This window comes from Dendrobates tinctorius, unplaced genomic scaffold (genome assembly GCF_039654945.1).
Source record: "Dendrobates tinctorius isolate UK_male_01 unplaced genomic scaffold, ASM3965494v1 ptg000079l, whole genome shotgun sequence".
Classification (NCBI taxonomy): Eukaryota; Metazoa; Chordata; class Amphibia; order Anura; family Dendrobatidae; genus Dendrobates; species Dendrobates tinctorius.
The window spans coordinates 3284301-3428479 of NW_027361747.1; the positions used below are offsets into that span (position 1 = coordinate 3284301).

Here is a 144179-nt window from a genome sequence, read left to right on the forward strand (position 1 = left end):
TCAATCAGTCAATTATCACCTATCCTATGGATAGGTGATATATGGGTTGCCCAGTTACAATAAGTTAAGTCTCTGCAGACTTGTATATCTCCTGGGCTCTGTACTAATTTCCATGCCTGGTACTTTGGTAATTACGCACATGGAAAACACATATACATCATTGGCATGCACGATTCAGTGCTATATTTCAATTAAAATCTTTGTTAATCAATTATTAATATAACATATTTTTGATTCATAATTCAACCTTGTAAGAAAGTGTAGACTGACAGACTAGACATCAGTAATGAGGCTTAGTGACCTGTTCTTTTCTTTAAGAATTATTTCAAAATAAGCTTTAGAATTAATTAGTGTGAGAACTTCAGATACTTAGACCACAAAACCTAAAGTATTCCTTTTTCACCCCCATTAAAGTCTCTAACAACATTAGATTGACAGATAATATGGTTCAGCATTACTTTACTGCATACCATGGAGGGGGGATGTTATACTGTATACACAGAGATCAGATGGGGTGCAAGGGTGTCAGTGTCTGGATCCAATGATATACGCATATTTTAAAATACAGTTAGCAATGCAAAAAGTCCATAAAGCAAGGCACAAGGATATGCCACAAGGAGCTGCTGTCCTTCCATTGCCAATGTAGTAATGAATATTTTTGAAGCTGAAAAACTGCACCATCCAATTACAGCAGCCGCTAAGAATGATCCAGTGATTCCCCTAAAAACAAAAAAAAAATAAATGAATAAATACAAGAATTAAAACATTGTTGTTGTTATCATACTATGTGAATAACATGATTTATTGATATTTAGCAGAGGAGCTTCCTCTGCACCCACTATTGCTACAACTCTGCTTAGAGCATATGGACTTATGAGCTGGCTCTCAGATACTTGACCCCACACTTACAACTCAATCAGAGTTAATTTCAAGGAGAGGTGGTTATTAATAAGGCCACCTCGGCAGAGTATGCTCATCAAAATTTACGGTAGGTATATGATATTTTCGTGACCTGCTCCATTATTACAGAAATTTGGAAATGGCTTGCTATCTGGTTGTTCGTGGTTCTTCATTATCTCCATTATGGAGAATTAAGGCTGCACCGCAGTGAGTCTGAGACACGCCTCCTGTCTCATCATTGGTCCAGTCTGATGTTCCCAGCCTCCCGATTGCAGCTCTGCTTCTTCTGATTGGCTGATATGTAAAAACACAATCTAATTATGACTCAATGTGACATATGCAAACAACGTTATTTTAAGGCCAATCCACTCTGAAATCCGCCTAAAAAAAGGGCTAACAAACAGTCAAAAGAATGATCGTATGCATCTGTATGTAAAAACGACTTGTTGTGCTTAAGTTCAGTCTACTGAGTGAGTTTTAAGCACTTCCGGTTTGCAAAGACACCGAACAGTTGTAGGTAGGTGTGCCGACTGGGGGGGTGGTCCCTTTAGCCACGGCGAACAGACTGAGACAGAGACTGAAGTGCATCCAACAGGTCCTCTTTATTGGCCGTCCTCTCGACGACCGCAGCACCACACAGCTGCTGCACAACGAGCTCCGCACACAGGCCCGGGTACCTTTCCCTATTCTTCTGTCTTCCTGAATGACGTCCCTCGCAGCTCTTTCACTGTGGCTGCCCTAGGCCTACCACCACAGCCCTTAACCCGTCTGAGTCCATCTGTCTCTGGTACCTCCCGGGCTCTCTCTGTCCTGCAACTCTCCTGTCAGGGCCACCCCCCCTGACTGTCTCCCTCACTAGTCCTGCCTGGAGCTTCTTCTTGTCCTGCCTCTCCCTCCAGTCTTCTTCACTCCTGAGCTCTTCTCCCTGGACTGACTTTCTGGAACTCTCTCCAACTTTATATATCCCCTCCCTGGGAATTCCCCGTAGAGCTCCTGTAACCCTGCCCCATGACTTTGCGGTTTCGTAGCCATAAGCTGATGTTAAGCCCTGCTCTCACTGCTCCCTGCTCCCATCTTGTGGCCAAACTGCAGTACTACACCTTCCTTCATTTCTTCTGTCCTTGGTCTCCCCCTAGTGGCAAAAACCCTGTACTTCAACATCCTTCTCCTCTGTCTAGCTGTCTCCCACCTTCATATACAGCAGTCCATGTCCAGCACACTGTACATTAACCCTTCCTGCTGCAAACAGGTCCGTATGTCAGTCCACTTCCCTTACACAGTTAAAAGAATTAAGCTGACTGTTCTCCAGGCATTTTTTCTCTGAAAACACTCTGTACTTGTAATGCACAAGTCAATGGGAAGGTTCAAAAGGCAACCAGAAGACGACAAGGCATCTTTTTGAGAGTCTCGCTAGCTACTTTGCTTCAAAACCGCCAGTGGTTTCATAATTTTTAAATAGATTAAAAAAATGTCCAGAAGTGCCTTTAACCACCCAACCGGGCCAATTTTTACAATTCTGACCACTGTCCCGTTAGGAGATAATAACTCTGGAACGCTTCCCAGTCATTCTGACATTTTTTTCTCATGACTAGAGTTGAGCGATAGCGTCCGATACTTCAAAGTATCGGATCGGAATGGATCGGCCGATCTTAAAAAAAAGTATCGGTATCGCCGATTCCGATACCGGAAGTCCCATTCAAGTCTATGGGACTTCCGGTATCGGAATAAGAAAAATCCTGTTTTTCCCTTGTACAGCCTCTCTGGGGTCTGTACGGGCCTTTCGGGGGGCTGTGCCGGCCTGCCAGGGGGTCTGTGCAGGCTCCGGTGGTCTGTGCCGGCCTGCCGGGGGGCTGTGCCGGCCTGCCAGGGGGGCTGTGCAGGCTCCGGTGGGCTGTGCCGGCCTGCCGGGGGGCTGTGCCGGCCTGCCGGTGGTCTGTGCACCCTGTGGGGGGCTGTGCCGGCCTGCCGGGGGGCTGTGCCGGCCTGCCGGGGGGCTGTGCTGATGTCCGGGGGTCTGTGCAAGCATCGTCCGATGGGACTACAAGTCCCATCTGGCGATGCCTGCTACCATGACAGTGATTGACACATTAGCCAATGATGGGACAGTAGTAGTCCCATCATCCGGCTAATGTGTTAAATGTTAAAAAAAAAAAAAAAAAAAAAAAAAAAAAAAATACTACATACATACATACTACATGCATGCTACATACATACTACATGCTACATACATACTACATACATACTACATACATACTACATACATACTACATATATGCTACATACATACTACATATATACTACATGCATGCTACATACATACTGCATGCTACATATATACTACATACATACTACATATATACTACATGCATGCTACATACATACTACATGCTACATACATACTACATATATGCTACATACATACTACATATATACTACATGCATGCTACATACATACTGCATGCTACATACATACTACATGCTACATACATACCACATATATACTACATACATACTACATGCATGCTACATGCTACATACATACCACATACATACTGCATACATACTACATACATACTACATGCTACATACATACTACATATATACTACATGCATGCTACATACATACTACATGCTACATACATACTACATATATACTACATGCATGCTACATACATACTACATGCTACATACATACTACATATATACTACATGCATGCTACATACATACTACATACATACCACATGCTACATACAGTACATACCACATATATACTACATACATACTACATACAATACATTCATACAATACATACATAGACATACAGTACATATAACATAGAGTAACATACTTACCAATACTTGTCACATTGTTCCCCGAAGCCATTGTCTTTTCCGGAATAAATATTAACATAACAAACCACAAAAATACTCACCCACGATCCGAAGCAGTCCACGAGTGTGTCCCACGACGATCTTGGGTAGAGAACTGCAGCATCAGATGATGCTGCCGTTCTCTACGGGCTGCAGGAATCCAATGACGGAAGGTAGGTATCCTTCCGCACTGTATTCCTCCGCCACTTAAAAAAAAAAAAGTCCCTAGTCTCACTTTATGCCATTGTTGTGTGGGAAATTCCCACGCAGCAATGGCATAAAGTGAGACTAGGGACTTTTTTTTTTTAAGTGGCGGAGGAATACAGTGTGGAAGGATACCTAACTTCCGTCATTGGATTCCTGCAGCCCGTAGAGAACGGCAGCAACAGCTGATGCTGCAGTTCTCTACCCAAGATCGTCGTGGGACACACTCGTGGACTGCTTCGGATCGTGGGTGAGTATTTTTGTGGTTTGTTATGTTAATATTTATTCCGTAAAAGACAATGGCTTCGGGGAACAATGTGACAAGTATTGGTAAGTATGTTACTCTATGTTATATGTACTGTATGTCTATGTATGTATTGTATGAATGTATTGTATGTAGTATGTATGTAGTATATATGTGGTATGTATGTAGCATGTAGTATGTATGTAGTATGTATGTAGCATGCATGTAGCATGCAGTATGTATGTAGCATGCATGTAGTATATATGTAGTATGTATGTAGCATGTAGTATGTATGTAGTATGTATGTAGTATGTATGTGGTATGTATGTAGCATGTAGCATGCATGTAGTATGTATGTAGTATATATGTGGTATGTATGTAGCATGTAGTATGTATGTAGCATGCAGTATGTATGTAGCATGCATGTAGTATATATGTAGTATGTATGTAGCATATATGTAGTATGTATGTAGCATGTAGTATGTATGTAGCATGCATGTAGTATATATGTAGTATGTATGTAGTATATATGTAGTATGTATGTAGCATGTAGTATGTATGTAGCATGCATGTAGTATGTATGTAGTATGTATGTAGTATATATGTAGTATGTATGTAGCATGTAGTATGTATGTAGCATGCATGTAGTATATATGTAGTATGTATGTAGCATGTAGTATGTATGTAGTATGTATGTAGCATGTATGTAGCATGTAGTATGTATGTAGCATGCATGTAGTATGTATGTAGCATGCATGTAGTATGTATGTAGCATGCATGTAGTATGTATGTAGTATGTATGTAGTATGTATGTAGTATGTATGTGTTATGTATGTGGTATGTATGTAGTATGTATGTAGTATGTATGTAGCATGCATGTAGTATGTATGTAGCATGCATGTAGTATGTATGTAGTATGTATGTAGTATGTATGTAGTATGTATGTGGTATGTATGTAGTATGTATGTAGCATGTACACTCACTGGCCACTTTATTAGGTACACCATGCTAGTAAGGGGTTGGACCCCCTTTTGCCTTCAGAACTGCCTCAATTCTTCGTGGCAGAGATTCAACAAGGTGCTGGAAGCATTCCTCAGAGATTTTGGACCATATTGACATGATGGCATCACACAGTTGGCGCAGATTTGTCGGCTGCACATCCCTGATGCGAATCTCCCGTTCCACCACATCCCAAAGATGCTCTATTGGATTGAGATCTGGTGACTGAGGAGGCCATTTGAGTACAGTGAACTCATTGTCATGTTCAAGAAACCAATCTGAGATGATTCGAGCTTTATGACATGGCGCATTATCCTGCTGAAAGTAGCCATCAGATGTTGGGTACATTGTGGTCATAAAGGGATGGACATGGTCAGCAACAATACTCAGGTAGGCTGTGGCGTTGCAACGATGCTCAATTGGTACCAAGGGGCCCAAAGAGTGCCCAGAAAAAATTCCCCACACCATGACACCACCACCACCAGCCTGAACCGTTGATACAAGGCAGGATGGATCCATGCTTTCATGTTGTTTACGCCAAATTCTGACCCTACCATCTGAATGTCGCAGCAGAAATCGAGACTCATCAGACCAGGCAACGTTTTTCCAATCTTCTACTGTCCAATTTCGATGAGCTTGTGCAAATTGTAGCCTCAGTTTCCTGTTCTTAGCTGAGAGGAGTGGTACCCAGTGTGGTCTTCTGCTGCTGTAGCCCATCTGCCTCAAAGTTCGACGCACTGTGCGTTCAGAGATGCTCTTCTGCCTACCTTGGTTGTAACGGGTGGCAATTTGAGTCACTGTTGCCTTTCTATCAGCTCGAACCAGTCTGCCCATTCTCCTCTGACCTCTGGCATCAACATGGCATTTCCGGCCACAGAACTGCCGCTCACTGGATTTTTTTTCTTTTTCGGACCATTCTCTGTAAACCCTAGAGATGGTTGTGCGTGAAAATCCCAGTAGATCAGCAGTTTCTGAAATTCTCAGACCAGCCCTTCTGGCACCAACAATCATGCCACGTTCAAAGGCACTCAAATCACCTTTCTTCCCCATACTGATGCTCGGTTTGAACTGCAGGAGATTGTCTTGACCATGTCTACATGCCTAAATGCACTGAGTTGCCGCCATGTGATTGGCTGATTAGAAATTAAGTCTTAACACACAGTTGGACAGGTGTACCTAATAAAGTGGCCAGTGAGTGTATGTAGTATGTATGTAGTATGTATGTAGTATGTATGTGTTATGTATGTGTTATGTATGTGGTATGTATGTAGTATGTATGTAGTATGTATGTAGCACGTATGTAGCATGCATGTAGTATGTATGTAGTATTTTTTTTTTTTTTTTTTAACATTTAACACATTAGCCGGATGATGGGACTACTACTGTCCCATCATTGGCTAATGTGTCAATCACTGTCATGGTAGCAGGCATCGCCAGATGGGACTTGTAGTCCCATCGGACGATGCTTGCACAGACCCCCAGACATCAGCACAGCCCCCCGGCAGGCCGGCACAGCCCCCCGGCAGGCCGGCACAGCCCCCCACAGGGTGCACAGACCACCGGCAGGCCGGCACAGCCCCCGGCAGGCCGGTACAGACCCCCACAGGGTGCACAGACCACCGGCAGGCCGGCACAGCCCCCCGGCAGGCCGGTACAGACCCCACAGGGTGCACAGACCACCGGCAGGCCGGCACAGCCCCCCGGCAGGCCGGTACAGACCCCGGGCAGTCCACACAGCCCCCCGGCAGGCCGGCACAGCCCCCCGGAAGGCCGGCAGATACCCCCGGAAGGCCCGAAATGACGGCGCATCATGATGCGCACACACCGCGCATCATGATGACGTCAGGCTGTCAATCAACTTTGAACTTCCGATTCCGATGCCGACTTCCGATATTGAAAAAATATCGGAAGTCGGTATCGGAATTCCGATACAGCAAGTATCGGCCGATACCCGATACTTGCGGTATCGGAATGCTCAACACTACTCATGACATATTTTACTTCATGATAGTTGTAAAAATTGATTGATATAACTTGCGTTTATTTGTGAAAAAAACGGAAATCTGGCGAAGATTTTGAAAATTTCGCAATTTTTCAACTTTGAATTTTCATGCCCTTAAATCACAGAGGTATTGCACACAAATTACTTAATAAGTCACATTTCCCACATGTCTACTTTACATCAGCACAATTTTGGAACCAAGGTTTTTTTTGTTAGGAAGTTATAAGGGTTAAAAGTTGACCAGTGATTTCTCATTTATACACCACCATGTTTTTTACGGACCACATCACATATGAAGTCTATATGATGCAAAATACAAAAAAATGACACCATTCTAAACACTGCACCCCTCAAGGTGCTCAAAACCACATTCAAGAAGTTTATTAACCCTTCAGGTGCTTCACAGGAATTTTTGGAAGGTTAAAAAAAAATGAACATTTAACTTTTTTCACAAAAAAATTATTTCAAATCCAATTTGTTTTATTTTACCAAGGGTAACAGGAGAAAATGGGCCACAAAAGTGTTATACAATTTGTTCCGAGTAAGCTGATACCCCATATATGCAGGTAAACCACTGTTTGGGTGCATGCCTGAGCTTGGAAGGGAAGGAGCGCCATTTGACTTTTCAATGCAAAATTGGCTGGAATTGAGATTGAAAGCCATGTCGCATTTGGAGAGCCTCTGATGTGCTTAAACAGTGGAAACCCCCCACTAGTGACATCATTTTGGAAACTAGACCCCCTAAAGAACTTATCTAGATGTGTAGTGAGCATTTTGAACCCACAAGTGCTTCACAAAAGTTTATAACGTACAGCGTAAAAATAAAAAATAATTTTTTTTACAAAAATGATCGTTTCGCCCCCAATATTTTATGAAAAGTTGTTGGCCACTTTGTCCTGAGTACGCCGATACCCTATATGTGGGAGTAAACCACTGTTTGGCGCACAGCAGAGCATGGAAGGGAAGGAACACCATTTGACTTTGTCAACGCAGAATTGGCTCGAATTGAGATCAGATGCCATGTCGCGTTTGGAGAGCCCCTGATGTGCCTAAACAGTGGAAACCCCTCAATTCTACCTCCAACCCTAACCCCATCAAACCCCTTACCTTAATCCTAACCCTAGTCATAACCCTAACCACAAACCTAACCCTAACACACCCCTAACCTTAATCCCAACCCTAACCCTAATCCAAGCCCTAACCCTAACTTTAGCCCCAACCCTAACCCTTATGGGAAAATGGAAATAAATACATTTTTTTATTTTATTATTTTTCCTTAACTAAGGGTGTGATAAAGGGGGTTTGATTTACTATTTATATCGGGTTTTTATGTGTGGCAGCTGTCACATGCTAAAAGAGGCTTTTTGCAAAAAATAGTTTTTGCATCACCACATTTTGAGAGCTATAATTTTTTTCATAATTTGGCCCAAAAAGTCATGTGAGGTCTTGTTTTTTGCAGCATGAGTTGACGTTTTTATTGGTACAATGTTCGTGCACATGACATTTTTTGATCGCTTTTTATTACGATTTTTGGGAGGCATAATGAACAAAAACCAGCAATTCATTAATTTATTTTGGGGGAGTGCGTTTACACCATTCCGCGTGTGGTAAAATTGATAAAGCAGTTTTATTCTTTGGGTCAGTACCATTATAGCGATACCTCATTTATATCACTTTTTCATGTTTTGACGCTTTTATACAATATAAACTATTTTATATAAAAAATAATTATTTTTGCATCGCTTTATTCTGAGAGCTATAACTTTTTTTTTTTTTCGCTGATGATGCTGTATGGCAGCTCGTTTTTTTGGGACAAGATGATGTTTTCAGCGATACCATGTTTATTTATATCCGTCTTTTTGATCGCGTGTTATTCCACTTTTTGTTTGGCGGTATGATGATAAAGCATTTTTTTTGCCTTGTTTTTTATGGGGTTCACTAGTGAGACAGTTTTATAGGCCGGGTCATTACGGATGTGGCGATACTAAATATCTGTACTTTTATAATTTACATAAAGAAATGTATTTATTGGGAATTTTTTTTATTATTTAGGAATTTTTTTTTTTTAAATTTTTACACTGTATTTTTTTTTAAACTTTTTTACATTGTCCCAGTATGGGACATTACTATAAAAAGTCAGATCGCTGATCTGACACTTTGCACTGTACTGTGTCAGATCAGCAATCTGACAGGCAGTGAAGGAGGCTTGCCGTTGACAAACCACCTCACTGCAGGACCCGGAAGGACCCCACGGCCATCTTGGAGCTGGGGGTCTCCATGGAGACACTCAGAACAACGCGATCACATTGTGTTGTTCTGAGGGAAGCATGCAGGGAGCCCCCTCCCTGCCAATGCTTCTCCTGATGCCATATTTGATCACAGTGTGCCAGGGGTTAAAGTGATGGGTGTCAGCTGTGAGAATCAACTGACACCCAATAGCGATCAGCCACGCTCCCCCCGTGAGTGTGGCTGATCGCATATGATGTACTATTCCGTCCATGGGAATAAAGTCCCAGGTCACATGGACGAAATACAAACACATGGGCCATGCACACAGTGACAAGTCTGTAGGACAGTGTTCACACCACCAGAAGACTGAAACACAGAAAAACACAGTAAAACAAATGTATAGAAGTACTCTGCTGTAAAAAAGTAACAGTAAATAGCAAGTGCTAGTAAAAAGATAACAAAACAGGGTATTTGGTTCATACGTTTTTTGCAAAAAATGTATACTAAGCCGCTCTACCAAACGTCAAGGAAACCCCATCAGAGCACTCCCTAACCGATGTATTTAAAAACCTGATCATGTGTATAGTACCTACAGTATATGAGCAGGATTCAGACAAGTAATGTTCGATGTGGACACGCTATAGAAGATGGTTTTTATGTGCATGGCCCACAAGGGAGGGGTGGAAACCTCCCTAATTTTGCAAAAACAAGAAACCAATTGAATACAAACACATGGGCCATGCACACAGTGAAGAAGTCTGTAGGACAGTGTTCACACCACCAGAAGACGGAAACACAGAAAAGCACAGTAAAACAAATGTATAAAAATACTCTGCTGTAAAAAAGTAACAGAAAAAAGCAAGTGCTAGTAAAAAGAGGATAACCTAACAGGGACGAAATAGTACATCCAATGGCAGAGAGGAGTTAAAAAAGCCACCCAAAAATTGCTGGGAAAACACTAAAGGAAAAAAACAACTGGTGGCCACAATTGCAGCAAAAGCTCCCAGGAAACAGACAAGTCGCTAAAAATCGAAAGAGAAATGCAATAAGAAGCATCTTCCTCTTGACTAGATGTGGTCATAACCATGGATTCCTAAGGCCGGTTTCACATTTGCGCCTTATAGCGCTGCGACGGCCTTCGCACGGCCGCCGCTAAGCCCCGCCCCCTCCCGGCTCCCTGCCCGTCCCATCCGGTCATCGCCACCTACTAGCGCACATGGGCGCTTGCGATCTGCGCACCCTATCTTTAGCATAGGGTGCGCAGATCCTGCGCTGGCCGTGCACTAGCAGGATTTTGCCGCACGCTGCGCACCTTTGAAGGTGCGCCGTGCGCGCCGAAATGCAACATGCTGCGTTCAGCGCACGGCCGTGCGCAGGCCATCGCAGCGCTCTAAAGCGCAAATGTGAAACCAGCCTAAGCTACTGCAATAATTGCATATGGAGTTTGTGATGTAGAGAATCAGGAGAACTACACTGCGTGCAGAATTATTAGGCAAGTTGTATTTGAGAGGATTATTTTTATTATTGAACAACAACTATGTTCTCAATCAACCCGAAAGACTCATAAATATCAAAGCTTAATATTTTTGGAAATTGGAGTGGTTTTTTTTTTAGATTTGGCTATCTTAGGAGGATATCTGTTTGTGCAGGTAACTATTACTGTGCAGATTTATTAGGCAACTTAATAAAAAACAAATATATATCTATCTCACTTGTTTATTTTCACCAGGTAAACCAATATAACAACACGAAATTTAGAAATAAACATTTCTGACATTCAAAAACAAACAAAAAAAATCAGTGACCAATATAGCCACCTTTCTTTATGATGACACTCAAAAGCCTTCCATCCATAGATTCTGTCAGTTGCTTGATCTGTTTACATTGTGTGCAGCAGCCACCACAGCCTCCAGCCACTGTTCGGAGAGGTGTACTGTTTTCCCTCCCTGTAGATCTCACATATTATGAGGGACTACAGGTTCTCTATGGGGTTCAGATCAGGTGAACAAGGGGGCCATGTCATTATTTTTTCTTCTTTTAGACCGTTACTGGGCAGCCACGCTGTGGAGTATTTGGATGCATGTGATGGAGCATTGTCCTGCATGAAAATCATGTTTTTCTTGAACGACACCGACTTCTTCCTGTACCACTGCTTGAAGAAGATGTCTTCGAGAAACTGGCACTAGATCTGGGAGTTGAGCTTCACTCCATCCTCAACCCGAAAAGGTCCCACAAGTTCATCTTTGATGATACCAGCCCATACCAGTACCCCACCTCCACCTTGCTGGCGTCTGAGTCAGAGTGGAGCTCTCTGGCCTTTACTGATCCAACCTCGGGCCCATCCATCAGGCCCATCAAGAGTCACTCTCATTTCATCGGTCCATAAAACCTTACAAAAATTTGTCTTAACATATTTCTTGGCCCAGTCTTGACGTTTTATCTTATGTTTCTTGTTGAAAGGTGGTCGTTTTTCAGCCTTCCTTACCTTGACCATGTCCCTGAGTATGGCACACCTTGTGCTTTTTGATACTCCAGTAACGTTGCAGCTCTGAAATATGGCAAAACTGGGGGCAAATGGCATCTTGACAGCTTCACGCTTGATTTTCCTCAATTCATGGGCAGTTATTTTACGCATTTTTTTATCAACACGCTTTTTGCAACCCTGTTGGATATTTGCCATGAAACGCTTGATTATTCGGTGATCACGCTTCAAAAGTTTGGCAATTTCAAGACTGCTGCATCCCTCTTCAAGACATCTCACAATTTTTGACTTTTCAGAGTCCGTCAAATCTCTCTTCTGACCCATTTTGTCAAAGGAAAGGAAGTTGCCTAATAATTAAGCACACCTTATATAGGGTGTTGATGTCATTAGACCACACCCCTCCTCATTACAGAGATGCAAATCACCTGATTTACATAATTGGCAGTTGGATCAAGCCTATACAGATTGCAATAGGACAACATGTATAAAAAGGATGATGTGATCAAAATACTCATTCTGCACGCAGTGTATACTAGATTTCTAATTGCAGGTATTTGATATCATTATTACGGTACATTTTGTACATATTGGGATATGATCTTGGAGATGGGAATACCCCTTTTAATTGCTCTCGCTTAGGCCTCTTTCACACATCAGGTTTTCGCCGTCAGGCGCGATCCGGCGCTTTTGACAGAAACCGGATCCAGCGAAATGCAATGCCGGATCCGGTTTCCCCCCCATTGACTTGCATTTGCGCCGGATCGCGCCGGATGGCCATGCGTTTCATCCGGTTTTCTCCGGATCCGGCAATGTGTCGCAATGTGTCGCGATCCGGCGTCTGGAAAAAACGTCTACTGTAACGTTTTTTGTCTCCGGCGAAAAAGCCGGAAACGCTTTTTCACACAATGAAAGCCTATGAGCGCCGCAATGCGCCGGATCCGGTTTTTTGGTCTGAGCATGCTCAGTAGCTCTGCCCACAAGACATATATAAAAGCAAGACAGTGGGACCCACAGCCACACCCAACATGCCACCCAAGACAGCAACCAGGCGCAGGAGAAGGCAGGAGACATCTGCAGCAGCACCATCAGCACCACCCCAATTGGAGCAGCATGCTGAACAACGGGAGGGGAGTCCAGCAGCAGATGAGAGACGGTAATTATCAAATCACCCATTCCTCCAAACTAGGGCTATTGAATATCAAGATATTCATTGGCCCTTTGTTTCTCTTTATTCAACAGCCGCCCAATAGATGCAGCAGCAGCAGCAGCAATGGCAGCAGCTGGAACACCACCCACAGGCATGGAGTGTGGCCACCAGGAAGACAGCACATCATCTTCTGGGAGCCCTCCCTCGCATCGTCAGCGTTTGACGGTAAGTTTTTATTTCCAAAATCCATCTTCTCTGTAATATATGTCTATTCATGGCCTTTTATTTCAAAACAGGAATCACAAGATGAAGAGGAGCTCCCAGAAGAAGAAGGAAGGGTGGACAGACACCTGGAGTGGGCTCACAATTGGTAAGTTTTTTGCATCAAACGCAGAAACACAACATCACACTACACACAACACATAGAAAACAATGTTCTGCAGACCACACACAGCAAACAAATGCCTACATCCAAAGACATAACATTTTTTGTTTTCTTCTCTAGTCTTCCCAATCTGGTGCTTGGCCAAGAGGTCCTCGCAGTGCCTCCCAGGGTCGTCGGCGACAGCAACGCGGCAGTCACCAGCGTGTAAGTATAAATATTTTTGCTTTGTTTTTTTGCACTTTTTATTTCATTTCTTTTGTGGAGGCTAATTATGTTATTTTTGTCTTTTTCTTTAACAGCCTTCACAGCGTGCTCCCGACTCTGACGGTGAGGATGGAGGGATTGATGTGGACCGCCTCATCGATCTCGTCAGAGAAAGGGAGCCGCTCTGGAATATGGCTGACCGCCGCCACGCTGACCTGATCGTTACCCGACGACTCTGGGAGGAAATCTGTTCGCTCCTTGTGGGCCGCTGGGAGGACCTCGAAGCTCGGGCCCAGATTAAAGAGCGTAAGTATATACAGTACCGGTTGCTTGATGTAAACCAGTGTTTCCCGAACTCCAGTCCTCGTGGTCCCCACGGATCATGTGTTCAGGATTTCTATTTACTATGGAAATCCTGAAAACATGACCCCTGGGGACCATGAGGACTGGAGTTTGGGAAACACTGATGTTGTATACTAACCACTCCTTTCTCGTTTCAGGGAACAGAATTGTGAATCGGTGGCGGTCTGTGAGAGATCGTTTCAAGAAGGAGTTCAATAAAGAGATGCGGGCCCCGAGTGGATCTGGAGGACGCAGGAGCAAGTACAAGTACGCAGAAGCCCTGTCGTTCCTCTGGGAAACAATGGTCACCAGAAGGTAAATATTACACACCACATGTGAAAAAAAATGTTAGATGTTAATTTTTTTTTCAGCCAGGGCCATACCATGTCAGTATTTTAATTGTTTTTTTTTCTCTTTATTCCACAGCACGGTGAGCAGCACTCGGGAGCCGGCACGATTGGACCCTTCTGAGGCGATCCCTGAGGAGACCGGCACCGAGGGACACTTCGACCGCCCCGGTACATCTGCACCTTCCCAGCCTTCCAACACATTCGACCCATCTGTCCCATCCACCAGCACAGGAGCATCGTGGCCGCCTACATTACATGAAGCTGCTGGTGAGGAGATCGCTTTCCCTTTACCCCACCCTTCTGCCCCTGCCACCTCTAGTACACCTGCGGGTACTGGGCGGCAGCGGCAGAGGGGTCAGGAAAAGACTTATGCGCCAGAGTTCTTGCATCTGAATGCATCTTTCCAGAACTGTCTAAAAGTCTTGTCAGAGCAAATCTCCGCAGGCTATCAGCAGATCCACTCCAGCATTCTGGAGGTGAAGACACTTCTGCAAACCATGCATTCAGAAGCAAGATCTTCACCAAACCACACCTTTTTCAGGTCTGTTGTGGAGCGCATGGAAACGCTCTCTCCTGCCCAGCAGATGCATGTAATGCATTCATGCCACGCTGCTCTCCAGCAAGTTACCTCCCAACCTCCTCCTCCTCCCACCACAGTAGTTCCTCCACCTGCACCCCCTCCAGCCACTTTCCATCCTCCCCCTCCTATTACATCTACACCCCCTCCAGCCACTTTCCATCCTCCCCCTCCTATTACATCTACACCCCCTCCAGCCACTTTCCATCCTCCCCCTCCTATTACATACCATCCACCTCCAGCCACTTTCCATCCTCCCCCTCCTATTACATACCATCCACCTCCCCAGCACCATCCACCTCCCCAGCACCATCCACCTCCCCAGCACCAGCAACCTCCCCAGCACCAGCAACCTCACCAGTACCAGCAACCTCCACAGTACCTGCAAACTCCCCAGTACCAGCAACCTCCCCAGTACCAGACATCTCCCCACTTCCAGCAACCTGCCCCGTACCAGACATCTCCCCACTTCCAGCAACCTGCCCCGTACCAGACATCTCCCCACTTCCAGCAACCTGCCCCGTACCAGACATCTCCCCACTTCCAGCAACCTGCCCCGTACCAAACTCCTTCCCCATACAACTTGCCATCAACATCATCTGCTCCTACAGTCCCTGCCCAACCCTCCACTCCACCACCCACCACCTCTTCTGCTTCCCACATGTCCACCCATTCTGTAGTTTTTTCCACACCTTCACCTCTAACTGTTCCTTCCCAACCACGATCCCAGTCCTCTCTCCACACTCCCAGTGTCGAAGTGTCCCGCAGCCCCTACAGCAGTATTTCCACCACACACTACACAGAATTATAATGTGTGTATTTAAATAAAAATGACCAGTTTTATGGTTTCAGTTTTATAGTTTCAAAGTTTTATTAAACAAGTTTATTAAAATTTTAAAAAAGTTTACTAAAAAAAACATTTTTCAATAAAAGTTAAATTATTTTACACTGGTTGTCTGTCATTTCTTTCTGCGGCGAAAAAGGTTAAATACAGGGTATTTAAAAGGTGAAATGGTATTCAAAACTAGGTATATAACTGTGGGTAAATTTTAGCTTTTTGCCACAGTTGTGTTCCTGGTTGTGTTTGAAGCAAAGTATTTCACCTAAAAAGTTGTGTTTATTGTTGGTGATTTCCTAACAATGTACACAACTTTTGTTAAAAGGTGAAATACTTTGCATAAAACACAACCAGGTACACACCTGTGGCCTAAAGCTAAAAATAGAGACCATGACAAGATAGCCAACTTTGGTTGGCAAAGGTATATACTGTTGGTACAGAAGGTACACAAGTTTGGTTAGGGCACAAATCTTTCACACTCTGTCATCCTGCCAGTGTACTCTGCCTTGAGGTGACATAAAGTATAGTGCAAAATTGTCCCTCATTACTGAAACCGTCACAGAACTTCTAGTGGTAATGTCATGGTAATCTTGCAAGGTGGTTTCTTCAGAGGTGTCCTCAATGGAAATGGGTTCCTTGCAGATAACAAAATTGTGGAGTACCACGCACGCTTTGATCACCTCGTCCACAGTTTCTGTCTTGAGGTTGATCGCAGTCAATAGGACCCGCCATTTGGCTGTCAGAATACCAAAGGTACATTCAACCATTCTTCTTGCTCTTGTGAGGCGGTAATTAAAAATGCGTTTTGGTCTTGTCAATCCTCTGCTAGAGTACGGTTTCAAAAGGTGTTCTGACAGCTGGAAGGCTTCATCCCCTACACAGACAAATGGCATAGGTGGACCAGATGTTTGCGGCAGCGGTCTAGGTGGTGGGAACTGGAAGGTGTTTCCATACAGTTTACGCCCCATGGCAGACAGTTTGAAAACTTGAGAGTCATTGGAGCGGCCATAGGCCCCAATATCAACCGCAATAAATTTGTATTCCGCGTCAGCGATGGCCATGAGGACAATTGAAAAATATTTCTTGTAATTGAAATATTCCGATCCCGATCCAGCTGGCTTTACAATGCGGATATGTTTCCCGTCCACAGCGCCCAAGCAGTTTGGAAACTGACATATCTGTTGAAACTTGTCAGCAATTTCAATCCACCTCTCTGTTGTGGGCTCTGGTAAAAACTCTTCAGCTAAGGAGTCCCACAGTGCACGGCATGTGTACTTCACAATTCCAGATATGGTGGAAATCCCGAGTCTGTACTGGAAATGCAGTGACGAAAGGGATTCTCCAGTTGCAAGAAATCTGTGGGGAATTAAAAAACAATAAATTAGTTTTAAATCACAGCATTACATACCAAAACTGAGCTATAACACTTGGAGATACAAACTACCACCAACAAGATTGCAGTGAAAGTGTGCTCTGATGCGATCATATCCAATAAATGTGGCTTACCTTAAAGTCACCATCAGACGCTCTGCGGGTGAAACAGAGAAGCGGCAATAGGTGTCCGCTTTTCTTATGAGGTGTGCAATGCGCTCCACCAAGTAATCAAAATTCTCCATTTTCATCCTAACATATCCAAAAAATTTATCCGGGTTTCGTCGAAGGTCCATGCATAGTGTAGAATAGACCCCACGCGTCATTCTCTTGGCTGTGATGGGGTGGATCCACAAACGTCGTCTACGATGCCTGATGCGCTGCTGTCTCGCTCTCTCCTTCTCCAGAACAATCACCCTCAAACGATTCGCCTCCGCTGTAAAATCCGCCAAATTCTTCAAAATATTTCCAATGACAACATCCATCTTCGCCAGTAACTTGCTCTTCTCTCCAACCTGCACTTTCTCCTCTACAACCTGTCAAAGAAGGGCTGTAGGAACATGCTATATCTAGTTTTCCAGTAGCCAATCCCGTTCGGAAGGCCACAAGGGTCAATTTTAAAAACCGGATCCGGCGTAATCCGTCGAAAAACGGATAGAAAAACGGATGAACCGGATGAGACGGATCCGGTTTTGTCTGTCAAGAAAAAGACGGATCCGGCAGAAAACCGGATCCGTCACATCCGGTTTTACTAAACATTTGCCGGATCCGGCGTTCCGGCACGACGCCGGATCGCGCCTGACGCCGAAAACCTGATGTGTGAAAGTAGCCTTACCATTTGAATCGCTATCAGACAGTATCTGCTCACAGGCAATGGGTTAATAAAGGGGGCCCACTGTTCAGCTCAGCTACAAAGAGTGTGACCTATTTTGTCCTGGATAATACAGAAAACCCATTTAACTACATGTGTAATACTTAGTTCCTCCTATGATGGCGCTGCAGAAAAACTTAAGAGTAATTGTCAGGTTTTCCCACATACAATTTCAGATTGTAGAGAATGCCAGCTGGAGTACCCATTGTGATCTGTTTTGGCACCATTCACACCGGAGACTGTCATCTGACGACACTGTTTCTTTCACGATTCAGATTGCTAGTGTGAATCTAGGCTTTTGACAAGTAACTCCTTAAAGGGTCATTCTCTCCAAAAATATTTATCACCTTTTCGAAGGATAATATATAACTGGCTGATCACGGGGGGACTGACTGCTGGGACCAGATAGATCCCGAGATCGGGACTTTAGAACTTTTGGTGTCTCATTCTTAATGGGGTGGAGGCCCGCATGCCCGACCTCAGCTCCATTCATTGTTTTTGGGACTGATGGAGAAAGCCAAGCACTATACTCAGTTTTCTCTAGTAGTCCCAAAGACAATGAGGTAAAGTCGAGCATGCGCATCTCTGCTACAAAGCACTATTCTCGGAGTTCCACAGCTTCGATCGTGGGTTTAGCTAAGGTTCGCAGGGGATCGACTCCATAAGCTATTCCCAGCTGATACGGGATAACTTGTTTATTTTTCTCTGATTAACCCTTAAAGCACCACTCCAACATGTTTTTCCAGCTCTAGAGTGACGCTTGAAATGTAAGCCCTCTGCCCCAGTTCTTACAAAGATTTATTGAAAAGTGACCTCTCTGGAGCTGCCAGCAGGTCACTTTTCGCCTGGGGGGGCGACCTTGGAAAAGGATGAAGGTGGTGGCAGGTAAGTATGAGACAGGGGGCAGGCAAATTACATTTAAAGCACCACTCCATCAGTACAATAAAAAAGAAAATGCTGGAGTGGTGCTTTAAAGAAGCACTCCTCCCATCAAAGTCTTTATCCTCTTATTATATTGCAATCATCATACTATACAGCACTGTGTACTAACAATTGCTCATTTTGCCTTTGTACCCATCTAATTCTTCAACACAGTGCTACATATGTCCTATGTGAAACGATTAGAGGATTTGGGAATGTTTAGCTTGCAAAAAAAGAAGACTGAGAGGAGACTTAATAGCTGTCTACAAATATCTCAAGGGCTGTCACATTGTAGAAGGATCATCTTTATTCTCATTTGCATAAGGAAAGACTAGAAGCAATGGGATGAAACTGAATGGGAGGAGACACAGATTAGATATTAGAAAAAGCTTTTGAACAGTGAGGGTGATCAGTGAGTGGAACAGGCTGCCACGAGAGGTGGTGAGTTCTCCTTCAATGGAAGTCTTCAAACATAGGCTGGACAGACATCTGTCTGAGATGATTTAGTGAGTCCTGCATTGAGCAGGGGGTTGGACACGATGATCCTGGAGGTCCCTTCCAACTCTAACAGTCTTGGATTTTATTATCTATGATGACTGCAATATATAAAAAAGGAATCTGTCAGCAGGTTGTTGCTACCTCATCTGAGAGCAGCCTAATGTAAGCAAAAGACCCTGAAGCCAATGATGCATCACTTAGATTACTGGACGCAGCGGTTCTGACACAATCAGAGTTTTTAGATTTAGCATGAAGCAGAACTGAGAAAGCTAACCTCACCCACACCAGGATCTGTATGTATATTGTCCATAGACAGTAAGCTGTTTATCACAGAAGGAGGCGGAGCAGGAGCGGGAGGCACGCCCTGCAGTTTCCCAGTAATGATAAGCTCCTGGTGCTAAAATAATCATTGCAAGTTAGAGCTTGATAAGTGAGGCATTGCTGAAATCTGTGTTTTAACCCTTACCTCATACTGACTTCAAATTACATAGCAAAACCTGCTGACAGATTCCCTTTAAGAGGATACAACTTTTGATGGGAGTTCTTCTTTAGAAAACGTTGGAATTGTCATAGAACCTCTTCCAGTTTTATGTCAAGTGTCACCTAAATACAATAGTTTACTACGCAATCCATGTGTCTTCCTGATATTTCTTTTATTTGGCTTATTTTTTTTACGATCTTCAAGATCTGCTATGAGAAATGTTCATCAGTTAAAAATCAAGATAAATGATGTCTTAAACCAATATTATTTCTGGTGTCTAACATTTATTGTTATGGAGACATCTATGCTAATGCCATATGGAAGGCGTTTATGGTTTAAGGACTAAACGTTACATCTCTAAGCTAAAGTTACCAAAGTGGGATTGTAGATTTTATGCGCCTCATCATTCTTCTTTCCACATGACCATAATCCTGTGAATATAGTGAAGCACATAAATCAGCAGCTTGATACAGTGTGGCAGCGCCAGTTACTACAAAACTGTCAGGACCATATTTCTTTCTGGTTTTGCTTAATGCCCTTAGCAGGGATCAAAATGTGCTACTTATATAGAAAATCATATTTCATATTCTATGTATTCGCTATAATTATAACAGAAAAGAGAGGCAGATATGCAAATTCTGGAGGAATGAAACATACGTATGGGCACAAGATAGCAAAAAAATATAAAATACATAAAGCCTTAGTCAGACTTTCATTTTTCTGTTTCTATTGTGTTTGATCTGTGTTTTTTTAATAGATAGGCTATAATGAATATGTGTTCTAAGCAGATATTCATACCATGTATGCTTTTGCAGATCGTGTGGAGACAAAAAAACCTCCCAAAAAACAGAGACATGTCCATTTTTTTCTATCTGAGCCCTGGTTTGAAATTACCTGTACAAACGCATGGGTTCCTGATAATCATGGATACCATCCATATGCAATCAGGGTTGCCAACATGACTTTTAATTTTTTCTGGACAACTTACCAAAAAATGACAATATTTTTTACGGACACATTGGATGATAATAATAAATCAATAATAAATTAGTGTAATAAAATCAGTAATAGATCAGTATGATCCTCGTGCGAGCCTCTCGCATGAAAATCTGGCACTGCCGCCGGCACTTGGACCGGAGTGTGCGGCTAAATGTTTTTCTGTGCAGCCGCACGCTCCGATCCCAGTGAGTAAGAGCCCTAAATCAGAGAGTCATATCGCACAAAATAATGAATAACATTTCCCACATGCCTACTTTACATCAGCACAATTTTTAAAAGATATTTTTTTTTGTTAGGAAGCTATAAGGGTTAAAAGTTGACCAGCGATTTCTCATTTTTAAAACGAAATTTGCAAAACCATTTTTTTAGGGACCACCTCACATTTGAAGCCACTTTGAGGGGTCTATATGAAAGAAAATACCCAAAAGTGACACCATTCTAAAAACTGCACTCCTCAAGGTGCTCAAAACCACATTCAAGAAGTTTTTAACCTTTCAGGTGCTTTACAGGAATTTTTGGAATGTGGAAGGAAAAAATAAACATTTACATATATTCATTCTTTAGAGCTTTTCTATGGCGCTTTTTCATACGGGTGTCAGAGACATTGTGTGCACATACCCTAAGAATGTGCCTAGGATACCATAATGCAAATTTTCTCTTCAGAGAGGAAGAGCACTAGAACTCTTGTGCCATTGTAAGGGGGACAACCAGACCGCGGATACCTGTGTGCCGAGTCCGGAACTAAAAATTCTGCATCCACTGATCCCGGGGGAAGCTTTAGTAAGGCAGACCTTCCCCTGCTGCCTGGGGGAAGCGATAGTGAGGCAGACCTTCCTGCTGTCCCAAGGAGGTGGGGAGACACAGAGGAAAAGCGAGCACAGCAGCGGGGGGAGAAGAGATAAAAGAACGCGCAGCAGGGGGCTTTTGGTGCGAACCTGGGGCAGCGCGCAGAGAGAGGAGTGCTGCGCCCCATCCCTCCAAAGAGTGCCGGCGCTGCAACAGGCCCCACCACCTGCAGAGGGGCCGCAGCAGAGAGAAGTGCCAAGCGTGCTGCAGCAGACCAGAAGGACAGGGACCGCAGCTGCCAGAGAAAGGAGTGCTCCGTCAGGGGAGCACCAGCATTGTGCAGGCCAGTGTGCGCCATCTCCCGCCGCCAGTAGCAAGGACCAGAGAGGGAGACGACCGTGCAGTGTGTGCCCGATGACTACAGAGAAAGGTGCAGTGTGCCGGTGACTACCAGAAAGCATGGTGCAGAATGTTCCGTGTCTGTGAGTACAACACACGTGCCCCATAAGAGTGACCGGGGACAGGACAGACACTTGCACCCTGACTGTGCCAATAAATATTTGCTGAGCCACGTTGGGCTTGTACAGGACTGTGACCCGTACCCTTGTCAGACACTACAGCAGGGACCAGTTAGTGCTTCGGTTCCAGAGCATTTGTACAGCATAGGCCCACGCCCAAGCAATGCCACCACTGACAGAGACTGTGAGGAGAGTCGTAAAGGGGTCACGTTGGGCCCAGACAGTGCTGTGGCCCACGCTCCTCCCTGCATGGAGTATTCCCCTGTTAAATAAAACTGTTAACCCTTGACCGGCCTTCTGCCTCCTGTCCGTCACTGCATCCTTCTGTCACGTGGACCCGTCCTGTGTGACGTCACCAGCAGGCCGGTAACTAGAACAACAGGACGCGGCACGTGATACTGTCCTGTGTGACACGGCTCGCAGGCCGGTAACTAAAACAACAAGACAAAGGGAAGGGAAACAGTTACAACGGTGGGCTCTGCGATAGGGAAAGGGGACGTGGAGACCTCCTGCATTCCCCTGAGTCAGTGTCCCTAACGCTCCTAACGTTCCCTATGCCGGTTCCGCACCGGGCGCCGATCAGGAACCTGTCGCCCTAGCACACCCTACACCTATCCCTTGCTAGGGAGCTGGGTGGCGCAGGCACTGGCCCCACTGCTGTACTAATACACACTAAGGAAAAACACAAACAGGGAAACACCACTTAGATTACTCTGTTGCACTTGCTCCTGGCAACAGAGTCCACCACCAGCAAGCAGCTCTCCTCCTGAATCGCTGCCACCAAGCTCTGTCAGAGCTACAAGGAAATCCCCTATGACTCCTTTCACACAAGGGCTAAGACAGTGCAGCAAGGAACGCTCTCCAGCTCCAACCTCCACCAAGGATGGTTGAAATGAACGCTATCACCAACACTGATTGCAACACCTGTGACTCTTTTATAGCAGAGCCAGCAATCACAACTGCATTATAATCATGTGCACTTAACTAAAGAAACTAGAGTGCAATGACTCTCACCACCATCAGGGGCAAACTTAGAACAAACGACACCACAGTGCAATAATCCTAATGGCCACCGGGGGCAAAAACCAACCTTAAGCACAGCTTAGGGAAAAAAAAGGTTACCTGTGCATGTCCTGATCCAGCATGCATCATGACAGTACCCTCCCCTTAATGAGGGGCCTCTGGACCCTTAAGACCGCTCCCCATCAGGGAACCACCTACAGCGGGGACGCCCAGACCCAGAGTTCACCCCAGCAACTACCTGCATGTCAGGTTGATGAGAAACGAGCCCGCTGGTATTGGCAACGTATGTTCTGGAGGCAACACACATCTCCAAAGCTCTGACCTGGGGAACGGGTTGTGAATGTGTATGTTTGGTATGAGCTGGTAACACTCCACAACACACTTACACTGGATGTTTTTTGGTGGCCAACCATACACGCTCGTTCACACACAGGTCCGGACCTGAACATTTATTTCCACTCATTCGTTTGTCACCACTTGGAGAACTCTTTCTGGGATTGACAACAGAGGCGTCCCCCTGTGTCACCACACTCACACCCCCGCACCTCACCAAGGGGTACACCACCCTCCAACCCTTTCCACCACGAGGTCTGTGCCTCCCAGGGTTGGCCAATGGCGAGGGTTGAGACTTGCCCCTACTCTCCTGCAGCACATCTGCTGCCCTCACCGGAGGGGAAGGGGATCGTTGAAGAGAGACAGCAGAGACAGTAGGCAGCAGCCCTGACACGAGTGCCCCCAGCTGACCACTTCCCTCGCCCGCCAATCTATTACCAGGTTGTGTCTCTTCAGCCAAGGGAGGCCTAAAACAATAGGTACTGGCATTCCCTCCAAGATGTAGCATGACAAGGACTCCTCATGATGTCCTATACGCAGCTGGATATTCTCTACGACCTTGGTCAAGCTCCCCTGGCTCAGTGGAACAGAGTTTATTGCCCAGATGCTTATAGGCTGAACTAGCATCCTACACCTCAGACCATGAGTCTGAACAAAGCGAGCATCCACTAGACTGACTCCTGCTCCGCTGTCCACAAACACTGGTATCACCTCCGGTACCCAGCCAGCCAAGACCTCTGCTGACATGGTACTTGGGGAGGGCAAAATGGAGGAAATGTATATTCCCTGGTCACCTCCCTCCAAGCGAACAGGGAAATATGGCTTCTCAGATGGCACAGATAATTTGGCGTGCAATGGGCAAGCCTTCAGGACATGACCAGTCTGCCCACAGTACAAACATGCCGACACCACTCCCCGAACCGTAGGCAGCTCCGAAAACAAACTAGCTCCTCCTACTTGCATAGGTTTGTCTGGAGATTCGGCATGAACTGGGCAGGCTCTCATGAAATGGCCCGGCTTCCCACAGGAAAAGCATACCCCCCCACCATGACGAGCCACAGACACCCCTTTTTTTGTATCAACAACACCGGGCTGTCTGGGTTCCTCCGTCCGCACTGGTGGGTCCTCCTCCCTAGCAAGGACATCAGGGGGCACTTTTTGTATATGTCTCGCCCTAAGGCGTCTATCCATCCGGATGGCAAGGGACATGGCGGCCTCCAGCAACCTGGGGCGGCGTACTGCACCAGAGTATCCTGCAACTTTGGAGACAAACCCTGCACCAATTGACTCCTAAGTGCAGGGTCATTCCACTGAGTATTAGTGGCCCATCTCCTAAACTCTGAGCAGTACTCCTCAGCGACTCGGGCTCCCTGTTTACACCTACGGATTCGAGATTCCGCCAGGGCGACGCCATCAGGATCCCCATACACACGCGCCAAAGCCGCAAAGAACTCGTCCACGGACTCTAAAGATGGAGAATCATCCGGTAGGGAGAAGGTCCAGGATTGGGGATCCCCTTTAAGAAGGGACATAATGATTCCCACCCATTGCTCTTCACTCCCTGATGAACGAGGGCGCAGCCTGAAATACAATTTACAGGCTTATTGAAACACCAAGAATTGATCTCTCCCTCCAGAAAATCTGTCATGGAGGGATATCTTGGGTTCTGGCTGAGCCTGTTCGTGGACCAAGCCCCCGAAACCACCAACAGCCGCAGCTGCCGCACCAACCCTCTGCGCAGCCCCCTAATCTCATTAGTAAGGGTCTGCAGCAATTGGGCAAAGGGCTGAACTGGGTCCATGGCTCAGCAGAAAAAAAAGTTGCGGTTGGTGATAATGTCACATGGACCCGTCCTATGTGACGCGACCAGCAGGCCGGTAACTAGAATAACAGGACGCGGCACGTGATACTGTCCTGTGTGACACGGCCCGCAGGCCGGTAACTAAAACAACAAGACAAAGGGAAGGGAAACAGTTATAATTGTTGGCCCTCCGATAGGGAAAGGAACGTGGAGACCTCCTGCACTCCCCTGAGTCAGTGTCCCTAACGCTCCTAACGTTCCCTATGCCGGTTCCGCACCGGGTGCCGATAAGGAACCTGTCGCCCTAGGCCACCGGGGGCAAAAACCAACCTTAAGCACAGCTTAGGGAAAAAAAGGTTACCTGTGCTTTTTATAGATCCTGATCCAGCATGGATCATGACACCCGCTTCCTGCTCACAACATCTATAGGAAGTAGCAATCCTAGAAGCCAATACTGACCCTTTAGTGAGCCTTGTCACATGACTTCATGATTTATGATAAAAGCCAAACCATAATCTTAATTTGCAAACACTGTGTTTCGGTTACTGCTCTTCATCAGTGCAAAGTGCAAGATCTGGTTTTGCTGGATGAGAGGTGTCTGACCGGGATCCAAGGGGTATCCGCAAGTAGAAATGTTACCCCTCGGATCCTAGGATAGGAAAATCACTGCAAAATAAGGTAGAGTAACACATTTCCAAGAGTACACAATTTGCGATCAACTTCATTGCTCCAAAATTTGTGCTTTACTTTTACGTGTTAGTCTTATAAGTGCACTAATGAGCATATCAGTAAATAGTCCTGGTATTCTCTTCACTTTTCAATATTAGCTCTGCCCCGCTTCTTGATTAATAATGGAGACAGAGGCTCTGCTGCATGACATTACCCCACTGTCAATCAAAATGTTTGGTCAGAAAGAAGTGAGGACAGCAAATGCACTCATATACCCAACTCCGGAGCTTTGGTCAAGGTGATGAAAAGAGGTTTTTCAAACCAGCAAAAGTGAATTAAAAGCGACAATTCTTTATTGTAACTTCATTAAAATAGTAGCATGGGCACCTTCTCCATTGTCTCTGTGTGGATGACATCAGAGTGTAGTCCAATGTTTCACACGCACCTGTGGCGCCCCCAGGAATATGGCCGCCACAGTGGCTTTGCCTCCTCCAGGAAGGGTAATGCCAGGCTTGGAGGCAATGAAGGGTCTCTCTCGCAGTTAACCTATACAAGCAAGACTCGGAGGCACAACAGCACGGAGTGAGCCAAGAGAGGAATAGCGGCTACAGCTGTCTGCCATACGAGGAGTGCTAGTAGAGAAGAATTGAGAGGAACTTCAGTGTAACTCAGTACTAGGAGTACTTCACTCAAATAAGCGCTAGGAAGGAGTCTGCACAGCCCATCTGCTAAGAGAGAATCCCTGAGTTGCTTCCAGGCTAGCCTGCTCTGGTACCATCTGTAATCAGGACCCTGGACTGCATTTATCAAGTAAAGGTACAGAAATTGCACCCTGCTGTGTCGTTGTCTGCTTCCTACCCTTCCGGCAGAGCTACATCCCTGTGCCAACCACATCTACACTGCCATGGGACTACAGCTCCACCTGTGGGGAGCTTCACCATCTTGGCTGCAACACACCACCAGTCCCAGAGGATCTGCATGCAGCTTCGGCTTAACATCTCACTTGCCGAACACCACAGGTGGCGTCACGAACTATTCATTTAATCAATTACATGCCACCATTCCCATTCCCCCATTACTTGGGCGCCCAGGGCCACGGACCGGGTCACCGCTGCTGTGACACATCCCGCTGACACCGGCCCGGTACCGAGTACCCCACAGCCCTGGGAGGGCGACCCACACCCATAGTGTTTTATACGCAGGATTCTCAAAAAAACAGATTAAACAACCTACATATATTGGAGGCATGAGCTGTATCTTCAAACTTTCTTATATTACTACCCAACACTGGACTTCCAAGACTAAATTGCATATGAATAAATCACAAAAAAGTGCTGGAAACTGATGGAATAGGTATTTTTGGAAATGTGTTCCCCTGCCCCATCCAGCAGTATGTCAGGTTTCCTAGGCAGATTACTATTAACAGATTTACTTTAAGCAATGCTGCAACAGTTGTCTCTAAAAATATGATTGTGATGTACAGATGGTGAAGGGCCACGTTTGCCGGCGCCGCAGGGCTGAGTTAAGCACTGAGTCTCACAAACCATTACAAGTGCACTTGAATGGAGCAGTTTCAGGGTTTCCTGCGCAGTAGGTGGCTGGGAGCGCCGCCGTGGAGGGCAAAATGGGGAAGGGACCTTTATTTTCAGCATTGCCGGAGGTCAAACTCATAATTATCATAATGTTATGCCTTTTTAATTACCTGATATTCTAGGCAGCATAATTGCATGGTTAGCGTTTCCATGTACTGTATTTCTTAGCTATTCATATCCTGGATATTTCTCCTTATTGAAAAAAAACTGAAGTTAAATCAGTGTCAATTACAAGGAGCAAACACGTGGAAAGCGAATATCCAGAATCACACCGTTTAATACCCCCGTAATCTGTTTTAGCCTGGTATAAATGTCATTTCTTTCCACTAAGATGCAGGTTAATCCCTCTATCAGAAAGCATGGATCTATAGCTGCAATCCTCTGACTTAAAATCTCATTAAACAATCTCTTTTGGTCCATTTCCTTTATTTAAAAATCTATCAGGCATCATGTGAACTCCATCTGCGATGTGAGAGTAGATCTTTATCCTCTAATTGAAATGTCTGCACGTGGGCTCAGTGGGGAAGTGTTACAGAAGACTAAAGCGCTTTTCGGGCGGCTTCTTTGTCTACTTCATCACTTTCAATGGTTTTTTTTTGTACCAATTCTGAAGAGCAAAATAAAGTCACATCATAAATGCAAGGAAAGTGTGAATGTGGGCATAACCAGGAACCAAGGGCCCAGAGTAATATGTGGAATGAATACTCTCAGCGGAAACTTGGTGGTTCACATGCTACCAGCTCATGGCGTCCATACTCCTCACATCACAGCTGCACGGACACATAATTATAATCTTTATTTATATAGCGCCAACATGTTCCGGAGCGCTTTACAGTTTAAGGCCGGGGTCACACTAACCAACGCAAAACACGGTCCGTAGTTTACAGGCGTAATACGGATGAATGGCCCCTAAATAGTGCTCCGTATGTCATCCGTAATCAAGGTGTGGTCGCGTATTTTGCACATGAAAGCATCCGTATGTAATCCGTATGCCATCCGTATGCTGAGATTTTCTCGCCGGCTTGCAAAATGGACATATAATGGAGTCCTATGACAGGTTTTATAACACAAAAGAAAGAATACATAGACACATAGAATACATATATATATATATATACATATATATATATATATATATACACATGTCATTGAGACACATATATATACAGTCATATGTAAAAGTTTGGGCACCCCTATTAATGTTAACCTTTTTTCTTTATAACAATTTTGGTTTTTGCAACAGCTATTTCAGTTTCATATATCTAATAACTGATGGACTCAGTTATATTTCTGGATTCAAATGAGGTTTATTGTACTAACAGAAAATGTGCAATCTGCATTTAAACAAAATTTGATGCACAGTGACACCATCTGCAGCAAGATGATGCTGCCGGTCTTTGGAGGTGGTCTGTGGATTGTCCTTGACTGTTCTCACCATTCTTCTTCTCTGCCCTTCTGATATTTTTCTTGGCCTGCCACTTCTGGGCTTAACAAGAACTGTACCTGTGTTCTTCCATTTCCTTACTATGTTCCTCACAGTGGAAACTGACAGGTTAAATCTCTGAGACAACTTTTTGTATCCTTCCCCTGAAAAGCTATGTTGAATAATCTTTGTTTTCAGATCATTTGAGAGTTGTTTTGAGGAGCCCATGATGCCACTCTTCATAGGAGAATCAAATAGGAGAACTACTTGCAAGTGGCCACTTTAAATACCTTTTCTCATGATTTGATACACCTGGCTATGAAGTTCAAAGCTCAATGTGGTTACAAAACCAATTTAGTGCTTCAGGAAGTCAGTAAAAAGTAGTTAGGAGTGTTCAAATCAAGAAAATGATAAGGGTGCCCATACTTTTGCACCGGTCAAATTTTGTTTAAATGCAGATTGCACATTTTCTGTTAGTACAATAAACCTCATTTGAATCCAGAAATATAACTGAGTCCATCAGTTATTAGATATATGAAACTGAAATACCTGTTGCAAAAACCAAAATTGTTATAAAGAAAAAAGGTTAACATTAATAGGGGTGCCCAAACTTTTACATATGACTGTATATATATTTATATGTATATATATTTATATTTCACAGAGTTCTTCATAGCAGAATAGCCGCTAATTCAATTGCCGGCTTTTGTGAAATCATTCCCCAACCCGACATGAAATGACACATGGTTTACATACAGTAAAGCATTTCATTTCATGTTTTGTTTTGTATGTCTTTCATTAGTAAATAGATGAGGGTTGATGTGTAAAATTTGGGAGGTGTAGGTGTTAATTTAAGGGGTTAATTCGTTGTAAAAAATATGTGGGCTCCCGCGGTAATTTGTCAATGCGGGAGCCCACACATTTTTTTTACAACGAAATGCTTTACTGTATGTAAACCATGTATCATTTCATGTCGGTTTGGGGAATGATTTCACAAAAGCCGACAATTGAATTAGCGGCTATTCTGCTATGAAGAACTCTGTGAAATATAAATATATATATATATATTGTGATAAAACACTCCGGGATCGCCTTTGCTGGGGTCAAAGGTCACGTGCGTTCAGCATGAAACTCAGGCGCAGAGCTGGGATTCGGGTATAACTGACACTGGGTCAGGTTTATTAAAGGTGAAAGCAATGCATAAAAGAAATAAAACATAAAGCAAATCCTTGCCTGTCCGGCACTAACTAAACAAAGTACAACCTAACTACCAACTGGCGGGCTTCTCCCGTCCAGCCAAACCACAGTTGCAGTGGGCACTGCTTCCACTCACGTGTGTCTCTCACACAGACAGGCTCTCTGTGTTCCCAGGCTGAGACACTCACACAACCACCTGGCATCCTTTTATATCCACCTCCCATTATTCATTAGCAAGCAGGTGCGATACTGACCAGACTAGGCCACATAGGAAAGGAATCTGGGCGAGATATACCTTCCCTCATCCACTATTCCCACATGATTCTCACATATCCCCCCTTCTGCTCAGACCACTCCGGTCAAGCAATGACACCCGCCAAACAGTGCACTCGGGACAGGGCATCTGCATTTCCCATCTGTACCCCTGGGCGGTGCTCCACCGTAAAAGTGTAGGCCTGCAGGGCAAGGAACCATCCGGGTCACCCGGCTATTCCGTTCCTTGTTCAAGTGCATCCACTTGAGAGGGGCATGGTCAGTGATCAGCCTGAACTTTCGGCCCACCAGGTAATATTTGAGGGCCTCTAAAGCCCACTTAATGGCGAGGCACTCTTTTTCTACGACTGCATACCTTTGCTCGTGTTTATTCAGCTTCCTGCTGAGATAGAGGACTGGGTGTTCCACTCCGTCCCTCACTTGTGAGAGTACGGCCCCGATACCGGTATCAGAGGCATCCGTTTGTACCACAAACTCGCTGCGGAAGTCCGGAGTCACCAGTACGGGCTGAGAGCAAAGTGCCCGTTTTAGGCTATGGAAGGCTTCTTCAGCCGCTAAACTCCATTTAATCATGACGGAGTCTTTCCCTTTTGTAAGATCCGTCAGGGGGGTAGCGATGGCTGCAAAATTGGGTATGAACCTGCGATAATAGCCGGCGATCCCCAGGAAGGCTTGCACCTGCTTCTTGTTGACAGGTTGTGGCCAGTCCTGAACCGCCTGAATCTTATCAACCTGGGGTTTAACAACACCCCTCCCAATTACATACCCCAAATACCGGGCTTCTTCTAGCCTGATGTGACATTTCTTGGGGTTCGCGGTTAGACCTGCCTCCCACAGGTCGTCAATCACAGCTTGTACTTTCTGGAGATGAGTCTCCCAGTCCAAGCTGTAAATGACAATGTCATCCAAATAGGCCGAAGCGTACCGCCTATGTGGCCTCAGGACTCGATCCATCAGTCTCTGGAAGGTCGCCGGTGCCCCATGCAGTCCAAACGGCATATACACATACTGAAATAAACCTTCCGGCGTAGCAAATGCCGTCTTTTCTCTGGCAGCCTCAGCCAGAGGGATCTGCCAATACCCCTTTGTTAGATCTAGGGTCGTAATATACCGGGCTTTTCCTAACCGATCTATTAACTCATCGACCCGGGGCATTGGATAGGCATCAAATTTTGAGACCGCATTCAGTTTCCTGAAGTCATTGCAGAACCGGATGGTGCCGTCCGGTTTAGGAATTAGCACAATCGGGCTGGACCACGCACTGTGCGATTCCTCAATGACTCCTAACTCCAACATTGCCTTCACTTCTCGGGAAACAGCTACACGGCGCGCTTCAGGGATTCGATAGGGCTTTACGTGAACTGTGACACCAGGTTCCGTTATGATGTCATGTTTCATAAGCATAGTCTGCCCGGGTTTTTCTGAGAAAAACTTTTGGTTGTGAAGTAGAAACTGCCTGACCTCAGTCTTTTGCCACTCCGAGAGAGTCTCTGCAACCCGTACCTCCGGTATGGTATGCGAGCAGACGGGACGGGCCAGCTCCGCTGACAAGGCAGACCGATCTTTCCAGGGTTTTATCAGATTTACATGATAAATCTGTTCAGGTTTCCGTTTACCTGCCTGGTATACTTTGTAGTTTACTTCACCAACTCTTTCCTTAATCTCAAAGGGGCCCTGCCACTTTGCCAGGAACTTACTGTCCACCGTGGGGACCAGGATCAACACCCTATCTCCGGGTGCAAACGTACGGATCTTGGCGCCCCTATCATAGATTCTTTTTTGGGCTCCTTGAGCCTGTATCATGTGTTCTTTGACGATAGGCATAACAGCCGCAATACAGTCCTGCATTTGTGTGACGTGATCTATCACTGTTTTAAACGGAGTGACCTGACCCTCCCAGGTTTCTTTTGCAACGTCTAACAGTCCGCGAGGACGTCGGGCGTACAATAACTCGAAAGGCGAGAATCCCGTGGAAGACTGGGGTACTTCCCTGATGGCAAAAAGCAAATACGGAAGTAAGTAGTCCCAGTTCTTCCCATCCTTGTCTATCACCTTTCTCAGCATCTGCTTCAGAGTTTTATTGAACCGTTCGACCAACCCGTCTGTTTGAGGGTGATACACCGATGTGCGCAACGGTTCGATTTGTAACAATCGGCAGAGCTCCTTCATTACCCTGGACATAAAGGGGGTCCCCTGGTCGGTGAGTATCTGTTTTGGTATACCGACCCGACTAAACACATGCACCAGTTCCTTGGCAATCGTCTTGGTGGCCGTGTTACGCAAAGGGATGGGCTCAGGGTAACGAGTGGCATAATCCAAGATGACCAGGATATGTTGGTGTCCACGTGCAGACCGTGGAAGGGGCCCAACTAAATCCATCCCAATCCTCTCAAACGGGACTTCAATAATAGGTAGGGGTACCAAAGGGCTACAGAAAGGGGGCTTAGGTGCAGAGGCTTGGCAGTCAGGACAAGACTCACAATATACTCGAATATCGTGATGCATGCCTGGCCAAACAAAACAGTGTAATATCCTTTCGGTGGTTTTCTGGACTCCCAGGTGACCTCCCATCACATGTCGGTGGGCCAGGTCCAGCACCTGCCGCTGGTAGGGTTTTGGCACGACTAATAGTTGCACCGTATCTTCCCCCTTTTTCTCTATCTGATAGAGTAAATCTTTCTCCAGAACCATGTAAGGATATGCCAGCCTAGAGCCAGGTTCTACGGGTACCCCATTTATCACTTTTACATTTGTCCTAGCCTGAGAAAGGGTAGGATCCTTTATTTGCTCGCTTTGGAAGTCATCTTTCTGAACTTCCAAATCCGGTAAACGGGGAGGTGGACGGCTGTCGGCCTCCTCCTCTTCCCCGGTCTCCTCCGTATCACCCGCCATGACTGAAAACGGGAACTGCAGGTCATTTCCCGCAGACTCTTCCCCCGAGTCTTCCGGGGAGACCTCTTCCAGGGGTTCGGGACCCACACGCGCCCTGGGAGAAGAATCATGTACACTATTACCCGAGGGCATCAACTGATTCTCCCACAATTGCCAGAAGTGGGGAAAATCCCGGCCCAGGATGACATCATGCAATAACGCCGGGACGAGTCCCACTTTATGTCGCACAGACCCATAGGAAGTAGTAATGCATATGACCGTGGTGAGGTACGAACAGGTGTCTCCATGCACACACGTTACAGAAAATTTGTTTGATGGTCCAGTCGGGGCTGACACCAGACTGGCCTTCACCAGAGTCACCACACTTCCCGAGTCTAACAATGCCACCACATTTTTGCCATCAACAGTTAAATCACACAAGTGTTTTTCCACATCCTTTTGACCGGCATTCACACTCACTACCCATGCAACCATAGACATGCGGTTTTTAGAGTCTGTGACGTCGCACTGCATGGGTTCAGTAGTGACCGGACAGTTCGCAGCAATATGTCCCATCTCTTGGCAGCGGAAACACCTAACGGGCCCCTTGCTTAGACCATAGTTCGTTACTCTCGGCCTCGCAGTGCAGGCAGTCCCGTTTTACTCCCCCACTGTCTTAGGGATTTTTCCATCTCCCCTACTCCCTGGAACAGTCTTACCGGTTCCACGTGGAGATGATGAAGAACGAGGTGGGGTAGCGTCGTCTCGGAGTCCTTCCGCCACGGAGTAACGTTCAACCAGATCCACCAGTTGATCTGCCGTCGTAGGATTTCCATGGCTTACCCACTTCCTCAGGGCTGGCGGTAGAGCTCTCAGGTACTTTTCCATGACGACTCTCTGGATTATCTCTGGCGCTGTCAGCACCTCGGGTTGTAGCCACTTCTTCGTCACGTGGATCAGGTCGAACATCTGTGACCGCGGTGGTTTATCCGGCTGATAAGTCCATTGATGCACTCTCTGTGCACGGACAGCGGTCGTCACTCCCAGCCGGGCCAAGATCTCAGCTTTCAATTTGTCAAAGTCCTGCGCAGCTTCAGGTTCCAAGTCATAATACGCCTTTTGGGCCTCACCGGAAAGAAACGGGGCAATCAGGCCGGCCCATCGTGCCTTCGGCCATTTTTCTCGCACCGCCGTCCGTTCAAACGTGGTCAGGTATGCCTCGACGTCATCTTCGGTCGTCATTTTCTGCCAGTACCGACTCACGTGAATCACTCTCGACTCGGCTTCCAGGTTAAGCTCAGGTAAGCTTGCCAAGCGCTGCGCCACCTGCTGGAGAAGCGAACGATCGGTAACTGTCATGTCCACCAACTCCTTCAGCTGGGCCATCATCACCCGATTAGCTTCTTGCTGGATGGCGGTGGACTGTACCAGCGCTTTCACCACGTCCTCCATGCTCATGCTTGCAACGTGATGCCTGCGTTCTCCACCACAATGTGATAAAACACTCCGGGATCGCCTTTGCTGGGGTCAAAGGTCACGTGCGTTCAGCATGAAACTCAGGCGCAGAGCTGGGAGTCGGGTGTAACTGACACTGGGTCAGGTTTATTAAAGGTGAAAGCAATGCATAAAAGAAATAAAACATAAAACAAATCCTTGCCTGTCCGGCACTAACTAAACAAAGTACAACCTAACTACCAACTGGCGGGCTTCTCCCGTCCAGCCAAACCACAGTTGCAGTGGGCACTGCTTCCACTCACGTGTGTCTCTCACACAGACAGGCTCTCTGTGTTCCCAGGCTGAGACACTCACACAACCACCTGGCATCCTTTTATATCCACCTCCCATTATTCATTAGCAAGCAGGTGCGATACTGACCAGACTAGGCCACATAGGAAAGGAATCTGGGCGAGATATACCTGCCCTCATCCACTATTCCCACATGATTCTCACAATATATATATGTATGTCTCAATGACATGTGTATATATATATGTATGTATTCTATGTGTCTATATCTATTCTTTCGTTTGTATTATAAAACCTGTCAGTGTGATTTTACTGTATAGCGCACTGAATTGCCGGCTTTTCTAAAGGACACTGGGTGCGTATTTCTCGCAAGTCACACATCTGGTCCGTGTGTAATGAGTATTTTTAGTGCACCCATAGACTTGCATTGGTGTACTACGGGCGTAGTACGCTGACAATCGCAGCTTGTGTAATGCGTGCTTTTAACGCCTCTCACTCGTCCGTATTCCTCTCTAGTGTGACCCCGGCCTAACAGTTTCAAACACAACAGTCATAAGTAACATCGTTAATAATACAATAACTAAAGCAAAATAAGACGAAAATATGACAACCCTGCTCGTGAGAACTCACAATCTCCAAAGAGGTGGGAGGGATACAAAGTACAGGTGTGTATTTACAATGCTGGTCCAGCCATCTTGAGGGAGTGGGGGATAGACAGAGATAGTGAATGGGCTACACACACATAAAATCACTTTGATTAGGGAACATGATAGGCCGCTCGGAACAAATCTGTTTTGAGGGAGCTCCTAAAACCGTACAAGTTGTGGATGGTCCTAATTTCTTGGGTATAGTATTCCAGAGGATTGGCGCAGTGCGGGAGAAGTCTTGGAGTCGGGAGTGGGAGGTACGGCTTAGTGCAGAGGTTAGTCGAAGGTCGTTTGCAAAGCGCAGTGATCGGCTAGGCAGATAGACAGAAATGAGGGAGGAGATGTAGGGGGGTGCCGCACTTTGGAGAGGGAAATGTCAGATTTGTGGAGGTTTTTAGACGTTGGGAGCAGAAGTTCCATTTTGGGGAGGATGAGTTTCAGACAGAGAGCAGACATGATGTTAGAGACTGCAGACAGACAGTCACTGTCGTTCTGTAGTACAGCGGAGGTAATGTCAGGGGATGACATGTATAGTTGTGTGTCATCAGCATAAAGATGGTACTCAAAGCCAAATCTACTGATGGTCTGTCCAATTGGGGTTGTGCAGAGAAAGAAGAGAAGAGGGCCAAGGACTGAGCCCTGAGGTACCCCAACAGTGAGAGGAAGAGGAGATGAAGTGGAGCCAGTGAAACAAAACACTTAAGGGGCAGTCAAAAAGATAGGAAGAGAACCAGGAGAGGGCAGTGTTCTTAATGCCTAGTGACTGGTGCCTAGAATGTAGAAGATGGTGGTCAACAGTGTTGAAAGCTGCAGAAAGGTCGAGAAGAATTAGCAGAGTGTGGTCACTATTACATTTTGCTGTCAGAAGGTCATTGGTCACTTTGATGAGTGCAGTTTCTGTTGAATGTAGGGGGCTGAAGCCGGACTGTGAAGGGTCTAGGAGGGAATGAGTGGAGAGGTAACGGGTAAGGCGGGAGTAGACAAGGTGCTCCAAGAGATTGGAGACTGGTCTGTAGTTGTTTGTGCAGGATGGGTCGAGGGCGGGTTTCTTTAATAATGGAGTAATGATAGAGTGTTTGAAGGAGGATGGGAAAATTCCAGAGGAGAGGGAGAGATTAAAGATTGTAGTTAGGTGAGTTGTGACGACTGGAGAAGGAGACTGGGGGAGATGTGAGGGAATGGGGTCAGTAGTGAACGTAGTCGGACGAGAAGAGAGGAGCCTGGAGACTTCTTCTTCTGTGATGGGATCAAATGTGGAGAGTGACAAAGGGGAAATGCAGGGAGGGATGGGAGTCACTGCACTTGGTGGCTGGGAGAGGATTTCCTGATGGAGACTATTTTATCTATAAAGTGAGAGGCCAGGTCATCAGCACAAATGTCTGTGATAGGGGATTGTGCTTACGACCTGAGTAGGGAGTGAAAGGTGTTGAAAAGTTTCTTGGGGTTGTTGGATAGTGAGGAGATCAGGGTGGTGTCATAGGTCTGTTTGGTGAGGTGGAGCACAGAGTTAGAGGTTCTTAACATAAATTTGAAGTGGGTGAAGTCTTCTGGTGTGCGAGTTTTCCTCATTAGTGTTCAGCACTTCTAGAGCATCGCTGGAGAAATAGAGTTTGTGATATGAGCCAGGGCTGTATTACTGTGCTTGGAGGTTCTGAGGGTGAGAGGCGCTACTTGGTCAAGGGTGCTTCTGAGAGTGTCATTGTAGTGGTGTACAGCCAGATCAGGGCAGCAAAAAAAGGAGATTGGGGACAATGATGAGTGTAGGGAGTCTGCAAGTGTATGAGGGTTAATCGCTTGTAGATTTCTGAATGTGTGGTAGGTAGGAGTGTGCTGGGGTGGGCGAGGAATTGTGAGCATGAAGGAGAGAATGTTGTGGTCAGAGAGGGGAAGCGGTGAGCTATCTACACTCACTGGCCACTTTATTAGGTACACCTGTCCAACTGTGTGTTAAGACTTAATTTCTAATCAGCCAATCACATGGCGGCAACTCAGTGCATTTAGGCATGTAGACATGGTCAAGACAATCTCCTGCAGCTCAAACCGAGCATCAGTATGGGGAAGAAAGGTGATTTGAGTGCCTTTGAACGTGGCATGATTGTTGGTGCCAGAAGGGCTGGTCTGAGAATTTCAGAAACTGCTGATCTACTGGGATTTTCACGCACAACCATCTCTAGGGTTTACAGAGAATGGTCCGAAAAAGAAAAAAAATCCAGTGAGCGGCAGTTCTGTGGCCGGAAATGCCATGTTGATGCCAGAGGTCAGAGGAGAATGGGCAGACTGGTTCGAGCTGATAGAAAGGCAACAGTGACTCAAATTGCCACCCGTTACAACCAAGGTAGGCAGAAGAGCATCTCTGAACGCACAGTGCGTCGAACTTTGAGGCAGATGGGCTACAGCAGCAGAAGACCACACTGGGTACCACTCCTCTCAGCTAAGAACAGGAAACTGAGGCTACAATTTGCACAAGCTCATCGAAATTGGACAGTAGAAGATTGGAAAAACGTTGCCTGGTCTGATGAGTCTCGATTTCTGCTGCGACATTCGGATGGTAGGGTCAGAATTTGGCGTAAACAACATGAAAGCATGGATCCATCCTGCCTTGTATCAACGGTTCAGGCTGGTGGTGGTGGTGTCATGGTGTGGGGAATTTTTTCTGGGCACTCTTTGGGCCCCTTGGTACCAATTGAGCATCGTTGCAACGCCACAGCCTACCTGAGTATTGTTGCTGACCATGTCCATCCCTTTATGACCACAATGTACCCAACATCTGATGGCTACTTTCAGCAGGATAATGCGCCATGTCATAAAGCTCGAATCATCTCAGATTGGTTTCTTGAACATGACAATGAGTTTACTGTACTCAAATGGCCTCCTCAGTCACCAGATCTCAATCCAATAGAGCATCTTTGGGATGTGGTGGAACGGGAGATTCGCATCAGGGATGTGCAGCCGACAAATCTGCGCCAACTGTGTGATGCCATCATGTCAATATGGTCCAAAATCTCTGAGGAATGCTTCCAGCACCTTGTTGAATCTCTGCCACGAAGAATTGAGGCAGTTCTGAAGGCAAAAGGGGGTCCAACCCCTTACTAGCATGGTGTACCTAATAAAGTGGCCAGTGAGTGTAGGTAGGAGATCTTGATGGTGTGGACCTCAAAAGAAGGGAATGAGAGTGATTGAACTGGGGGATGACCTGGAAGGTTCACTGTGGGGACAGGAGTATGCCGACTCCACCACCAGGTCTGTTTGTGGGTCACGGGGAATGGGAGAATTGTAAGCCACCATGGGAAATGGCAGCAGGGGAGACAGTGTCAGAATCCTGAATCCAGGTTTCAGTGAGGGCCAACAGATTAAGAGAGTTGTTTATAAAGTAGTTGTGCAGGAAAGGAAGTTTGTTACATACAGACCATGGATTACAGAGGGCACAATTAAAAGAAGGAGATGAAGGGGTGCAACAAAAGTTAATAGGGTTAGTAAGGTTTTGATATGAGGTAGGGTAGGGGTTGACGTTGGGGGATGGTGGAACGGGGTTGAGGGAGATGTCTCCTGAAATCAGTAGGAGTAGGAAGATGAAGAGCAAGTATTTTTTGCAATTGTGAGAAGTTTTTTGTGGGATGTGTTTGAGCAAGAAGAACTGAGGTTTTTCAGGAAGCTGAGAAGTGCATGGGAGCTGTACATAGTTGAGGCAAGTTTAAAGGAGTTGATGTGTATGAGTCGTGATGGAGTGGGGATGGGGTGGTGAATGTGGCTGGCAAGGGAACACAGGAGGATAGAAATAAAGCACATGGCTAAAAGGGAGAGCAAAGTGTGGGTTACCTGACTTCGGCCCTGACTAACTGCCATGGAAAAACTGTTTTTTCTTGATGCTTAGCTTCTGGGATGCTTTGCTTCAGGGAGGCGTGCAACCCCATATTGCATGCACCCCTTAGGATGCTTCTAAATTTATAGACCACACTACAGGGTCGGGAGAGAGGGATTGTGGGAGCTGGTTTGTGATAAATTAACACCAGCTGCCCTACACACCCAAGTGTTTTTATCGCACCCCTATACTTCATAAATGAACCCTTCTTGTTCCACTGAAAAGAAAACCTCTTTTATATATGATTAAATGCAATTCATCACATGTGGTGCATGCGATAACGTGGATTATCTGTAGAATACAGTACGTGGGTTGCAGCACATATTGTCAATGAGTGCGAATGAGAAAACATTTTATTAGACGGCAACGATATAAATGCCAGTAATCCATCTGAGCATTTTCATTTCAGTACAATTGAAAGGGTTAATTTATCAAGCACAGTGGGGGATAGAAAGCTCTTGCTACTAATTCATGAAACATTCAGAATTTTTTTTCCATGAAAAAAAAAATATAAGGTACATAATAATATAATAGAGCAATACTTTTAAGGAGCTATTATAAAAGATATTTATATAAAAATATCTTTTACATTTTTTTATTAAGGCGCTATTCTAAAAGATATTTTTATATAAATATCTTTTATAATAGCTCCTTAATAAAAGTATTGTTTTTTTTTATATTATTACTAGCTGAAGAGCCCGGCATTCCCTGGGCATAGTAACCAACTGTGGTTAGTTATAACAAATTATAATGATTATATTGCACATAAAAACCATGCATCTAATCCTATCCTGTGTGACACTGACTGCTGAACCATGTATCTAATATTATTCTGTGTGATACTGTGTGCTGAGCTGCATATCTAATCCTATCCTGTGTGATACTGCCTGCTGAGCTGTGTATCTAATCCTATCCTGTGTGATACTGACTGCTGAGCTGTGTATCTAATCCTATCCTGTGTGATACTGACTGCTGAGCTGTGTATCTAATCCTAGCCTGTGTGATACTGACTGCTGAGCTGTGTATCTAATCCTATCCTGTGTGATACTGTCTGCTGAGCCGTGTATCTATTCCTATCCTGTGTGATACTGACTGCTGAGCCATGTATCTAATCCTATCCTGTATGATACTGACTGCTGAGCTGTGTATCTAATCCTATCCTGTGTGATACTGACTGCTGAGCTGTGTATCTAATCCTATCCTGTGTGATACTGATTGCTGAGCTGTGTATCTAATCCTATCCTGTGTGATACTGGGCTCCCCCTGCAGTCTGTGTCAGAGGGTGGTCTGTGTTGGCACGGTAATAAATTGTGTTATTTCCAGCTTTACAGAAGAACGATAACACCATAGAAATGATAAGAATAATAGGCCTCAGTTACCACAACTGTCTACAAAGAAAACTGTTGCTGATAGCAACCAATCACAGCTCATTTTTCATCTTTTAAACAGCTCTGGGACAGCGTGGCGAGTTTTGAGTGGCGACTTTTGTGTTTCGACTTTTATGTGGCGAGGTTGGTGTATGTGTGGTGAAATGTGTGCTGAGGGTGGTCCTGTATATGGATGTGTTGAAGCACGTGGTAGTGTGTGGCGCATTTTGTGTGTGTTTTCATATCCCCGTGTGTGGTGAGTATCTCATCTCAGGGCCCCACCTTAGCAAATGTACGGTATATACTCTGTGGCGCCATCGCTCTCATTCTTTAAGTCCCCCTTGTTCACATCAGGCAGCTGTCAATTTGCCTCCAACACTTTTCCTTTCACTTTTTCCCCATTATGTAGACAGGGGCAAAAGTGTTTGGTGAATTGGAACGCGTGGTGTTAAAATTTCGCCTCACAACATAGCCTATGACGCTCTCGGGGTCCAGACGTGTGACTGTGCCAAATTTTGTGGCTGTAGTTGTGACGGTGCAGATGCCAATCCCGGACATACATGCATACACACACACCCACATTGAGCTTTATATATTAGATGTACCGTATATTAAAAATAAACAAAAGCAGTTTTGACACTGACCAATAGGACTAATATTAGTCCCACACTTACTTTTTCTATGCACGAGACTTTTCAGTAGACTCATTATTAGAGTAGGTCACGGTGCAGACAATCGCTTTCTCTCCATCCAAGAAAAAATTACAAGATTATTCTGATCAGAGCAGCATCCGTTTTTGCCTGAAGGTAGAGAAAACAAAATAGTTTCTCCACTCCCTCCATTACTGTATGTCAGTCGCACTTACCGATGGTTTTCACATACTGTATCCACACACTCGCACTGCCACAGAATATTATGGGTAGAACTGCTATCTGTGGAAACCATGTATAGCACTTGTCCTATATAATCAGTTGTGTGAACGAGCACTTACAGACAGGATTACAACAGGTAAAACCTCTATGCATAGTAGATAACATTGCACACAGGCTTCCCAATTACAGCCCCCTTCTCCCTTCACAGTGATCTTTTCTCAGATTAGCGCGTTCTTAGATAAAACACTTAGAGTCTGAATCAGTCAATTGCTGTTAAAGTCCATGTGACAAATAGGAAATTAATGTTAGAACTTATGGCAGAGGGGAAAATTACAAAGTATACACTACCGTTCAAAAGTTTTGGGGTCACCCAGACAATTTTGTGTTTTCCATGAAAACTCATACTTTTATTAATCAAATGAGTTGCCATTTAAAATCTAGTCCAGACATTGACAAGATGTGAAATGATATGAAGAATATTTAAAAAAAAATCCACATTTAAAAAAATTAATAGATAAAACTGATTTAAACAATAGGTCTAACTGTTAGGTGGATTCATAACTGGCTTAGTGATTGGACAAACAGAGTGGTCGTAAATTGCTGCACATCCAGTTGGAAGAATGTCTCAAGTGGGGTACCACAGGCAGCGTCGGACTGGAAGACCTTGGGCCCACCAGAGAAAATCATTCTTGGGGCCCACTATGTAGCTGCATAGAGTTAAATAACAGACCACCAATTATGCGGTAAAACACGCTAATATCCGGGTATAATATAAGGTTGTACATGTCTTAATTATGTAGCAGGAGTTGGGGTAGCCCCCTCATAGAATATAAAGCAGCCCCCTCACATAGTATAATGCAGCCATCTCATAGAATATAATGCAGCCATCTCATAGAATATAATACTGCCCCCCTCATAGGGTATAATACTGCCCCCCTCATAGGGAATAATGCACCCCCTCATAGGGTATAATGCACCCCCTCATAGGGTATAATACTGCCCCCCTCATAGGGTATAATACTGCCCCCCTCATAGGGAATAATGCACCCCCTCATAGGGTGTAATGCACCCCCTCATAGGGAATAATGCTGCCCCCTCATAGGGTATAATACTGCCCCCCTCATAGGGTATAATACTGCCCCCCTCATAGGGTATAATACTGCCCCCCTCATAGGGTATAATACTGCCCCCCTCATAGGGAATAATGCACCCCCTTATAGGGTATAATGCTGCCTCCTCATAGGGTATAATACTGCCCCCCTCATAGGGTATAATACTGCCCCCCTCATAGGGAATAATGCACCCCCTCATAGAATATAATACTGCCCCCCTCATAGGGTATAATACTGCCCCCCTCATAGGGAATAATGCACCCCCTCATAGAATATAATACTGCCCTCCTCATAGGGTATAATACTGCCCCCCTCATAGGGAATAATGCACCCCCTCATAGGGAATAATGCACCCCCTCATAGGGTATAATGCTGCCCCCTCATAGGGTATAATACTGCCCCCCTCATAGGGTATAATACTGCCCCCCTCATAGGGTATAATACTGCCCCCCTCATAGGGTATAATGCTGCCTCCTCATAGGGTATAATACTGCCCCCCTCATAGGGAATAATGCATCCCCTCATAGGGAATAATGCTGCCCCCTCATAGGGTATAATACTGCCCCCCTCATAGGGTATAATACTGCCCCCCTCATAGGGTATAATGCACCCCCTCATAGGGTATAATGCACCCCCTCATAGGGAATAATGCTGCCCTCCTCATAGGGTATAATGCTGCCTCCTCATAGGGTATAATGCTGCCCCCTCATAGGGTATAATACTGCCCCCCTCATAGGGTATAATACTGCCTCCTCATAGGGTATAATACTGCCCCCCTCATAGGGAATAATGCTGCCCCCCTCATAGGGTATAATACTGCCCCCTCATAGGGAATAATGCTGCCCCCCTCATAGGGTATAATACTGCCCCCCTCATAGGGTATAATACTGCCCCCTCATAGGGAATAATGCATCCCCTCATAGGGAATAATGCTGCCTCCTCATAGGATATAATGCTGCCTCCTCATAGGGTATAATGCTGCCTCCTCATAGGATATAATGCACCCCCTCATAGGGTATAATGCACCCCCTCATAGGATATAATGCTGCCTCCTCATAGGGTATAATGCTGCCCCCTCATAGGGAATAATGCACCCCCTCATAGGGTATAATGCACCCCCTCATAGGGTATAATACTGCCCCCCTCATAGGGTATAATACTGCCCCCCTCATAGGGTATAATTCTATATAGATATATAGATATAGAGTTAGATAGAAATAGATAGAAAGATAGATGTAGAAATAGATAGATATAGAGATAGATAGTAGATAATGGATAGAAAGTAGATAATGGATAGATATAGATAGAAAGATTCATAGAGATAGATAGAGATAGAGATAGATAGAGATAGATATAAAGATAGATATAGAAAGAAAGATAGATAGATAGATAGGTAGATAGATATAGAGATAGATAGAAAATAGATAATGGATAGATAGATAGATATAGAGATAGATAGCTATAGATAGAAAGATATAGAGATAGATATATATATAGATAGAGATAGATAATAGATAGAGATATACAGATATAATAATAATAATAATAATAATAATAATAATAATATAGACATATATAGATAGATATAGAGATAAATATATATAGATAGATGGCTATAAATAAAAATAGATATAGAGATATATAGAGATAGATAGATATAGAGATAGATAGATAGATAGATATAGAGATAGATATAGAGACAGATAGATATAGAAAGATAGATATAGAGATAGATATAGAGATAATAGCTAGATATAGAGATATGTATAGAGATAGATAGATATAGAGTTAGAAAGATAGATATAGAGAGATATAGAGATAGATAGAGATAGCTAGATAGATGGATAGATATAGATAATAGAGATAATAGATATAATAGATAGATATAGAGATAGATATAGAGATAGATGGATAGATCAATAGATAGATAAAGAGAGAGAGAGAGAGAGATTGATAGATAATGAGATATAGAGATAGATATAGAGATATAGTGTTAGATAGAAATATAGATATAGAGATAGATAGATATAGAGATAGATATGGATATAGAGATAGATATGGATATAGATATAACAGATATAGAGATAGATAGATAGATATAGAGATAGATAGATATAGAGATAATATATAGATAGATATAGAGATAATATATAGATAGCTATAGAGAGATATAGAGATAGATATAGAGAGAAACAGATATATATATATATATATAGAGAGAGAGAGAGAGAGAGATATAGAGATAGATAGGTAGATAGATATAGAGATAATAGATATAGAGATAGATAGATATAGATATAAAGATAGATAGAGATAGAGAGAGATAGATATAGAGAGAGATAGATACAGAGATCGATAGATAGAGAGATAGATATAGATAATAGATAGAGATAGATAGATAAAGATAGATAATAAATATAGAGATAACAGATAGATATAGAGATAGAGTAAGATAGAAAGATATAGAGATAGGTAGATATAGATAATAGAGATAGCTAGATAGACATAATAGATAGATATAGATATAGATAGATATAGATAGAAAGATAGATATAGAGATAGATGTAGAGATAGAAAGATAGATATAGAGATAGAGCGATAGATAGAGATAGATATAGATAATAGATAGAGATAGATAGATAGATAGAGAAAGATAGATAGATATAGAGATAGATATAGAGATAGAAATATAGATAGATATACAGAGAGATAGATATAGAGATAGAGATAAATAGATAGATAGATAGATATAGAGAGAGATATAGAGAGAAATAGATATAGATATAGAGATAATAGATATATATAGAGATAGATAGATATAGATATAGAGAGATAGATACAGAGAAAAGATATAGAGATAAATAGATAAAGATAGATAGATATATAGAGATAGAAAGATAGATATAGAGATATAGAGATAGATAGAGATATATAGATAGATAGCTATAGAGATAGATATAGAGAGAAATAGAGATAGATATAGAGATAGATATATAGATATAGATATAAAGATATAGATATAGATATAGAGATAGAGCGATAGATAGCGAGAGATATAGATATAGAGATAGATAGATACAGAGAAAAGATATAGAGATAGATAACGGATAGATAAATAGATAGGTATAGAGATAGATAGATATAGATATTAGATAGAGATATATATAGATAAAGATAGATAGATATAGATGGTAGCTAGATAGATAATAAATATAGAGATAATAGATATAGAGATAGATAAAGATAGATAGATATAGAGATAGATAGATAGACATAATAGATAGATATAGAGATATATATAGATAGATATAGAGATAGATGTAGAGATAGAAAGATAGATATAAAGATAGATAGATAGAGATAGATATAGATAATAGATAGAGATAGATATAGAGATAGATAGATATAGATAATAGATAGAGATAGAAAGATAGATAGATATAAGAGAGATAGAGAGATATATAGAGATATATTGAGAAATAGAGATAGATAGATAGATAGATAGAGACAGATAGAGAGAGCGAGAGAGATATAAAAAAAAAAAAAAAAACACAATACTCACCTCTCCTCCTCGCTCCCACGCTGATCCCGGCTTCAGTGTCAGGAGCTGCCCCCTCTGCCAGACACACAGCGGGTGCGCGATGTAGTGACGTCATCGCGCACTGGCTGTGAGTCAGGAGCAGAGAGGACTGAGGGCGGCGCCGGCCCTGATGCAGAGCAGCTTACTGGGCTGGGGGTGGGGCCTCTGGGGGTGTGGAGACCTGAAATGATATTCACTGCTTCGCAGTGAATATTCATTTCTCTTTAGCAGCGGGGACAGGGGCTCCTGCCTCCTGACACCCGCTGCTACTCCGCTGGCAGGGGCCCCCATAGCAGCTGCATGGTGTGCGACACACCACTGGCTGGGGGCCCCTGGAGCAGCGGGGGCCCTAGGCAACTGCTGGCCCTGTATGCCTGCAGGTGCCAGGGCCCACCAGATGCCAGGGCCCACCGGAGAATCCACCGGTTCCCCGGTGGGCCAGTCCGACGCTGACCACAGGGCTCTGTGCTGGGCCCTGTATTGTTCAACATCTTTATCAACGATTTAGATGAAGGAATTGAGGGTAAACTGATTAAATTTGCTGATGACACAAAGCTAGGAGACATAGCTAATACTAAAGAGAGAGAGAGGATTCAAAAAGATATAAACAAACTGGAGAAGTGGGCAGCAACTAACAGAATGGTTTTTAACAGGGAAAAATGCAAAGTACTACATCTGGGCAATAAAAATGAAAAAAGCATATACAGAATGGGAGGAATAGGGCTAAGCAACAGCACATGTGAAAACGACTTGGGTATACTATTAGATCATAAACTCAAAATGAGGAACGGTTACAGAATTTGGAAATGTTTAGCTTGCAAAATAGAAGTCTGAGAGGAGACTTAATAGCTGTCTACAAGGGCTGTCACATTGTAGAAGGATCATCTTTATTTTCATTTGCACAAGGAAAGACTAGAGGCAATGGGATGAAACTAAAAGGGAGGAGACAGATTAGATATTAGAAAAACTTTTTGACAGTGAGGGTGATCAATGAGTGGAACATGCTGACACGAGAGGTGGTTGTTACGATCGCGGATGCAGCGTGGCTTACCAGCGAACACTCCCACGTCGCTGAACCATAACGACGACGGGGTATGCGTCCCATGTGATCGTGGAATGTGGACCCACTGGGGTAGCGACCGAGGTCCGTGGCAGCTGAACTAGTGAACAAGATGGCCATAAGCAGAACTAAAAGGCACTGCACAACTTCAGGTATGAAGAAACATAAAGTTTACTTAAATGAAGAAAAAAGACATCCAGACACCAGGTTCTCGATTACGCACATCAAGAAGGATAAGTACCTCAGGTTGACAGATCAAGCAGGAGGTCATCACTGGTTGACGCAGTCCAGGGACTTCTGGCATGGGCATCCTAGGAGGACCTCTCTTGGCCCACAGGAGAGCCACAGGCACAGCAGGAGAACATCAGACACTGACCTCGGGCAGACTTCAGACGATGGCTAGGGTCATCACGGGTTGATGCAGTCCAGGGTTGACTGGCACAGGCATACCAGGATGGCCTCTCTCTCAGGCCTCAGGTGTAGCACAGGCACAGCAGGAGAATATCAGACACCAACCTCAGACAGTCTTCTGACAATGGAAGGAGCCATCATGGGTAAGACCCCAGGGAACCAGCAGGATGTCAGAACATAAGCAAGACATGGATAGCACAGGTCCAGGAACGTTGGGACTACAGCAGCGGGCATCAACTGGTCAGATCCTGGGCTCACTGGCAAAACTGTAACCGGGAAACAGAGCTGGAGACTCCCGAGAACCATGGAGGAGGAATCCATCCAGGAACACGAACGGGACCAACTCAAGACCACAGACTGGACATCTGGACACAGGCTGGACATCAGAACACAGACGGGACATCTGGACTCAGGCAGGAGACATCAGGACACAGGCAGGACATCAGGACACAGGCAGGACATCAGGACATCGGCAGGACATCAGGATTCAGGTAGGATATCAGGACATCAGGGCATGAGCTGGACATCAGGGCAGAAGCCAGACATCAGGGCATCAGAGCACAAGCCGGACATCAGGACATCAGGGCACAAGCCGGACATCAGGACATCAGGACTCGGACACAAGCCGGACATCAGGTCTCAGGCAGGACATCTGGATATCAGGGCACACGGCGGACATCAGGACACCAGGTCTCAGGTAGAACATCTGAACATCAGGACATCAGGGCACAAGGCGGACGTCAGGATATCAGATCTCAGATAGAACATCTGAACATCAGGCACAAGGCAGACATCAAGACATCAGAACTCGGATCTCAGATAAAACATCAGAACATTGGCATCGGACTCCGGACATCTGGCAATGATCAACAGGCACCGGACATCAGGCCGTGGACATCAGGCTCCGGACATGAGGCTGCAGTCATCAGGCTCCGGACATGAGGCTGCAGTCATCAGGCTCCGGATATCTGTCAGCGATCGGCAGGCTCCGGGCATCAGGCAGCGAAGGATAGGATCCGGACATCTGGCGGAGGACGTCAGGCACCAGACATCTGGGAAGGGTCGTCAGACACCGGACATCAGGCTGCGGTCATCAGGCTCCTGACAAGAGGCCACAGTCATCAGGCTCCAGACATCTGGCAGTGACCTAAAAAGGAACTCAAGCGGTCAGGTGCAAGCACCGCCGGGTTGGATTGGAGTCGGCCGGGGATTACATCGAATAACAAGCAGAGTACAGCGTAGTAGAAACTCAGCAGGAACACTGGACTCCAACTTCAAAGATGAACCCAGGTTTGTTCACAGAAAGTCAGTTAGCAAAAAGTCACAGTCACTGGATTCAAGACACTGAAGGACTTCAGGAACAACACACAGCAGGAATCAGGACAAGGGCTTTGGTACCAACACATAGACAGGACAAGTCCAGGAACTCAGACATCAGCTGTCCCAAAGCTGATAACAGACAGAATAGAAAAGGATCTGGGTACTCAGCCCCCAGAGCAGGCGGAAAAACAGGCATCAGCTTTCCTAGAACTGAACGCAGGCACGACAGGAGCTGAACACCAAACATACATGGCAAGACTCAGAAACATAATGCGAAGCTCAGGCAACGCCCCACAGGGCAGGGGAACTTTATATAGGAGCTCCCCCACAGCGATAGGCTGGGAACAGCAATTCAAGCACACACCCATTCCACATAAAAGCAGGGGAGATGTGGCCACGCGCACCTTAAGCTCAGCCAGAAACAAATCAGCATAGCAAAGGAAACCTGGCAGCGGCTGCAAGCCTGAACACAAGTGGTAAGTCATGCCCAACTGCAGAGGATCTTGCAACCCGCAGGTAGCTTCCACAGAGGCAGCCAGGGACCACACATGCGGGTGGTCATGCAGCACAGCGGAGACACTCACGTATGTATGGCTACGCAGCGGAATCGGGAACTGAGCAGCATCCATACAGGTAACTGACAACAGCACTCCAGCTCATTATGGGAAAAAGAGCAAAGGGTTAAAGCAGAGATATGTAGAGTAAAGCTGGTTAAATAGAGTACAAACACAGCGGCATTACAGTGGTGAATTCTCCTTCAATGGAAATCTTCAAACAGAGGCTGGACAGACATCTATCTGGGATGATTTAGTAGTGAATCCTGCTTTGAGCTCTACCATTCTATGATTCTAATTACACAGCTCTTTTCACCCCTTCCCAAAATGTGACATTTAGGTATATCATACTTTGAGTGCCGGTGTATGGATCGAGCTCAGGAGCTGAGCCTGCACAACACACAGTGGGCAACGACTAAGCCAGCAACAATTTTTAAAAGCATTGACTAGAGTTTAGATTGCAGCAGTTAAATAAATGCTACTGTTAGTATCTGATAACAGCATATATAAGTGGTGCGATCCTGGTAGCACACAATTTGGGCCATCGACTCCTCTATTGCCACACAATCACGGTGTGCTGATGAATTTCCTGTCCTTGCCACCTTGGTAATCCTAGGAGACAATCATTTTTTTCTATATACTGCAATACTGTGGTATTGCGATATATAGAACAACTAAGAATATTGCAAACATGAATTTTCTGACCATCCTTGTAATCAACAGCAGAAACATTTAGGAGACGAGTATTCTGGATGGGCGAAGCATTCAGACAGAAGACGAGTGGCCTGCTACCCCAAGAAAGAAATGGTGACATAACACTGCAAATGTATTAATGACTGTAAATCTACTAGGATAGAATAACTTGGTATATATATATATATACCTGTCTTAACGGTATATATATTGTTGCGGTCATGGCTGGGCTGAACAGTCTTATGCCCAGTCATGACACATGTGGATTTGTGGATCCACTGTGCCACGGGGCCGGACCTACCCAGGAAGGGGCATAACTTAGCGGCTACCTTAGTGTTCACTGGAGCTTCTAGCGGTTAGGTCAGGCTTGTGCAGTAGGTAGCCACCAGGTACCACTCCTCGGCAAAACCCGGTACTGAAGCTGCTACCCCCAGGGGTCAGGTACCCTGACACTACTTTAGGGTTTAGTTCAGACATGCTATTCTAGGATTCAGTATCATGGTTTGGCCACTCATGGACCGGGAAATAGTGTTCATGCACTTGACGCACTTGAAACAGGGGACTTCAGGAATAGGACTTGCCGTGCTGGGACCAGGGGACAATGTTCAGGCGTTGGCCACTCCAGGACCAGAGGACAGTGTCCAGGCATTGGCAACTCCGAGACCACGGACAGGGTTCAGGTACTGGCCGCCCCAGGACCAGGACACGAGGTTCAAACTTTGACTGCTCCAGGGACAGGGGACAAGGTTCAGGCAGTGGCTCCTCCAAGACGAGGGGACAACGTTTCAGCACTGGCCGCTTTGGGACAAGGGGATGAGGCTCAGGCACTGGCCGCTCCAGTAACAGGTGACAAGGTTCAGGCCCTGGCCGCTATGGGACCAGAGGACATGGCCATAGTACTGGCCACACCGGGACTAGGGAACTAAGGATAGTTGAGCGAAACAGGTCGGTCAGATTCAAAAGTCGCCGACTTTCGCCAAAGTCGGGATTCATGAAACGAAACCCGACCACAGTGTGAAGTCGGCCATGCGGTCGGCGACCCAAGCGCCAAAGTCGAGTTTCGCCGAATGCTTGCACGTGACTTTTTTCAGCCAATGAGAGAAGCAGAGTAGCGTAGCGGGAGCGTAGCTGGAGTGTGAGTAGGAGAGGGAGAGAGAGAAGAGAGAGAGAGATTTCGCCGCCTCTAGGTTTAAAATTCATGCCAGGTGTGCTTACAGTCCTCCACTCACTGCCGACTTTTCTCCCCATTGACTTGCATTGGGTTTCGTGTTTCACGACTTTTCACGAATTTTCCCTATAGTCGGCCGATTTTGTTTGACTCGACTTTTGAGAAAGTCGGAGTTCATGAAACCCGACTCGACCCTAAAAAAGGCAAAGTCGCTCATCTCTACTGATCACACAAGGACCAGATTAAGGACACAGGACTGGCCACACTGGAACCAGCGGACCTCACAACTCACTAGCAGTACACCTTACTAACTAATGATTCACTAAGTTGCTTGGCGACTCCCTAGGGGAGAGGGAGTTTTTTTTAAACAAGATGCCTCCCAGCCATTGGCTGGGAGCCATCTTGCAGGTGTATTACTTATGCTTTATGCTTCTCAGCAACTTGCTGAGAGCATTTAGCATAATGCACTCTGCTCCTTTAAGAACTAGGAAGCGGACACTGGTGTACTAAGCATATTACTGGACTACGGCGCGCAAACATTGAAAGCAGGAAATACAAGGAAGCAGGGGATCATGCCACGGGGCTGGGGCAGTGAGTAAGCCGGCATCCCTGAATGGAAAGGGAAGGGGACACCATGCAGGGCCATCAGCAGCAACGTTATATATACACTGTTAAGACAGTCCTTCTTTGCTCCGAAAGATGGGTTATGGCTTATTTTCAGGATATGTCTTATTTTTTCCGTGAATTACAATCTATATTTATTCTTCAACAAAAAATCAACATTTATGCAACTATAATCGTGTCAACAATGTCATCACACACACGTTACACATACACGTGTATATACACATACTGCACATATACATGTATAAACACATTGCACATAAACATGTAAATATACCCATGGTGGGCCGCATGGTGTTGTGCTCACAGCCCAACACCATGCGGCCCTCCAAAGAAATTCGACCCCAAAGCATTACTGACCACTGTCAAACCGGTCATGCTGAAGGATGTTGCAGGTAGCAAATCGCTCTCCACAGCGTCTCCAGACTCTGTCACGTCTGTCACATGTGTTCAGTGTGAACCTGCTTTCATCTGTGAAGAGTACAGGGCGCCAGTGGTGAATTTGCCAATCCTGGTGTTCTGTGGCAAATGCCAAGCGTGCAGCACGTTGGGCTGTGAGCACAACCCCCATCTGTGGATGTCAGGCCCTCAGACCATCCTCATGGAGTCGGTTTCTAACCGTTTGCACAGACACATGCACATTTGTGGCCTGCTGGAGGTAATTTTGCAGGGCTCCGGCAGTGCTCCTGTTCCCCCTTGCACAAAGACGGAGGTAGCGGTCCTGCTGCTGGGTTGTTGCCCTCTTATGGCCCCCTCCACATCTCCTGGTGTACTGGCCTGTCACCTGGTAGCGCCTCCAGCCTCTGGACACTACGCTGACAGACACAGCAAACCTTCTTGCCACAGCTCGCATTGATGTGCCATCCTGGATGAGCTGCACTACCTGAGCCACTTGTGTAGGTTGTAGAGTCCATCTCACTACCACAAATGTGAAAGCACAATCAGCATTCAAAAGTGACCAAAACATCAGCCAGAAAGCATTGGTACTGAGATGTGGTCTGTGGTCCCCATCTGCAGAACCACTCCTTTATTGAGGGTGTCTTGATAATTGCCAATAATTTCCATCTGTTGTCTATTCCATTTGCACAACAACATGTGAAATTGATTGTCAATCAGCGTTGTTTCCTAAGTGGACAGATTGATTTCACAGAAGTTTGATTTAGTTGGAGTTATATTCTGTTGTTTAAGTGTTCCCTTTATTTTTTTGAGCAGTGTATATGTATGTATGTATGTATATATATATATATATATATATATATATATATATATTCACTTATATTTGTTCTGTGTGTAAACATTATATTTGAATATGGTATGTAATGATATTATGGTATTCAATGAAGAATGAAAAAGAAGAGATTGGACAAGGAAATGACATCACAATTCTTTTTTTTGTTAAATAATATGTCTTTATTTAGTGTGCAAATCCGCAGAGAAAACCGCATGAAAATCTGCATCAAAACTGCTTAAAAAACACGCGGTTTTCAACTGCGTTTTGGGCCAAGAGAGGAAGAATCCGCTCAGAATTTTACAAAAGCAAATCCACAACGTGCGCACATACCCTAAAAGTCCCGAAAATACAGCGCAGGATGCTTGTAGGTTTGTGAACAGCATTGCAGCATAGCAATGCAATAAAACAGGTAGTGCTAGCTAACAATTACACAAATGTACAATATGCATGTTATCTGCAGCGTGCTCTCCTGGATTTGTCTTGGCACAGTTACAGATGAGCACGGTCACATCTAGCAGACATACGGCAGCGGTGACACAGCTGACGGCCCCGGGCACAAATTTCTCCAGATATGCACTCACATATGTCTGTGAAAATACAGCTGCATAGTACTGATATATCCGTTGTGACACATACAAACTCCATACAAGGATAGATAATTATATTGAGTTTCTTTTTTTAATCCAGACTATTGAAGTGGATACATCCCCTCCATATCCTGCGCCCTGACTCCAGACAGACAGCAGCCTGGGCCGTCCCTTCATGAACTTGGAATTACAAGACTTCTTGTCATCTTGCATTTAGAAAATATTTTATCCTCAAACCTTGTTTAGCAGGACAGATGGTGTTCCCTGCTAAGGCTGCCGGGTCTGATCTTTTCTGCACTTTAATGGATAATCTGCTTCTTATTCCAGCTGTTGTCTTTGATTATTCTTCAATGTTGTGGTCACTCATCGCTTCTTGTACTGCTGTGTCCTCCTTTACGATGTAAAACAATATATCTCACTCTAACAGACACCCGGTGTACATTATGATATGTTACCGCAACACTTCTGGTGCTTGTACTGATCACGGACAGCGACACAACGGCTACAACTAGGTCCCATCATTTAGCGTTGTGTCCCCCTTTCCATTTTTTGTCACTAACAGAACTGGAGGAAGGGGAAGAGAAACTTGTCCTTAGTCATTCATTCTCAATATAATCAAAAAAGGAGTAAATTACAAATCTCAAGAACACAGTATATAAAGAATAAGTTTAACCCCTTATTGATTAATAATAATCAATTCCATCAGTAGGTTCAGATGAAGCACAATTGCTACACCTCTGACCTATAGCAAGGTGCAAAATTACTCCCTCAAAAGGAGCTCAACTTCTTCTACTCAAGGACATTTAGGAGAGATTTAATAGTTTTTATTAGTAATTTAGTGATTATGTTTCAGAAAGTTAAAACTATTCTAGCAATGTAATTTTCCAATATAATTTTCCAATATACCGTATATACTTGAATACAAGCCGACCACAGTATAAGCCGAGGCACATCATTTGGCCATGAAAAACTGGGAACACGTATTGACTCAAGTATAAGCCAGGCATGCATTGTCCCCTCATCCCTATTATTGTATGCTTGGCTCTTCATCCCTGACATGGTATGCATGGCTCCTTATTATCCCCGTCCTTGTCTGCATGGTTCCTCACCCCTGTCTTGGTCTGCATGGCTCCTCATCCCTGTCTTGGTATGCATGGCTCCTCATCCCTTTCTTGGTATGCATGGCTCCTCATCCCTGTCTTGGTATGCATGGCTCCTCATCCCTGTCTTGGTATGCATGGCTCCTCATTCCTGTCTTGGTATGCATGGCTCCTCATCCCTGTCTTGGTATACATAGCTCCTCATCCCTGTCTTGGTATGAATGGTTCCTCATCCCTATCCTTTAATGCATGGCCGCTCATGAGAAAAGCATAAAAAACCTTCTACTTACCTTCCCTGCGCACCCTTGCAGCATCTTATTGTTCCGGCTTCCAGCAGCTCCTGCGGCCGAGCGATCACATGATCCCGCTCATTAAGGTAATGAATATTCACCTCTCTCCACTCAGCCGGGACACATGATCACCTGGCCGCAGGAGCTGCTGGATGCTGAAACAACAAGATGCTGCAAGGGCACACAGGGAAGGTAAGTAGGAGTTTTTTTTGTTTTTTTTTACAGCTGCTGGAAGCTGGTGGGGGAGGGGGAGCAGTGGGTCACAGGAGGCAGGAGCTAGCGGCTCTGGCTGTAACTGCGTGTGTTATTAAAGAAATAAATATTCATTGCCAGTGCAGTGAATATTCATTTCTCTTTAGCAGTGGGCACAGTTACAGCCGCAGCCGCCGGCTCCTGCCTCCTGTGACCCGCTGCTCCACCATTCTCCCTCCGGCTTCTGGGACAATGACTCGTGTATTAGCCAAAAGGGGGCATTTTCAGCACAAAAAAATGTGCTGACAAACTCGACTTACACATGAGTATATATGGTAATTTGTGTGAAGTCTCCTGCCACATGAGAATCATTGGGGTGTATTCATTATTATGTGAGAAACACAAATACACGTAAAGGGGCTGAACAGTGAGTACAACTCTAGCCCATATACCCTATTAGCTAAACTGCTAATTATCACCTGACCAAAAAATTACTAGCGTTGTTTTGATATTTGGTTTTTCAATGGCTTTTTAAACTTCAGCTGGCTCTATAGTTATGTAATAAGTGTATGCTCAGAGACCCTGTTTATGATCCCTGGTGTCCATTTGACCTGCTTCTGCTGTTCATCATCCCTGTGATTCAGAACTTATTTTTTACATGTTAGAAGTTGTGATCGGTAGAAATCCAGGTATTGAGACTTCCAGCAATTATGGAAGCAACAGAGCAGAAGCACTTGATGATTGCTCTACCCAACGCAATGAGATTGGCTCAGCTCAACTCTACTAATATCACCTAATAGATGTGGCTTTGCTAAAACTCCAAAAAGCCAATCTCACCTGAAGGGTCAGAGCATTCATCTGGGGGACTTCTATTTATTTGGTGAAGGTCACAGAATCTTGTTCCACATCAATCAAATCTTTGTCCTGAAATTTTGCGAAGGCCTGGATGATACTGCCTCCTTTTCTCGCATACCTTTTAATGGCTAAATGACAAATAACACCCCTCAAGGTTTCAACCACTGTGAAGTCTCAATTTTGACTATTTATAAATAATGTAAGCACAGATAGTAATGCCTACAGTCTCTAAAAAAGATATAGTCACATAAAATACTGCCTACTGTCTCTATAATTGATATAGTCCTACCTAAATAACTCACCGCTTTCCCTCTCTGACCACAACATTCTCTCCTTCATGCTCACAATTCCTCGCCCACCCCAGCTCACTCCTACTTACCTCACAGTCAGAAATCTACAAGCCATTAACACTCATACACTTGCAGACTCCCTACACTCACTGTCCCCAATCTCTTCTTTTTCTTGTCCTGAACTGGCTATACATCACTACAATGACACTTGATCAGAAGCACTCTGGACCAAGTAGCTCCCCTCACCCTCAAAACCTCCAGTTACAGAGTAAAACAGCCCTGGCTCACATCTCAACTTCTCCAGCGATGCTCTAGGAGTGCTGAACGCTTATGGAGGAAAACCATCACACCAGTAGACTTCATCCACTTCAAATTTTTGTTAAGAACCTATAACTCTTCCCTTCACCTCGCCAAACAGACCTACTTCACCACCCTTATCTCCTCACTAGCCAACAACCCCAAGAAACTTTTTGACACCTTTCACTCCCTTCTAAGGACAAAAGCACAAGCCCCTATCACAGATATTCGTGCTGATGACCTGGCCTCCCACTTTATAGAGAAAATAGATAACATCTGTCAGGAAATCCTCTCCCAGCCACCAAGTGCTGTGACTCCCATCCCTCCCTGCATTTCCCCTGGCTCACTCTCTATTTGATCCCATCACAGAAGAAGTCTCCAGGCTCCTCTCTTCTTCTAGGACAACTACATGCACAACCGACCCCATTCCCTCACATCTCTTCCAGTCTCTCTCTACAGTTGTGACAACTCACCTAACTACAATCTACAAAACTACAAGTGATATAGTCAGATAGTACTGCCTAATGTCTCTATAAGTGATATAGAGACAATAGGAAGTACTATCTAAATGATATAGTAGCATATAGTGCTGCTTACTGTCTCTATAAGGCCAGAGCACACTACCATTCAATATGGCCGAGTGCTATGCGATAAAATATACAGCACTCAAATATCACCTGAGTGTGGTGAGATATACACCGACGTCAGCAGTGAAGGAGATGGAGAAATTAATTTCTACTACTCATCCTCAGCTGTGCTCCAATCCTCTCTGCACGAGAGGATTGGAGCACAGAGCACTGACAATTGGTACAGCAGAGCAGGAGCTGAAAATAACTTAGTAACATGGTTAGCAAGGCCGAAAAAAGACATTTGTCCATCCAGTTCAGCCTATACTCCGTCAGAATAAATCCCCAGATCTACTTCCTTCTAAAGAACCTAATAACTATAAGATACAATATTGTTATGCTCCAGGAAGAGTTCACCGTCACCACCTCCTCAGGCAAGGCATTCCAGATTCTCACTGCTCTAACAGTAAAGAATACTCCTCTAGACACAGAGAATGCTCCCTTGCTACCATCACCTTCCTTGGTATAAACAAATCCTCAGAGAGATATTTGTACTGTCCCCTTATATACATATACATGGTTATTAGATCACCCCTCATTTGTCTTTTGTCTAGACTAAATAATCCTAATTTTGCTAATCTCTCTGGGTATTGTAGTTCCCATCCCCCTTTATTATTTTTGTTGCCCTCCTTTGTACTTACTCTAGTTCCATTATATCCTTCCTGAGCACCGGTGCCCAAAACTGTACACAGTACTCCATGTGTGGTCTGACCAGGGATTTGTACAGAGGCAGTATAATGCTCTCATCATGTGTATCCAGACATCTTTTAACGCACCTCATGATCCTGTTTGCCTTGGCAGCCGCTGACTGGCACTGACTGCTCCAGGTAAGTTTATCATTAACTATGATCCCCAAGTCCTTCTCCATGTCTGATTTACCCAGTGGTTTCCAGTTCAGTGTGTAATGGTAATACTGATTCCTTCTTACCATGTGTATAACCTTACATTTATCATTATACACAGGGGAAAAAGGAATCAATATCACCATTACACACTGAATGGGAAACCTACTGCCTACTGTCTCCCCTTTAAGAGTACAGTAAGTATGACTGTAGGCACTTTCATTTTTTCACATGTCCCTCTGCACTAATTAAGAGATACAAGTTTTCCTTGATTTTATTAAAAAATCATAGTATGTTATTCATTTCACCTATCTATGTATAACTGGTGATCAAAAAGACAAAGTTGAATTCTCTTTGTAAGTTCTACACCCTTTCAAAATGCCTATAAAGGGGACAATAACTGAGATGTCATCCTTAAAGTATCACTAAAGTGATTTTTTTCATATTTGCCCCTGTTAGTCATCATTAATGTCAGTGTCATGAAGGTAGCAAAATACTCACAGGTCAAAGTTTTCTCCCAACTTCAGCGGTGCTCTGATTGGTTTCTACATCATGTGGCTGCATTTGTGAGCTGCTGAGTCACACAACGGTTGCCGGGTGGAGCAAAGTTGGTCACTTTCTAAATTTTCTTTATAAAAGTCTATTATACTCAGAACGAGGCCACCGGACCTCAGAACGTGTCCACAGGACCTCAGAATGAGGCCTCCGGACCTCAGAACAAAGCCAGAGGACCTCAGAATAAGGCCACCGGACCTCAGAACGAGACCAGAGGACCTCAGAACGAGACCAGAGGACCTCATAATGATGCTACCAGACCTCAGAACGAGACGAGACCACCGGACCTTCTTCTGAGTCTCATAGATTTACATTTAGAGGGTAACCGCTGATACACACGCAGATCCAGCAGGTGACAGATGGGTCACGTGGTGATGGAGGACTGGAGCGCCACTCAAGCCGAGAGAAGGCAGCAACTGCTGAATATGTTACCACTTTCATGATGCATAATACCTAAGAAAAGGGCAAATTAAGAAAAATAAAATCACTGGAGTGGTACTTTAAACCCACAGATGTCCAGTGATACCTTACATCAATACATAATACTATTTCATGTAAAAAGATAAATGGAAAATGAAGTGGGTTAATTTCTGTTCCGGCGTACAAATGTGGTTTAGAGCTTTTTGGACTGAAAAGCAATAACATATTCTTTCAGTAATGGGCCAACCGATTCATATCACTCTCCAACCATTTTCTGTAACCGTCTGCTTCACGTGTTAGGCTGGCAGCCAACAGAACATAAATCAGTCACATTTTTTGTCACTTCCAATGAAAAGGTTGCACCTGACAATTCTATCAACTTCACGGGATGTGAAATTGGGACAAATGATACAAGCAGCAATCCTTAGTTTGATGGGATAGCTTTGTCATAATGATACATGACTTTTTATTTATCAGAATCACTTCTGTTTCTACAGAACATATGGATACCCAGATAAGGAAAAGTGATCCATTATGTTAACTTCTTTGATGTAACTGTTTCCGAAGAAGATACTTAAGGCCCTTTTACATTTAGCGATGCACCAGCGATCCGACCAGCGATCCGACCCGGTCAGGATCGCTGGTGCATCGCTAAATGATCGCTAGTGAGCTTTCATACAGAAAGATCTCACAGCGATGCAGCAGCGACACAGCGCATGATACTCACCTTTCACACACAGCGATCCTGACGTCCTCCCGCCCGCGTCCACGCGTCGCTCGTCGTCACAGCAGGAAGTCTCAGCAGGAAGCGCCCGACGAGAAATGGAGCCGGACATTCTCGCGCGATCAGCGATGGACAGCGGGGAAGCCGGTCGTTGGCAAGTATCACACATAGCGATATCGCTAGCGATATCGCTATAACGTCACAAAACCAGTGACGTTTTAGCGATATTGCTAGCGATATCGCTTAGTGTAAAACCCCCTTTAGGTAATTTCTCTAAAGCCCAAAATTTCTCTAAAACCCAAAATGATAACATATACTATTTACTGTATAATGCAGAAAACATTGAGACCCTCACAAATCTGAATGTTTCTCAATTACTTTTCACATGGAGCAGTGATACATGGCAGGTCAAGACTTGAAATGCTCCCCCACCCCATATCAAGGCCACAATTGTTCCAGCTGACATACATTCAACTACCGAGATGAAGTAGTTACAATTTGTGGTTTTTTCTTTTTCAAAAATATTTTGTAATATTGTTTTTGACGAGGAATTTGGTGCGGATCTGCTAAAGAAAACCTTCACTTGGTATATTTTTAGGCTGATTTTCCCTGAAAAAGTGCTTAAAAAGTGCCAGAAAAAAAGTATCATAATGCACAGCGATGTCAAAATGGCACTGCAGTGCACAGGTTCCATTTTATGTCACTTCTTTTAACTGCGACAAGGTTTGGAATCGCTAAGGTGCTTAGAAGATGTGACATGCTTATTCTTCGGGTGGCTTTCGACCAGAGCCACCTGCTCTATATACTTTACAGTTTAGAGCAGTGGTTCCCAAACTCCAGTCCTCGTGGACCCCAACAGGTCATGTTTTCAGGATTTCCTTAGTATTTCACAGGTGATGGAAGTATCATCAAGGCATCCGGAATTCTCTCACATGTGTAACACTATGGAAATCCCGAAAACATGACCTGTTGGGGTCCGCGAGGACTGGAGTTTGGGAACCACTGGTTTAGAGCATAAGACACCGGTGACTCGACCACTGCAAAAAAAATTATGGGAGAGCCACCAGCGTAACCACTTCAGGAGGATGACTGCCAGCATTTTCCTGTGGCTCCTCTACCTAGGAAAACACTGCGATTGGGTCTAAAGGACGCCATATACACCTATCCTTAGAATGTATGGCGGCTCAATTGTTAGGGTGCCATACAGTATGGCAATTATACGCAGTCACAACATGCTTTGGCTATGTGTACACTATATGTCCATAACCCATATAGAGAGGCATCCGCAATTTCTGGGTAAGGTGTCGAATAACATAAGTATTTTTTCCCGAACACTTTAAATGCAAATTGTGTTGGTGTTTGGGCTTTGCCTGCTAATTTCTAATTTGCCATTTGTTGTTTTTGTGCTGTGTGATGTGTTTAATGCCCCATTACCTTTTAAAAGAATTTTATAAACCTCTGCTACCAATCCCGCAAAGTCTAATCTTACCTTTACACACACAAACAAAACAACTCCACAGTAGTAAGATCCTTCAACCAATTAAGGGGGTCCCTGACCAGAAATCTCATTTATTTTGCAAAACCAGAGAGCGGAGAGTTTATCTCTGCAGGACCCATATAACCTATTAAATTCAACATAAATTGTGCACTTCTTTATTTCCCCAGTGGTAGCGCTGCAGTATATTGAACACTTGCCTATAGGTATGTAAACACTAGGGACATTGCGATCAGGGATTCATTGTCCAAACAACCACCATAATCATCCTTACTTGTGCATTGAATTAGATTTTACATAGTAGTTATTCATGATTTTCTAGACCTATACCTTGATATTGAGGTCCATATTTTATATTATTATTGATTCGTTTGGAATGGGTTAAAAAAAATTATCTATTTTTTAGATATTTACTACAAATCTTAAAAGGAAAATATGAACAAACAAAAGAATATAACAATAATGAGCTTATTTCCTATACTGTATATATAACATTGTTACTTACCGTAGAGAAAACAAAATGGCAAAGCAAGAAAGTATCACCATAGGCAGAAGGCAGTAACCTAAGACACTGGCAACACATCCATGAGAGACACCTGTGATGCTCATCAGATTTAACAAAGCGTGAATTCCCACACAGCTAAGAATACTCATTGTGTACACATAGCCAAAATGGATCTTTCCTGCCTGCAGACAAAAGCAACATTTTAGACTGAATGCGAAATTGTTTGTTTTTTTTTTTAATGAAAATGCAAAAGGAGAACAACTTTATGTATTGATTTTCTCTTTATTGTTTGGAGCTATTGCTTTCCTTATGAGGTTTCAGTAGTTTTAGTTAGTGCCGCAGTATGTGCTTCAAATGATTCTGCTGAATACAAATGTATAAAATAAGTTATCCCTAACCAAATAATTCTGAAATATTAACATATTTTTCAGATTATAAGACGCACCTCAAATTTTGAGGAAAAAAATACTTTATTTTAATAAAATGATTGTGCTTCTTATAATACATGCATCTTATTGCTTACCGGGGGGGTGGTGGCTGAGGTGAAGCCGGGCCCCAGGGTCGCTTCTAGAGGAGGCAAGATTGGAGCGTTGCTGCAGGCTGCAGGTTGGCATGAGGGGGTGTTCGGATGTGCGGTGCACCGCTGCGGGTGTCTGGTGCTGCAGGTGTCTCCCGAGATCTTGGTGCTGAGATCTCCTTCTGCGCATGCACCGCCCCTGACAGCCATTTTCCCGGAGTCAACCGCATAGGAAACGATGGGACAGCAGGGGCTCTGGCCTTTCACAAAATGCAGCAGCATCAGACACCCACAGCAGCATCCGACACCCGCAGCAGCACCGGAGACACCCGCAGCAGCACCGGAGACACCCGCAGCAGCAAGCCACACATTGGAACACCCCCCATCCCGGCCTGCAGCAATGCTCCACTCTTTCCTCCTCCAGCCGCGACCCTGGGACCCTGCTCCACCACGGCCGGTAAGGTATATCCGAATTATAAGACACCCCCATTTTCCCCCCAAATTTGTGTGAAAAAAGTGCGTCTTATAATCCAAAAAATATGGTACACATACATACACACACATCTTTAACATTTTAAAAATTACAAATAGGAAAATGGATCAATGCAAAAGTTTGGGCACCCTGCATGGTTAGTATCTAGTAGCACCCCCTTTTGAAATAATCACAGCTTGTAAACGCTTTTTGCAGCCAGACAAGAGTCTTTCAGCTTTTATTTTAGGGATTTTCACCCATTCTTCCTTGGAAAACTCCTCCAGCTCTGTGAGATTCCTGGGTCGTCTTGCATGTACTGCTATTTTGAGGTATAGCCACAGATTTTCAATAATGTTCAGATCTTGGGACTGTGAGGACCATTGTAAAACCTTCAACTTGCTCCTTTTAAGGTAGTTTATTGTGGATTTTAATATGTATTTAGGATCATTATCCATTTGTAGAAGCCATCCTCTTTTCAAAGTCAGCTTTTTTACAGATGGTGTTATGCTTACATCAAAATTTTGTTGAAATTTCATTGCATCCAATCTTCCCCCTACCCATGAAATGTTCCCAGTGCAATTGGCAGCAATGCAACCCCATAGCATGATTGATCCTCCCCCTCTTTTGCATACTGCTGACACTGAATTTTATGTTGAAGATGCAGGAGAGGTTTTCTTCTGATGACTCTTCCATGAAGGCCATATTTGTGCTTGTGTCTCTGAACAATAGGACAATGTACCACATCTCCAGGGTCTGCTAAATTTTTCTGAAGGTCTTTTGCAGTCAAGCAGGGGTTCTGATTTGCCTCTCAGCAATCCTACAAGCAGATCTCACTGAAATTTTGCTTAATCTTCCAGACCTTTTTCTGACCTCCATTGTCGCTGTTAACTGCAATTTATGATTTACATTTAGAACTGAGGAAAGGGCAACGTGAAAATGCTTTGCTATCTTTTTACAGCTTTCTCCTGCTTTGTGAGCCTCCACCATTTTCATTTTTAGAGTGGTAGGCCACTGCTTAGAAAAATCCATGGCTGCTGTTTTTTGGCACAAGGTTAGAGAAGGCTGGGTTTTTATAAAGCTGGGAAATTTGTCACCTGACTTTTTCTAACAATGATAGTGAACAAGCCATAACCCTAAAATGCTAATTATTATCCGAAACCTTGGTCAAAGTTATCTGAGCACACAAATCTCTAATGGTGCCCAAACTCTTGCATCGGCCTATTTCACTTTGTGTCATTTTTTAAATGAAAAAAAAAATGACTAATATATATATAGTTTTTTGCCAAGACAAAGGAAATGTATAATCCTTAACTTTAGGCCCTTTACAGATTAACTTTTGCAATGACAGAGCAAGGAAAGCCTGCACTGTTTAATAGGATGGTGCCGCAGTTCTAATCAGTAGACGAGTTTGTGTAACCAGACGCTGGGATCTTCTGGCCCCTTTCTATCGCGGAATCCCGGTGACAGATAAGGTGAGGAAACTAAACAGGAGATAGGGTAAAGGAAGATAATCAAAAAAACTTCCAAACAGATATCTCCAGAGATGACTCCTAGATGATCTCTCTTCACACAGCTCAACCCTCCAGCTTCACGCCAGGTTATAGCAAGCTATCACTCAACTACTCAAGCTAAGAGGTGAGTATTTATACCAGAGGGGGTGGAAAACTCAGAACAGCTGAGATAACTCAGGAGGGACAGCTCTAGGAGACAAACAGAACTGTATTTATCCTGAAGAAGTACGACTATTCATAGAGAATAAACCGCACTGATAGCCTCTCTTGAATTGGACTCCGTTATTGAAAGTAATACCAGGAGTGCAGGTTGGCTGCATACATTATTAAAAAGATCGTTTAGACTGAAGAGGCTGGTATATTTACTTTGAAAATGTATGTAATAATTGCTGTATAATCATAATACACTGAGCATTTTTGATGCTTAAGCTGGACTCTTAAAAGATTTATTTTATTATTAGGTAGGAAAACTTTTACAAGGATTTACACCTTACCTCCAGACATGAATTTTCAAAATGCACACACCAGTTTCAACAAGTCTAGGAGATCTATTTAATAAGGTATGCAATTTGTATTGTGCAATCTGATACATGCCGCTTAACGTTTCCTTTTAGTAAATCGGCAGCTTTGTTTCAACAAAGATTTACTTTACATTTTGACTGAATCAACAACAAATGTTTAACTGGAATATTGGATTTCTATCGGTATTTAAACCATTTAATAATTGGTTTCTTTGGGATATATAACAGCTTCACACTTCGATCATTGAATTTTTATTTCCTCCTCTACTGCTTACAATCACAAAATGTATTTCCAGAGAGTAATAAAGAGGTAGAATTTGACAGCAAAAAGAATAAATTGGTCCATTGGGTCTTCACATTTTTCTTGTATGGAATCAAAATAATAATAGCATTTAAACTTGTAAACAAAAGTTATTCAGTTGGCAAATTATGATGGACGTGAATGGCATATATGAGATAGGAGGAAAATTTGCAGACTCTCCCATGTAGGGAAAAGTTAGGGTTAAAATGACTTTCCAGCATCTCTACATATCTGTAGGGTTTGACGCTTTCATTTCAGAGCATGTAGGCTAGAGAGACCAATGACCAGAGTCCTACCATGCATGCATAAGTATTAGAGCTGCATTAAAAAAAATCAATAAATAGAATTATTACCATTTTACACATTGGTATAATTTACCTGAATATTTTAATACATTTCCAAAAATAATGTTCTGTACTTTTCATTGTATTCCAATACTCATAGAAGTGTATGTTTTTCTAGAAGTGAACCTGTGCTTTACATCACTTTAGTTTAAAATATGGAAATAACAGTAAACCAAGCCACTGGTATCATATCAATAATGCTACTGGTGGACAAAGGGGACTAGGAAGCAAAACACGCGAAAGGCACGTCAGGGGCCTCAAGAGTGGCTGGTGTGGTCAAGACCTATGATGGGTAAGCAGCTGGATATGTGTTGTGACCTGTGATTTCACTGATGAATAGACATACTCTGTCATTCAACCTCTTAGGGTTTCACTTCATGCATGTACATGTGACACTCATTAACCCAGCTTTTCCCAGGTTACAATTTTGACCCCGAATCTACCCCTTGCCCACCTTCATGTCTCCTCCAGTTCTATGTATTATGTCTATACATACCATGTCTAATTTGATTTTATGGTGATTTTTCTAGTAAACATTAGTGTTGAGCGATACCGCTCGATACCCAAAAATATCGTATCGGATGGTATCGCCCGATACGAAAAAAATATCGGGTATCGCCGATTCCGATACCAGAAGTCCCATTCAAGTCAATGGGACTTCCGGTATCGGAATTAAAAAAAAGCCCTTTATTTCCTTGTTGGCTAATTCTACATAATTGAAAACAAATAAGAATCATGTAGAATGTATTGTGGGAGGTGGAGGAGACATTAAAAGCATAGTGGTTTATTCAAATCACATGGCATAGCATTAATTCCAATTTTTTTTTTCACTACGTTCGGAGTTAAAAAGATATTGACTATGTTAACCTTTTTTATATTTTGTCAGATATGTATGTTTCACAACTTCCATGCTCTTCACGTTCTTTTGTACTTCTCCCACACTTTCTCCTTCATGATCCGCAGCAGTAGCATTTTTTTCATCAACTTTTTCTTCACCTTATTCATCTTCTTCTTCTTCATCTTCTTCCCATTAATTTTTTTTTCCATTCTTCATATTCTTCTTATTCAGCTATTATCAATTTTAATATGCTATTTCTTCATCTTCTTCCTATTCTTCTTTGTCTTCATTTTCTTATGGTGACAGGCATTCCTGTAGTACTTATCTATAAAAGTTATAAGATTACACCTTACGTTCTGCCTGTCACTAAAGATTTACAACAGGATTTGTCCGCGTTCAGTTTGGCCTGCAGCAGCAGGCATTTTCCAGGGGCACCACGAGGAGGAACGGACTCACCCCCATTTACTGCTTAGTCTTCTTCTGCTTATAATTTTGATTTCTTCTATGCTGATTTTTAGTCTTATGCTTAATGTTCTTCTGCTTTCTGTTCTTCTGCTTTTGCTTCTTCTGCTTCTTGTTCTTCTGTCTTTTGTTCTGTATCTTGGTGGTTGTCTTCATGTTCTTTGTCCTCTTGGTCTTATTATTTAGGGTCATATTTCTGGTCTTCTTTCGTGTGGTCTTCAGGGTCGTCGTCATCAGGGTCGTCGTCATGGAGATCAATAAGGAGTACCAAAGACAATTTCAAAAAGCTTGATCTTGGAAATGTAGCAGAAGGTACAAGAAGGCTGAGAAACTGGCGAGAACCGGCAGACAGTGCTGGCACCCGGATGGGTAGCAGAAGGAACAAGAGCCAATGGCACTACCGAGGACCAACTGACGGTGCTGGACCATGGTTACTAAGCAGAAGGTACCTGTGCTAAAAAGCACTACCAAGGACCAGCTGACGGTGCTGGACCTCGGATACCGAGATGGAGGCACCTAGGCCAAAGGCTGTGGCGAGAACCAGCAGACAGTGCTGGCACCCAGATGGGTAGCAGAAGGAACAAGAGCCAATGGCACTACTGAGGACCAACTGACGGTGCTGGACCACGGTTACTAGGCAGAAGGTACCTGTGACACAGTGCTGGAACCCGGGTGGGTAGCAGAAGGTACCCATTCAAAGCAAAGTAGCCAGGCCGCAAGTTGGCCTCAGTTACCGAAACCCACAGTCCTACAGGGGGTCCATGTCCCATTGGCACTACGGATCCAGCCTTCAGTGCCAGTTCCCGCAGCCCACATAGGAGTCACCTAAACTGCAGGCACCGTAAAGTCGGCTAACCCGGCCGCAAGACGACAGGACAACGGATGGGTGGCATAGTGACCTTGACACTACCCGGAAACAGCAGGCGTGCTGAAAACAGGCAACAGGGAGTACCCGTGCCAAAGACACTGCCGAGAACCAGCTGACGGTGCTGGAACCCAGATGGGTAGCAAAAGCTACAAGAGCCAATGGCACTACCGAGGAACAGCTGACGGTGCTGGACCACGGTTACAAGGCAGAAGGTACCTGTGCTAAAAAGCACTACCAAGGACCAGCTGACGGTGCTGGACTTCGGATACCGAGATGGAGGCACCTAGGCCAAAGGCTCTGGCGAGAACCAGCAGACAGTGCTGGAACTCGGGTGGGTAGCAGAAGGTACCCATTCAAAGCAAAGTAGCCAGGCCGCAAGCCGGCCGCAGTTACCAAAACCCACAGTCCTACAGGGGGTCCATGTCCCATTGGCACTACGGATCCAGCCTTCAGTGCCAGTTCCCGCAGCCCACATAGGAGTCACCTAAACTGCAGGCACCGTAGAGTCGGCTAACCCGGCCGCAAGATGACAGGACAACGGATGGGTGGCATAGTGATCTTGACACTACCCGGAAACAGCAGGCGTGCTGAAAACAGGCTGGGCAACAGGGAGTACCCGTGCCAAAGACACTGCCGAGAACCAGCTGACGGTGCTGGAACCCAGATGGGTAGCAAAAGCTACAAGAGCCAATGGCACTACCGAGGAACAGCTGACGGTGCTGGACCACGGTTACTAGGCAGAAGGTACCTGTGCTAAAAAGCACTACCAAGGACCAGCTGACGGTGCTGGACTTCGGATACCAAGATGGAGGCACCTAGGCCAAAGGCTCTGGCGAGAACCAGCAGACAGTAACATAGTAACATAGTAACATAGTTATTAAGGTTGAGGGGAGACTTTAAGTCCATCTAGTTCAACCCATATCCTATCCTAACTTGCCCTAACATGTTGATCCAGAGGAAGGCAAAAAAAACCCATGTGGCAACAGTAAGCTTCACATTGGGGAAAAAAATTCCTTCCCGACTCCACATATGGCAATCAGACTAGCTCCCTGGATCAACGCAATATTAAGGAGACTAGTGTATATACCCTGTAATATTATACTTTTCAAGAAAGGCATCCAGTCCCTTCTTAAATTTTAGTAGTGAATCACTCATTACAACATCATATGGCAGAGAGTTCCATAGTCTCACTGCTCTTACAGTAAAGAATCCGCATCTGTGAGTATGCTTAAACCTTCTTTCCTCCAGACGTAGAGGATGCCCCCTTGTCCCCGTCACAGGTCTAAGAGTAAAAAGATCATTAGAAAGGTCTTTGTATTGTCCCCACATATATTTATACATTGTAATAAGATCACCCCTAAGCCTTCGATTCTCCAAACTAAATAACCCCAAGTGTAATAACCTGTCTTGGTATTGCAGACCCCCTAGTTCCCTAATAACCTTGGTCGCTCTTCTCTGCACCAGCTCCAGTTCAGCTATGTCTTTCTTATACACCGGAGACCAGAACTGTACACAGTATTCTAAGTGTGGTCGCACTAGTGACTTATATAGAGGTAAAATTATGTTCTCCTCATGAGAATCTATGCCTCTTTTAATGCATCCCATTATTTTATTTGCCTTTGCAGCAGCTGCTTGACTCTGGCCACTAAATGTGAGTTTGTTGTCCACCCATACACCCAGGTCTTTTTCAGTGACTGTTTTGCCCAGTGTTTTACAATTAAGCACATAATTATACAACTTGTTCGTTCTACCCAAGTGCATGACCTTACATTTATCCCCATTAAAGCTCATTTGCCATTTATCAGCCCAAGCTTCTAGTTTACATAAATCCTCCTGTAATTTAAAATTGTCCTCCTCTGTATTAATTACCCTGCAGAGTTTAGTGTCATCTGCAAATATTGAAATTCTACTCTCTATGCCCCCTACAAGGTCATTAATAAATATGTTAAAAAGAAGCGGGCCCAAAACTGACCCCTGTGGTACCCCACTGCTAACCGTGACCCAGTCTGAGTGTGCTCCATTAATAACCACCCTTTGTTTCCTATCCCTGAGCCAGCTCTTAACCCACCTACACATATTTTCCCCTATCCCCATTGTTCTCATTTTATGTATCAACCTTTTGTGTGGCACCGTATCAAAAGCTTTTGAAAAGTCCATGTACACCACGTCCACTGCATTCCCTTGGTCCAGTCCGGAACTTACCTCTTCATAAAAGCTATGAAGCTATTCCAGTGCTGGAACCCGGGTGGGTAGCAGAAGGTACCCATTCAAAGCAAAGTAGCCAGGCCGCAAGCCTGCCGCAGTTACCGAAACCCACAGTCCTACAGGGGGTCCATGTTCCATTGGCACTACGGATCCAGCCTTCAGTGCCAGTTCCCGCAGCCCACATAGGAGTCACCTAAACTGCAGGCACCGTAGAGTCGGCTAACCCGGCCGCAAGACGACAGGACAACGGATGGGTGGCATAGTGACCTTGACACTACCCGGAAACAGCAGGCGTGCTGAAAACAGGCTGGGCAACAGGGAGTACCCGTGCCAAAGACACTGCCGAGAACCAGCTGGCGTTGTTGGAGCCCAGGGACAATCAAGGTGTAGGCCTAGGCCTACTTGGTGGTAGTTTTAGATTGTTTGTAGGCTACAACAGACTGTCAACGTGCTCCAATTAGGCATCTGTCTCCACTCTGTTTCCAGGATTTCACGTGACCACCAACACCGCCAGTTTATGCGTACAGCAGCCGTCTGCCCAATCCACCCGTGTTCCTGGGTTACTGGGGTTCTGTAATGTCAGCAGATCCCCTGATGTGTGTCTGCCACTGTCTCCTGCTCTGTCCACATTCCCACCGCTTGCAGTGGGAAGGTGGACAGCGCAGGAGACAGTGCCGGACACATATTGGGGGATCTGCTGACGTTACAGAACCCCAGTAACACAGGAACACGTGTGGAATGCGTGGATGGCAACTGTGAGCAGGAACTGGCGGTGTTGGAGGTCAGGGGAAATACTAGAGACAGAGTGGAGACAGAGGCCAAATCAGAGAATGTTTAAATCTGAAGTAGTTACAATTTGGAGGCAGCAGCAGTTTGCCCTCCACACAGCAGGGGATCAGCTGACGTTACCGAACCCCACTTTCACATGAACGAGTGTGTTTTTCTGTGTGGACAGCACTTCCGAGCACCAACTGGCGTTGTTGGAGCCCAGGGACAATCAGGGTGCAGGCCGAGGCCTACTAGGAGCCAGGTGTAAATCTGAGGTTGTTTGACTGTGGAGGGAGCAGGACACTTTGCCATACACACAGCAGGGGATCAGCTGACGTTACCGAACCCCACTTACACATGAGCGAGTGTTTTGTCTGTGCGGACAGCACTTCTGAGCACCAACTGGCGGTGTCGGAGCCCAGGGAAAATCAGGTAGTAGGCTGAGGCCTACTTGGAGCCAGGTGTAAATCTGAGGTTGTTTGACTGTGGAGGGAGCAGGACACTTTGCCATACACACAGCAGGGGATCAGCTGACGTTACCGAACCCCACTTACACATGAGCAAGTGTTTTGTCTGTGCGGACAGCACTTCTGAGCAACAACGGGCGTTGCTGCTCTGAAATGCCGTCTGCACAACCCACACTTGTTCCTGTGTTACTGGGGTTCTGTAACACCAGCTTCTCCCTAGAGGTGAGTCAGGCAATGTCTCCTGCTCTGTCCTCATTTCCACTACAAGTAGTGGGAATGTAGACAAAGCAGGAGACATTGCCGTGCTCACCTCTGGAGATTAGCAGATGTTACAGGACCCAGGTAACACAGGAACAAGTGTGGATTGTGCAGACGGCACTTGAGAGCAGAAACAGGCGGTGTTGTAGGCCGGAGGAAATATTCAAAACAGAGTGGAGACAGAGGGAAAATCAGAGAACATATTAAATCAGAGGTAGTCAGAAGTTGTAGGCAGCAGGAGAGTTTGCCATACACACAGCAGGGGATCAGCTGACGTTACCGAACCCCACTTACACATGAGCGAGTGTTTTGCCTGTGCGCAGAGCACTTCTGAGCACCAACTGGCGGTGTCGGAGCCCAGGGAAAATCAGGAAGTAGGCCGAGGCCTACTTGGAGCCAGGTGTAAATCTGAGGTTGTTTGACTGTGGAGGGAGCAGGACACTTTGCCATACACACAGCAGGGGATCAGCTGACGTTACCGAACCCCACTTACACATGAGCGAGTGTTTTGTCTGTGCAGACAGCACTTCCGAGCACCAACTGGCGGTGTCGGAGCCCGGGGAAAATCAGGTAGTAGGCCGAGGCCTACTTGGTGGCAGTTTGCGATTGTTTCTAGACTACTACTAACTGTCAACGTACTCCAATTAGGCCTCTGTCTTCACTCTGTTTCGAGTATTTCCTCTGGCTTCCAACCACGCCAGTTGCTGCTCTGAAATGCCGTCTGCACAACCCACACTTGTTCCTGTGTTACTGGGGTTCTGTAACAGCAGCTTCTCCCTAGAGGTGAGTCAGGCAATGTCTCCTGCTCTGTCCACATTTCCACTACAAGTAGTGGGAATGTAGACAAAGCAGGAGACATTGCCATGCTCAACTCTGGAGATGAGCAGATGTTACAGGACCCAGGTACCACAGGAACAAGTGTGGATTGTGCAGACGGCACTTGAGAGCAGAAACAGGCGGTGTTGTAGGCCGGAGGAAATACTCAAAACAGAGTGGAGACAGAGGGCAAATCAGAGAACATATTAAATCAGAGGTAGTCAGAAGTTGTAGGCAGCAGGAGAGTTTGCCGTACACACAGCAGGGGATCAGCTGACGTTACCGAACCCCACTTACACATGAGCGAGTGTTTTGTCTGTGTGGACAGCACTTCTGAGCAACAACGGGCGTTGCTGTAGCCCAGGAAATAAAGTTCAGGTCATAGAAACATGAACACAACAGGAGACCTGGATCCTGTTGCCAGCCAATTATTTATTCTGGAAGAGGACTGGCAAATTCAGGTGAGATCCAGGCCTTGTTCATTTTCACAAAAGTAAGCCGGTCAACATTATCGGCGGACAGTCGCGTGCGACGGTCTGTTACCACACCACCTGCAGCACTAAAGACACGTTCCGATAATACACTGGCAGCAGGGCAAGCCAGCACCTCCAATGCATACTGGCTAAGCTCTGGCCATGTATCCAGCTTAGAGACCCAATACTTGAACGGGGAAGAGCCGTCTGGGAGAACACTAACAGGGCACGACAAGTAGTCTGTCACCATCTGACGGAAACGTTGCCTCCTGCTGACTGGAGCCGTCTGTAATGGTGTAGCCGTTTGTGGCGGTCCCACAAAACTTTTCCACATTTGGGCCATACTGGCCTTGCCTTGTCCTGCGGCACTGCCTCTGCTACCTCTTTGTGCAGAGCTTCCTCCACTGCCTCTACCCACATGGCTGCTTTGAAAAGCACTACCAGCAACACTTGTGGGGGGAATGGAGAACATGATGGCCTGCACAAGTGTTTCTTGGTACTCCCGCATTTTTCGCTCCCGGTTCAACTGTGGTATGAGGCTTTGTAAGTTGTCCCGGTAGCGAGGATCTAGGAGGGTGTACACCCAATAATCAGCCGTGTGGAGAATGTTGGCGATGCGGCGGTCATTTAACAAGCACTGCAGCATGAAATCAACCATGTGCTGCAGACTGCCAACCGGACCGGAAATGCTGTCCCCAGCTTGAGGCAGCATCTCTGCCTGTTCAGCATCACCCCACCCTCGCTGTACACACTGACTACTAGAGCCTTGTGTACCTCCTTCCTCTGGAGAGATGTGTTCCTCCTCCTCCATTGACTCCTCGTCATCCTCCTCACTAAGTGTCCCCTGCCTGGGCCTTTGTGTGGAAGCACGTTGCGCAGACTTGCCAGAAGCAGATGGCATTTCTGACTGCTCATCCTCGACCTCTTCAAAAACCTCCTCACTTAGTGCTTGTAAGGTTTTTTGAAGCAGACAGATGAGGGGGACAGTCATGCTGATTAGTGCATCATCTGCACTGGCCATCCGCGTGGAGTCATCGAAGGCACGCAAAACTTGGCAGATGTCCCTCATAGTGGCCCACTCAGTGGTGGTGAAGTGTGTCCGGCGCACAGTGCGACTTGTTTGCGCCTGATGCAGCTGGTACTCCATTACTGCTGCCTGCTGCTCACACAACCGCTCCAACATATGTAACGTTGAATTCCACCTGGTGGGGAGGTCACATATGATGCGATGTTCTGGCAGGCGGAATCGGCGTTGCAGAGATGCAATGCGCGATCTTGCCATGCTGGAACGCCGCAAGTGAGCACACTCTAGGCGAACCTTGTGCAGCAGTGCATCAAGATCCGGATAGTCCCTCAGAAAGCTCTGCACGACCAAATTGAGCACGTGTGCCAGACATGGTATGTGAGTGAGGTTGCCTAGGCCCAGAGCTGCCACTAGATTTCGGCCATTGTCACTCACTACCAAACCTGGCTGGAGATTCGCTGGCACAAACCACACATCGCTCTCCTGCTTGATGGCATTCCAGAGCTCCTGTGCTGTGTGGCTCCGATTCCCCAAAGAAATTAATTTAAGGACGGCCTGTTGACGTTTGGCCACACCTGTGCTCATATCTGGCCTAACAGGCTCACGCAGTGCTGATTCCGAGGAACTAGAGTAGGAGGAGGACTCAATATGTACAGACTGCATTCCTGCAATCCTTGGATTTGGCAGAATACGTACAGAGCCACTCTCCAGATCTGTACCCGGCTCCACAACATTGACCCAATGGGCAGTGAGGGAAAGGTATCGTCCCTGTCCATGGCTACTGGTCCACGCATCGGTGGTCAGGTGGACCTTGCTACTGACGGCATTTAGTAGCGCATTTTTAATTTTTCCCTCCACATGCTTTTGCAGGGCAGGGACAGCTTGCCTGCTGAAATAAAAGCGGCTGGGCACATTGTATTGTGGAACTGCCAATGACATAAAGTTCCGGAAGGTGTCAGTCTCCACCAGCCTGAATGACAGCATCTCAAGGGCCAGTAGTTTGGCAATGCCGGCATTCAGAGCCAGTGCTCGGGGATGATTTGCCGAGTATGGCCGCTTTTTCTCCCATGCCTGTGCTACCGATTGCTGGTGAGTGGCCTGGGAGTGTGCTGATGACTGCGAACATGGTTCAGTGGGTGGAATTTCACTGGGTCTCTGGACAACAGTGGCAGTGGTTCTTCCATGGCGTTCCAGTGAGGAAGCCGAACCAGCTGTGTGTGAGCTGGAGGAAGAGGCCCCAACACGAGCTAAAGAGGTGGTAGGTGCTGCTGAAGGTTGGCCTACATCTTCAGTGTGTCTGTGTAACTCCACCTCGTGCTTGGTACGCACATGTTTCCACATATTTGTGGTATTGAGGTTGGTCACATTTTTCCCTCGTTTCACTTTCTGATGACACAGCTTGCATTTGACAAAGCAAATGTCATCTGCAACTGTGTCAAAAAAAGACCACACACTGCAAGTCCTGGGAGCGCCCGTTTTGTGTTTTGGAAGAGGATTTCTCCTCACGGGTGCCAAAGTAGAGGCTACAGGCAACCAAGTCTGCCCCCACCCTCTCCCTCCTCTTTTGGCCGTTCGGGGAATCTCTTCCTCAGAGCTGCTCCCACCACCTTCCTGTGGCTGACGCCATGATGGGTCAAGGACCTCATCATCTCCACTCCCCTCTTCAAGCACCGGCTGGTCCTGGGTTGTCTCGCCAGCACCGTACGCACCAGAAATTGGCAACTGAGTCTCATCATCATCAGATGAGCACTGAGGTGTGCTGACAATAGGCACTGGCGCACCCGCCTCTTCAGATTCAGAGGGACAAAGCAGTTGCGCATCACTGAATACTCCCTCTTCTTCACGCTCTAGAATGCTGTTTGGCTGGCCACCTCTTTCCAAGCCAACAGATTCTGAGAACAGAAGTAAAGATTGAGATGGCTCCTGTCCAGGGCTCTCAGACTGCCTGGGCAATTTGGCAGGTGGTGAAGAGACAGATGGTTGCTCTTCAGTGCTCTGGCCTTGGGAGGATGCGGAAGTCATTGAAGTGGATGCGTTAGCTGCCATCCATCCGACAACGGCTTCAATTTGTTCGTCACGCAGCAGTGGGGTACGGCGAGGTCCTACAAAGCTGCGCATGAAGGACTGTTGCCTGGTAAAAGTGGGGGATGCCGGGTCACTGGTGGCCGCAGCAAACACCGAATCCCCACGTCCTCTCCCTGCTGAATCCCCCCGTCCTCTCCCTGCTGAAACTCCACGGCCACGACCACGTGCTTTACTCCCTGCCTTCTTCATCTTGGTAGACTGATAAAGATAGGCAGAAAAGTAAAAAAGGGGTGGCTTAGTGTTCTTATTCCTGAACACCTGCTAACCAGTATAAGAAACACTAATTTGGCTAAGAGTGTGTGTACTACACTTTAATATGATCTAATGTGGCCTAGACAACTGTAAAGTGGAGTGTTTGGTGAACTTTATTTCTTTTTTTTTTGGGGGGGGGAAGGAAAGGATGTGACCAAAGTTTGAAAGCTATAGTATCACAAACTTTTTGGAGCGATTACAATGCAGGAAGCTAACCTACAATGCAATTGATGAGGCTCCAAAAAATAGGGTGATACTAGCCTGGCTGGCCCTGAAGGGCACAAGCCAGCAAAAAGGCTCCTCTATCTAATCCTATATAGTGTTTGCAACCAACCAATGACAATGGATGCGGTTGGAAGCACACTAATATAGGAGCAAAAATCTGGCTAAATTAGCTGCAAAAAAAGGACTATGTATGAGGCAGTGACGCACGCTGAGCGGACTACAGCTAGCGGTGGCTGTAGAACACACTGCAACGTGAGCCGCACTCACACACAGAGAGACCTATCAGACAGCCAAAAACAGTGCAGAGAAATGGGCTATAGCACTGAAAAGCTGCTGAAAGGCTCCGCTGTCCACTCCTTTAGTGTTTGCAACCAACGTATATGGATACGTATGGAAGCACACTATACAGGAGAAAAAAAAAGCAGCAATAAAAGAAAAATGTGTATGAGGCAGAGACACACGCTGGGCAGCCTACAAGCAGACGTGCCTGCAGGACACACTACACAGCGTGGGTCTGCACTCACACAGCCCTTGCAGACAGCTGTGAAAACAGCGCTGCTAGGAAAAAGCAAGCTACAGTGGTGGTTTATGTAGCCTGGGTTAAGCACTATATGTTTTGTGGAATCGCTATTTCTAACTGTCCCTCACAGTCTTCAACAGCAGCCTGTCCTTAACTGAATTCACAGCAGAGTGACCAGAAATGGCGGCTGCAGCGCTTTTTATAGTGCATCATGACATCAATTCAGCAGCCAATCACAGCCATGCCAGTAGTTAACATGCCTACATGCCTAACAGGATGTGCCCACACTTCTGAGGATCCCCATTGGCTGAATCAAATCGAGCGGGCTCCTAGCATTATGGGAACTTCCGATTCCGGTATTCGATATGAAAAAAGTATCGGAACTAAGTATCGGAATTCCGATACAGCTAATATCGGCCGATACCCGATACTTGCAGTATCGGAATGCTCAACACTAGTAAACATATGTACACTGCTCAAAAAATAAAGGGAACACTTAAACAACAGAATGTAACTCCAAGTAAATCAAACTTCTGTGAAATCAAACTGTCCACTTAGGAAGCAACTCGGATTGACAATCAATTTGACATGCTGTTGTGCAAATGGAATAGACAACAGATGGAAATTATTGGCAATTATCAAGACACCCTCAATAAAGGAGTGGTTCTGCAGGTGGGAACCACAGACCACATCTGAGTGCCAATGCTTTCTGGCTGATGTTTTGGTCACTTTTGAATGTTGGTTTTGCTTTCACACTCGTGGTAGCATGAGACGGACTCTACAACCCACACAAGTGGCTCAGGTAGTGCAGCTCATCCAGGATGGCACATCAATGCGAGCTGTGGCAAGAAGGTTTGCTGTGTCTGTCAGCATAGTGTCCAGAGGCTGGAGGCGCTACCAGGAGACGTGGAGGGGGCCGTAGGAGGGCAACAACCCAGCAGCAGGAGCATTACCTCTGCCTTTGTGCAAGGAGGAACAGGAGGAGCACTGCCAGAGCCCTGCAAAATGACCTCCAGCAGGCCACAAATGTGCATGTGTCTGCACAAATGGTTAAAAAACAACTCCATGAAGATGGTCTGAGTGCCAGATGTTGACAGATGGGGTTTGTGCTCACAGTCCAACACCATGCAGGATGCTTGGCATTTGCCACAGAACACCAGGATTGGCAAATTCTGAAAGCAGGTTCACACTGAGCACATGGGACAGACGTGACAGAGTCTGGAGACACGGTGGAGAGTGAACTGCTGCCTGCAACATCCTTCAGCATGACCGGTTTTGCAGTGGGTCAGTAATGGTGTGGGGTGGCATTTCTTTGGAGGGCCGCACAGCCCTCCTTGTGCTCGCCATAGGTAGCCTGACTGCCATTAGGTACCAAGATGAGATCCTCAGACCCCTTGTGAGACCATATGCTGGTGCGGTTGGCCCTGGTTTCCTCCTAATGCAGGACAATGCCAGACCTCATGTGGCTGGAGTGTGTCAGCAGTTCCTGCAAGATGAGGGCATTGAAGCTATGGACTGGCCTGCCCGTTCCCCAGACCTGAATCCGATTGAGCACATCTGGGACATCATGTCTCGCTCCATCCATCAACGTCACATTGCAGCACAGACTGTCCAGGAGTTGGTGGATGCTTTAGTCCAGGTCTGGGAGGAGATCCTTCATGACGACATCCGCCGACTCATCAGGAGCATGCCCAGGTGTTGTAGGAAGGTCAAACAGGCACGTGGAGGCCACACACTACTGAGCATCATTTCCTTGTCTTGATGCATGTCCACTGAAGTTGGATAAGCCTGTATTTTGATTTTCCACTTTGATTTTGAGTATCCTTCCAAATCCAGACCTCCATGAGATATTAATTTTGATTTACTTTGATAATTTTTATGTTTTCTTGTTCTCAACGCATGCCACTATGTAATGTATAAAGATTTGCAGCTGCGATATTTCATTCAGTGTTATCTACGATGTGGTATCTTAGTTTTCCATTTATTTTTTTTGAGCAATGTATATTTACTGTGTGTGGCTTGTTGCTACTCCTTTCCTTTTGTTGATAGATACTATATTTGGAGCATTCCACTTTCTTATTATGATTTTGATTATAGTTTGGGAGAGCTTGATATGAATATGCTGTTGCCCATATTACGTATACTTTTTTTTGTTACTTTCTTAAGTAATGTCTTATGGGCCAAAGTGCAAGATTGGAACCGGGGCCACCCCACCCCCCATCCTGATTTTACACACACACACACACACATATATATATATATATATATATATATATATATATATATATTAAAAAAAGGAAAAAAATAGGCAGCACTCAAATTAAATGTGAAAACAGTGGATACTTTACTGATCCTCAGATGGCAACATTTCAACGGTGACCCGTCTTTGTCAAGCCTATTTTTTTCCTTTTGTTAATTTGGCTGTTTGGACACTGCTGAATAGGTTTTGCACCTACTATATTATTTTGGCAGTGCTGCCCTTTTTTCTTGATTTATTTATATATATATATATATATATATATAGATATATATAGATATATATAGATATATTATAGATATAGATACATATATACACAGTTGAAATCAGAAGTTTACATACACTATATAAAAAGGCACATATTCTTTCAAGATCTGACATGAAATCAGAATAAACCTTTCCCATTTTTGGTCAATTAGGATTACCATAATTACCGTATATACTCGTGTATTAGCTGACCAGTGTATAAGCCGACCCCCCCCCCTAATTTTGTCACAAAAACCTGGGAAAACTTATTGACTCGCGTATAAGCCTAGGGTGCACAGTGAGTGGCCCCAGATAATGCTGCACAGTGAGTGTCCCCAGATAATGCTGCACAGTGAGTGGCCCCAGGTTTGCTGCACAGTGAGTGGTCCCAGATAATGCTACACAGTGAGTGGCCCCAGTTTTACTGGGCAGTGAGTGGCCCAAGATAATGCTGCACAGTGAGTGGCCCCAGATAATGAGGACAGTGAGTGGCCCCAGATAATGCTGCACAGTGTGTTGTGGCCCCAGATAATGCTGCACAGTGAGTAGCCCCAGATAATACTGCACAGTGAGTGGCCCCAGATAATGCTGCACAGTGAGTGGCCCCGTATAATGCTGCACAGTGAGTGGCCCCAGATAATGCTGCACAGTGTATGGCCCCAGATAATGCTGCACAGTGTGTGGCCCCAGATAATGCTGCACAGTGAGTGGCCCCAGATAATGCTGCACAGTGTGTTGTGGCCCCAGATAATGCTGCACAGTGAGTGGCCCCAGATAATGCTCCACAGTGAGTGGCCCCAGATAATGCTGTACAGTGAGTGGCCCCAGATAATGCTGCACAGTGAGTGGCCCCGGTTTTGCTGCACAGTGAGTGGCCCCAGTTTTGCTGCACAGTGTGTGGCCCCAGATAATGAGGAAAGTGAGTGGCCCCATCATGTTGCTGCTGCTGCTGCCACTGCCTCCATTACAAAAAAAAACTGTATACTCACCTCCTGCTGCCCGCTGCTCATCAGCGTTGCCGGCTCTGGAACGGGGACAGGTGAATATGTCTCCCCCCGTTCATACTCACCCCCCCCGGCGCTCGTCTCTGCAGCACAGCCCCTGCTTGTTCCATGTTCTCGGCTCTGTTCTTCCTGCTTCAGCGGTCACGTGGTACCACTCAGTAAAGTCATAAATATGCGCATATTCATGAGTTTAATGAGCGGTACCACGTGACCGCTGAAGCAGGAAGAGCAGGGGCACTGAGAACATGGAACAAGCAGGGGGACTGCAGAGAAGAGCCAGCAGGGGGAGAGTATGATCTCTGACACCCCCGATCCCCCTCCCCCACCGACCCCCCGGTATATGGTTCGTGTAAAAGCCGAGAGGGGGACTTTTAGCCCCAAAAAATGGGCTGAAAATCTCGGCTTATACACGAGTATATAAGATATTAATATTTGACAAATGTCAGATTAATTAGAGAGATTTAAGGCATTTTTATTGCTTGCTGCAAAGTCAAAAGTTTACATACACTAAGATTACTATGCCATTAAACAGTTCTGGACAGCCCATATGATGATGTCATGTGTTTGGAAGCTTCTGATAGGTTATTTGGTAACATCTGCGTTAACTAGAGGCACACCTGTAGATGTATTTTAATGCACACCTGAAACACACTGCTTCTTTGTGTAGCATCATATTATGTGTAACATGTCAATTTCTCTTAACACTAAGACTTTTGTGCAGATTTTCCCTACAGAATTGCATTAGATTCGATAAATAACACATATGTGGTTTTAGTACGACTCCGCTGCGGAAACACACTAAAAGACCACAGACTATAATCCACACTTGACTATATCATTGAAGCTTTGTCAAAGGCAAATACCAGGAAATCTACAAAAACAAAGCAGCTTTACTTACAACATGACATATCAACCAGAGATAAAAAACAGAAGGTCAAAAACATGATATAAACACATGTAAAAAAAATAATAGGTGCAGAAATGGTGCAAAAATATGCAACATCAAAAGCTCACCAAATACTCATAAGGAGTACATACAGTAGCCTTGCAGTTCAATAGCTTACCATTACAGATTAGCAAACCCGAACTGTAGGTGTCCGATGCTGAACTCCAAACACGGACTTCCACTTTACAGTTCAAGAGTTTGGACAGAAGAGAGGAGAGAGAAGCCCTGTGGGTTGACAGAGAGTGCACAACCACAGGCTTTGGGGGGGTATATTTAGCAGAGTCAGTTAGGCTAGTGTTAAACCCTAGAACTACAGATTCTGATTAGGTGTACCTGGATAGCTATGACTAGAACCAGGCCATGTGTTCTCTGTTCTCATTCAGCTGGGGAAGCTGAGTTGAGTGAGTTGTGTTGGAGCTGGAGAGAGACAAGCCAGAATCTCGCTGAGAAGAGACTGCACAGGTCGTGTGCACCAAATTGCAAATATCACAGGGTCTGTATTATATAGTTAGTGCCTGAACAAGCCTAGGGATTTTATGTTTATTGTTTTGTTTTGCTACTGTACAACCAGTGGAAATCAACACTATTCTGCGTGCGATATAAAAACTCCCTGTGGCTTTGCATTCCCAGTCGCTACCTCAGAAATTGAACCCTTACGCCACATTTTTATGTCTCCCACAAAATCACGAAGACTTGACCAGTTTTGATCCAAGTCTCAGATCAAACTATATCATAGGAAGTCTATCGGTGCGTGAAAAAAATCAGATAGCACTCGGATGACAAACTATTTGATAAAAAAAGCTGGAGAAACCTTTTTTTATCCGAGGAAAACTGATCACACTCTCATGTTACTGATGACACTCGGAATGTTTATTGTGTACGAGAAAAATCACTGACATCAGAATGAGCCCTAAAAGGTGGACGGTTATAGTTTGGGCTCATGAATACAGAGCAGTCAGCAGCATAGGAGCTGTAGACACAAAACAATAGAGTTTTGGTATAATTGCAAAATTGCTTTTTTTATATTTTAGATGCAATTGGGTCGCCCTCCCAGGGCTGTGGGGTACTCAGTACCAGGCTGGTGTCAGTGGGATGTGTCACAGCAGCGGTGACCCGGTTCGTGGCCCTGGGCGCCCAAATAATGGGGAAATGTAGTTAATGGAATAGTTCGTGACGCCACCTGTGGTGCTCAGCAAGGGAGGTGTTAAGCCGACGCTGCATGCAGATCCGCTGGGACTGATGGTAGGGTGCAGCAAGGGTTTAAAAGCTCCCCACAGATGGAGCTATAGTCCCAGGGCAGTGTAGCGGTGGTTGGCACGGTGATGTAGCAGTGCCGTAAGGGTAGGAAGCAGACAAGACACAGCGGGGTGCAATTTCTGTACCTTTACTTGATAACTGCAGTCCAGGGTCCTGATTACAGATGGTAACGGAGCAGACTAGCCTGGAAGCAACTCAGGGATTCTCTCTCAGCAGACGGGCTGTGCAGTCGCCTTCCTAATGCTGGTTTGAATGAAGCACTCCAGTACTAAGTTACTCTGAAGTTCCTCCTGTCAGATGTTCCCAAGAACCTTACATGCATGGCAGACAGCTGTAGCCTCTCTCGGGGACTCCCTTCTCCGGAGTCCTGGCTCTCTATCCAAGCTGCTGTTGTGCCTCAAGTCTTAGATGGGAGTAGGGCATTTACAGCCTCCTACTCCTCTGGTATCTGCTGTAGGACCGTTAGTATCCGTACAGCCGTGGAGACCAGGCTCCAGTTCTTGCGCTCTCACTGCGAGGGAGCTCTCCTTTCCTAGTTCAATCTCCAGCAGCTCTCTACATGTCTGCACACTTCACCCTCCGCAGACTAACTCACTCCCCTTTCTCCTGGCCCCCAGAGGGCACTCCTCCCCTTAATCCTGGTTCAGAGTTCCCCCTGCTGGCCTGGAGTGGAACTGTGTTGCATGTATGGACTGCCAGAGAGACCCATCATTGCCTCCAAGCCTGGCATTACCCTCCCCTGGAGGAAGGCAATGCCACTGTGGCGGCCATACTCCTGGGGGCGCCACACAATGAAGCAACATAAAGGAGGTAAAGGAGTGGACCGATGTGACACTGTTACAATTTTTTGCAGGGTTTCAACCAAAGGCTTTTCAGTGTGGATTCAAAAATGCTGTAAATGTGGGAGCTGTTTACCAAATCAGAATTCCTCTGTAGGCCCCCTTTTCAATTAACAGTGAAGGTAATTTAAATGCAGAAATAAAAGGTAGCCAAAAATGGGTGTCAATGATACAACAGTACATACAAAAATTAAAGCTGCATCACAATCAAAACATCATGCCAGTGATGGCTCATATGTAAATTGTTACCCATAGTTATATTAATTGATCATGCATTGACCTCGATCATAAGAGAGTGATTCTTCTCGAGTGTAGAAAACAAGTAGCAGCATTGAGTGACTCACACCTGCATATGGAGTATCCTAGTAGAGACCATCAATGCTCTTGACAAAATGTAGGGGGGCACATGCATGTTAAAGGGAACTTGAATGCATCCTTTTGAGTATTTAGTGCTCAATACGATGAGAGAGAACTTTTGGAACAAGAGAGGTGATGTGCGTGTCACCATAGGTAAGTCTTAATTCATATGCAGCTCTGCCGTTCCACTAATCTACTACTTCATTGAGTCTCTGGCTCCTCTGGAGCCTCGTCAGCCTACGTTACTCCAGCTGCTATGCAGCCTCCTTTGCTCCAACCAGTTCTCCTCGCTGGATAAACGCCATCAAACCATACTGTATTCAATCTACTTAATCGAGGTTTTGAGAATACACGTCACCGTGGTATGCTTAACAGCATCCTCTATTAACATTTGATTGCATAATGTATGGCATAAATGACTGACAGAATCCACGTTTTTGTAGCCATCAGTAAGCGTCTTGCATCTGTCTGGTGGTAGTTTCTTCTGCAATTCTCTCAAACTCTTAAATATTGAATATTTGCAGGATTCCTCCTTCCAATAACAGATTTGTTCTATTTCAAACAATTTGCAATTGGATTGAACTCAGTACACCCTTTGTTTTTTCTTTCTTATGTGCTTTGGGTCATTATCTTGCTTTAGGACTCTTTTCCTTCAACTCAAACCTACATTTCTTCTACTTGGGAGAACATTTCGCTCTAAAATGCTCTGACAATCCATTGGTGTAATTATTCCTGAAATACATTCAAGGACCCCTCCTCTCCCAGTTCCAGAGGCAGCAAATCAGCCCCACAAAATATGGATCCTCCACCATGTTTACTGTAGGTAGAGTGCACTTTTCTTCATTTCGTCATCATAACGCTGGAATGCATTGCCAATTACCTATAGTTTTCCAAGAACCATTGTGACTGGCCTGTATATCTTTTGGCAAAGTTCCTTTACTCTCTTTTTTATGTTTCTTTAAACATTGGAGTTCTCCTTGGACTCCTTGGACATCTTCCAATTATCTCAGCTTTGTTCAGTGTGCAGGATATGCATTTAAACCATCACGCCAGATGTTTCCAGCTCAGACTGTTATTTGATTGAAAGTTAACTGAAAGTTATTTTATTGTTGTACATTATTTCTTTGTCATCAATTTTCCTCTTTTCACTACTTACTGGAAGGCTCTAAGGCAGGGGTGAGGAATTTGTTTTTTCATGGATATTTATACCATTCTTTGGAGGCTGTACAAATTGCTTGCTAACTCTGCCCACAAAGTACGTCCTGATGCTGGCACTGGCAACAGGACACAATCTTTCATTGCACAAGTCTCAGCATTCAGTAGTGTAAATTGAGTGTGTGTGCTCAAACAGCAAAAACAAATTTATGGGCTGGCGGCAGGCAAAATACAGCTGCCAAGTACTTCAGTTCCCCAGAATTTGCCGGGGGTCGGATAAAAGGTCATCGAGAACCGCAAATGGCTCACTGGCCTGAGGTTCCCCACCCTTACTCTAAATTGATAAAGATCTTTTTAGATAGTCTTGTACCCTTTAGACTGCTTGTTCTTGGTGGTAATAGCCTTTCTGGTCAGCTCTGACTTCCCTCTTGCTTTTGTCTTTATGAACGAGGATCTGGAAATAAAACTTACCTTTCTCTACATCAAAGAAACCATTTATAGGCTAATTGAAGTCATCTTGAAGTGTCTTGTGGGCACATGCAAGTTTGGTTTTGTTTAGTTAAGTGTATGGTGCTTTTCCGCATCAAAAATATATTTACCCAAGCAGTTTCACTATTGTAACAAATCAACTTTTTTTGACAGAATTCAAGCGTTAAACTGTTTGTAATGTTGGAAAAGATTTACACAATTAGCTTGTAGGGGGCATAGCCAAGCACGGCTGACAAATTCATCACAATTTACTCCACAAAAGTGGCACATACCAGCTGAAAGATGCGTCAGATTTATAAAGGTGCCCACTTTTTAGTGAATCTTGTGCATATTATTCTACTGCCCCCTCCACTAAGGCTGACATGCAAAATGCCATCATGGATCATCCAATAAAGAAAAAAAAATGCATGGTAGGTGTATAACACACACTACTGCCAAATGCAATTAAAAATAAATATAATAATAGTGAATATAACAAATTTACAAACATGGAAATATAAAAAGACGCTAATAATAATAATGTACCAATAATGGTAGGCTAAATCCTGCCATTAATTAAAGGGTTTGACCACTACTAGGACAACCCCTTTTTGATTGAAATGTTTGCCCCCCCCATAAAATAATAAAACCTGCACTCACCGTCCGTACCGACGCTGTTCCTGTGGTGTCGGCACTCGCTCTCCCGGAGCTCTCATGCTATTGTTGTGACACGTGACGCTGGCGCCCAATCAGAGCTGGCGTCATTGTCTCTGCATGCGGACAAATTGAACATGAAGAGGAAGTCTGGGCTCCAGCTGATCTCAGACTTCCTCTTCATAAACAATTCGACAGAAGGCGGGAACAGTGACACCTGTACTGATTGGGCTCCGGTGTCACGTGTCACAACAACAGCACGGGAATCTCGGGAGTATAAGCTTTATTATTTTATTGGGGCCAAGCGAGGGGTATGAGAAGAAGCTGTCCAAATAGTGGACAACTTCTTCAAGACCAAACAATTTGCAATTTACTATGTAAACAAATCGCAATATAATACAATTGGAATAAGGAAGTTTACTTCCGATACGTGTCACATAATCGAGGCTCTGTGTTCAATAGATTTAGCACAGACGGAATAAAGTTATTATAAACACAGAGTTTCACAAGAAGGATGGGGCTCTGGCTTTTCTTTTACTAGAAATCGGTATATTGTCAATTTTTTGTGGTCAAAGCTTTGCTACTTTTGTCGCTTTCATTCATCTTTGCAGGAGGGCCTGGCCTTGTACGGCCTGACAAATGAATTATAATTTACACCACAAAAGGAGCGAATGGAGAATAGTTCTGGTTTTGGCGCATAGCAGATCCAAGTTGATAAAGAGGTTTGTCTTAGAAATATGTCACATCCTACTCTAGCGGACTCTGAATCGAAACCGGTGGACAAAACACCAGTCTTGACGAATCAGCATCTTTATGTCAAGAGACATTTTACATAGTGTACCTTATATTCAGGGGTGTCAATAATGATGACTACAACTGTGATTCTATCTCTTGATGGCTGCTCCATAAATTACAAAAACCTCATCATGAACTGTACCTCCCTGTTGTTAATATTTATCCATATAAGCAAAATGCTTTATTTAGTTAATGCTAATGATAACACAAGAGCTCGCAATATTGCTTATTATTATACTTTGTTATGTCAAAGAGGGTCTGAAACGCGTTGTGACTAACGCTATCCATCACCTATAATTACAGCTCGCGATTCCTAATTGGTAAGTATTTATTTGCTTCATATGTGCCTTTGAAAAATCCTTGCACTCCAAATTGGTTAATAATTCTTATTTTCTCCCTTTCGATGTGATTGTTTTGTGAATTACAGTGCCGTTCCAAAGGCAAATTCTTAAGATAAACTAATAATTCTCAGATGTAGGGGAGGCAGACAGCATGAAGAACCCAGGCTGCATTATTTTAAATCGAGCATGAATATACTATTACACGTGTCGCAATTATCTGTGATGAACGGCCATAGCCGATACACTGAGTAATTATCATTACGAAATGCAAAATGATACCAGCAAGAGTGTGGATCCAAGGGCAAAGCAGAACAGAGTAGGGCCCGTCAGGTCAGTTTCATTCATAATACTGCCATCTGCTGGCTTCCACGGATTCAGGACCGTTAAAGTCTTCTGCCATATGTGATCAAAATTAATACCCAGTTCTGCAAGCAAATTAAAAGAGGTTTTCAAATATTTAGCAACATTTACATGAAAATCCAGGAAAGTCGAAATATCACTTTCCAGTTTTATTATAAGGCATTACACATATAAATTGTATAATATAATAATTGAATTTGATAAAAAAAAAGAAAGGTTTCTTCACATTGGGAAAAACATTTGAGTGAAAAAATACATTTTTTTAAATTGTCGTAATTTTCTCTATTTAGAAAATCATTTGTTCCCTAAATTTATGACATTTTTTTTTACATTTCTGCATGCCTTATCACTAGAGTTGAGCGATACCGTCCGATACTTCAAAGTATCGGATCGGAATGGATCGGCCGATCTTAAAAAAAAGTATCGGTATCGCCGATTCCGATACCGGAAGTCCCATTCAAGTCTATGGGACTTCCGGTATCGGAATAAGAAAAATCCTGTTTTTCCCTTGTACAGCCTCTCTGGGGTCTGTACGGGCCTTTCAGGGGGCTGTGCCGGCCTGCCAGGGGGTCTGTGCAGGCTCCGGTGGTCTGTGCCGGCCTGCCGGGGGGCTGTGCCGGCCTGCCAGGGGGGGCTGTTCAGGCTCCGGTGGGCTGTGCCGGCCTGCCGGGGGGTTGTGCCGGCCTGCCGGGGGGCTGTGCAGGCTCCGGGGGGCTGTGCCGGCCTGCCGGGGGGCTGTGCAGGCTTCGGGGGTCTGTGCATGCATCGTCCGATGGGACTACAAGTCCCATCGGGCGATGCCTGCTACCATGACAGTGATTGACACATTAGCCAATGATGGGACAGTAGTAGTCCCATCATCCGGCTAATGTGTTGAATGTAAAAAAAAAAAAAAAATTACATGCTACATACATACAACATGCATACTACATACATGCTACATTCATACTACATACTACATACATGCTACATTCATACTACATATATACTACATGCAACATACATACTACATACATACTACATGCAACATACATACTACATATATGCTACATGCATGCAACATGCATACTACATATATACTACATGCTACATACATACTACATATATACTACATGCATGCTACATACATACTACATACATACTACATATATGCTACATACATACTACATGCTACATACATACTACATATATACTACATACATACCACATACATACTACATACATACTACATGCTACATACATACTACATATATACTACATGCATGCTACATACATACTGCATGCTACATGCATGCTACATACATACTACATACATACTACATGCTACATACATACCACATATATACTACATACATACTACATACAATACATTCATACAATACATACATAGACATACAGTACATATAACATAGAGTAACATACTTACCAATACTTGTCACATTGTTCCCCGAAGCCATTGTCTTTTACGGAATAAATATTAACATAACAAACCACAAAAATACTCACCCACGATCCGAAGCAGTCCACGAGTGTGTCCCACGACGATCTTGGGTAGAGAACTGCAGCATCAGCTGTTGCTGCCGTTCTCTACGGGCTGCAGCAATGGCATAAAGTGAGACTAGGGACTTTTTTTTTTTTTAAGTGGCGGAGGAATACAGTGCGGAAGGATACCTACCTTCCGTCATTGGATTCCTGCAGCCCGTAGAGAACGGCAGCAACAGCTGATGCTGCAGTTCTCTACCCAAGATCGTCGTGGGACACACTCGTGGACTGCTTCGGATCGTGGGTGAGTATTTTTGTGGTTTGTTATGTTAATATTTATTCCGTAAAAGACAATGGCTTCGGGGAACAATGTGACAAGTATTGGTAAGTATGTTACTCTATGTTATATGTACTGTATGTCTATGTATGTATTGTATGAATGTATTGTATGTAGTATGTATGTAGTATATATGTGGTATGTATGTAGCATGTAGTATGTATGTAGCATGCATGTAGTATGTATGTAGTATGTATGTAGTATATATGTAGTATGTATGTAGCATGTAGTATGTATGTAGCATGCATGTAGTATATATGTAGTATGTATGTAGCATGTAGTATGTATGTAGCATGCATGTAGTATGTATGTAGTATGTATGTAGTATGTATGTAGCATGTAGTATGTATGTAGCATGCATGTAGTATATATGTAGTATGTATGTAGCATGTAGTATGCATGTAGTATGTATGTAGTATGTATGTAGTATGTATGTAGTATATATGTAGTATGTATGTAGTATGTATGTAGCATGCATGTAGTATATATGTAGTATGTATGTAGCATGTAGTATGTATGTAGCATGCATGTAGTATGTATGTAGTATGTATGTAGTATATATGTAGTATGTATGTAGCATGTAGTATGTATGTAGCATGCATGTAGTATATATGTAGTATGTATGTAGCATGTAGCATGCATGTAGTATGTATGTAGTATGTATGTAGCATGTAGTATGTATGTAGCATGCATGTAGTATACATGTAGTATGTATGTAGCATGTAGCATGCATGTAGTATGTATGTAGTATGTATGTAGCATGTAGTATGTATGTAGCATGCATGTAGTATATATGTAGTATGCATGTAGTATATATGTAGTATGTATGTAGTATATATGTAGTATGTATGTATGTAGTATGTATGTAGTATATATGTGTTATGTATGTAGTATGTATGTAGTATGTATGTAGTATGTATGTAGCATGTAGTATGTATGTAGCATGCATGTAGTATGTATGTAGTATTTTTTTTTTTTTTTTTTTTTTTTTTTTTTTAACATTTAACACATTAGCCGGATGATGGGACTACTACTGCCCCATCATTGGCTAATGTGTCAATCACTGTCATGGTAGCAGGCATCGCCAGATGGGACTTGTAGTCCCATCGGACGATGCTTGCACAGACCCCCGGACATCAGCACAGCCCCCCGGCAGGCCGGCACAGCCCCCCGGCAGGCCGGTACAGACCCCCACAGGGTGCACAGACCACCGGCAGGCCGGCACAGCCCCCCGGCAGGCCGGTACAGACCCCCACAGGGTGCACAGACCACCGGCAGGCCGGCACAGCCCCCCGGCAGGCCGGTACAGACCCCGGGCAGTCCACACAGCCCCCCGGCAGGCCGGCACATCCCCCCGGCAGGCCGGCAGAGACCCCCGTAAGGCCCGAAATGACGGCGCATCATGATGCGCACACACCGCGCATCATGATGACGTCAGGCTGTCAATCAACTTTGAACTTCCGATTCCGATGCCGACTTCCGATATTGAAAAAATATCGGAAGTCGGTATCGGAATTCCGATACAGCAAGTATCGGCCGATACCCGATACTTGCGGTATCGGAATGCTCAACACTACTTATCACAGTTGAGAAAAGTCGCTAAAAAAAGAAATCTCATGTAGAAAATGCTTGGATACTGAAAAAAAAAAAACGGAGGTAGTTTGGCCCCTCACACATTAATGTTCATCATTAACCCTTTACTAACCACATTAGTTAAAACAATTATCAGCATGGTTAACTTTTAAAGCAGTATCTCAGTTTTCAGCAGTTCTCCATTTTTTTTTTCAGACCTAATATACATAGTAGTGGACAGAAAGCTCCAGCATCCGCAGAAAAGTACAAATATTAAAGTTACTATTTTAATTATAATTCCACCAATAAAAGTGATAAGAAGTTTAAAAAATTAAGAAATGCTTGACCTACGCGTTTCAAGCCCGTATAGGGACTTTACAGGAAGAAGATTTCTGGCACTCCATTTCTAGACTTAAAAACTTGGTAACTTTATTGATGGAACATGGACCTAGAATAGCATCATACAACAAAAAACATTGCGTTTCGACCAGCACAGTCTCAGTCATGCTTATAGCGCACATAGAATAAACATTTACATGAGGTAGTCAGCCAGTCCTGCCAAAATCAGAGAGTTTACCTGACTTTGATGTTATGTATAGGAACATGTTTAGAGACTCTGTGACTTTTATAGTCATGGGCTCTCAGACACTATCTTAAAGAGGTTGTCTCATGACTGATTTTTAGGAGTGACCCGTGTTGTCATGCCTCCAAGGATCCTGCTTGCCGAAGACAGTGTGTTCATGTATGATTGACAGTTCAGACCAGTGGCATGGTTGCTTTAGTCTTTGGAGGATCACTGCGCTAGTGAAGCTTGTTCGAACCATCTTCAGAGTAACACTTGCAAGATCTAATCGAAAGAGCTTGTAAGTGCTGCACTCATTGCTTAGGAGACCAGCCACTGCTTTAGCCTGCAGCCAGTAAACTAAGCAATGAGCAGTAATCTATACAAGCTAAAATGCCTCCATTCTTGAGACTGAATGTCACTCCTTCCCTTACCTCCCTCCGGCCCCGGCTCACCCGCTCTCCGGTGGCCTCCTCGCTTCCGCACCGGCCGCTACGGGCCTCGGCGTGGTCCCCCCGGTCTTCCTTCCTCGGCCGGTGACCGCCTCTGTTCGGCCCCCTGGATCGCGCCTGGTGCGCGCCCCCGCTCCTCCTCCTCGGCGGGCGTGTCTCCACGCTATGGCCGGGCGCGCGCTCTCCTCCACCTGAGGACGCGCGCCTCCTCCTCCAGCTGGAGGTCATGACCCGGAAGCCCTTCTCTCTTCCTATATCAGGCCGCCTCCTCCTGAAGGCGATGCCTGACTATCACTAGATCCTGCTAGTGACTCTGGCCGCTCTCCTTGTGCTCCCCAGCTCTCTTCCCGTGCATTTACTCATTCCCTCTTGTGCTCTCTCCTAGGTTCTCCGTCTTCAGTCCTCGTCCGTTTCCCCTGTGTCTCCAGTCCTTGCACATCACTCCTGTGCCGCCAAGCCGTGCCGTCACTCCTGTGTCTCCAAGCCGTGCCGTCACTCCTGTGTCTCCAAGCCGTGCCGTCTCTCCTGTGTCTCCGAGCCGTGTCGTCTGTCCAGTGCCTCCTATCCGGATCTACCTGTCTGTCCGCTTATACGTTCCCGGGTACCAGCTGCCGTGGTGATAGTTACCCGCGGGCTTGCCCCATACACTCCCTGTATAGGGGGTGGTCCACCTGGTCAGCTCGCCCTCGGGAGGTTCGTTGCCACGGTCTAGTGGGTCTACCCCAGGAGTACCTTACAGGATAGTCAGGCCATGGATCCCGCTGGTACCTCGGCCCCGGCCCAAAAGGAACTTTTGTTCCTTTGTGAGAACCAGGCGAGGATCATGTCGTTCCTCAAATCGATGGAGTCCCGACTTTCGTCTTTGCAGACCTCCTATCCGGGAATTGCCTCCCAAATCTCCGGCTTGCAGCAGGAACTGGCTCAGCAGCGCGACACCCAGGCCCATATTTTGAATTATATTGCCTCTGTAGATAACCGCTTACTAGCTCTACAGACGGCAGCCGCTGTCCCGGCGCCTGTGGCTGTTCCACACTCCTCCCCCCGGTTGGCCAAACCCCCATGCTATAGCGGAGATCCCAAACTCTGTCGGGGGTTCATTAACCAGTGCCAGTTGCATTTTGAGTTGGCACCCCTACAGTATCCCTCCGACCGGGCCAAGGTGGCCTTTATGATTTCCCACTTTGAGGGTGAGGCACTGGCCTGGGTGAATCCCTTGTGGGAACGAGATGACCCGATAGTCTCCCAGCTCGCGACCTTCTTGGAGACCTTTCGTAAGGTCTTCGATGAGCCCGGTCGTCTGGTCTCCGCCACCGAGTCTTTATTTTGCCTTCGCCAGGGTACTCTCTCGGTGGGACAGTACACCATCCAGTTCCGTACGTTATCCTCTGAGCTGGGGTGGAACAATGAGGCCCTGGTAGGGGCTTTTTGGCGTGGCTTGTCATCCCGAATCAAGGACGAGCTGGCAGGCAGGGATACACCCACGTCTTTGGAGGATCTCATCTCGCTGGCAACACGAGTTGATCTACGTTTCCGGGAGCGTTCCCGCGAGGTCGCCAGGGAGAGAAGGCCCAATCATTTTTCTCCTCCGACACATAGCCCACCACGCTCGCGGTCCTCTGCCTCGGCCGCAGCTCCCGAACCCATGCAAGTGGACCGACTCAGGCCCGCGGAGCTACGCCGCCAGGACAGACTCGCTCATGGCCTTTGTCTTTATTGTGGCAGCGCCTCCCATCTCCTGCGTTCCTGTCCTGTGAGGCCGGGAAACTCCTCCGCCTAGGACAGGTAAGAGAGGCCTCCCTAGGTGTCGTTGACACCTCTCTACCCTTGACCCTTTCTGTTGTGTTTCTCCTGGGCTCCAAACGTTTTTCGGAGATAGCCTATATTGACTCAGGGGCTGCGGGAAACTTCATCCAACTCGAGGCGGTGAAGAGATTAGGGATACCTGTCAGGTCCTTGGAGGTTCCCCGGCAGTTAGCCTCTGTCGACGGCGCTCCCTTGCGCGAGGCCGTTACACTGGTCACTGAAGAGCTGGAGTTACAGATCGGGGTTCTGCACCTTGAAAGGATAACCTTCTTCGTGCTGCCGTCTCTGTCCCACACCGTGCTCCTGGGCCTTCCGTGGTTGCGGACGCATGAACCTGTCCTGGATTGGCGGTCCGGAGACATTCTTCGCTGGGGCCGCTTCTGCCAAACTAGATGTCTCCGCCCAGTACGACCCCTCAAATGCTCTTCTCCTGTCTCGGGCCCTGCGGAGTTGCCTTCGGCTTAGGCCTCTTTCACACATCAGGTTTTCGCCATCAGGCGCGATCCGGCGCTTTTGACAGAAACCGGATCTGGCGAAATGCAATGCCGGATCCGGTTTCCCCCCCATTGACTTGCATTTGCGCCGGATCGCGCCGGATGGCCATGCGTTTCATCCGGTTTTCGCCGGATCCGGCAATGTGTCGCGATCCGGCGTCTGGAAAAAACGGCTACTGTAACGTTTTTTGTCTCCGGCGAAAAAGCCGGACACGCCGGATCCGGCGCGTCCGGCTTTTTCACACAATGAAAGCCTATGAGCGCCGCAATGCGCCGGATCCGGTTTTTTGGTCTGAGCATGCTCAGTAGCTCTGCCCACAAGACATATATAAAAGCAAGACAGTGGGACCCACAGCCACACCCAACATGCCACCCAAGAAAGCAACCAAGCGAAGCAGGAGAAGGCAGGGGACCACTGCAGCACCATCAGCACCACAACCACCCCAAATGGAGCAGCAAATGCAACATGCTGAGGAGGGGAGGCCAGCAGCAGATGAGAGACGGTAATTATCAAATCCCCCATTCCTCCAAACTAGGGCTATTGAATATCAAGATATTCATTGGCCCTTTGTTTCTCTTTATTCAACAGCCGCCCAATAGATGCAGCAGCAGCAGCAGCAATGGCAGCAGCTGGAACACCACCCACAGGCATGGAGTGTGGCCACCAGGAAGACAGCACATCATCTTCTGGGAGCCCTCCCTCGCATCGTCAGCGTTTGACGGTAAGTTTTTATTTCCAAAATCCATCTTCTCTGTAATATATGTCTATTCATTGCCTTTTATTTCAAAACAGGATTCACAAGATGAAGAGGAGCTCCCAGAAGAAGAAGGAAGGGGTGGACAGACACCTGGAGTGGGCTCACAATTGGTAAGTTTTTTGCATCAAACGCAGAAACACAACATCACACTACACACAACACATAGAAAACAATGTTCTGCAGACCACACACAGCAAACAAATGCCTACATCCAAAGACATAACATTTTTTGTTTTCTTCTCTAGTCTTCCCAATCTGGTGCTCGGCCAAGAGGTCCTCGCAGTGCCTCCCAGGGTCGTCGGCGACAGCAACGCGGCGGTCACCAGCGTGTAAGTATAAATATTTTTGCTTTGTTTTTTTGCACTTTTTATTTCATTTCTTATGTGGAGGCGTTATTTTTGTCTTTTTCTTTAACAGCCTTCACAGCGTGCTCCCGACTCTGACGGTGAGGATGGAGGACTCGATGTGGACCACCTCATCGATCTCGTCCGAGAAACGGAGCCGCTCTGGAATATGGCTGACCGCCGCCACGCTGACCTTATCGTTACCCGACGACTCTGGGAGGAAATCTGTTCGCTCCTTGTGGGCCGCTGGGAGGACCTCGATGTTCGGGCCCAGATTACAGAGCGTAAGTATATACAGTACCGGTTGCTTGATGTAAACCAGTGTTTCCCGAACTCCAGTCCTCGTGGTCCCCACGGATCATGTGTTCAGGATTTCTATTTACTATGGAAATGCTGAAAACATGACCCCTGGGGACCATGAGGACTGGAGTTTGGGAAACACTGATGTTGTATACTAAGCACTCCTTTCTCGTTTCAGGGAACAGAATTGTGAATCGGTGGCGGTCTGTGAGGGATCGTTTCAAGAAGGAGTTCAATAAAGAGATGCGGGCCCCGAGTGGATCTGGAGGACGCAGGAGCAAGTACAAGTACGCAGAAGCCCTGTCGTTCCTCCGGGAAACAATGGTCACCAGAAGGTAAATATTACACACCACATGTGAAAACAAATGTTAGATGTAAATTTTTTTTTCAGCCAGGGCCATACCATGTCAGTATTTTAATTGTTTTTTTTTCTCTTTATTCCACAGCACGGTGAGCAGCACTCGGGAGCCTGCACGATTGGACCCTTCTGAGGCGATCCCTGAGGAGACCGGCACCGAGGGACACTTCGACCGCCCCGGTACATCTGCACCTTCCCAGCCTTCCCACACATTCGACCCATCTGTCCCATCCACCAGCACAGGAGCATCGTGGCCGCCTACATTACATGAAGCTGCTGGTGAGGAGATCGCTTTCCCTTTACCCAACCCTTCTGCCCCTGCCACCTCTAGTACACCTGCGGGTACTGGGCGGCAGCGGCAGAGGGGTCAGGAAAAGACTTATGCGCCAGAGTTCTTGCATCTGAATGCATCTTTCCAGAACTGTCTAAAAGTCTTGTCAGAGCAAATCTCCGCAGGCTATCAGCAGATCCACTCCAGCATTCTGGAGGTGAAGACACTTCTGCAAACCATGCATTCAGAAGCAAGATCTTCGCCAAACCACACCTTTTTCAGGTCTGTTGAGGAGCGCATGGAAACGCTCTCTCCTGCCCAGCAGATGCATGTAATGCATTCATGCCACGCTGCTCTCCAGCAAGTTACCTCCCAACCTCCTCCTCCCACCACAGTAGTTCCTCCACCTGCACCCCCTCCAGCCACTTTCCATCCTCCCCCTCCTATTACATCTACACCCCCTCCAGCCACTTTCCATCCTCCCCCTCCTATTACATCTACACCCCCTCCAGCCACTTTCCATCCTCCCCCTCCTATTACATACCATCCACCTCCCCAGCACCATCCACCTCCCCAGCACCATCCACCTCCCCAGCACCAGCAACCTCCCCAGCACCAGCAACCTCCCCAGTACCAGCAACCTCCCCAGTACCAGCAACCTCCCCAGTACCAGCAACCTCCCCAGTACCTGCAAACTCCCCAGTACCAGCAACCTCCCCAGTACCAGACATCTCCCCACTTCCAGCAACCTGCCCCGTACCAGACATCTCCCCACTTCCAGCAACCTGCCCCGTACCAGACATCTCCCCACTTCCAGCAACCTGCCCCGTACCAGACATCTCCCCACTTCCAGCAACCTGCCCCGTACCAAACTCCTTCCCCATACAACTTGCCATCAACATCATCTGCTCCTACAGTCCCTGCCCAACCCTCCACTCCACCACCCACCACCTCTTCTGCTTCCCACATGTCCACCCATTCTGTAGTTTTTTCCACACCTTCACCTCTAACTGTTCCTTCCCCACCACGATCCCAGTCCTCTCTCCACACTCCCAGTGTCGAAGTGTCCCGCAGCCCCTACAGCAGTATTTCCACCACACACTACACAGATTTATAATGTGTGTATTTAAATAAAAATGACCAGTTTTATGGTTTCAGTTTTATAGTTTCAAAGTTTTATTAAACAAGTTTATTAAAATTTTAAAAAAGTTTACTAAAAAAAACATTTTTCAATAAAAGTTAAATTATTTTACACTGGTTGTCTGTCATTTCTTTCTGCGGCGAAAAAGGTTAAATACAGGGTATTTAAAAGGTGAAATGGTATTCAAAACTAGGTATATAACTGTGGGTAAATTTTAGCTTTTTGCCACAGCTGTGTTCCTGGTTGTGTTTGAAGCAAAGTATTTCACCTAAAAAGTTGTGTTTATTGTTGGTGATTTCCTAACAATGTACACAACTTTTGTTAAAAGGTGAAATACTTTGCATAAAACACAACCAGGTACACACCTGTGGCCTAAAGCTAAAAATAGAGACCATGACAAGATAGCCAACTTTGGTTGGCAAAGGTATATACTGTTGGTACAGAAGGTACACAAGTTTGGTTGGGCACAAATCTTTCACACTCTGTCATCCTGCCAGTGTACTCTGCCTTGAGGTGACATAAAGTATAGTGCAAAATTGTCCCTCATTACTGAAACCGTCACAGAACTTCTAGTGGTAATGTCATGGTAATCTTGCAAGGTGGTTTCTTCAGAGGTGTCCTCAATGGAAATGGGTTCCTTGCAGATAACAAAATTGTGGAGTACCACGCACGCTTTGATCACCTCGTCCACAGTTTCTGTCTTGAGGTTGATCGCAGTCAATAGGACCCGCCATTTGGCTGTCAGAATACCAAAGGTACATTCAACCATTCTTCTTGCTCTTGTGAGGCGGTAATTAAAAATGCGTTTTGGTCTTGTCAATCCTCTGCTAGAGTACGGTTTCAAAAGGTGTTCTGACAGCTGGAAGGCTTCATCCCCTACACAGACAAATGGCATAGGTGGACCAGATGTTTGCGGCAGCGGTCTAGGTGGTGGGAACTGGAAGGTGTTTCCATACAGTTTACGCCCCATGGCAGACAGTTTGAAAACTTGAGAGTCATTGGAGCGGCCATAGGCCCCAATATCAACCGCAATAAATTTGTATTCCGCGTCAGCGATGGCCATGAGGACAATTGAAAAATATTTCTTGTAATTGAAATATTCCAATCCCGATCCAGCTGGCTTTACAATGCGGATATGTTTCCCGTCCACAGCTCCCAAGCAGTTTGGAAACTGACATATCTGTTGAAACTTGTCAGCAATTTCAATCCACCTCTCTGTTGTGGGCTCTGGTAAAAACTCTTCAGCTAAGGAGTCCCACAGTGCACGGCATGTGTACTTCACAATTCCAGATATGGTGGAAATCCCGAGTCTGTACTGGAAATGCAGTGACGAAAGGGATTCTCCAGTTGCAAGAAATCTGTGGGGAATTAAAAAACAATAAATTAGTTTTAAATCACAGCATTACATACCAAAACTGAGCTATAACACTTGGAGATACAAACTACCACCAACAAGATTGCAGTGAAAGTGTGCTCTGATGCGAGCATATCCAATAAATGTGGCTTACCTTAAAGTCACCATCAGACGCTCTGCGGGTGAAACAGAGAAGCGGCAATAGGTGTCCGCTTTTCTTATGAGGTGTGCAATGCGCTCCACCAAGTAATCAAAATTCTCCATTTTCATCCTAACATATCCAAAAAATTTATCCGGGTTTCGTCGAAGGTCCATGCATAGTGTAGAATAGACCCCACGCGTCATTCTCTTGGCTGTGATGGGGTGGATCCACAAACGTCGTCTACGATGCCTGATGCGCTGCTGTCTCGCTCTCTCCTTCTCCAGAACAATCACCCTCAAACGATTTGCCTCCGCTGTAAAATCCGCCAAATTCTTCAAAATATTTCCAATGACAACATCCATCTTCGCCAGTAACTTGCTCTTCTCTCCAACCTGCACTTTCTCCTCTACAACCTGTCAAAGAAGGGCTGTAGGAACATGCTATATATAGTTTTCCAGTAGCCAATCCCGTTCGGAAGGCCACAAGGGTCAATTTTAAAAACCGGATCCGGCGTAATCCGTCGAAAAACGGATAGAAAAACGGATGAACCGGATGAGACGGATCCGGTTTTGTCTGTCAAGAAAAAGACGGATCCGGCAGAAAACCGGATCCGTCACATCCGGTTTTACGAAACAGTTGCCGGATCCGGCGTTCCGGCACGACGCCGGATCGCGCCTGACGCCGAAAACCTGATGTGTGAAAGTAGCCTTACTGGGCCTTTGCGGACGTCTTCGACAAAAAGGAAGCGGAGGTCCTTCCACCGCACCGGCAATATGATTGTCCTATCGAGCTTGTTCCTGGCTCGACTCCGCCCCGGGGGCGGATCTATCCGTTGAGTCCACTCGAGTCCCAGGCCATGACCGAATATGTACAGGAGAATTTGGCCAGGGGCTTCATCCGAAAGTCTTCTTCCCCTGCTGGAGCTGGCTTCTTTTTTGTCAAGAAGAAAGACGGGTCTCTGCGCCCCTGTATTGACTATCGTGGGCTCAACGAGATTACCGTTAAGAATAGATATCCTCTACCTCTCATCCCCGAGTTGTTCGACCGGCTACGTGGGGCACGAATCTTTTCTAAATTGGATCTCCGTGGAGCCTACAATCTCATCCGTATTCGCTCCGGAGATGAGTGGAAGACCGCCTTCAACACCAGGGATGGACACTATGAGTATCTTGTCATGCCCTTTGGGTTATGCAACGCTCCCGCAGTCTTTCAGGAATTTGTGAACGACGTTTTCCGAGACCTTCTGTATTCCTGTGTGGTTGTGTACCTCGACGATATCCTTGTCTTCTCTCCTGATCTGTCCACCCATAGAAGAGATGTCCGCTGAGTACTGTTCCGTTTGAGGGAGAATCGTCTGTACGCCAAATTGGAAAAGTGCGCCTTTGAACAGTCCTCTCTTCCATTTCTGGGCTATATCATCTCCGACTCTGGTCTGCGTATGGATCCTGAGAAGGTTTCGGCCGTGCTTAACTGGCCACGTCCTCAAGGGGTGAAAGCCATTCAGCGCTTTCTCGGCTTCGCAAACTACTACCGGCAGTTCATCCCCCATTTCTCCTTTTTGACTGGCGCTATCTCGTCTTTGATCCGCAAAGGAGCCAACCCACACGTCTGGACCCCTGAAGCAGAGGGAGCCTTTCTATCTCTGAAACGTGCATTTGCCACGGCTCCCGTACTCCATCGCCCTGAGGTCAACAAACCATTCGTCCTCGAGGTAGATGCATCCGCAACTGGAGCTGGAGCTGTTTTGTCTCAGAAGTCTTCCTCTGGTAGGCTCGTTACGTGCGGTTTCTTTTCCAAATCATTCTCCACCCCAGAGCGGAATTATTCCATCGGAGACCGAGAACTGCTTGCCATCAAGTTAGCCCTAGAGGAGTGGAGGTACTTATTGGAGGGTGCCGCACATCCCTTCACAATCTTCACAGACCATAAGAATCTAGCTTACCTGCGGTCTGCACAAAGACTCAACCCTCGGCAGGCCAGGTGGTCTCTGTTCTTCGGCCGATTCGATTTTGACCTGCATTTTCGTCCAGGTAACAAGAACCTCAAAGCCGACGCCTTGTCCAGGTCCTCTCTTTCCACGGATGTCGAGGAGGAACCCGCGCATATCTTGGACCCATCCAGGTTCATCACCGTGGCACCGCTTTCTCTCCTCGCAACCCCACCTGGCAAGACTTTTGTTTCAGAGAAGGACTGAAGACGAATCCTCCACTGGGGCCATGCTTCTAAGCTGGCTGGTCATCTCGGCCATAAAAAGACACTTCTCCTGGTGTCCCGTTATTACTGGTGGCCGACTCTTTCCCAGGATGTCCGGGATTTCGTCGCCTCCTGTCTCTCGTGTGCCAAGATCAAGGTGCCTAGGCAGCTGCCTTCTGGTCTTCTACATCCGCTTCCAGTACCCTCGTCTCCTTGGCAACACATTGCCATGGACTTTATTACGGACCTACCCTCCTCTGCCAATTGTACTGTCGTCTTAGTGGTAGTAGATAGGTTCTCTAAAATGGCACACTTCATCCCTTTACCCGGCTTGCCATCGGCCCCCGCCTTGGCGAAGATTTTCGTCCAGCACATCTTTCGTCTCCATGGACTGCCCCAACATATCGTTTCGGACAGAGGAGTCCAATTCACCTCTCGCTTCTGGAGAGCCCTATGCAAATCGATGGATGTCAGTCTTGACTTCTCCTCATCTTACCATCCACAGTCCAACGGTCAGGCAGAACGGACGAATCAGAGTTTGGTGAACTACCTCCGGCACTTTTCTAATATTCACCAAAACGACTGGTCTGAATTACTCCCGTGGGCTGAGTTTGCCTATAATAACCACGTCAGTGAATCTTCTGGCAAATCCCCATTCTTTGTCATCTACGGTCAACATCCTGGTGTACCTCTACCGGTTCCTCCCGCCTCGGGTGTACCGGCGGCTGATCTTCTGTCCGGTGAATTCTCCAGGATCTGGCAGGAGACCAAAACCGCTCTCGAGTTGGTACGTAACAGGGTTAAGAGATACGCAGACAAGAGGCGCGTGGATGTCCCGCCATATCACCCAGGTGATAAAGTTTGGCTAGCCTCCAAGTTTATTCGCCTCAAAGTCCCGTCCCACAAGCTGGGTCCCCGCTATATTGGACCTTTTGAGGTCTTATCCCGTATTAATGATGTCTCCTACAAATTGCGGCTTCCCGCCTCTCTCCGCATCCCTAATGCTTTTCATGTGTCTTTGCTTAAGCCAGTCACTTTCAATCGTTTCCTTTCTAAAGCTCCTCACTCACCTCCGCCTGCCGCCGCTGACGATGTATTTGAGGTTAGAGATATTTTGGCCATGAGAAAGCAAAAAGGGAAAACCTTTTTTTTGGTTGATTGGAAGGGCTTTGGCCCTGAGGAGAGATCCTGGGAGCCCCAGGAGAATATCCAAGCTCCTCGAATCTTGGCTAAATTTTTGTCCGGTCTGCGGACGGGGGCGCGTAAGGGGGGGGTACTGTCACGCGGCGGCTGCCGCGCACTCCTTCCCTTACCTCCCTCCGGCCCCGGCTCACCCGCTCTCCGGTGGCCTCCTCGCTTACGCACCAGCCGCTACGGGCCTCGGCGCGGTCCCCCCCGGTCTTCCTTCCTCGGCCGGCGACCACCTCTGTTCGGCCCCCTGGATCACGCCTGGGGCGCGCCCCCGCTCCTCCTCCTCGGCGGGCGCGTCTCCACGCTATGGCCGGGCGCGCGCTCTCATCCACCTGAGGACGCGCGCCTCCTCCTCCAGCTGGAGGTCATGACCCGGAAGCCCTTCTCTCTTCCTATATCAGGCCGCCTCCTCCTGAAGGCGATGCCTGACTATCACTAGATCCTGCTAGTGACTCTGGCCGCTCTCCTTGTGCTCCCCAGCTCTCTTCCCGTGCATTTACTCATTCCCTCTTGTGCTCTCTCCTAGGTTCTCCGTCTTCAGTCCTCGTCCGTTTCCCCTGTGTCTCCAGTCCTTGCACATCACTCCTGTGCCGCCAAGCCGTGCCGTCACTCCTGTGTCTCCAAGCCGTGCCGTCACTCCTGTGTCTCCAAGCCGTGCCGTCTCTCCTGTGTCTCCGAGCCGTGTCGTCTGTCCAGTGCCTCCTATCCGGATCTACCTGTCTGTCCGCTTATACGTTCCCGGGTACCAGCTGCCATGGTGATAGTTACCCGCGGGCTTGCCCCATACACTCCCTGTATAGGGGGTGGTCCACCTGGTCAGCTCGCCCTCGGGAGGTTCGTTGCCACGGTCTAGTGGGTCTACCCCAGGAGTACCTTACACTGAAGAGGATTTATAAGAAGTAAATTCTTCAGGAATTGTGTTAATGAGACGGTTCCTTGAAATGAGAGGTCAAAATAGATGCACACCTTTTTCTATTACATTTTCTGTTACAATTTTATCTAGATAGAAATCTAAATGTTGCAGAGGTTGAACATCTGATCCATGACTGCATGTCCGGCTGTCTTATGCTCTTGAAGACTGTAAGCTCATATGGTCAGTGGAGTCCTCTCTTTCTCTCTCCTGTAGTGTGTAAGATCTTAAGGTCGGCAGGGTCCTAGCTATCCTGTACAGATGTAACATCTTATTGTCAGCGGGATTCTCTCTCTCCTGTAGAGTGTAAGCTCTTATGGTCATTGGAGTCCTCTCTTTCTCCTGTAGAGTGTAAGTTCTTATGGTCAGCAGGGTTCTCTCTCTCCTGTAGAGTGTAAGCTCTTATAGTCAATGGGGTCCTCTCTCTCTCCTGTAGAGTGTAAGCTCTTATGGTCAGCGGGGTCCTATCTCTCCTGTAGAGTGTAAGCTCTTATGGTCATTGAAGTCCTCTCTTTCTTTCTCCTGTAGAGTGTAAGTTCTTATGGCCAGCGGGGTCCTATGTCTCCTGTAGGGTGTAAGCTCTTATGGTCAATGAGGTCCTCTCTCTCTCCTGTAGAGTGTAAGCTCTTATGGTCAGCGGGGTCCTATCTCGCTTGTAGAGTGTAAGCTCTTATGGTCATTGAAGTCCTCTCTTTCTCTCTCCTGTAGAGTGTAAGTTCTTATGGCCAGCGGGGTATTATGTCTCCTGTAGGATGTAAGCTCTTATGGTCAATGAGGTCCTCTCTCCTGTAGAGTGTAAGTTCTTATGGTCAGCGGGGTCCTATCTCTCCTGTAGGGTGTAAGCTCTTATGGTCAATGGGGTCCTCTCTCTCTCCTGTAGAGTGTAAGCTCTTATGGTCAGCGGGGTCCTATCTCTCCTGTAGAGTGTAAGCTCTTATGGTCAGGGGATCCTATCTCTTTTGTAGAGTGTAAGCTCTTATCGTCATTGGGGTGCTCTCTCTCCTGTAGTGTAAACTCTTATGGTCAGCAAAGTTCTCTCTCTCTCTTCTCCAGTATTGAGCTTTTTTTAAATTTATTTGCTGCAAATCAAATTTTTAGAGAAAATTTGTCAAAGTTGTCAAATTGGATTTTCATAAGATCCATCTTATCTCTGACGATTTCGTAATTCACCCACATTATAACTTGGTTGGGAGACAGGTTTTATATATCTTTAAATACTGGGAGATGTATTTTTATGTGACATAAGAAGAAGCTGGGGAATGGTACTACAACTATGGATATATTTTTAGATCTGAAAAGTCATTTTACACAACTATTCTGGGTCTGCCAATGAGTACAAATATGCAGCTGTACTGGAAGTAACTATTATAATAGCATCTATCGGCGAAAACATTCCCTGAGATCTTCCAACTAAGCGATTATTACCTTCTAGCAATGGTGGCTCATTGTCAAAATTATCATTTGTCTGGAAGTTATATGATGGATATGATGGCTCTTCATACACATAACCCATTTGATCCAGAGTAGAGGTAATCATTCCAGATTGCATACAGTCTGATGTATTTGTCCTGTGCAGCAAAAGACACAAGGGTTAGCCCAATGAATAAAAACGTTTTTACATAGTGCTATGAGAAAGTATAAAATCCAAGAAAAAAATGTTATGACATTTCACTTATAAAAGGAAGTTCATGGACCGATTCTGTAAATATTAAGACAATAGGGCCGAAGTTGCCCCATCACAAAAATTAGCCAAATGGTTTTCACTAACTTTAGGTCACATTAAAGGGAACCTGTCACATGAAAAAAACGTTATTAACTTGCAGATATGCGATTAATAACATTCTGAACCTGCCCGGCGCCGGCACATAGGCCCCGCTACCGTCAGGAAATTAACTTTATTCTTCACGGAAGTTTTCAAGTTTCTGTCATAGTGGTAACACCGTCACGGGTTCAGTCACTGCTCTGTATATAGAGGGCGATGGCTGTAACCGCACCCCCTGCACTGACTGACAGCAACTCTGCAATAGAACCTGCTGTCAGTCAGTACCAACCCTAATGCTAAGCTGCTGTCAGTCAGTGCTGGGGGATAAGTCTTGGCAGCAAGGGTCTAAGTGCTGGCACCGGGCAGATTCAGAATATCTGCAGATTAACCCCATATCTGCAGGTAATAGTGTTTTTTCACGTGATCAATTACCTTTAAGCTGTAATACCGCAAAGACTAGGAAGATGGATGACACCCCCTGAAGGTCCGCTATTGTTGATATAATGTCTTTGCAAGACCGGCACAATGGGTACAATTATTTGTCATACTCCTTATGGAGTGGGGGCAGCTCCTTACCTAATCTGCAACCTACAAAAAACAAACGGAGCATATAGCCCTGCAAAGTAAATGTCTAGGACACTGTAAACGCTGATATAAAAACGCTGCTTTTATTAAATCATGGTTAAAAAAGAGACAATGATTCAAGGGGGTGTTTGGTAAGGATACAAAAAAGTAAACCGAATGTCACATCTGGCAAATGCAAAAGCCTGCACAAAAAATTGGCACAAATACCACAATGGGTCAGTATGAAAATAGCCTGACATCACAGAACCAATTGTACCAATGTTGCTCCTTTACTGAGAATGCACCTCTAGTGTGACATTAAGCAGACAGTGCTGTAAAGATGTTTTTGTGCATATCTACAGGAGCAGAATTGGAACAAAGGACAGCCATGTGTTGAAACCTCTATTGGGAAGAAGCCAGGCAGGTTAAAGGGAAAGAGGGTTTTGTGTAGCTCTTTCCAAAGGTGCAAAATGTGCAGAGAAAGTGCATGTAGTGCTTGCTCATGTGAGGAACTACCAGATGGATGTCCAGAACTTCGCCCCAACGCACGTTTCGCATGTTAGGCTTCTTTGAGCATGTTGACATAATGCTGAACTATATTATACCATATAACTGCATTCCCTTCTTACATTGATGCATTTCCCACAATTTTATAGTAGAAATTTGTGGAGGAGTATCTGGGCGGGAAGAAGTTACAGCTAGCCAACTCGTGCAACTGAGAGGAGTTTGGGCAGTGAAAACGGAGATGCTTCCTAGTTAGTAATAAGTTGTGGTTAGAGGGAGACAAGGGTGACTGTAATAAGGAAGGATGAGTATAGCATACTTTCAAACTGACACTGATGTTGATACCAATCTATGGATGAGAAACTAGAAGACAAGGGGATCTGCCATCTTGGAGCAAATTCTTGCCAACAGGGAGGAATTGGCATTGCCTATTTTGATATATTGTTGGATCCTGTGTTATCATCTGTATATAGAGAAGTATGATTGTAATTCTGCCCGTGGTGATAAGGCAGCTTCTGAAGAGTCTTCTGTAATGAAGAGAAAGTGTGCTATCCCCAGTGGCCTGTTTCTATAGAGTCTTTAAATATAAGGAATAGAGGCCTGTCTATCACAGGGAGTTAAGTAATGTGATAGACAGGCCTCTATTCCTTATATTTAAAGACTCTATAGAAACAGGGTCTGTTCCTTTTGATTGGCGGCAAGCAAATGTGGTACCAATATTCAAAAAGGGGTGTAAAAGGGAACCTGGAAACTATAGGCCAGTAAGCTTAACATCTGTTGTGGGTAAAATTTTTGAAGGTTTTCTAAAGGATACCATTATGGAATATCTCAATGTTAATAAATGTTTAACTCCATATCAACATGGATTTATGAAGGATCGCTCCTGTCAAACTAACCTGATCAGCTTCTATGAGGATGTAAGCTCTCAAATGGACCAAGGAGAATCATTGGATGTCATTTATCTCGACTTCTCTAAAGCATTTGACACTGTCCCACATAAAAGATTGGTAAGTAAGATGAGAAAGCTTGGGCTAGGGGAAAATGTGTGTAGATGGGTAGGTAGCTGGCTTAGTGATAGAAAACAAAGAGTTGTTATTAATGGGGCATACTCAGATTGGGCCAGGGTTACTAGTGGGGTACCACAGGGTTCTGTATTGGGCCCCCTACTATTTAATATATTTATTAATGATCTAGTGGATGGCTTAGGCTGGTTTCACATTTGCGTTTTTTAGCGCTGGAAAAAAACACATACCTGCGCATGCGTTTTTTCCCCTATATTTAACATGGGTGCGCATACCTGCGCGCTGGTAAGCGCATGTATGCGATTTTCATGCGCTGCGTTTTTTTGGGGTGTGCGTTGGTATTTTCCAGACACAGCATGTTGCATTTTTTGGCCCTGCAAAAAAGCGCATGCGCACATATGCGCACGTTTTGCGCTAAAAATGGCCATTATAGCCTATGGATGCGCATATGTGCGCACTGGCATGCTCATGTATGCGTTTTTTTGCATATGCGTTTTTTTTTTAACCATGGAATTTAGGGGTTTGGGTTAGAGTTAGGGTTAGTTAAGGGGGTTTAGGGTTAGGGTTAGGGTCAGGGTCAGGGTTAGGGTTGGGGTTTGGGTCAGGGTTAGGGTTAAGTATGGTTTGGTTAAGGGTTAGGGTCAGGGTTAGGGTTAAGTATGGTTTTGTTAAGGGTTAGGGTCAGGATTAGGGTTAGGGTTAGGGTTAGGGTTGGGGTCAGGGTTAGGGTTAGGGTCAGGGTTAGGGTTAAGTATGGTTTTGTTAAGGGTTAGGGTCAGGGTTAGGGTCAGGATTAGGGTTAAGTATGGTTTTGTTAAGGGTTAGGGTCAGGGTTAGGGTTAGGGTTAGGGTTAGGGTCAGGGTTAGGGTTAGGGTTAGGGTCAGGGTTAGGGTTAGGGTCAGGGTTAGGGTTAAGTATGGTTTTGTTAAGGATTAGGGTCAGGGTTAGGGTCAGGATTAGGGTTAAGTATGGTTTTGTTAAGGGTTAGGGTCAGGGTTAGGGTTAGGGTTAGGGTTAGGGTCAGGGTTAGGGTTAGGGTTAGGGTCAGGGTTAGGGTTAGGGTTAGGGTTAGGGTCAGGGTTAGGGTTAAGTATGGTTTTGTTAAGGGTTAGGGTCAGGGTTAGGGTTAGGGTCAGGGTTAGGGTTAGGGTTAGGGTTAGGGTTAGGGTCAGGGTTAGGGTTAGGGTTAGGGTTAGGGTTAGTTAGGGTTTAGGGTTTGGGTTAGGGTTAAGTATGATTTGGTTAAGGGTTAGGGTCAGGGTTAGGGTTAGGGTTAGGGTCAGGGTTAGGGTTAGTAAAGTCATGGTTTGGGTAGTGTGAGGGGCCACCTAAAAATGTTGGAAAAAAACGCAAACGCGGTAAAAACGCACTAAAAACGCATACAAACGCATAAAAACGCTGCGTTTTTTTCATGCATGCTCATAAAAATGCTTGAAAAAAACGCAGCAGTTGTATGCTTATGTATGCGTTTTTTCAATGCGTTTTTTTGCGGGAAAAACGCGCTGCAAAAAAAAGCAAGTGTGAAACTAGCCTTAGGCTAGTTTCACACTTGCTTTTTTTTGCAGCGCGTTTTTCCCGCAAAAAAACGCATTAAAAAAACGCATACAAATGCATACAAACGCTGCGTTTTTTTCCAGCATTTTAATGCGCATGCAGGAAAAAAACGCAGCGTTTTTGCGCGTTTGTATGCGTTTTTTGTGCGTTTGCGTTTTTTTACAGATTTTGGAAAAACCCCACAAAAAAGAAAAAACAACCATTCAACAACACACAAGACCAATGGGACTTCATTGTGGGTGTGGTATGTTAATATATATACACCCTGTCTACAGTATTCTTCACATTTGCTTGATTCTTCTCGTGACCATGGATCTGCGCTGGAAGAGTTTTCACTTCAACTTGGATTTGGACATCGCGATGGCTCAGGCGTATGCAGTTGCTTGCCATGAACAAAGGAAGAGAGAGAGGCAGCGAAGACGGCGGCGTATGTGGATACATCCGATTGTTGAACTCCGGGAGAGCCGTGGGGCATACCATACCCTCTACAGCGAGCTCCAGTCAAACCCGGAGAAATTTACAGATTATATCCGGATGTCCCACGAAAGTTTCATGGATTTGCTTGCTCGTGTCCAACAATCCATCCGGAGACAGGACACACAGCTCCGTCGTGCGATTCCTCCTGAGGAACGGCTACTGGTGACATTACGGTATGTTTTAAAAACAAAGGGGTGTGGTCTGATGTTTTTTTTTGTAAATTTAGTATTCAAAACCTTGGGTAATTAGTTTTCGTGAATGTACTAATATTTTTTTTATAGTTTTTAAAAATAATATACATAAATATTAATTTTACTTCTTTGTCTGTTCACAGATTCCTGGCGACTGGAGAAACCCTATCCTCACTACACTTCCAGTACCGTATTGGAATCTCTACCTTGTCTGGAATTGTTGCTGACACCTGCCGGGCTCTCTGGAATGTTCTTTGCCCAGAATTTATGCCCCTGCCCACCGCTGAAAAGTGGATGGAAATTGCTGACAAATTCTGGACAGTATGCAATTTTCCCAACTGTTTGGGAGCTGTTGATGGGAAACACATACGGATCATCAAACCCCAAAGAACGGGATCTGAGTACTATAATTACAAAAAGTACTTTTCAATAGTACTCATTGCAATTGCGGATGCCGGATGTATGTTTGTAGCAGTGGACATTGGAGCATTTGGCCGTGGTAATGACTCGCAGGCTTTTAAAAACTCAGACATGGGCCGGAGGTTGTATGGCAACCAATTTAATTTCCCTATGCCACGGCCTCTTCCTCACACCGAAGCTCCGCCACTGCCCTTTGTAATGGTTGGCGATGAGGCTTTTCAAATGTGCGGAAACTTACTGAAACCCTACTCCAGCCGGGACTTGGACCACACCAAAAAAATTTTTAATTACAGGCTGACCAGGGCCAGAAGAACTGTCGAGTGTGCTTTTGGGATTCTTGTTTCCAGATGGCGAATTCTGGGCACGGCCATTAATCTTAAACTTGAAACAGTCGATGAGGTGGTGAAGGCCTGTGTGGTTCTACATAACTTTGTGATGGCTAAAGAGCACCCGACCTTTGAACTGGACGATGATGCTCCTAACCCATTGCCTGAATTCACTCAGCACACTCTCAGGTCATCCGTTGAAGTTGGCCAAATGAGGGACAAATTTGCGGCCTACTTTATTTCTGATGTAGGACGGGTGCACTGGCAAGATGAAATGGTGTAATGTTGTTGTTTATGGTAATAAAAATCCTTATTTGATACCATTACTGAGTGCACTATATTTTTTAAACTCCGATTAATTAAAAAACTTCCCATGTATAACTGAATTTTGTTATGTTCACACACCTGGGCAGGTAAATACACATACGAGTTAAAATGCAGCATTGCTAGTCTGCGTGAAATATATTGGAATGAGCAAAGCTGCAGGCCATGAATCAGGAAACCATTTTTTTTCAAGATAAAATTGTGCAAATAGTTTAAAACAAAGTATGTGATTTTCTCAAAACACAACACTCAAAACCCAACCCCAATGAAAGTCCATGGGGAATACAAGTCAGCATTGAGTGGATGAATGTAATCTGCTCCATTAAAAGTTATTACACTAGGCCTTTGAATGACTATACTAGGCCGTGGTATTTCAAATATGAGTATACTAGGCCTTGGGGCTAGTAGTATAGTAATATGTGAAATACCACGGCCTAGTATAGTCATACCAAGGCCTACTGTAATAACTCGATTTTTAACAACTAGCATCTTGTTTCAACAAAAACAAACTGGTGAAACTAGAAAGAAACTTATTTTTTAGACAAGTTTCAACAGTTTGTTTTTCATGAAACCAGATTCTATTTGGTAAAACTAGAGTTATTACACTAGGCCTTGGAATGACTATACTAGGCCGTGGTATTTCAAATATGAGTATACTAGGCCTTGGGGCTAGTAGTATATGTGAAATACCACGGCCTAGTATAGTCATACCAAGGCCTACTGTAATAACTCGATTTTTAACAACTAGCATCTTGTTTCAACAAAAACAAACTGGTGAAACTAGAAAGAAACTTATTTTTTAGACAAGTTTCAACAGTTTGTTTTTCATGAAACCAGATTCTATTTGGTAAAACTAGAGTTATTACACTAGGCCTTGGAATGACTATACTAGGCCGTGGTATTTCAAATATGAGTATACTAGGCCTTGGGGCTAGTAGTATATGTGAAATACCACGGCCTAGTATAGTCATACCAAGGCCTACTGTAATAACTCGATTTTTAACAACTAGCATCTTGTTAGCATCTTGTTTCACCAAAAACAAACTGGTGAAACTAGAAAGAAACTTATTTTTTAGACAAGTTTCAACAGTTTGTTTTTCATGAAACCAGATTCTATTTGGTAAAACTAGAGTTATTACACTAGGCCTTGGAATGACTATACTAGGCCGTGGTATTTCAAATATGAGTATACTAGGCCTTGGGGCTAGTAGTATATGTGAAATACCACGGCCTAGTATAGTCATACCAAGGCCTACTGTAATAACTCGATTTTTAACAACTAGCATCTTGTTTCACCAAAAACAAACTGGTGAAACTAGAAAGAAACTTATTTTATAGACAAGTTTCAACAGTTTGTTTTTCATGAAACCAGATTCTATTTTGTAAAACTAGAGTTATTACACTAGGCCTTTGAATGACTATACTAGTCCATGTTATTTCACATATGACTATACTAGCCCTTGGGTTGGTTTTTAACATGTATTTACCCATCAGTGTGTGTGAGCGGCGCAAACAACATTAATGAAACTTATTAATGGTGAACCACAAATGTAAATTTATTTTTTATCACAAAAAAAAAATTTAAAAATTATTTTTTACGGCGTTTGGGGGCAGATGGTTTCAATTTGGGGGTGTGCAGGGAATATGCAACACTTGCAGTTGAAGACGGTGTTTGAGGGGAAGGGGCAACAAAACTTGTGGGGGAAGGTAGTCCAGTTAAGGGAATTAAACTTGGAACACTTGTAGGAGAGGAAATCTGTTCAGTTACATTAGTTGTAATGGCATGTCGCCGTAGGCTTGTGTGCCTGGACCGACTTTGGCCCAATGCCCGCCTTGATTGATTTCGCCTTGAAGTAGGGGCAAATATGGAATGTAGGTCCCCCGTCTGCTGGTATGGCTGCTGCTGCTGAGGTGGCGGCTGCTGCTGCAGAGGTTGCGGCTGCTGCTGAGGTGGCGGCTGCTGCTGAGGTGGCGGCTGCTGCTGAGGTGGCAGCTGCTGCTGAGGTGGTTGCTGCTGCTGCTGAGGTGGCGGCTGCTGCTGAGGTGGTTGCTGCTGCTGCTGAGGTGGCGGCTGCTGCTGAGGTGGCTGCTGCTGCTGAGGTGGCGTCTGCTGAGTTGGCTGCTGCTGCTGAGGTGGCTGATGCTGCTCTTCTTGTTCAGTGCTCGTCCTTGCAGGAGGACTGGTGGCGGCAGTGATGGCCCAGGTTTGCAGAGTGGTGGTGGCAGGGCTACTACATGTTGTTGTAGCGGCAGGGCTGTTCCATGTTTGCCTAGTGGTGGCTGAGCTCCACGCATGCATGGGATTGGCGGTGGTGCTCCAGACAGGAGCAGCGCTTGCCATGGTGGTGTCGGTGAAGTGACCAGCTGCACTCAGACTTGTGGTGGTGTAACGGTGGGTGTCCAGCCTTTGAAGAGAGGTGTCCGTGCAGTGGTATGCAGCACAAGTCGGTAGTGAGGTGAAGCGAGTCAATGGTGGCACAGGTGGAAAGGACACCACTGACTGCTGACCGTACCGATTATGCTGCATAGCCTGCAAGAAAGCATTGTTGCAGGCCTGCAGCACATTCAGCTGTTGATCAGGACTAAGGTGTTCCGCCATGCCCTTTTCAATCTTACTAAAAAAATGGTGTGCTGGTCTGTTGAGGTCGGCCTCCAGACGGTCAAGGCGCTGTTCTACAGAATTGAAGCGGTGTTCAAAGTGGTTAAAACCACGTTCCATCAGTGCAAAACCGCTTTCAACTCTGTCGGACAGTGACTTGAGGCTGGAATTAAATGTCTCGCTCAAATGCATAAACTCGGGCAAGACATTCCTGTCCAAGGCCCTCTGCCGCTGGCGGGTAGTGCCCGCATAACCAGTGGCAGAGACCTGGGACAGGGGAACACCTGATGGCCCAGCTTCCTGGTCACCAGCTGTGTGTGTGTGGGACCTGCAAGGTGCTTCCTGGCTGTCGGATGGCTGGGACGGGTCAGAGGACGTCCGACGAAGGACCGCTCCAGGGCCAGGTTGCAGGGTGCTGCTCCAGGTGCTGTGGAAGAAAGGAAAATCATTACTACCATGCCTTTACAAGAAGCATCAGCTGTGGATTAGAAAAACACAGATTAATAAAAATAAAAACCCAAAATGTATAATACTTACGATCTTGTGGCAAGGACCGGTCGTAGGAACTGCAACGCGTGATAGTGACGGTATCTAGTTCTGGTCCTTGACGCAGATCCACTGCGAACCTGGCCCTCAGCACGAACATCACTGTTGAAGCGGTCCTTGATCGAACGCCAACGTGTTCGGACTTTGTCCACTGTTGATAAAAAAAAACAGTGCCGTCAAGTACAACAGTCACTGCTTCACAATTTAGCAATACAATACTCAAAGCAGTCACTGTACACCCCGATGACACTGTTGGGTTTCCTGCTAGAATACACCTAGCACGAAACCCAACAGTGCCGTCAAGGACAACAGTCACTGCGGCACAATGTAGCAATACAATACTCAAAGCAGTCACTGTAGACCACGATGACACTGTTGGGTTTCCTGCTAGAATACGCCTAGCACGAAACCCAACAGTGCCGTCAAGGACAACAGTCACTGCGGCACAATGTAGCAATACAATACTCAAAGCAGTCACTGTAGACCACGATGACACTGTTGGGTTTCCTGCTAGAATACGCCTAGCACGAAACCCAACAGTGCCGTCAAGGACAACAGTCACTGCGGCACAATGTAGCAATACAATACTCAAAGCAGTCACTGTAGACCCCGATGACACTGTTGGGTTTCCTGCTAGAATACGCCTAGCACGAAACCCAACAGTGCCGTCAAGGACAACAGTCACTGCGGCACAATGTAGCAATACAATACTCAAAGCAGTCACTGTAGACCACGATGACACTGTTGGGTTTCCTGCTAGAATACGCCTAGCACGAAACCCAACAGTGCCGTCAAGGACAACAGTCACTGCGGCACAATGTAGCAATACAATACTCAAAGCAGTCACTGTAGACCACGATGACACTGTTGGGTTTCCTGCTAGAATACGCCTAGCACGAAACCCAACAGTGCCGTCAAGGACAACAGTCACTGCGGCACAATGTAGCAATACAATACTCAAAGCAGTCACTGTAGACCACGATGACACTGTTGGGTTTCCTGCTAGAATACGCCTAGCACGAAACCCAACAGTGCCGTCAAGGACAACAGTCACTGCGGCACAATGTAGCAATACAATACTCAAAGCAGTCACTGTAGACCACGATGACACTGTTGGGTTTCCTGCTAGAATACGCCTAGCACGAAACCCAACAGTGCCGTCAAGGACAACAGTCACTGCGGCACAATACAGAGCAGGGAAATACTCACTAAACGCCTTTTTGGCGGATGCTGTGGCGCTGTCCCAGCCATCCATCAACGCTGCGGCCACCTCATTCCATAGCCGCCGTGTCACCACATTGTCCTTGTACAGCCGGTCACGGCTGTCCCACAACGGCGAACGCTCCTGGACCAGGCTGATGAGCTGCTCATTATCCAGGTAGACGTCTTCATCCCGTTGTGGAACCTAGACAAAACACATTCATTAGAATAATCAAATTTAAATTGACTAAAAAGTTACAAAAAAAGAAAAAAAAAAAAGAGTAAAAATAGAAGATAAAAAAAAAAAAAAAACATTACAAATCATTTGATACTTACATTACGTATCACCACCGGGACTTGGCTTCGCTGCTCCTGCTGTTCGCCCTCACTATTCCCGTCCGCAGATGATGATGACGATGTCTGAAAGTTGAAAAAAACGTAAGAGATTTGGAGAAGCAGCAGATATACTTACCAGATGCACGAAAATAATCACCTCACGGTCTGCTTGCGCCAATTCCTGCCGCGATGGGGAATACTCCGATTCTGAAGACATACTGCATGTAAAAATAATAAAAATCATTAGTACATACATAATTTAAAAGGACAGGCATATAATGTAATATACTCACATTCTTCGCTGATATAATGTGTTCTTGGTTGAATGTCTGCTCTTCAATCTGTCTAGTGTAGTAGTGGCAGAGTTTTGGCAGGCACCTCCTTTATATAGCCTTTTTTTTTTGGACTTTAGAAGATTCTAACTAGGATAAAAAGTGGACACCACCCAAAAAACGCTGCGCTAAAAAAGCGCATACCTGCGCATGCCAGTGCGCACGTATGCGCATCCATAGGCTATAATGGCCATTTTTAGCGCAAAACGTGCGCATACGTGCGCATGCGATTTTTTCAAGGGCCAAAAAATGCAACATGCAGCGTCTGGAAAATACCATCGCACACCCCAAAAAAACGCAGCGCATGAAAATCGCATACATGCGCTTACAAGTGCGCAGGTATGCGCACCCATGTTAAATATAGGGGAAAAATCGCATGCGCACGTATGCGTTTTTTTCCAGCGCTAAAAAACGCAAATGTGAAACCAGCCTTACACAGTAAAATATCAGTATTTGCAGATGATACAAAACTATGTAAGGTAGTTAACACAAAGGAGGACAGTTTGCAACTACAGACAGATTTGAGTAAATTGGAGAATTGGGCTGAAAAATGGCAAATGAGGTTTAACACAGATAAGTGTAAGGTTATGCACATGGGAAGGAGAAACAGATGCTACAATTACTTACTAAATGGGAAACTGCTGGGGAAATCAGACATGGAAAAAGACTTAGGCATCTTAGTCAATAAGAAGCTAAATTGGAGTGCCCAGTGTCAGGCAGCTGCCACCAAAGCAAATAGGGTCATGGGATGCATTAGAAGAGGTCTGGGGACATGAGATGAAAACATAATTCTCCCTCTGTACAAATCACTCGTCAGACCACACTTGGAGTATTATGTGCAATTTTGGACGCCGGTGCTCAAGAAAGACATTACTGAACTTGAAAGGGTTCAAAGGCGGGCTACTAAAATGATAAATGGAGTTGGTTCACTACAATACCCAGAAAGGTTATCAAAATTAGGTCTATTTACTCTAGAAAAGAGAAGACTTAGGGGAGACCTAATATATATGTACAAGTATATCAGAGGGCAATACAGAGATCTCTCCAATGAACTGTTTGTACCAAGGACTGTGACAAGAACAAGGGGGCATTCTCTTCGTTTGGAGGAAAGACAATTTCTACACCAGCATAGAAGAGGGTTCTTCGCGGTAAGAGCAGTGAGGCTCTGGAATTCTCTTCCTGAGGAAGTGGTGATGGCCAACTCACTGAATGAATTTAAGAAAGGAATGGATGCTTTTCTTGTGAGTAACAGTATAGAAGGTTACGAATAACAGAATATTATAGGTAGATGGTTGACCCAGCTTAGGGGAAGGAATTTGTTTCCCTATGGAGAAAATTGGCTTCTACTCTGTGGGTTTTTTACCTTCCCCAGGATCAACAATGCAGAACAGCTGCACTAAAAATAGGCTGAACTAGATGGACATAAGGTCTTCCTTCAGCCTTCAAAACTATGTTACTATGTTACTATGTTAATGTGAAAATTGTAAGATTCCAATTTTTTGCAATACAAATAGTAATTTTGAAAAAAAAATCCTAAAAAGAAGTATGATAAAAACCTGTATCAAACCATAAGCTATGATGCCTTTCTTTTAGTTCTGTCTTAGATCGTTCTGCATGGCAAAAATCATATCAGCATTTCTGTGGTTGGGACTGCCACTATTGCAAAGATTAAACCAGAGATGGGGGTTTATAAGATGAGCACGGAAATGAATTTACATGAATTTTCCTCTAAATTTCAAACAAAGTTTCACTTGAGAACTGCACTCACCTCTTCTCTCCATACACACTGCACTGCCCAGTAACATAAAGTCCTTGATCAGTGTCTTCAATAACATAATCAGACTGATAAAAATCGGAATCAAACTGATCCATTGATGTTGTTTTTTTTTTTAATTGCCTGAAAAAAGGAAAGTATTGATACATGACCCTGAACAATGGAAAATATTTGGCACCAGTTTTTTTACAACATACCCACAGAAAATGCTGTTTAGTGATTATCTGATATGTTTTGCATAAAGAATTTGTGATGTTAGTTTAAAGGGAACCACACCCTTAATTTCACACCCCAAACTATTTATATGTGCATGCATTTCTTTCAAAGATGTGTCCAGCTGTACTCTTATGTGGCGAGTCAGTTCCTCCTTTACTGAGAAGTTACCTTATGAAATTGAAATGGAAATGACTTTGGTACTTGGGGTGCCTTGCGGTAGTTAATCCTTCCAAGACTTTGAGACAAAAGCATGAGGACATAGGTGGATGTAGGTGACTTGTTGCTGAACAAACCACAATATATGCTGTTCCAGATAATGGCCACCATTGAGATATATAAGGTCTTTCTAGTCCTGCATTATGAAAGCTCATAGGGGTTCTCAAAGTCTCAAATACAAATCAACCACATCATTATATTGGTGTAATTTAGGTTTTTGTGTATAGGGAGAGACCTGACAATCAAGTGGAGTCTTAGGCTACTTTCACATTTCAGTCTTTTTGATCCGCATCGCCGGATCTGGCATAAAATGTGAAAAACAAATGTGCAGTTTTTTGCCTGATCCGGTTTTTAAAAACGCCCCAAAAACTTTATAGATTAGTTGATCCTTGTAGAGCATGCTCAGATAGAAAAACCGGATCCGTCAAAAACCGGATGACGCCGGATCCATAGGCTTCTGTTATACAAAAAACCGGATGACGCCGGATCCATAGGCTTCTGTTATACAAAAAGCCGGATGACGCCGGATCCAGCGTCATCCGGTTTTTCAACCCAGACAAAAACCGCTACATGAAACGTTTTTTCCAGACGCCGGACAGACACTTTTTGCCAGGTCCGGCAAAAGCCGGACGCAATGCATGGCCATCCGGTGCAATGCGGCAATAATGAAAGTCTATGGGAAAAAATCCAGATCCGGCGGCAACCGTCGCCAGATCCGGTTTCTACAAATTTCGCCGCATCGTGCCTGATGCTTAAAACCTGAAATGTGAAAGTAGCCTTAATAGGACATTTCTCCTGCTTACAGATCCATTGTGCACATTACGTATGTGTCGGTCAGCACAACTCTTGGTGGTAGTACTACGTGACATCTGTGTGGGCATTGCCAGAAGTCTGCAGTACAGACAGTTTACAGATCGTTCACAGTGCCTGGGATGCTGCACAGAATGGATTAAGCAAGGAATGGTACATCTAGGGAGTTTTGAAGTCGCTCTTTCTTGATACTTAAAGAGGACCAGCCCTTGAAAAGCTTGGGTGTGTCATTCCTTGCTGAATCCACTCTGTGCAGCATCTCAAGTGTGGTGAAAGGACTGTAAACTTCTGGAATAACCATAGAAATGACATGCTGTGGTGAACACATGGAATTATATTTTTATACATTTATGCCATGATGATAATTTGTGATATGGCAATGGCATTGAAATGAACATGAAGAAAGTATGTATGGTGTATGGTGCAACTGTCGCACCGCCTTGTGGGATGCAGGGCCTAGTACCTCGGAGTGTGGTTCAGTCACGGTGACTCCGATGGCTCTAACAATCCCTGGGTTAGGTGGCAATTAATAAAGGGGGGAGTTGTCAGATACATGAGACTGAGAGTTATGTTGATGCCCGCAAGGTATGAGGCCACGGACAAAAGAAGCATATACCGGGGGTCCCGTGCAAACTTGAAAGATGAATTTTACTGAACACTTGTAACAATTCTTATGTTTTTCCATATAACAGTCATGGATAGCAGATACAATGTGTAAGGAAAAATGTGTCAGTCAAAGCCTTTTCTCTGTCCCGGCCTTGGGAGGATGGCAGGAACTTTTCATTTGACTAACTGTGCTGTGTGAAGGGGGAGGATCAGCCGACCTTAAACGGATCGGAGTATCTGCAGCTCTTTCGCTTGCCTCAGCACTCAGTTGCTGTAAACGCTGGGCACTCCAAAAACGGTGCTATTTGTACTACCCGCTTGTCCTAGACAAGGAGCCTCAATTTCCTACCTTCTCTCACCACCAAAACCGCACGTAACATGACCTTTTCAGTCTCCCTCACCTCCTCCAACTGACACTTATTTTCAAATCAGAAAAACAAGTTGCAATACCAAACTAAGGCAGAAGAGGGCAGCATAGTACTACAAATTGTAATACCAAAACAAGGCAGGAGAGGGCAGCATAATATTAAATAATTTACCTCCTCCCAAGGCAAGGTGGGATACAGGTGTCACAAATGCAATCATGTAAGGGATAGAGAACACACTTACCAAATGACATATAACATACATTAGTAATGGTTTCTCTGGTCACTACACAACCATATAGTTTTTCAATATGTTTTTTGGAGGCATCTGTTCACACTAACTTAGATATGCTTGTCCTTTTTTTCTCTATTTGTATCAGAACTTTCTACAGTGTCATGTCTATGAATTATGTCGCTACGCTGGAAGTGCTCAATGACAGAACTAATGTAGCAGCATCAATTTTGCAGCACATTACATTGCAAAAAGTGAAATCTACAACATACCGCCAATAGTGGTAGACTACGCTATGAGGCCCGTGAGTCAGTACATTGCCGGGTCCCATTATGCTACACGAAGCACTATGTGGGGTCCATTATACTATATGGAAAGCTGTGTGGAGCTCATTATACTATATGGAGGACTTATACGGGGCCGATTATGCTATATAGAGAGCTATGTGGAACCCTTTATACTGTTTGAAGGGCTATGTGGGGGCCATTATACTGTATGCAAGAAATTATACAATGCGGAGGTTTGTTTGAGGGCAATTAAGCTGTTTGCAGGGCTGTTTAGGGGCCATTACACTGTTTGGAGGACTAGTGTGGTGGTCATTATACAGTATGGATGGTTGTGTTGGAACCACCATACTGTGTGGAGGATTGTGTAGGGGACACCATACTTTTCCAGGGAGTGGAGGGCATTAGATCATCATACTGTGCATGTGGAGGATACTGTGGAGGAAATCAATGTGGGGTATCAAACTGTTTTTGGAGGGCACTTTTGTTGGCATCACACTTTATAGGGGCAATGAGAGGGGAATCTAAGGCTTCAATAGGAGGAAAATTACTTTGTAAGGACTGCAAGGTTGTGAGATATGCTCTTCTGTGACCCCGACAAATATTTTTTTTTTTGGGTGGTGGGGAAGGGGCCCAATTAGGACTATGGTGCACAATGATTTCTATGTGTGCCCTTGATAGCATTCATTGATTACTTTTAGCTAGATATGAATGAGGCTTGAGAACGCATTGTGCTTGTGTATTGTAATGCATGATCTGCTCTCATTCTTAAAGCGTTTGCACAAAATGTTGAAGTCATTCCTATAGGATAAAAGATAACTTCTTATTCAAGAGGTCTGACCTCTGAGCGTCCCACCAATGAAGAACTGGTCTAAATGGAGCGGAGATCAAGCGTGTGCACCCTGCTCCATTCATTCTCTATTTGACTGTAGAAGATTGCCTAGGACTGTGATCTTCTGCAGTAATAAAGAAGAAATAGAGCTTGTGGCGGGATTGTGGCGGTCCACGCAGTCGGACCCCAGGCAATCAATAAATGATGTTCTATCAATATGGGATAACTTATATTATTGGTACAACCACTAATCAAAGTAAGACCAGAAATGAGTAAACATTAATATTAATGTCACCATTATTTGATGAAAATGTAACAATAAAAGTCATAAAGTACTTTAGGAAATGCAGGATATTTCACTGGTGAGAGTCACATTACATAGAGGTAGATTACGGAGCATAGAATGAGGCGGGGGAGGGGTGACATGTTATAGTACTACATATCCTGCACGGCCGCAGGTCTGTTAGTACAGGGAGGCACCAGCAGAGTAGAGGGTTAATTGCAGAACATGATTACAATGGGCACATACCTTAAATTAATGTAAGTTACAGAACCACAAGTGTTGTTTATCAGTTTGGATGAGGCCGAGGAGCCGGGAGCTATTTATGACTTGGGTTATATTTGGTTGCAGCACACATCCTCCAGCCAGAAGGATCATCTGATCGCACGGTGACCTATCTGGATGTATGATAACAAGGACATGTGCACAGGGGGCGGCAGATGGAAATCTGATGGTCTCATAAGATAGAGATTGATGGTCTTGCTGCTACCTGGGGAAGACGTGGTCAGCACGGTGTCCTCAGATGATGGTCATCAATGTAACACAAAGACATCCCGAGTCTACCGGACCTCCAGTTTGGCTCCTATAGGAAGGTCCGAGCAGAGGACTCATACGAGCTTTTAGGGCATATTGACAGGGGTCGTCTTATGAATGAAGTCTTTTGGACCCAGTTGATGACTAGAACAAAATTTCACTTTCTGGAATACTGCACTGTAAAGAGTAATCAGATCCGACGACTGATAAAAATTCACAGATATGTAAAAAAAAACCATATCTAATATATAAAGCTCAAGTGTGTGTGTGTGTGTGTATGTGTATGTGTGTGTGTATGTCCGGGATTGGCATCCGCACCGTCGCAGCTACAGCCACAAAATTTGGCACAGTCACACGTCTGGACCCCGAGAGTGTCCTAGGCTATGTTGTGAGACGAAATTTTAACCCCGCGCGTTCTAATTCACCAAACAATTTTGCCCTTATCTACATAATGGGGAAAAAGTGTGTGTGTATCAAGCCCCGCCCCTCATTATGATGTCATAATGGTTGCCATGGCGACGCTGATGTCATCATAAGTTGCAAGCCCCGCCACTCACTATGATATAATAATGGTTGACTATGGGATGGAGAATGTGTGACGGGTATATGGGCCCTGGACTATGAGATGGAGGATATGTATGATGGGTATATTGGCAGGGGACTATGGGATGGTGGATATGTATGATGGGTATATGGGCAGGGGACTATGGGATGGCGGATATGTATGATGGGTATATGGGCACGGGACTATGGGATGGAGAATATGTTTGATGGGTATATGGGCAGGGGACTATGGGATGGCGGATATGTATGATGGGTATATGGGCACGGGACTATGGGATGAAGGATGTGTGATGGGTATATGGGCATGGGACTATGGGATGGAGAATATGTATGATGGGTATATGGGCAGGGGACTATGGGATGGCGGATATGTATGATGGGTATATGGGCACGGGACTATGGGATGAAGGATGTGTGATGGGTATATGGGCATGGGACTATGGGATGGAGGATATGTATGATGGGTATATGGGCACGGGACTATGGGATGGAGGATGTGTGATGGGTATAAGGGCACTGAACTATGGGATGGAGGATATGTATGATGGGTATATGGGCACGAGCCTATGGGATGGAGGATATGTATGATGGGTATATGGGCACGGGACTATGGGATGGAGGATAATTATAATTTGTTATAACTAAGCACAGTTAGTTACTATGCTCGGGCAGCGCCGGGCTCTTCAGCTAGTATATATATATTTTGGTTTTGTTACATTTTCTGAGACCCATAACTTTTTAATTTTACTTTTCCACCGACGAAGATGTTTTGTGTTCTGCATGGTGATGTGACATTTTCACTGATATAATTTTGGGGTATATACGTAACGTTTTGATCATACGTTTTGGGACCGAAAAACAGCAATTCCAGTTTTGGGTGGGAGGAGGGGGTGGCTTTTGGGTGTTTACCATTTGAGATAACATTTTACATTTTTGCAGATTGGATTTTTGTAGATGTGGCATTATTAAATATGTTTATTTTGTTTTATTTTTCTTATTTATTGGGTAAAACAGCTATGATTATAACTTTTATGTTTTTTAAAGGGAATCTTTCACCATATTTTTGCCACCTAATCCAAGAACTGCATGAAGTAGGGGTGGAGACCCTGATTCCAGTGATGTGTCACTTACTGGGCACTTACTGCAGTTTTGGTAACTTTTTTTCATACTAGAAGACTAGTAAGCCTGCAGCCATGTAGTCCTCCATGTTTCTGAGCTCTCTATTACGCTCCTTTCTCACAGCGTTTTTACCCACGTTCATTGATCAGGATTGTGGTTTATGTCCAAACCTCCGCGCAAAACTGGAGTCGGGTGTATGCGCTTACGGGGCCATAGACTATAATGGAGCAGACAACATAAAGATGGCATCTGTCGTGCATCATTTTCATGCATTTACGCCTATTGGAGATGGACACCCAGGCTCAGTCTACTGCATCTGAGTGTCCATCTCCAGCAGGTGCATACGCCGGAGAATGATGCGCATCAGCGCACGCGATCACTATGTCGGCACAGTCCTTCATGGCAAATGCTGTATATATCCATCATGGTATGTGGGCTGGACTCAGAGTGAAGCTACGCACAGGAAACGTGCAAGTTACATAAGGCCTCTGTCACGGTGTGTCAGCGGCTACAGACAGTCGCACAGCACCTGGCTGCAGAAGGTCTCTGCAGTTGGCTTTGCAGACACCTTCCTAGTCCTTCTGACTCTTGGACTCAGAGACAACCTCCACCTGGCTCTAATAGACACATGTGGACTGGGTGTTTATAGACTTCCTGCCTGCGTCTGGGAATCGACGGTGATATTTCCATTTCCCTCTGTTGAGACTTGGAGCTATAGCAGTCGGTTATCTTTCTCTTTGGTGCCCTTGGAGGATGTCTGTGTTACCTCTCTGAGTCTACTCAAGATAAGTGTTCCCTTCGTTTGTCTATCTCAGCTATCTTTTGTTGTAATGGGGCTTGACTAGTGTACAACCCCGTCATTCCCTAAACAGGACTTATTGCCAGGGTCAGGTAGGGATTGGATTCCTGCTTGGCAATAGGTCCAGAACCTATGTAAGGCTAGCTTCAGACTAGCGCATTTTACATGCAGCGCACGGCACCGCTAAGCCCCGCCCCCTGCCTGCCCCGTCCGGTCATTTCATCCTACTATCGAACACGGCTGCATGCGATCTGCGCACCCTATCTTTAGCATAGGGTGCGCAGACCATGTGCTGGCCGTGCGCTAGTAGGATTTTTGCGTGCGCTGCGCACTTTTGAAGGTGTGCCGAGCGCACCAAAATGCAACATGGTGCATTCGGCGCACACCGGTGCACCTTCAAAATTTTAGATAAATGTGTCATCAGTTTTTGGTCCGTGTGTCATCAGTGTTTTTGATCCGTGTGTCATCAGTGTTTGGTCACTGTGCCATCAGAGTTTTGGATCCGTGTGTCATCAGTGTTTGGTCCGTGTGTCTTCAGTAATTTAGATCCGTATGTCATCAGTTTTTGGTCCGTGTGTCATCAGTGTTTGGTCACTGTGCCATCAGAGTTTTGGATCCGTGTGTCATCAGTGTTTGGTCCGTGTGTCTTCAGTAATTTAGATCCGTGTGTCATCAGTGTTTGGTCACTGTGCCATCAGAGTTTTGGATCCGTGTGTCATCAGTGTTTGGTCCGTGTGTCTTCAGTAATTTAGATCCGTATGTCATCAGTTTTTGGTCCGTGTGTCATCAGTGTTTGGTCACTGTGCCATCAGAGTTTTGGATCCGTGTGTCATCAGTGTTTGGTCCGTGTGTCTTCAGTAATTTAGATCCGTGTGTCATCAGTGTTTTGGATCCATGTGTCATCAGTGTTTTTCACATATGGATAAATAAATGACAAAGCTTCTCCTGTACTTTACAATGTCAGGCACACACAGCACCTGGACTGTACACTGATGCCATCCATGTGCTCTCTGTGACTGACACTGACCCATTGACCATTTTAACTTGCTTGGATTTCTTTTTCCCATTTTTCAGCACATTACTATATGGTAAAGTGTATGATATCAATGAAAATTACAATTTGTCCCAGAAAAAATAATCCTCATAAGGCTATTGTAATGTTAACATTTAAAGTTAAGGTTCTTGGAAGAAGAGGAGAAAAAAAATGAACTTGCAAAAACAAAAATTGTCTGGTAATCTGTCATTAGGTTCACGCTGCCCGAACCATGAGCAACATGAATCAGACCCCGGGACATCGGCTGTATTGGCAGGTATGTTTTAAGGCCCCGTCACACACCGTGAGATCGCTAGCGAGATCGATGATTTTGTGACGCAACAGTGATCTCGCCAGCGATCTCGCTATGTGTGACATGCATCAGTGACCGGCCCCCTCACCGGGTACTGCTGACCGTGCTTGAACGTCCTGGACCATTTTTTGATCGTTTGCCTCCCGCTGGCCAGCGCACATCGCTGCATGTGGCAGTAGACCGACGATCAGCGAGCTCCCAGCGCTGTAAGCAGACGCTGGAAGCTGGTATCTAAGGTAAATATCAGGTAACTAAGCAGCGCGCGTCACTTAGTTACCCGCTGTGTACCTTAGATACCTTACCCGCTGTTTACCTTGGATACCAGTGTCCTAGTGCGAGCACGCAGATATCTAAGGTACACAGCGGGTAACTAAGGCCTGTTTCACACTTCAGTTTTTAGTGTCAGTCAAAATCCGGCAAAAAGGCGGAAAGCGGATCTGTTCCTACTGTTCCTAGCTGTTTGGCAGCTCACCAGCGATCCTGACAAGGTCGTATCGTTGACGGGATCGCTGGTGCATCATTTAGTGTGACGGGACTTTACACTAAAACTTTGCACCATTTCATAGAAAACTGTGTGAAAAATCATGCGGGGACTGTAGGGAGAGATCTGACTTGCCTGATACTTTCCCGGCTTCTTCTTGCTCCTCTCCTGTTGATTGACAGGTCTCTCCAGTGTGTGTACACAAAGAAAGGCCTGTCAATCAACTGGAGCATTTCAGAGTAAAACATGCCTGGTCTTAATCGTGCAGGCAGAGTCTTATTCATGTTATCTGCAGTTCGGGCAGCATGAATTTAATGAGGTGTTTCCTTTAGGAGGCTAAAGGGGTTGTCTGGCCTTAGGTTACAAGTCTGCTGTTTCTCTACGTGACTGCAGACTTGTGAATCTTCACGCTGCGTGCCCTGCGCGATGTGAGAATTCTCTGGTGCCGATGCCGGGCAGTCATGTGACCACAAGTATGTGATTTGTATACTCCTGGCCACATTCCGACTAGACTGTATCAGACCTTGCTCAATACACTTTCATTCTCGACACGTAACCGCATGTATGCAAATTACATACTTGCGCTCCCACTCCTCCCAGCACCGGAGAATCTTTACAGCACGCAGTGCACACAGTGTGAAGATTCACAAGTCAGCAGTCACATAGAGTGACACAGAGAGACTGCAGACATGTACCCCAAGAGTGGACAGCCCCTTTAACTACATTTATGTATGCTTTTTTTAAACTAGACCACTCCTTTAAGATTGGATTCTCCTTGGCTAAAGTAGCACATGTAAGATGAGGCAGCTATGTATCTTTCTACTTTTATTTGATACTGTAGATCTTTTACACAATGATGACGTGAGCCTTTCACGTCGGAGACACATCCTTGCCAACAAATATCTGATATTCATTATTGCTCTCCGTCATATCACCACCTTTATTTCAGAACCCATCAGCAATCCCCTTAGATTAAGTATATGACATCTCCGACAGCATACGTCAATTTACTACCGATAGACGGATTGCATCAATCGGCTGCTTCCTGACGGAGCCTCACTTGCCTCCAGATGTGGAGGAGCCACTGCCTGCTCATCCATTAGTAACTACAATTTTCCCTGTGATGAAATATTTTTAAAGTCATGTGAAAGGTGATGTTTTATGAGGCAACAAAACTGCATTCATTAAATAACATCCCGTAATAATTCAGCCACCAGCCATGCCAGTCTGGATCACGATGCCCTGATTTATCCTCTCATGCTGGCTAATATTTCACTAGAAGGCATCCTCGGATATATACTACCAGGATGTGAATGTATTACTTTATGAAAAAATATGATGTGTGTCCTGCTGCTCCTCGTAATTACTTATACAGATATGAGAATGAAATCTTGGATAAAATTTGCCTCACCTAGATGACATCTACATTCTCTGCTCTCCGTGTATGTGGATAATCTACAACTCCCAACATATCAGAGTTTTTGTGAAAATTAAAAAGCAGATTTTAAATTGGGCACAATTCTCACAGTGCTGCATACTAGTGACTTTCCGTTCATTTCCCAGCAAATACTGGCAAACCGGCAGATCACTGTAGAAGATGAGAAGAAAAAAGTTCAGCCCAGGGGAAAGTGGAGTCCAGACCCTCACATCTTTCCTCCACTTCCCCCTGGACTGAACTGTGCATGTAGTTGATTCTTGGGGAATAGGTTCTTTTTTTCTTTGTTCCACACACCAACTTTGTTTTTAGTTAACTTATCAATAAAGATATATACATTATTTTGGGTGTTTTGCTTCCATTGCTTATCACTTTTATAGGCTAATTAGGATTGTCCCTTTAAATATATTCTGGCTGGGGTTTTTTTGAGTATCTATAAGCTGTTAGCTCAGGTCAAGACACCCACAGGTGGGGTATAACAGCCTGAACACAGTCTGAGATAGCCAAATATAGTCGCGGGAATGAACTTTTAAAACATTTTGTCATATAATGAATTTAAACCTATGGGTTCCTGAGGTCAGACACATGACTACACATACCCCACTCTTGAGGTTGGTGCACATAACCATATAAATTAAACAAGTACCTTCTGTTGTTTAAATTCAGCTTTAGTCTGGCTGGTTGTCAAAAATGGGGGGCCCATGCCGGTTTTTAAAATTATAATTTAAATAGTTAAAAAAAAAAATGCGTGAAAACCCCTATATTGTTGATAACCAACCTTGCTGAAGCTGACAGCTGAGGGTTGCAACCCCCAGCTGTTAGTTTTGCTTGGCTGGTTACCAAAAATATAGGGGAACCCACAACAGTTTTTTTCTTAATTATTTATATAAAGCGTTGGTGCCGGCTGATGAATACTCCCATCAGCCGCCACCTGCTCTCGCTGGTATTAACAACAGCAAGCCTTGTCTGATGGGAGTAGTAGTCCTATCAGCTGATGCCAGTGACTAGAGTTGAGCGAAACGGGTCGAAAAAATTCAAAAGTCGCCGACTTTTGGCAAAGTCGGGTTTCATGAAACGAAACCCGACCCTAGGATGAGGTCGGCCACGAGGTCGGCGACTTACGCGCCAAAGTCGCGTTTCAAAAGTTTGTTTTGCGCTCTTTTTCAGCCAATCAGGATCCACGGACACTGTGGGCAACGTGATGACATAGGCACTGGTCACCACCATCTTTCAGAAGGGCATGCAAGTGATTGGCTTGCTTTGGTGGGCGTCACAGGGGGTATAAAAGGGCGTGCACGCCGACCGCCATCTTACTTCTGCCGATCTTAGTATAGGGAGAGGTTGCTGCTGATTCTGTAGGGAGAGCGTTAGGCAGGGAAGAAGACAAAAAAACTGCTTCTGCTGCTAGCGATTTGGCCTGCACAACACACCAGTCACTGTGTGTGCAGTGCAAGGGGAGGCTATATAGTGGTGTATCAGTGGTGTTGGTTGTTGGGCTGCCTTCTAAGGCTTCCTGACATTCCTGCATTGCTGTTTACCCACTGCTCCGCAAACTGCTTTTTTAAAAGCAATTCCAATTTTTTTTTTTTGTCCTGCTGAGAAGAAAAAAAAACTGCTTCTGCTGCTAGCAATTTGGCCTGCACAACACACCAGTCACTGTGTGTGCAGTGCAAGGGGAGGCTATATAGTGGTGTATCAGTGGTGTTGGTTGTTGGGCTGCCTTCTAAGGCTTCCTGACATTCCTGCATTGCTGTTTACCCACTGCTCCGCAAACTGCTTTTTTAAAAGCAATCCAATCTCCCTTATCCTCTAGTCACTTTTGTCACAGCTGTGCCATCGAGCCTGTCACATAGCGCTCAGATATTCATTGGGCCTCACACAATCCAAAAGTGTCCAGTGTCCAAAAGTGTGTGCAGAGATTCAAAATCTCCCTTGTCCTCTAGTCACTTTGGTCACAGCTGTGCCATCGAGCCTGTCACATAGCGCTCAGATATCAGTGGGCCTCACACAATCCAAAAGTGTCCATCCAGTGTCCAAAAGTGTGTGCAGAGATTCAAAATCTCCCTTATCCTCTAGTCACTTTGGTCACAGCTGTGCCATCGAGCCTGTCACATAGCGCTCAGATATCAGTGGGCCTCACACAATCCAAAAGTGTCCATCCAGTGTCCAAAAGTGTGTGCAGAGATTCAAAATCTCCCTTATCCTCTAGTCACTTTGGTCACAGCTGTGCCATCGAGCCTGTCACATAGCGCTCAGATATCAGTGGGCCTCACACAATCCAAAAGTGTCCATCCAGTGTCCAAAAGTGTGTGCAGAGATTCAAAATCTCCCTTATCCTCTAGTCAGTTTGGTCACAGCTGTGCCATCGAGCCTGTCACATAGCGCTCAGATATCAGTGGGCCTCACACAATCCAAAAGTGTCCATCCAGTGTCCAAAAGTGTGTGCAGAGATTCAAAATCTCCCTTATCCTCTAGTCACTTTGGTCACAGCTGTGCCATCGAGCCTGTCACATAGCGCTCAGATATCAGTGGGCCTCACACAATCCAAAAGTGTCCATCCAGTGTCCAAAAGTGTGTGCAGAGATTCAAAATCTCCCTTATCCTCTAGTCACTTTTGTCACAGCTGTGCCATCGAGCCTGTCACATAGCGCTCAGATATCAGTGGGCCTCACACAATCCAAAAGTGTCCATCCAGTGTCCAAAAGTGTGTGCAGAGATTCAAAATCTCCCTTATCCTCTAGTCACTTTGGTCACAGCTGTGCCATCGAGCCTGTCACATAGCGCTCAGATATCAGTGGGCCTCACACAATCCAAAAGTGTCCATCCAGTGTCCAAAAGTGTGTGCAGAGATTCAAAATCTCCCTTATCCTCTAGTCACTTTTGTCACAGCTGTGCCATCGAGCCTGTCACATAGCGCTCAGATATCAGTGGGCCTCACACAATCCAAAAGTGTCCATCCAGTGTCCAAAAGTGTGTGCAGAGATTCAAAATCTCCCTTATCCTCTAGTCACTTTGGTCACAGCTGTGCCATCGAGCCTGTCACATAGCGCTCAGATATCAGTGGGCCTCACACAATCCAAAAGTGTCCATCCAGTGTCCAAAAGTGTGTGCAGAGATTCAAAATCTCCCTTATCCTCTAGTCACTTTGGTCACAGCTGTGCCATCGAGCCTGTCACATAGCGCTCAGATATCAGTGGGCCTCACACAATCCAAAAGTGTCCATCCAGTGTCCAAAAGTGTGTGCAGAGATTCAAAATCTCCCTTATCCTCTAGTCACTTTGGTCACAGCTGTGCCATCGAGCCTGTCACATAGCGCTCAGATATCAGTGGGCCTCACACAATCCAAAAGTGTCCAGTGTCCAAAAGTGTGTGCAGAGATTCAAAATCTCCCTTATCCTCTAGTCACTTTGGTCACAGCTGTGCCATCGAGCCTGTGACATAGCGCTCTGATATTCAGTGGGCCTCACACAATCCAAAAGTGTCCAGTGTCCACTAGTGTGTGCAGAAATTCAAAATCTCCCCTGTCCTATAGACACCTTGTACCTTGTTTTACATTACTATATAGTTTGTTGGATTTTGTCTACATTTCTACCAAAAATGAGGAAGGCTGGTGGAAGAGGCCGTGGAATTTGGCGGGGGTTGGCAGCTGGTAATGATGGTGTTGGTGGTGGATCTAATGGTAGTGGCAAGAGCAAAATAGGACCGAATGCAGGAGGTGCTGACCCTGCGTCATTGTCTGGCTACATAAGGCCTCGAACGCTTAGTTTTTTAGGAGTTGGCAAACCGCTTTTAAAGCCAGAGCATCAGGAAAAAGTTTTGTCTTACATTGCTGACTCAGCCTCCAGCTCTATCGCCTCCTCTTCTTCAGTTGTAAAAAGTAAAAGCACTGAGTCGTCATTGGAGGCTCATGTTCATGAACCACACCTTTCCATGTGTCCTTCACCCCAACCAAGATTGAAGGATGACGCAGGCCATACTACTGATTACTCCATGGAGCTGTTTTCACATACCATGCCTGGATTATCAAGTGAAATGGTGAATTACCCAGGCCAAGATGAATCTGACATGGAGTGCACTGATGCACAGCCGCTGATGGATGATTCTGCTGGTACATTCACTCAGAGCACTACATTGTCCTCGCAGTGTACAGAGCCAGATTTTGACCCTGATGAGACTCAGGTGCCCCTTCCCGCACACTATACCACCATACACGGTGACACAGAGGAAGGTGCACATGACATAGAAGAGGAGGTGATGGATGACCCAGTTGTTGACCCAGATTGGCATCCATTGGGGGAAGAGGGTGCTGCTTCCAATAGCTCAGATGAGGAGCATCCACAGCAGACATCGACATCGCAACAGCTGTTATCTGGCAGGCCCGGAGCACTCCAAAGACAGGTTCCAAACATCAAAAGAGTTGCTGGACAGCTTGTCCAGAGGGTCAAAAGATCACAGCGTGCTAGGCCGCAAAATGTCTGCCAAAGTAGGAAGAGTGCAGTGTGGCACTTTTTTGACCAAAATCCTCATGATCAGGTCAAGGTTATCTGTAAGAAGTGCGCAAAGACCTTTAGCCGAGGGAAAAATCTGAAAAATTTGAATACCAGTTGCATGCTTAGACATTTAACCAGCATGCACTTGCAAGCGTGGACACAACACCAAACCTCAAGTGCCACATGTGCAACTGATCAAAACGAAGGTAGTCAGCAACGCTACATTGTTTCCCCCACTGTAAGCCCACCGGTTAGCACAGCAGCAAATGTTGAGGTGTCGTTGCAAGACCACAGCAGTCAGGGAATCCCACTGTTATATCAACGAAAGACTGATTCTAGGCCATCAGAAAGAACACCAACTCCATCACCATCATCAACCCTCTCTCAGTCCGCCCTGTCCACCGCTACTTCCACCATATGCAGCTCTCAAGTCCAGCTCACCCTCCCAGACACTATGAGTAGGTCAAGAAAGTACTCAGTCTCTCATCCGCGTACACTGGGTTTGAACGCCCACATTGCCAAACTAATCTCGTTTAAGATGATGCCCTTTCGGTTGGTGGAAAGCACAGCTTTCCGCGAACTCATGGCCTATGCAGTACCACGCTATGACCTACCCAGTCGCCACTTCTTCTCTCGCAAAGCCATCCCAGCCCTCCACCATCATGTGAAAGACCGCATTGTCCATGCACTCAAGCAGTCAGTGAGCGGAAAGGTGCACCTCACAACTGATGCATGGTCCAGTCGGCATGGCCAGGGCCGTTACGTGTCCATCACTGCGCACTGGGTTAATGTGGTGGATGCAGGGTCCACAGGGGACAGCGGTGGTGGGACAGTGCTGCCTAGCCCACGGTATAGGAAACAGTTGGCTGTAGGCGTTCGACCCTCCTCCTCCTCCTCCTCCTCCAGAAGCGAAAGCTCGTCCACAGAGCGCAGTCGTACGAGCACTCCATCTGCAGCTGCCACTGTTGCACACGATGTGTCCCCCTATCGAGCAGCTAGTGGAAAGCGTCAACAGGCTGTGTTGCAGATGATGTGTTTGGGCGACAGACACACCGCCGAGGTGCTGGCCGAGTACTTGAAGCGACAAACTGAGTCATGGCTGGGCAGTGTACATCTTGAGGCAGGCAAGGTAGTTAGTGATAACGGCCGTAATTTTGTGGCAGCCATAGCCCTTTCAAAACTCAGCCACATACCTTGCTTGGCTCACACCTTGAACCTGGTGGTGCAGTGCTTCCTCAAAAATTATCCGGAGTTAACAGCCCTGCTCCAGAAGGTGCGAAGACTGTGCGCGCACATCCGCCGGTCGCCTGTACACTCCGTTCGTATGCAGAAGCTGCAGCGATTGCTCCACCTTCCCAACCACCGCCTCATTATCGACATTGCAACAAGGTGGAACTCCACCCTGCACATGGTGGAGCGGCTGTGCGAGCAGAGGCAGGCCATAATGCATTTGTGGGAGGATACAGGGCCAGGCACTTTGAGAGCAGACATGGAGTTGACAGGTGTGCAGTGGTCGAAGCTGAAAGACCTTTGTAAAGTCCTTCAGTGTTTTGAGGAATGCACACGGCTGGTAAGCGCAGACGACGCCATCCTAAGCATGAGCATCCCACTTATGCGTCTGCTCATGCAAACTTTGACGCACCTTAAGGAGCAGGCGTCTGCAGCCAATGTTGATGAGGAGGAAGAGGAGGAGGGAATCCTTGATGACATTCAGCCATTGTCTGCTCAGGGACCTCTCCTGGACGAGGTGGAGGAAGAAGAGGAGGAGGAGGATGATGATGGGGATGATTACTTAGGGGAGGAGGATGCATCTCGTGGGGCAAGTGAAAATGTTGGCGTGGCAAGGTCTGGTACAGGGTTTGTGCGTGACTGGAGGGATGTGGATTTGCCAGAAAGTGCTCCTCCACCCAGCACTCGCAGTGCATCATTGACACCGGGAACATTGGCCCACATGTCAGATTATGCCTTGCGGATCCTAAAAAGGGACCCCCGCATTGCCAAAATGATGAACGATGACGACTACTGGTTGGCCAGCATCCTGGATCCACGCTATAAAGGCAAATTACAAAACATCATGCCACAGGAGAACCTTGACCTAATATTGGCTAATAAACAAGCAACTCTGGTAAATCGGTTGCTTGAGGCAATCCCAGCACACAGCAGCGGTGATGGTTCTCACACGAGCCGTACGGGCCGGGGGCAGCTTGGCAGAGGTGTTCGTGGTACACACAGCAGAAGTGGCGTTGGAGACAGGGGTTTCATGACAATGTTGTGGACTGATTTTTCAAATACCGCTCACACAACTGGTAATACTGCATCGATGGAAAGTGACAGGAGACAGCAGTTGTCAACTATGGTTACAAACTACTTTTCCTCCCATATCGATGTTCTCCCACACAGGTCATTCCCCTTTGACTATTGGGCCGCTAAACTGGACACCTGGCCTGAATTGGCCCAATATGCCTTACAGGAGCTCGCTTGCCCAGCTGCAAGTGTGCTATCGGAAAGAGTCTTCAGTGCAGCTGGATCAATCCTGACAGAAAAAAGGACCCGTCTGTCAACCCAAAATGTGGATGATCTAACCTTCATTAAAATGAACCACGCATGGGTTTCCAAGGATTTTGTCCCACCTTCCCCTGATGACACATAGGGTGACAGAAAAATGGCTTGCTTTGGTCCACCTCTTCCTGGTACTTCACCTATTTCGCCTTTTGCATCAGCTGAATGTCCAACATCAACATATGCCACTTTCTAAAACTCCCTAACTGTGCTGCCTCCCCCCCCATGGCCGGGGTCACCACCTAGCGCACGACACCGTGCGAGTGCCGTTGCCCTGGACAGGTGGGTAGGCCGACTCTTGGGCGCAGGCACTGGCACAGGGTCCCTCATAGTGCAATCAAGTGTCTCTGACGGTGGTGGTGCACATCCGCCGTCAGACACACCGCTGTACTATGAGGGGCCCAGTGCCAGTACCGACGCCCACGAGTGGGCCCCCCTTGCTTGGGCAGGGCCCCAGCATTTGCAATCTTTACCTCTCCCTGCTCCTCCGCTGAGTAATCTGGGCCGTCAAATCCATACTGTGCCTGACACCGTCTGAGCCTGCCTCCTGATGTATAGACATATATTTTGAATGTGTACGCTATCCATACATGTTATCCGGGGAAACGGTACCCTTTCTAACCTTTGTGCAATCACGTGCAATCCATACTGGGCCTAACACCGTCTGAGCCTGCCTCCTGAGACATATATTTTGAATGTGTACGCTATCCATACATGTTATCCGGGGATACGGTACCCTTTCTAACCTTTGTGCAATCACGTGCAATCCATACTGGGCCTAACACCGTCTGAGCCTGCCTCCTGAGACATATATTTTGAATGTGTACGCTATCCATACATGTTATCTGGGGATACGGTACCCTTTCTAACCTTTGTGCAATCACGTGCAATCCATACTGGGCCTAACACCGTCTGAGCCTGCCTCCTGAGACATATATTTTGAATGTGTACGCTATCCATACATGTTATCCGGGGATACGGTACACTTTCTAACCTTTGTGCAATCACGTGCAATCCATACTGGGCCTAACACCGTCTGAGCCTGCCTCCTGAGACATATATTTTGAATGTGTACGCTATCCATACATGTTATCCAGGGATACGGTACCCTTTCTAACCTTTGTGCAATCACGTGCAATCCATACTGGGCCTAACACCGTCTGAGCCTGCCTCCTGAGACATATATTTTGAATGTGTACGCTATCCATACATGTTATCTGGGGATACGGTACCCTTTCTAACCTTTGTGCAATCACGTGCAATCCATACTGGGCCTAACACCGTCTGAGCCTGCCTCCTGAGACATATATTTTGAATGTGTACGCTATCCATACATGTTATCCGGGGATACGGTACCCTTTCTAACCTTTGTGCAATCACGTGCAATCCATACTGGGCCTAACACCGTCTGAGCCTGCCTCCTGAGACATATATTTTGAATGTGTACGCTATCCATACATGTTATCCGGGGATACGGTACCCTTTCTAACCTTTGCGCAATCACGTGCAATCCATACTGGGCCTGACACCGTCTGAGCCTGCCTCCTGAGACATATATTTTGAATGTGTACGCTATCCATACATGTTATCCGGGGATACGGTACCCTTTCTAACCTTTGTGCAATCACGTGTAATCCATACTGGGCGTGAGAACGGCTGGCGAGCTGTTAAGCAAGCTACAGCACCTGTGGTTTGCACACGTAAGTTTTTCATTTTTTCAGGAATGACGGTTAGGCCTAATTCCGGAACTGCGGTTGACCTGCACTTACTGGGAAATCATTGTTCGCGGGTAATAATTGTAATCAGTGATCCCCATCACTAACGTTGTTCAGCGGGTTATCTGCACCTGTAAGCGACAAACGCTGGCCTTTTCAGTGTAGCGCACATGCAGCCACGGACATGTAAGGGCATGACACACCAGTTATTGGCCAATCTCATGTGCCAGAGCCTCACGTGTCCCTCTAGTAAGCCGGATTCGGACCGCGGGGCATGACGGAGTCTCGTTCGTTAACGGAATTAAGCTTGCAATGTGTGCATCTGTTCTGTAGCTGGCATGGTTGAGGTTTCCCAGGTGGAGTCGAATTTAACCGTAGGCTCCACTCCTGGTGGTGCCCTTCTGGACATTCCTTTAAGGTTCAGCTTTGCAACCATACTGCCCACGTAAAACAAACACTTTGCCTTCATGAACGCTGTTTGGAGGGTCATGACTCGTGGGAATAACGCCGCCCAATCAGTTAACCTGCTAGAGAGATCCTTCGTTGCTCCCAAGCATGACATCACACTCCCTAGGAAGAAGGTAATGCCACTGTGGCGACCGTACTCCTGGGGGCGACACAAGTGCACTGATGCCCAGCCACTGCTCGATGAATCTGCTGGTACATTGACCCAGACCACTACATTCCCCTCGCACGCTACACGACCTGAATCTGACCCTGATGAAACTCAGGTTACCCTTCCCATATACAGTTCCATCTTACACGGTGACAAAGAGGAAGCTGCAGATGAAAGTGCAGGTTCGGCCCACCCGCCATCAGACACACCACCGTACTATCAGGGGCCCTGTGCCAGTGCCGTCGCCAACGAGTGGGCCCCCCCTGCTTGCCCAGGATCACAGCACTTGCAAAGTTGAAATACTGTGCAGTGAGATGGAAGATGGGGACGACGAGGAGTCCAGACAAGTACAGGGATTCCCTAGCGAGGAGACTTATTTGATTGTTTTCAATGTTGGGACAGCAATTTTTGGGGAGCACTATACTCTGGAGAATGATAGATGGGGCCCACCATACACTGGAACATTCCAAAGGTGGACATCAGACACTGGAGCAGCATTTACAGGGCCCATTATACACTAGAGCATTAGAAATGGGGCCCATTATGTTTGGAGCATTATTTGGACCCATAAGACAGTGGAGCTTCATCCATGGGGACCAACATATACTGTAGCATTATGTGGAGCTCATCATATACTGTTTCAAACATTATATGGGACCAATGATTCTGTATGGAGAAATAGATGGGCCTCGTCATGAGATGTAAAAAGTGAGGTATTTTTCATTGTACTATACCGCTATTTCTCTGCCGTATCGGAGCATGATAAGTTGTGGTATGTGTTAAAGGGGCGCTCTTTTGCCCAGGGCACATGAAAACCTGGAGCCAGCCCTCCCCCCCCACAGTCTGTAGCCAAATAACCCCCATTTTTCAGTGCGTAAATTGTATTATGAAGTTAATTAAGGTTGACAAGCTTAAGTAAGAAGAATTGATGCTTTTGGCATTCAAATGGGCACTGTTGGTGTGTTTCCTGTCCTCCTCTCACTGCCGACTTTTATTCCCCATTGACTTACATTGGGTTTCGTGTTTCGGGACGACCCCGACTTTTCCCTATAATAAAACGATCTTGCTCGACCCGACTTTTGGAAAAGTCGGGTTTCACGAAACGAAACGCGACCCTAAAAAACCAAAAGTCGCTCAACTCTACCAGTGACCATTTAAAAGCGTGGGAACCGCAGCTGTCTGACCGGCGGTAATGATTTTACCGATTGGAGACAGTGTTTGCCCAAACAGTAACTCAGACTTCCTAGTGAAGTCCTTGTTCGTGGTTCGTGCCCAAACAGTAGGTTTTTGGTACGGACCCCAAACTTTACTGTTTGGGTTCACCTATCTCTACTCTCTACCTGTTACTGGCACAGTGCTTTTGAAAATAACTTTCAATCCTTATGCAAACAAGGGGTTTTTTGGTTCATCCCTGGCAATGAGCTGGGTGCACCCCCTTATGCCCCCACAATTAGTCTCCAAGAAACAAATTGAGGGGGTATAACCATACACTCAGCTCATAGCGAAGCCATGGGTGCACCAAAACACCCTCATTTGCTTATGGATTAAAAATCATTTTCACAATCACTGTAGCAGTCAAAGGTTGAGAGTTGGTAATCTCACATCAGCTCCTATCTCCAGTGTGGCTCACAGAATAGTTAGAATGGCCTCCGGACTACCCCGAGATCCTCAAATGTGCCTGGCTGAATGCATTCGTAAAAATACCCTGCAGTAAGTAAATAGCAATAGTGCATGTAAAAAACATAGGGTACTTAGTTCACACTATTTTGAGCCAAATAGCACAAAAGCCATCCCACCACGACAAGGTGTACCCAATCAGGATGGACACAAACTCTTATAGATAACCTCGCTATGTACCAGCAGACCTCAAAATAGATGGGGGCAGAGCAGGACTCAGACCTGACAGTTTTGCACCTGCCTGTGGAAAGCTGTATAGACAAGATGCACAGCCCAAAAAGGGAGTTATGTGTACCCATGGTCCCAGGAACATGTAGGGTGTCATTTATGGACACAGGAAGGAAAAATATAAAAAAATGTAAAAAAAAAATCCAAATTCACCTCCCAAACCAGTGCCCTTCAATACTCATTGTTGTGTAACCTGCCAATCTTATGGCCTCGACATCGAGTTGAGGGCGTCATGTGAGTGCTACTTCTTCTGACTTAGACGAAATATGAACACTGCAACCAAATATGAATGCTGCAATCAATCAGAAGCTGCAACACTCATGTGATGCCCCCCACCGAATATTAATCTCAAATAACAAGAGGGGTATGCTTTGTTGATCTGGGAGATAGCAATTTCTTTTAGCTTTTTCACCTCCTCTGGCCCGTCAATTGTTATTGTCTATTAGTGGATAACCCAATTAAAGGGTTACTCCAGATATGCCCACTGAATAAGCCATAAAAGTCTAATAGATGTTGGCTTCACCTCTGTAGCCACCCCCCCCCCTCCGCACCAATCTTGAGAATAGGGCTGTATCTCACACTGCTATGAACATAGAAGCGGCTCTCTCCATTCTCTTCTATGGAGGTCCAGAAGGATAAAAAGGGTTGTATATGTGTTAATAAAGACTAACATGGAAGCCTTATTACAATGCAAGGACACTGATTCAAGGTGGTGACCTGATATCGGCCACTGAAGATGTAGGGGGCTTATTTATGCTCATTTACATGGAAGGCGTATGTACATACCCCTATGTCCATGTCTTATTTTACATAAATGACACTGCCCCAGAGTGCAGCAAAGGTCTATACCATCAACTATGTACACCGCTGTCTAATGAGGATAATATAAGTGTACTGTTTATTGCATCTTTATAGGATCTAATTGATGGCTGTTGTACTGTTTTAATAATTAATTTACTACATCTTTCTATAGAAAGCCACATTGGTAGTACGGCATACAAAATGTTACATGCATATCACATCAAGTCAAAAATCCCCATGGAAATGCCTGTACTAAAGTACACTGCTATAAAAACCACTCTAAAGTAAATCCACACTGCAGCACAAATATAACGTGTGGACTAGAAAATAGTTTTGGCAGAAAAAATGTATCTATCAGATGATGTCAACTGTATACGTTTATAATATAGATCTAGACAGGGTGTATATAGTATATACAGGATAAGGCTTATGAAGGATTGTATTCATAAGACAGCCCTACACGGGAACCTGTCACGTTAAAGAAACGCTAATAACGTGCAGATATGGGGTTAATTTGCAGGTTAATAGTGTTCTGAACCAGCGCCAGCACTGAGACCCCCGCTGCCGAGAAGTAATTAACTTTATTCCTCTCATCAGCGTTCGGCTTCCAGTCACAGGGGTGGCGCAAGCACGGGTTCAGTCACCGTTCTGCTTTACAAGAGATCAGACTGCAAAAATTGGATGTCAAATAGTGGTACAAAGTAAAAAAAGTTTTAAAAAAGTGTAAAAGAAATTGTAATATTTTTAAAAAATCACAAAATAATAATTAAAAAATATATATTGTACCCATATATATTTTATTAAAAAAAATTAAGCAAAAAAGTGCACATATTTGGTAATGCCGCATCCAGAGCAACCCGACCTATTAAAAGGTGTCATTAGTTAATCCTTTTAGCGAACAAAAAAAATTAAATAAAAAACTAGGTCAAAATGATGCTTTATCATCACACCGCTGAACAAAATGTGGAATAAAATGAGCCCAAAAAGACGAATGTAAATAAAAATGATATCACTGAAAATATCGTCCTGTCCTGCAAAACACAAACCATCAAACAGCTTTATCAGTAGAAAAATATAAAAGTTATAACTCGCAAATTAAAGCGATGCAAAAAATATTTTCCTGCAAAATAGTTTTTATTGTGTAAAAGCGCCAAAACATAAAAAACACAGCAATACGTATATGGAGCGCCCCACAGGGCCTTAGGTGACTCGGTACCGGGCCGGTCAGGTTCTTTAAAGGGGATGTCACGGTGGCAGTGACCCTGTCTGTGGCTCTGGGCGCCAGTACAAAAATAGAGGAAAATTATGTGGCGCTTGGTCGTGACGCCACCCGTGGTGTTCGGCAATGGGCGGCCGATGCTGCGGTTTTGGTCCACTGGGGCTGTTGGTGACCCAGCAAAGATGGTTCAGCTCCCCACGGGTAGAGTGGGGCCCCAGGTCAAATATATTTGATTGATCAGATGGTGGTGAACGTTGGGGTGCAGAGAATAAGTGAAGGACACAGAGAGGTGCAGTTTTCTTTACCTTTCACTTGAACGTAAATGCAATCTGGGGTACCACATACAGAGGATGGATTGAGTCCGGCTCGCCTGGAGGCATTCAGTTGTCCCACCCTGCCAGGTGGGGTAGGGGACCTTCCTTCTGCTCTCTGTTTTTGGGTCTCTACTGCTTGTAGCTGAGCAGCTGCCCTCTCCTGCTTGATGATTGCTAACCTGTATGGCAGACAGCGTGAACCTATGTTACGGGCACTGTCCTTTTCACTGTCAGCCCTGGGCTCTTGGTCTGCTGCCGTGACTTCACGTGTTCAGTGTGGCCAAGGAACTTGCAGTCCCCCTGCACTCCCAATTCGGCTGTCAGGGAGTAAGCTCCTGTCCAGCCAAGGACTCTGGCATCCCTTTTTATCAGCGCTTCACTCTGGGGTCAGCTATACGCAAATTTAGTTCCCCAGAGCCCCTTTTCTCTGCTCCTGTCCCTTCCCTCTCCACAGACCAACTCTCTCTGTCTCCAACTGTCTTGTCATGAGCTCCAAGTGCTCCCGTTTCCATGACTACTCTCTTGTTTACTCTCTCAGCTGTCTTCCTAGACTCACTTACCCCTCCTTGTCATGGTCACGTGAGACTGGACACACCGCCTCCAGCAGGGCGAATTTATATGACACACGTGACCCTGGATACACCGCCTCCAGCAGGGCAAATTTAAATAATAGAACGTACAGCCGGATACACCGCCTCCAGCAAGCGACTTTCAGTAGTACACGTATGACTGGATACAACGCCTCCAGCAGGGCGAATTTCAGAATAAAGGGGAAAACCAGGAAAACAATTACAATGGTGGCCCTGTGATAGGGAACAGGGACGTGGAGACCTCCTGCACTCCCCTGAGTCAGTGTCTCTACACTCCTAACGATCCCTAGGCCGGTTCCGCACTGGGCGCCGATCAGGACACCTGAAATCCCTAGCTCACCCTGAACCAATCCCTTACTAGTGAAGTGGATGGTGCAGAAACTAATCCCACCACTGCACTAAAACACACATTGAGGAAAGTGACAAACAGGGAAACACCACTTAGCTTTGCTCTGTTGCTAATGCTCCAAGCAACAGAGTCCGACACCTGAGTGCATCTTTTCCTCCAACCGGATCCAACACCTGAGTGCAGCTTTCCAGCAACAGAGTCCCGCATCTGAGTGCAGCTTTCCAGCAACAGAGTCCAGCATCTGAGTGCAGCTTTCCAGCAACAGAGTCCAGCATCTGGGTGCAGCTTTCCAGCAACAGAGTCCAGCATCTGAGTGCAGCTTTCCAGCAACAGAGTCCAGCATCTGAGTGCAGCTCTCTTCCAGCAACAGAGTCCAGCATCTGAGTGCAGCTTTCACCATAGCTGCCACTCCACCAAGCTTTACAAGAACTCCTTGCTGACACCATAGCTGCCACTCCACCAAGCTTTGCAAGAACTCCTCACTGACACCATAGCTGCCACTCCACCATGCTTTACACGAGCTCCTCGCTGACACCATAGCTGCCACTCCACCAAGCTTTGCAAGAACTCCACCCAGACACCATAGCTGCCACTCCTCCAAGCTTTGCAAGAACTCCTCGCTGACACCATAGCTGCCACTCCAGGATTCTGACTGGGCTGCCCGGGACTCTTCTCAAGTTCCTTCCTTCACTAAGGATGGTTGGAAAACACCAATATCACCAAGAGTCAGTGAAAACACCTGACACACCTTTATAGTTAGGAGCCAGAGTCTCACACATGTTAGAGATTCCCATGCAATAACGCTCACCACCACCGGGGCAAACTAGAACAAAAGACACCACTGTGCAATAACCCCAATGACCACTGGGGGCAAAACCAACTCCAAGCAACCAGCTCAAAGGAAAAAAAGGTTACTTATTCAAAACCTGTCATATCCAACCTGGATCATGACAGTACTCTCCCTCAATGAGGGGCTTCTGGACCCTCAAGACCGCTCCTCATCAGGGAACTCCTACAGAGGGGACACCCAGATCCAGAGTTCACCTCTGCAACTACCTGTACTTCAGGTTAAAGACAAATGGGCACCGCTGGTATTGGCAATGTATGTTCTGGCGGCGTTGCACATCCCCAGAGCACCGTCCAGGGGAGCGAGTTGTGTATGAGCATGTTAAGAGGTAGAATAAGCAGACAAGACTCCGCACACACTTCCACTGGATGTTATTTGGTGGACACCCATACACGCTTGTTCACACATTGGTCCGGACCAGAACATTTATTGCCACTCATTACTTTGTCAAATACTGTGAACTTTTACTGGAACTGACAACAGAGGCGTCCCCCTGTGTCACCACACTCACACCCCTGCTATTCACCAAGGGAAACACCACCCTCCAACCCCTCCTACTACGGGGCCTGCACCTCTCTGGGTTGGCTAATGGCGAGGGTTGAGACTTGCCCCTACTCCCTGGCAGCACTTCTGCAGCCACAACCAGCTCAAAGGAAAAAAAAAGGTTATGTATTCAAAACCTGTCATATCCAACCTGGATCATGACACACCTGCTGGCCAGAGTTTATAAGGAAGCTCCCCTTTCTGGCCTGCAGTAGGAATTGTCATGTACACTCTGTTACCGAGCATGGGGACCACCCTCCTGCCTACAGGCATGACATCACCCCTTAGAAGGAGGCAATGTCATTATGGCAACCGGACTCTGGGGTGCCACATATAAATGTGGTATCGCTGTAACTGTACTGAGCAGAAGAATAAAGCTTCCTTATCAATTTTACCACATGCAGAACATGAATTTCTGCTTCTTGTTCATTCTGCCTCTAAAAAATTGGAATATAAAGTGAATCAAAAAATGTCATGTGCTCGAAAA

At 45.5% G+C, this 144179-nt stretch overlaps 1 protein-coding gene and 1 long non-coding RNA gene across 2 annotated transcripts; both read right to left on the reverse strand.

The window, feature by feature from the left end:
- Positions 1-362: 362 nt before the first annotated feature.
- YIPF7 (Yip1 domain family member 7) lies at positions 363-105251 on the reverse strand. Its single transcript, XM_073583441.1, has 4 exons — positions 105119-105251; positions 87949-88094; positions 62424-62605; positions 363-720 (listed from the first exon to the last, which is right to left on the reverse strand). The coding sequence occupies exons 1-4, from the start codon at positions 105240-105242 to the stop codon at positions 558-560; spliced, it is 615 nt and encodes a 204-aa protein (XP_073439542.1). The 5' UTR covers positions 105243-105251; the 3' UTR covers positions 363-557.
- LOC141096827 (uncharacterized) lies at positions 20303-47027 on the reverse strand. Its single transcript, XR_012233781.1, has 4 exons — positions 46567-47027; positions 41695-41820; positions 27748-27829; positions 20303-20347 (listed from the first exon to the last, which is right to left on the reverse strand). It is a non-coding gene; the product is annotated as an uncharacterized lncRNA (long non-coding RNA).
- Positions 105252-144179: the final 38928 nt, after the last annotated feature.

What these genes read in the sequence shown, in the direction of transcription:
- YIPF7 (XM_073583441.1), bottom strand. Translation starts at nt 105,242, where the DNA reads ATGCAATCTGGAATGATTACCTCTACTCTGGATCAAATGGGTTATGTG. An exon ending in TGAGCCACCATTGCTAGAAG is followed by an intron (nt 88,095 to 105,118) that starts GTAATAATCGCT and finishes ATTTGCTTGCAG; the next exon opens with AACTGGGTATTAATTTTGAT. An exon ending in TTGGATCCACACTCTTGCTG is followed by an intron (nt 62,606 to 87,948) that starts GTATCATTTTGC and finishes TTTTGTCTGCAG; the next exon opens with GCAGGAAAGATCCATTTTGG.